Source organism: Lagenorhynchus albirostris, chromosome 9, assembly GCF_949774975.1.
Source record: "Lagenorhynchus albirostris chromosome 9, mLagAlb1.1, whole genome shotgun sequence".
Classification (NCBI taxonomy): domain Eukaryota; kingdom Metazoa; phylum Chordata; class Mammalia; order Artiodactyla; family Delphinidae; genus Lagenorhynchus; species Lagenorhynchus albirostris.
In genome coordinates, this window is record NC_083103.1 from 37,433,173 (window position 1) to 37,550,944 (window position 117,772).

At 40.4% G+C, this 117,772-nt stretch overlaps 4 protein-coding genes across 7 annotated transcripts; 2 read left to right on the plus strand and 2 right to left on the minus strand.

Annotated features, from left to right (window-relative positions):
* Nucleotides 1–7,719: 7,719 nt before the first annotated feature.
* On the minus strand, nt 7,720–40,077 carry GTF2H1 (general transcription factor IIH subunit 1). 4 transcript variants are annotated; one of them, XM_060159551.1, is made up of 17 exons: nt 39,619–40,077; nt 31,704–31,872; nt 27,720–27,912; nt 26,761–26,926; nt 25,738–25,831; nt 23,706–23,855; nt 22,277–22,356; nt 18,954–19,081; nt 18,753–18,840; nt 18,399–18,437; nt 15,970–16,058; nt 15,473–15,590; nt 13,375–13,465; nt 12,780–12,895; nt 11,612–11,704; nt 11,318–11,425; nt 7,720–9,236 (listed from the first exon to the last, which is right to left on the minus strand). In XM_060159551.1, the coding sequence occupies exons 2-17, from the start codon at nt 31,855–31,857 to the stop codon at nt 9,150–9,152; spliced, it is 1,794 nt and encodes a 597-aa protein (XP_060015534.1). In that variant the 5' UTR covers nt 31,858–31,872; nt 39,619–40,077; the 3' UTR covers nt 7,720–9,149. The 4 variants fall into 4 exon arrangements, with proteins under 4 accessions (XP_060015534.1, XP_060015535.1, XP_060015536.1 ...); XM_060159552.1 differs by lacking the exon at nt 18,399–18,437 and having other exon boundaries at nt 7,722–9,236; XM_060159553.1 differs by lacking the exon at nt 11,318–11,425 and having other exon boundaries at nt 7,727–9,236.
* Nucleotides 22,528–23,325, plus strand: LOC132525224 (heterogeneous nuclear ribonucleoprotein A1-like). Its single transcript, XM_060157759.1, has one exon. The coding sequence runs from the start codon at nt 22,528–22,530 to the stop codon at nt 23,323–23,325; it is 798 nt and encodes a 265-aa protein (XP_060013742.1).
* On the plus strand, nt 39,965–85,731 carry HPS5 (HPS5 biogenesis of lysosomal organelles complex 2 subunit 2). Its single transcript, XM_060159550.1, has 23 exons — nt 39,965–40,229; nt 45,386–45,549; nt 47,272–47,382; nt 47,556–47,620; nt 48,081–48,273; nt 49,621–49,754; nt 53,277–53,489; nt 53,798–53,869; nt 57,753–57,841; nt 58,869–59,047; nt 59,816–59,974; nt 60,561–60,747; nt 61,424–61,547; nt 62,580–62,729; nt 63,925–64,002; nt 64,309–64,889; nt 70,014–70,134; nt 70,337–70,492; nt 71,266–71,385; nt 72,567–72,680; nt 74,084–74,190; nt 83,272–83,542; nt 84,814–85,731. The coding sequence occupies exons 2-23, from the start codon at nt 45,442–45,444 to the stop codon at nt 84,872–84,874; spliced, it is 3,393 nt and encodes a 1,130-aa protein (XP_060015533.1). The 5' UTR covers nt 39,965–40,229; nt 45,386–45,441; the 3' UTR covers nt 84,875–85,731.
* A 20,172-nt stretch (nt 85,732–105,903) lies between these two features.
* LOC132525227 (serum amyloid A-2 protein-like) lies at nt 105,904–108,591 on the minus strand. Its single transcript, XM_060157763.1, has 3 exons — nt 108,501–108,591; nt 106,457–106,595; nt 105,904–106,066 (listed from the first exon to the last, which is right to left on the minus strand). Exons 1-3 carry the CDS (start codon nt 108,586–108,588, stop codon nt 105,904–105,906), a joined length of 390 nt encoding a protein of 129 aa, XP_060013746.1. The 5' UTR covers nt 108,589–108,591.
* Nucleotides 108,592–117,772: the final 9,181 nt, after the last annotated feature.

Here is a 117,772-nt window from a genome sequence, read left to right on the forward strand (position 1 = left end):
CACACATTAAAATATATAACTATACAATTAGAAATTTGAAATTCTCAGTCATCTGATATTTACTCAACCCCCTGCGGGTGTGCTAACCACACTTTAGAAAACACTGGGCTAGTGAACAGCTTAGCAGTGGGATCATGTGATATGCTCACACACACACCAGGGGAAAAAGCACGAGCTCAGTAACTTTGGCGTGCTCTATGACAAGGAATGGAGGATAGCTACTAGGGGTTTGGGTTGTGGACAAAGAATGCTGCTTGACAAATCAGTAAACAAAGGATGTTGTGGCCATCAAGTCATCGGCCACTGCAGTCACCCCCAACGGTGCACCCTGAGTGGACTCAGGATGGAAAAGAACAGTATGCTGGCCCTAGATAGTTGAGGTGCATATCAAAGGAATGATTTCAGTGAGCCCAGACTCTTGCACCTTCCCATACAGAGAAAAGCGCTAAATTCATTAACTTGAGATGTTTGTTTTTTCTTTAATTAGCAGAAACCTTTTGATGTTCAACTACCTGGTTTGGTTTTGCAAAACTCTTATATATGCTGGCTCCTCCCTTACCTCTTCTGAAGGATCCTTCAGAGCTATATGAGAGGCTGTCTCTCGGGCTTAAGTCCTCAGTATGTCTGCCGAATAAAACATAAGTTTCAACTTTTAGGTTGTGCATTTTTTTTCAGTCGGTTTAGAGCAGTCATCTTATGGGGCCTTTAGTCATGAAATGGTGAGCATTCACCTCGACACTAAAATAACCACGATTCAACACTAGTGGATCTCTGGTTAAACGTGGCAGATTGAACTCATATGTTTATCTTAGTTCCTTCCCCAAATCTTACTAAAATAATGGGAAAAGAACATACAAACATATAATCACACAACGACCAAGAGACTGGAAGAGGAGACAACCGCAGCTGAGGTCTGTCAACCACATTTTAGAAAGCTGAAATCAGTGTGACTAACACGAGAGTGAAATCTAAGTGGCCACAGAGGGAGGTGGTGAAGAGATGGAAGCTGATTTGCACTAGATGGGCTCAGGAGCCGGAGGGAGCAAGTTCTATGGAAGATAGGAGTACAGTGTGGGCCTGAAACAAGGGATCTAAGAGACTGGAGATTCCCGGATTCCTTCCCCACCTGCGCAACAAAATGACTGCCTCTTGCCTCCACCCTCACTGAAAATAAGGGGTTTACTCTTTGGGGAAATGCAATCAGGACGCAAGCAAAGTGGTGAGAGGCACTGGCGCATAAGAGAATGTCTATAGACAGAGAACCCCCTTCCTGAGGCAATTCCCAGAAAGCTAGTCTCCAGGCTTATACTCCCAGGTAGAGACACAGCGGCTCCTTCTCTGGAGAGACTGAATGGTCTCAGAGAAAAGTTCCCCAAATACTGACATGTGAGAGACCTGGCTGGCAAAGCGGCTTCCCCCCAGTTACCCCGGTGGACGTCCTCTATTCGACAGACCTGCCTGTGCACATGGAGCTTCTAATCCACGTTAAATAACTTGCTCAAATATAAGGGCCAGCTGAGGGGTTTTACAGTCTGTTCAGAGTTTGGAGTGAAGTGGCCATAGGAGTGTTAGAAGATCAAGCCAACTGGAAACTGTGGTGAAAGAAAAGTTGGTCAAGAAAGTTAAGGGAACCTTAGGACCCTGCTCGGCTGTGATGCTCGATATCTTCTATTTGCCCTGCAGGTCCACTCTCTTCTTCTCCACCCTGCTCTGGGTCCTGAGGGGCTGACCTGAAGCAACCACACAGCAACGGTGCCCCCATGCCCTCTGCCTTCCCTGCAGAGACTGGGGGAGAGGGAAAGTGAGATGGAGCCCTCCCTGTGGGACTGTGGGTGGGTTGTGTCCCTTAACTCCTGTCAGGGTCTCTTCTCTCCTGGTAACCACTTCTTTCCATCGCCTCATCAGGCCTAGGCCTGGTAACTAGGATACTGCACTATAACTTATGGTTTCTCTCTACTCTGCCTACACTTTGGAAAACTGCCCCTTTATTAATCTCCTTAAATCACCCAATTTGAGGGTGCCATTTATTTCCTGCCAGGACCCTGACTGAAGCACCAAACAATCTTCACATTATCAAAATGTGAACACTGTTGATCATCAAAAAACTGTGAACTATATTGGGAGGCTGGAGAGAGGGAAATGGGAATAATGATAAGAACACTAAATCCTTAATGACCATAATAGTGGAGAATAACAAAATTGATAAAGTGAGAATGGTAAAATATAAGCTAAAAGAGTTGAAAGTGATTAATTTTGTGATGAGGGAAGTTGGTGGATTTGATGTTTTGGTATGCATCTTTTAGTGTTTTTGATTTTTTAAATTATGAGCCTGAATAACTTTGCTAAAAAACAAAATTAATTTTTAAAAAGTAAAATGTCAGGAGAAAACAGGACAGCGAAGGTCCGTTGAATTCTTCTGAGGACCCAGCACATAATAGAGGCTTAGGCATCAACAGCAGAGCTGGAGCCCAGGTGGCCCTCCCTTAGGGCTTCAAATCCAAGAATCTGTGTCCGTCACTGCACTTCAGGAGAATGAAGCAGTCTCCCAGCCTCAGAGCCACATGTGCTTGTCAGTGTGTGGCCTGATAGCACAGATCTCCCTTTCTCCATTATTTAGAGCAGGGAGAAAAGAAAGTTCCAGCCTGCCTGAGCAGGGTGGGGAGACAGTAAGGCGATTAGGGAGAGAAAGGTCAATAGTTCACAGCTGCACAGATTTGCTTTGAAGAGCTGAGCCTGAATCTTAGCTCTCCACTCTCAAATTGGAGTCAGGGTATTTAGGCAAGTCATTTCACCTTTCCGAGACTCAGTTTTATTAAGTTCCATGAAGGCACAGTCTATTCTACGCATCATCTAGGACAGTGCCTTTTCCTGACCCGGAGATTTTATACGGTGGGGTCTGTAGACTGATGTATAGTAGGAGCTTGATAAATAATCGTTCAGTGAATCCTAAGGATTAAGAATGTACATATAACATGGCAAATATCTAGCAAATAGATCTAATAAATATTAGTTTTTTTCCCTTACTCTCTGGTCTCTATCAATGTTGATATTTTATGCCAGCCTGAGTCAATAAGCTTTGAGCTGAAGCCAGGTAAAGGTAAATAATAATAAATGGTACGAAGAACAATTATTGAGTGCTTAATTTGTGCCATGCAGTATTCTAAGCACTTACATTTATTAGCTTATTTAACCTTCACAATAAATCTGTAAGTACGCTTATTACGCCCATTTTAAAAGTGAGGAAACTGAGGCATGAAGTGATGAAGTAATTGCACAACTATTAAGTGGCAGGGTTGGGATTTGAACCCAGGTAGCTCAGCTGTAGAGCTTGAGCGCTTTCTCGTTTACTAGATTTTTACTAACCTATTCATGTAACACAGAAAATTGATCACTATTATGTTTTTAAAGAAATTCCTTCTTGCCTAACTAAGCTATACTTGTGATATGCAACTGTCCAGATGACAAATCACCATGTTTAGGTCTGGGGATGTGCTCCCTGAAGCCTGTTAGTGACCTTGTTTTGAAGAGAAACCCCTTCACCTGTTTTATCAAGTTTCAAGGTTGCTCTCCTGCTAACTTAGCATATTTTCAACCTGTTTTTCTTTGATCCCAACCTCTATTTTTTCTCTTAATTTTTATTGGAGTATAGTTGATTTACAATGTTGTGTTAGTTTCAGGTATACAGCAAAGTGAATCAGTTATACATATATCCACTTTTTTAGATTCTTTCCCCATATAGGCCATTAAGAGTATTGAGTAGAGTTCCCTGTGCTATACAGTAGGTCCTTAATAGTTATCTATTTTATATATAGTAATGTGTATGTCAGCCCCATCTCCCAATTTATCCCTTCCCCCGCTTACCCCCAGTAACCATGTTTGTTTTCTACATAGATCCCAACCTCTATTTTTACGAAAAAATTTTAGCAAGTACTTAAAAGATAACAGGATGTGCTTCCCTTCCCCTTCTCACCAAAAAAAGGGAGTTTCCCTAAATATCAAACATAAGATATGAAATGAAACATTAATTTCAAATGTATTTTGGATTCTAATTTACAGTATCTTTTAACGTACAGTTGTCTCTTGACCTATATTTTACATCCCAGGGAAGAACACAGAAATGTTCTCCTCACATTCTCAAAAGAATGGAATTTATTTCATAAATACTGCAACTGAAGTGTGAAATCAGTTATAAGCAATTTTATATGTATATTTTAAAGTAATTGGGAGAACGCAGGGCACCACAAAAACGTGACTATTAATACATCTATTAAAGATAAGCCATGAAAATTAGATTTGGGCAGTTTTTTGGGGGTAGAAGTACAAAAGTAAGCACTTTACTGTTCTTTGAGGAAATTTTCTTCCATTTAGATTTCTAAACAGTGAAATCGAGAAGATGCTGCCTTTCACCGTGTGGCTCAGTGAAAACCTGTATCAGCATTAAGGACAGCACTCACCCAGCACATGTCATGTGTTGGACTCTGCTCCAAGTGCCCTATATATACTCTATTTGTTATCCTCACAGTAATCCTATCAGTTAAGTACTATAACACTCACTTTACAGATGAAGAAGAAACCAAGGCACAGATTAAGTAGTCACACATCTAGTGAGCTACGCAGCTGGGATTTGAACCCAGTGTAGGTCCAATGACTGTGCTCTAATGGCTCTGCTACACCATGTCTCTACTGCTGCTGAGGCTGCAGTCAATTCTGGGAGGGCCTGTTATAACACTACTTTTTCTCTACTTTTTATATCTGTGGGTCTAAATGTTCTTGGGTGATAAGAATCCGATTGTACAAGTAAAATTCCAAGGAATTTTTGCATTCAGGCCAGACATAGCCTGTTCTTATGGATAACCAGGTGCCAGAAGTAGCACACTAATGGATAAGATCAAAATTCATAAAAACTTAGCTTACAGAAATGGGACCATGAATGGGTTCTCTATGGAGAAGAGCCCCATTGTCAGGGCTTATCTTAAAGGGTATAAATGTGTGCACAGGTGTTTCTTTGCTAGAAAAATCTTAGATTGTAGGTTAGAAAAATAATTTTAAGCACATAGAAAAATGTCCAGGAGAAAATACACTAAGCACTACCTCAAGAGAATGAGATTTGGGGGTAAGGATACAGAAACATCTTCTATTATTTTATATATGTCGGTACTATTCAAACCTTAAAAATATTATACTTTTGTAATAATTTAAAAAATGGACATTAATGGTCAGTGATTTTGTATTTGTCATTCCTTTTTCACTGCTCTGTTCCCCACTTAGGTCCTCGAACCAGAAAGATATAAATCTGAGTAATAAAGGTCTTTGAATTCTAATACCTAGTGAACCTGAATTTGACATGAGGGGAGGGCAAATCCAGTGAGGTATGGACATTTCTGTGATTATAACTAGCATGTAGTTGAGTCTTGTTTTTCAATCCAATCTGACAATCTTTGTCTTTTAGAGTGTTCAGTCTGTTTCAATTGCTAGTAAGTTGGGTTTAAGTCTACCATCTTGCTATTTATTTCTATGATTACAGATGAGTAAAATTTTAAATTTAAGCCAGTTTAGGGACTTCCCTGGCAGTCCAGTGGTTAAGACCCTGCAGTGGGGATGCAGGTTCAATCCCTGGTCGGGGAACTAAGATCCGGCAAGCTGTGCTGTGCGGCCAATAAATAAATAAATAAATAAATACAAGCCAGTTTATCTTATGCTTCAACCTCAGCCTACTTTCCTTTTTAAAGAGAATTCATTTTTATTTATTTATTTATTGGCTGCGCGCACAGCTTGTGGGATCTTAGTTCCCTGACCAAGGATCAAACCCGGGCCCACAGCAGTGAAAGCACCAACTCTTAACCATTGGACTGCCAGGGGACTGCCTTCGGCCTACTTTTGTTATCATTCATCCCAACAAACACAGCAGGTTACCAGATGGCCAGAGAGGGTGTAGGTTTTTCATGCTGTTTTGTTAGGGGGAGTGGAAAGAGCTGGATCGCGGGCTCCACCTCAACAGGTATAATTCCATGTTTGTCATAAATATTAGGGATTCTGCAAAAGACTATGAAAACAGGGCTCTGTGGTTACAAAGTTTGAATTCCAAGGTCTTTTCTGTGACTTAAATACACACCCAATCGAGGATATGGACTACAAACTAAGGCTGATCACCCCTGAACCAGGTTCTAGGCAATGCTCCAGCTCTGGACAGTTTAAGAGCTGAAAATAATTAAGACTCCCCTGGCCTCAGGAACTGGGAAAACAGCTGAGTCTTGAAGAAGCTAAATTGGGAAAGGGCAGAGGTAATGCACTGAGGACTCCCATGCAAGTTCTGACACTGGAAATAGCAAATCTAAGTTTAAAACGGGCAGCTTTCCATACGAGGGCCACTGTTGGCTCCAGATGGTATGTGCACCAATAGGAAATCACTTTCTGGATTAAACCCTCAGCCTGGATGAGTGGCTTACCCTCCTAAGTTACAGGTGTTTAAGCAATCTTGCTTTCCAGACTGAAGCAGATGTCACAAAGTATCCTACTCATTTTGCAGTGTTAAGTCCAAAGTAGACTAGCACTACTGATTTTATGTTTTTCCAGGAGAAACTCATTCTCCTAAGGCATGACATGCTTTCACTATACTATTGTATTTTGCAGCCCTTTGGGCTAATGGGACCCACTAGGCAGAATAACCCCATAATGTGATTTGCTGTAAAAGAAGTACAGAATAGAATTGGAGGCAGGAATGACTGACGGGGCAGTCAAAGGAAAAACTATGCAGTGGAAGCCTGGGCTGGGGAATAAAAGCTTCCAACTTCACAAGCATCTTGTCCCGTCTCAGTGACTGCTGAAGCTTAGCAGTTTAGAGTAAGCTCTGACACTTACTGGGGTAAATTACTTAACATCAAAACCATTTCTGAAGGTGCTAGGAACAGTACTGGTTTATCGCAGCTCTCAATCACCAGCGGCTGCTATCATTTTCCACAATGTGAAGGTGGGGCCGTAATAGGTCTAAACAGCTGCCAAAGTTCATTTTGAAAGGACTCCAAGGATCAAATATTTCAAATGTAAGCTGGACTTGAAAGTGAGAGCTACCTCTGGTGAAATCCCCCTTAAGTCCTTCATTCCTTATGAGACTTAATCATACACCGTAACGAAAGTCTTTATTCAGTTCCCTCTTCTATTTACCAGAATTCCACTTTAATTTGGACCTAGTTTCCAGTCTGGATTGTTCCAAAGCCTTCTAGGTTTTGGCATCCCCAACTGCTGGACTTTTAATCCAACAAAACAAACAGAACAAGCAAAATACCCTGAGAAAAACAACTCATGTGCTTAAAATTTTCTCCAGGTCCCCCATGCCTAATGGGTAAGGTCTGAATTTCTTATCTTGGCCTTACAAAGCCATCTGAAACCTGAATTAAGCTGATTTTCCCAGCCTCTTCACTTCCAACTCTCCAATCCAACAAACACTCTTGTCCCAACACGTGTGTGTGTGGGTTTCAAAGTCTTCACATCCTCATCATGCACTTCCATGTTCACCCTTCAAGGCTTAGCTAAAATGTTACTTCTTTAGTGAAGTCCACCCAATTCCCCCAATGGTTTCTTCCTTCAGGTTCCATTATATTTATCACTTAATCTTTAACAGAGCACTCAACAGAGCATTTTATTTCTTTACGTCTGCCTTTCCCAGACATACTCCTTCTTCTATTTCAAACATTTTTCTATCTGCTCGATTGCTATTGCTTATAGAGTAGTTGTGGTAATAATTCATTTGAAATGCACTTTGTAAAACTGTGAAGTGTAACACACCATTACTAAACTGATCTGAAGGAGAAATGGGACGGCTGAAGCAGAAGAATGATGTTGCTACTTTCCTTTTACTGGTTCAAAGTCTGAACAGGTTGAAAACCTGTTGTAGCCATTTTATGAGAGATAACCAGCTTGTATAATGGCTTAAAAAAACGAGTAGCCCTCGAGCAGCCCACCCAAGTAAGTACCACACATAAGGAGAATCCACAAGATGTGTTACAGTTAAAAGAGTATCTATAAAAAGTTTTACTTTTTTCTGTAATTTTTAATATAAGACATCTAATGTCTTAGATAAACGGTGAGTTGATACTATCAGGAACAAGATATGGCACAGATTCCAAAAACAAATTTTTTTTTTTTTTTTTTTTTTTGCATTTAGGCTTTGCAGTCACTATGCAATGATTATCAATTCGCCAAGGACCGTAACAGTCAGATACTGGAGAAAAAGAGATATGAGAAACATCTTTTATTTTTTCTAAAGAGGTGAAAATAAGTAAGATTTCTTATATCTCTCACTCATAAGATTTTTAAACTCTTAAAAATGCAATTTCTTTTCAAAGCACATGCCATCTTAAAAAAAATCTTAGCAATGTACATTTGCACTCAAAGAAAAACATGCAGCGCATTGTCCTCTGACAAAATTCTGCATAAAAACCCCACACGACTTTCTGCAAATATGTCCCCTCTTTATCTTTTAGGGACTCCAAACCACAAACATTCAGTGCAATATTTATTGTTTCTTATTTCCGTAGGAAACACAGGACCAATGATGTCTTCTGACTACAACTGTTTCTGGATGGCTGAGCAACAGTCTCCCTCTGCTTTATTTTAAAGTACTCTCTTTAGCTTGCTGATGTAAGGTACAACTAGAATTCAGCAAAACTTGAGGATCCAAGTGGAAGATGGAGGAGAAATACTTAAGGTGTACCCTGTGCCATAAACTTAGGAAAAAAAATTTACACAATAACAAAACAAAACCAAAAATCCTCAGATTTTATCAATGCACCCTTTTAAAAAGTTTTTTTTTTTTAGATTCCTGAAAGCAGCTTAATGTGAATCAAAAGCAGTTCCTGAGTAACTGCTGTAAACAGTGTCTTTTTAAAATATATATATATATATATATATTTGCAACTTAGCTCATTTTGGTTCTGCCTTAATTTACCTCCCTAGCTTTTAGTTTAATCCTAGTTCCCTTCTTTTCAGTTCTCAATGTGCAAGTACAATAGCATCAGCTCCGAGTCGGCATGGTACAGATGTTTCTTGTCACTTCTGTGTGATCACCTGCATGTCTGACAGGCCAGGTTTCCAGAGTCACTGCAGGTCACAGTTCTCTCAGTCTCACAGAACCTGTGAGAGCCACGGACACTTCACGTTTTCTTCATCAGACGCCGTGACTGCCATGTGTGGAGCTTGTTGTAAGCTGTCTGGAGCATCTCCTCTATGTGACTTACCAACTGAAAAACATAGCAAGACACTTAGGCAACAATGGTAAAGGCTGGGGAAGTTACTGCTTCTGACCCAGATCTGGCACATACTTCAGTGCTGTTCCCAAGCTCTTTTCTGTTTCTCCAATGAGGTAACATGCAAGCCCTCTGTGAAGGTGTTATCAGACACATTTTGTATAGAAAGGTAAGAGGGATGGTGGGGTATAGTAGAGGCTGGAAATTCACCTGCTTTGCCTGCACTGTATGTCTGCCCTGTCATTAATCAGCCATAGGACAACATGAAATCCTGGGTTCTAGGCTTTAGTTTCTTTTGTCAAATGAGAAAGGTGAACTAAACTGGTGATTTCTAGATATAAACATAAGCCTCTTGACTAAGATCAAGAGGGTAGCATCAACACTAACTTAGAGAAAATTTGAAAAATGCCCCACTCCCCTGAAGCTTCTGAGGCAACAGGTCTGGGATGAGACCCAGGAATCTTTTGATTTTCAAAAGCTCCTCCACTTAATTCTGCTGCACAGGCAACCTTGTGAAGCACTTTTCTATGTTCTCTAGGGTCTTTTCCAGGTCTAACACTTCAGGATTTCAATGTAACTCAGCAGATTACAGAAAAATCTAAATGGTCTCAAAGCTTCACACAAGTATTATGTCATGCCTTAGGTCAGGACTACGTATCTTGAGCAGAAAACAATTTTACCCTCGTCACAGACATAACTAGAAGTCAACAGGACCACACTGATCTAAGCTGATAAAGACTCCTAAGGCAGAGTGTCTTTGGATTATCTGTTTCCTCGGAAGTGGAGAGTGTAATTTACATGGTTGGAAGTAAAAGTCTTATGAAAAGTCTGCAAGTCAATTTTGGCAGTATGGGGACAGAGACCAGGAAGTTCTAAATCCTTGTAGCATGCCAATAACTTAGATTCAATCTGAGATAGTTAAAAACAAAATAAACTCTTATTTACCACACCTGTTATCACTGTGTGTGTGTGTGTGTGTGTGTGCGTGTGTGCGCGCGCGCACGCGTGCGTGTGCGCACGTGCACAAGGGGGAGTGTTATGTTATTTACTTCTGTCCAGGAACTACACTGCTCCATAGGCTGCAGTGGCTCCACAGAACCAGTTAGAAGAGATGAACGCCACAGCCTCCTGTAAGGCCGCACGTGGCCTCAGAATCCTGTTGACTACAGTGCTCCAGGCAGTGACAGTCAATTGAGAAGGCACATAAACTGAAATCTACTTGTCACCCTTGCTCTGCTGTGGGAAGACACTTCGAGCTTCTTTTCTGATTATAAATAACGTTGTTATATTTTAAGAAAAACCACTTAGAATGTTTAGGGAATAAAAATTTACTAAAAATATTACTGATGAAGATTTTTCAACTTTCAACTGTAAAACTTGTTTTGATTATCCTACTCACTGAAACACTGAACTCTAAGTTTGTACATACTACTTTTTTCCCTGTCACCTCTGAGAAGACCTGCATTAACACATAGAGAAACAATCTTGTGTGGTTGTTCTAGCCTTCCATTAAAAACAACGCTAAAAATCCTGGGCATAAGGTGACACTTCTTACCCACTTGCCATGCCCTGCTGTCAACCAGGGAAGCTGAAGGCAGACCATAATCCAGGAACTGTTCAGCTTACTTTCATAGAATGGCAATTCTACCTTTCTCTGCATTGCTACATTTGTACTTGCTACTCAGGTTTTCAAAATAAATACCCTTAGGAACATACATATAGGTTGTAAATCTATAAAGAAAGGCATGTAGGTGATTATTACAAATCCTGGTTAGTCATGGCCTTGAGAGAGTGGGACAGGGACACTCAGGGTACTGGTTCTATTTTTACCATGATTGGTGGGTACACAGATACTTGTTTTACTATTTAAAAGAGCAAATGTATTTTATACACTTCTGAATGTATGATACATTTTACAATTAAAAAACTATTCCTGGGACTTCCCTCGTGGTCCAGTGGTAAAGAATCCGCCTTACAATGCAGGGGACACAGGTTTGATCCATGGTCAGGGAACTAAGATCCCACATGCCACCGGGGAACTAAGCCCGTGTGCCGCAACTACAGAGCCCACGCACCACAACTAGAGAGAATCCCGCGCACCGCAAGGAAGAGCCCGCGGCACCGCAACGAAAGATCCCGCATGCCTCAACGAAGATCCCACGTGCTGCAACTAAGACCTGATGCTGCCAAAAATAAAATAAATAAATGCTCTTAAAAAAAAAAAAAAAAAGCAGCCTTAAAAAAACCCCCAGTATTCCCAACAACAGAAAAAAAACAACATATATACTCATTTACAGGAAAACAAAGTAAATTTCATCATTTTACTACACAGAGAAAAATATTAGGCCAAAATTAAATTGTTGCCTTACATTTGTGCTTAAATACTGTCTCCGAATTTTTTCTTGGAATGGGCAGAGTTTTGTAACTTGGAATCGTTCCAAATTACTTTTCATTTTCACTACCTAAAAAAAGATGAGAGAAATAATGAATTACAGACTCTCAAAGAACCTACAGGGATCAAGAGAAAAACACACATAAGGTTTCTTTTTCTTTCTTCTTCTTTTTTTTTTTTAAGATTAACTGGCTCCACCAGGCAGAGAAGCAATATTGAATATATTCAGATTCTTTTGGTTTATAATTCATATCCTTCCTGATGTTTTTTGTGCATGCGTATAAATGCATATGTAGAAAATATACAGTATACACTGTTTTAAAATTCCACTTGGTTTAACGGGAACATCTTTAAGTCATTAAATACTAAGTCGTCATTTAAAATGGATGTATCTTTAACCAATCCCTTTCTGGTAGATATTTAGACCATTTCTACACAGACAGTGGTAGAGAAACATCTCTATGGCTCAATATTTGCATACATTCATTCTTAATTATTTCCTTAGGTTAAGTTTCTAAATGTTGAATTTCTGGGTCAAAGCGTGTTTTAAAAAGGTAGTACTTGTAGTGGAGGAAAGGACTCTCTTCTTAGCAACTCGGCCATCACTGATCATTCTAAGTTTTTTATCCTTTTACAAATTATAGATGAAAAATGTAGCTTTAAAGATAATTTATTTGAATACTGAGTATGAAAATTTCCTAGGTTTATTGGGCCACTTGCATTCTTTAGTGCATCGCCTGTTAAAAATGTTTTGCCTATTATTTTAAATGGGGTATTTATCTTTCTCTTAAAGATTGTTTGTAAGAGCAATCTATATAGTAAAGCTATTACTACCTTTTTTTTAAATTGAATTATAGTTGATTTACAATGTTGTGTTAGTTTCTGGTGCATAGCAAAGTGATTCAGTTAACTTTTAAGATGCACGATTATAAGTTATGGAACTGGTCTGGATCTCAAGTTTCTTTGTATACAAAATGGGTGTCAATACCTACTCCATCAGGATGCTGTGAGGCTTAAATGAAACAATATATGCAAAGTAGTGTTTGGCACATAGTAAACATCCAATACAATTTTCCAACTTCAAGATAACACTTCACTAAGTTACACTACTACAACAGCTGGCTGTGTTTGGAATCGGTTCTGACCTTTTCTTCTAGGAATGGCGTATTAACGGGAAAGCAGGACCAGAAGTGCCGTAGAAGTTCCCCAACAGCCACATACAGGTGTTTCAATTCAGACTGAATATCATTTGGCACCATCTCTGCAAAAGAAAAAGTGGTCCATAGGATAAAAGCTATTTTCCCCTGTGTGTGGTCTCTGAAAGAATGACAACTCAGAGAATAAATCTGAATGCGCACTCTACCAATACTAAACCAAGGATGTGCTATTCTGAGACAAGTTACTGATTTTGTGGCTGAAAGACCACAGAATTTAAATTTCCTTGGGGTTTTGGAGAATTTTCAGGTTTTGCTTTAAGAGGTAGGAGAGGAAAAAAAATGTGTGACGAGCAATATCACACATTACTAGTGTGACACAGCAACGTGCCACTGTTTGTAATATTAAAACAATACTGAAACATCAACTCTTGTCTAAATATGCTTTAGGATCTGGATGCATAAAAACAAAACAAAAATTCCAGAAATGTCTCAAAGAGAAACCAATAAAACTTAGCACTCTTCTCAAATTGCTCTTCTGAGGTTATTTAGGTAAAGGGACAGCAACATGAGGTCCAGCACATACGGTTTATGGCTTGCTGTGTCCCTCCCTGCATCAGTGCTCCTCCAGGTGACAGTGCTGTGATGGTACTACTGGCAGCACTGCTTGAGAGAACCTGAAAGAAATTAAGACAAAAAAGTGGTTTCTCTCTTTTTTGGCCATCTTTTTTACTTAACATGTCAGTTCTATAGCAAAATGTCCAATAAGTCTTCATTCCTGTATAAATACATAAGTTATAGCAACCAGAGTGAACCACTTTCCATGAGGCTAGAAACACAATATGTGTAGAAACAGAATACCTACCAATCTTCCAGGAATACCAGGCAAGTCCACAGGTACTTCAAAATACACAGCTTTTGTCTAGTCAAGCCCCCCTGCCTTTTTTAAAGTATAGTTGATTTACAATATTGTGCTAGTTTCAGGTGTACAGCAGTGATTCAGTTACACATGTACATATCTATATTCTTTTTTTCACTCTTTTCCATTATAGTTTATCACAAGATACTGAATATAGCTCCCTGTGCAGTAAACTTTTATTGTTTATCTATTTTCTATATGGTAGTGTGCATCTGTTAATCCCATACTCCCAATTTATCCCTGCCCACCACCCCTCCTTCTCCTTTGGTAACCGTAAGTTTGTTTTCTATGTCTGTGAGTCTGTTTCTGTTTTGTAAATAAGTTCACTAGTACTATTTTTTTTTTTAAAGATTGGGAGTGAGTTATTTATCTATCTATCTATTTATTTATTTATGGCTGTGTTGGGTCTTCGTTGCTGCATGTGGGCTTTCTCTAGTTGCTGTGAGTGGGGGCTACTCTTCATTGCTGTGCATGTGCTTCCCATTGCAGTGGCTTCTCTTGTTGTGGAGCATGGGCTCTAGGTGCATGGGCTTTAGTAGTTGTGGCACGCAGGCTTATGAGTTGTGGCGCATGGGCTTAGTTGCTCCACGGCATGTGGGATCTTCCTGGACCAGGGCTCGAACACGTGTCCCCTGCACTGGCAGGTGGATTCTTAACCACTATGCCACCAGGGAAGTCCCTGTACTATTTTTTAGATTCTACATAGAAGTGATATCATGTAATATTTGTCTTTCTCTGTCTTAGCCAAGCCCTTACTTAAGTACCAACTTAACTTATGAACTCTTAGCACTGAAGGTAAGAGTGCTAAGGTAAAACTGAGTTTAAGGAAAGAAAAAAATGACAATAAAACAAATGTTAAATCCTTAATGGCAGCTGACATAAGAAAATCCAGCAAAGCAGAAATATACCATTTGTCACTTTTCAAGAAGTGAATACACCTAGCCAAAAGGGGAAAAAACCCCACATTCCCCACTGTCTCCATATCAACATTTAGGGACATAACTGATCTATCTCTTCATTGAGTGCCTAACAAGTACCAAGGGCTAGCCATGGAGAGGAACAAATCATTTGCTGAATAGCTCAAGCGCAGGTTTAGTGTGTCTCAGTGGAGTTTTTACAAGTAGAAACTTATGTGTGTATGAAAAAAATATTTAACTTGGTGTAAAGAGCACATTATAGGACAACTATGAGTCAAGGGGACATGAATGTTCACTTCATTCCTATTTCCTTTTGTTAGAAATGTTATAATGCATTGTAACCAGAAGTTTCAGTGACTGCTGAGCTTGCCGACTAGTCACTGGCTACACTCAGGTATACACATCCGAGGGCAGATGACCTCTTCATGTGTCTCAGATGATGAAATCACTTTTTTAGGGCTGTGCGGAAGAATCTAAATATTGAAGACTGACCACAGCTTAAAAAAGTTAGGTGGACCTACTTTGGCCCAAGGGCCAGATCTTGCACAAGTATAGTATCTAGAGAGTGATGTCCAGAAATTTGGGGAAATCTGGGAGATTTTTCCAATAAAACTGTGTATATGGAAGAAAAAATCAGCAATCACAAAACTCATTATCTTACTTTTCATCATCATCTTACCTTCAGGTATGCCAAATACCTCTTTTCTCTACCTCTTTTTCAATTTATTAAGCAGAAATATGTCTTTAAACCCCATTAAAGTATTAGTTTTACAGTTCAATGTGAATGTGCTCATAAACTCAGAAAACAGAATGGGAATTCTGTTTTTCAAACAGTACAAGTCACCTACCTGAGTTAATTTGGGTGTATAAGCTTCCATTTCTTGTCTAATACTTTGAAAAGAATTAATAATGTCCTGACTTGTTGCATACTGTAGTGACTGGATTGGAGTTGGACCATGATAGTACCTGAAGATTAGCAAAGAAGAAATTACTAATCACACAGAATAAAGGTGCTCAACATTTGCTTTCAAATATTTTAGCAGTCTCAAGACAACATTCTCCCCAAAGTAAAGAGTTAAAGATATTTCAATAATATAATTGAATTCCTGTAAGGGCAATAGGAAGAAAACAGCACAGATTGCCAAAATTTATTTTCTTGGCTTCCATCATTTAGGATCCTTTCCTGAGATGCAAAAAGTAAATTTTTAAGGAAATAAGATACTGTATTTTATGGTAACAAACTAATTAAAACTTGAGTTCTATACTTGCAGAATATATTCTGTAATGACTTGTAATATAAAACTATTCCGTCTCAAGTTAATTTAATATTAGTCACCAAACTTACCTATCTGACTTCTTGAGGTTTAGTGCAATTGTTTTTATGGAATTATTTTTTCCCAAGTCTTCATATTCAATGGACTCTTGTAACTTCGCCTATAATTATCAACACAACATTTTTTATTGTAAAGTTCTCTTACAAAAGTAATGAACATGACTGAAAAAGGAAAACTGTACAGAGGATAAAATATGAAGTCTTCCCAAAATGAGTCTCACTTCCTAGACATGACTGCTCTACAAATGGCTGAACCCATTTTTTTTCACCATCCACTTACACAGAGTACCTGTTTTCCTACACTCTGACCAAACTAAGCATTACTGAACCTTTAATATTTGAAAATTTGGTAGATGAAAATGTGTATTTTACTATTTTTCTCCCCAAATATAAAAAAATAATTTTTTTACATGTGTTGCAAATACTTCTCTTCCAATTTGGTGTTTTTCAATTTTAATTATTCCCTTTATGCTTATTCTTTCTTTCTGTGGGTTAATTTTTTGCTTAAATCTTTGATCCACTTAGAATTATTTTGAAATAAGTAGTAAGGTAGGGAATCTGAGGGTTTTTTAAAATATTAAATTATTAATCAGTCCCCTTAACACCATGTGTAGAATAATGTCTTTCCCCACTTATTCTGAAATGTCATGTTTATCATATATGTATTTAATCCCTCCATGTAATAAATATTTGGGTTTACTTCTGGATTCTTTATTTTGGTTTTACTACTGTGTTTTCTCCTGGACTAGTAACAAAATGCTATATTTCTATAGCCTTATAATAAAAACACATTAATTATAAGACACATGGTGACAATCTATGTAAACATTTGGGAAAACAATTTTACAATATTTCATCCCTACAGAGCTATGGAATTCATCTGGTTAGCTCTCATCTGTAGCTTCCCAGACTAGGATCAAAACGTTTACGATATTAAATATACCTCAAAAAAGATCAATCTGAAAACAGTATTTAAACTGCCCCTATTTTAAGAGTCTGAATAGTCCTCTTGTAGTATAGGAACAGATCTGACCTCAGCATGCTATTCAGAGTAACACATCCATCAGTCCCACCTTACCTAGACTCAGCCTAAGCTTTTATTATTTTCTCAGCTCTACACCCTTGAGCCAACTTCAAAGCATACTGATGTCTTCATTACCTTTCCCATATGTCAAGCTCATTTCTACCCCTGCTGTTACCTTACCCAAGTCATGTCCCAACCTAACCTCTTATATAAATCCAAATCCTAAGCCTCTGCCAAGGCCTAGTTATTCACCTTACTTTCATACTTAACTGAAAGCTCCATGAATATAATACTTCTGGATCTCTCATTCTATAAATCCTTGCAGAACACACAGCAGACTATTGACTTGAAAAAATATCTATAGAGTCAGTTTATCACTGAATATTGTGAAAATTAACACAATGATTTTTGACAATTCTTTCACTACCAAGAATCACGAGTATTTAGTGCAATATTGCAAAGAAAAGCATCACTTCCTACATTTCTTCTTTAGCATCTCTAACTTACATTTTAGATTCACTTTGCTTAGTTCAGAAAAGAAATATCTTACTTTGTTAATTTTAAAGGTGTATATCCCTGTAGAAACATATTAAGTAACTGAAATATATAAAATAAAAGACTCGCCCATAATCCCCTTTTAAAAATCATAAACTTAATTATATCGTATTAGTCTGTTCTGTGAACTTCATCTACTTGCTCACTCTTTGGTTCCTATTGTAAATCACACAATTACTATACTTTAAATTGTTTTATAATTATTCTTTTGATTTTGTTTTACCTGTAGACACTAAATTCTTTGAGGACAAGAACCCAATCTTATTCTTTCTTGTTTCCCACCACCTAATATGGCATGTAAGGCAACTCAAAAATGCTTTCTTGAATTTAATTTTAATGAACTGAACTATCGTATGGTATATGTGAACTCTTTTTAATTCAACATATCATTAATCCTTTTAAAAAGCCATCAATTGCTGCATGCATCAATCTCCACTGTATGGATGTATCACGGATATTAGGATGGTTGCTATTTTCTCAATTATAATACTGCCATGAGTATCTGTATCTGAATCTTTGCACACATCTTTATTTTTTTTAAAAATAAATGTCCAAAGTGGAATACTATCCAGAAGTGGAATTAAGGGTATAAACCTTCAAAAATTTAATACATATTGCCTGACTGCCCTCTAAGGAAGCTTTATCATAACTTATTTTTATAACGAGGGAGGGAGGAACTTAAAAAAACTGAGGGATAGCGAAGCTTGGCAAAGTTGCAGGGAGAGAAGAAACATACAAGTAGGTAACTGTTCATATTCCCCCACAACCTCTTTTCAGTATTTAATGAAAGACATTTCCAGTTCTGAAATGCCAGGCTTTAACATGAGGGCCAATCTTATCTTTTAAAATCACATACACTAACCTTTAGTTTTTTCTTTCTGTCATAGTCTTTGTTGATACTCTTTCCCAGAAAATAAAACTGTATGTTAATATGTGTATGTGTCTACAGGTGAAGGAAAAAAATAAAAATAAAAAAATAAAACAAAACAATAAAAACAGTTAACAGACTTGAGTCCATGGAAAGCAGGCTGGCAGGCCAAAACTGAGGAAGTACTCTTTAAAATGTTCTACAATTTAAGCCAAATGCTTAACATCTTGGCCAGAAGGAACTGAGTCATCTGAACTGATCAAGGGTCAACATAAGGTACTCGCAGTCAGTTACATAAGGTATCTGGAGAAATGTGAGCCGTAAATGTCCCAGACTTTTTACCCATACCCTTTTCACTGCTGGCTGAAAGCAATCTACATCTCCAGAATTTCCATCAACGCTGCTGGGCTCGCCATTTTGCTCATTTTGTGCTTCTCTGAAAACAAAGGAAAAAAAATTAATGTTGAAAACCACAGGCAGAACAACAACAAAACTCCATCTGGCTATCATGGGAAACCCAGTTACTGCATCTTAGCATGTGTACTTAACTGTTTCCTGAGACCTGCTGCCAGGACCATGGCACTGTGATGGTTAAATCTCTTGATGATGGCAGCATTACTATTCTCTCTTATGGATTTAGAATTAGAAGTAGATGGCACAGAGGAAATGCCATAGCCCTGTGAGAAACAATTTAGTAGATTAAAAATTAAAATAAACTTCTGTTTTTCTTATCTATTATGAGAGACATGTTGAGCCATAAAAACTTTCTGGATGACAGGACTTTATTAATTCTAAGCATTATCAAATACTTACAGGTAAACATTTAAAAATAAGTGACATTATACACGCAAAAAATGAAGAAATACTACTAACTGCTTTTAGTATCACAAAAATACCTTAACTGTTAAGAGCTGCATTTTTTTCCTAAAGAGCAATTTTGGATCTAGATTAAAATACTAGTTAGTGGGACGTTGGGCTGTAAGTCAGTACACTTAGTTAAAACTCACAGGGGCTACGAAAGAAGTGGTCACTCCCACCAGGGTGGGGTATAGGGAGGGTAGGGTAGGTTCAAAAAAGCTTCACGGAGCACCATAAGATGAATAGGTGCTTGCAAGGCAAAAACGGAGACATTTCAGGAAGAGGAAACTAAACAAAGGTATAGAAGTAATGTAATACATATTGTGCCATGGGTTTGTATGTTGTTTGGTATACCTGGAATGAAGGGTGGGCCAGGGATTGGTGGGACATAAGGTTAAAGAGGTATGAGAAAGATCGTAAAAACTCATATGCCATTCATTCATTTATCAAATAATTACTGAGTGCCTAATACCTCCTATGTGATGGGGATAGGCCAGTAATAAGAACAGTCAGCCTCATGGAACTTACAGTCTACTGAAAGAAGACTGACAACTGACAAGTAAAACAAGGTAAAAATAAGACCACTTTTGAAAGTGACAGATGCTATGAAGAAAATAAAGAAAAGAAATGGAGAAAATAAAGACACAGTGTAGTGACTGGAATGGGAGGAGATACTTTAGATAGGGAGGTTAGGGAAGGTCTCACTGAAGAAGTAACATTAGAACACATGTCCAAAAGATGGGTAGAAGCTAGTTAGGTAGAAGAGCAGGAAGAACGAACAGCAAGTGCAAAGGCCCTGAGGTAGAAAAAGCTTGATACGGACCTTAAAGAAGGCAATTATGTTTGGAGCACGAATCGAGTGGAAACAGCCCCAACTGAGGGAGAAGTAGGCAGAGGCCAAATCAAGAAGAGCACGGTAGGAGTTTTCATTTTATTCTAAGTTCAATGAGAAACCACTGAAGAGTTTTACATAAGGGGGGCATTATGATCTGATTTGTAACTCTGACTGCTAGGGAAGAATAAACTATAGGGAATAAACGTTGAAATAAGAAGATCAATTAGGAGGTTAATGCAAGCCATGAAGCAACGGTACCCTAAAAGCAAGAGGGTGTAAATGTCTACGGAGACAGAGGAGATATAGACAGATCAGAGATGTGTTGTTGAGTGCTTGTTGATCAATTGAATGTTGGAGGTGAAGAAAGGGGAGGAATCAAGGAGACTCCTAGGTTTTGGCTTGAGTAACTGAGTCCATGGTAATGGTTTTGTTTTTTTTAAACTGACATACGGATGACCCAGGAAGAAATAGGTTTTTGAGAATGGGAATCAAAGGTTCTATTTTGGACATGTTATGTTGAAGGGTGTCTGTGAACTACCTAAGTGAAGATATCAAGTAGGGAGTTGGATATATGATTTTGGAGTTCTGGGGTTAGACAGACCAGGACTAACTGGGAGTCATCATTACATAATTAGAATTTGAAGCAATGGAATGGAAAGATGTATTTACAAGGAGGCTCAAGTCTGTATCCTGGGACAGAACTACTCGAGGATGACAGGGGAAAAAGAGGCATTAAAGGTACAACTGAATCAACCAACATTTTAATTAAAAGGATTGGATATATAAATTTTTATATATCCTTACAAGGGAACACTAGTTGCAAGTCTGTACCCTTAAACAACATCTCTCCAATTTTGCTACCCCTCCCCAAGGTCAGAACTATTAACCTCATTTACAAGAAAACTTAGAAAAATGTTTATAAACTACAGTTTAAGCCAGGTAAGTCTATGTACTTAACAACTGTGTGGTATGTTTAGCTCAGATTGATAGTGATAACAGGAAAAGTGAAGAAAGGTATGCACAACATACCACCATTTTTATTAAAAAAAAATTAAATTCCCCCTCCATCATATTAAGCTGTATCTTTTAAAAAAATATTTAAATTTTAATTTAATTTTATTTTATTTTTGGCCACGCTGCGCAGCATGTGGAATCTTAGTTCCCCGACCAGGGATAGAACCCATGCCCCCTGCATTGGAAGCGCGGACTCTCAACCACTGGACCGCCAGGGAAGTCCCTTAAGCTGTATCTTAAGCTTCATTTTCTCCAGGTGATTAAAGAAGGCCACATTTGTAACGTGTTGAGATTCACCAAGGAAGTGACTGAATGCTGAGAATTTTCAAGAAAACAACTGAATTTCATTAGGGAAATGACTCACTGGGACATCAAGGATTACTTTCTGTTAATTTAATAATTTAGACTATAGGACACAATTTTAACATTGGTTTTCTCACCAGGTGCATGCATACACCAAGAGGAAAAAGGGGGGGGGAAGGAAGGAATGAGCATGTTTATATGGCCAACAGAATAGTAGCCAAAGGAAGGGCAAGAAAATTAAAAGGTAACAGTGTCAAGAGAATACCTGAGGAAAGCAGGTTCCTTCCTAGCCTAGAAGATAGAGGCAGGGATAGAATTAGCCTTGATCAGAAGGGATCACCTATTTCTCCGTGACTGGATAAACTTCTCAGTCTGGAGTCACGATGCTGAGGTAGGTGCTCATACTTGATGGTCTAGCTGTTGAAACATATTGGGGCTAATATAGGGTAAGGGTCATGACTGTGCTCAAGATCTGGCAAATAGTGGGCAACCAACAATGTTAACTTTTCCCTGTATAATAATATTTAGGCACATTTATTTAGATTAATGTTAGATACAGCATAAAAAACATCGTGTTAAACCTTCATTAATACCTAGGCAACTGTTGATGGGGGAGCTAGAAAATTCTTTTAAAAAATGTTTTACCAATTCATATGGAAATTTCAGTTCTCCAAGGCAATCTTAATAATAAACAGTGCTCTTGAAAAGCACTTTTGATAAACCACTCCAAATAACAGTATTTTGTTTGTTTTACCTTCTAACAAGTTAGAATATCTATACTCAAGGCAATTTTAAAATTATACAAATGTTGAAGACTAGGAAAAGACTGTTTTCTCTCGTAAATCCTTTTACTACTACTTACCTCATCTAATGGTTTATCTTCCAAAGCTGTCAAATCAAGTAGTGGGTTTTTCACTCCCAATGAAACCATTGTTTTTAACCCTAGAAAATCAATGAAACAAAAAGTGATTAAGTTTTCCTTTCTCAGAAATAAAAAAAATCACTAACAGCATTAATGACGAGAGCAGCAAATTAAATGCTAGAGTGTGTTTCTGCCCATGGACGCCGCCGAGTAAGCATCGTTGATGTCTCCCCGCCCCCTCCACTGCCGTCATGTCTAAGTCAGAGTCACCCAAAGAGCCCGAACAGCTGCGGAAGCTCTTCATTGGAGGTTTGAGCTTTGAAACAACCAATGCGAGTCTGAGGAGCCATTGTGAGCAGCGGGCAGCGCTCACAGACTGTGTGGTAACGAGGGATCCAAACACCAGGTGCTCCAGAGGCTTCGGGTTTGTCACATATGCCACTGTGGAGGAGGTGGATGCGGCCATGAATGCAAGGCCACACAAGGTGGATGGAAGAGTGGTGGAACCAAAGAGGGCCGTCTCAAGAGAAGATTCTCAAAGACCTGGTACCCACTTAACTGTGAAAAACATTTTTGTTGGTGGCATTCAGAAATATCACACAGTGAACGGCCACAACTGTGAAGTAAGGAAAGCCCTATCTAAGCGAGAGATGGCTGGTGCTTCATCCAGCCAAAGAGGTCGAAGTGGTTCTGGAAATTTTGGCGGTGGTCGTGGAGGGGGTTTTGGTGGGAATGGCAACTTTGGTCGTGGAGGAAACTTCAGTGGTCGAGGTGGCTTTGGTGGCAGCCGCGGTGGTGGGGGATATGGTGGCAGTGGGGATGGCTGTAATGGATTTGGTAATGATGGAAGCAGTTTTGGAGGCAGTGGAAGCTACAATGATTTTGGCAGTTGCAACAATCAATCTTCAAATTTTGGACCCATGAAAGGAGGAAACTTTGGAGGCAGTAGTTCTGGCCCCTACGGTCGTGGAGGCCAATACTTTGCCAAACCCCGAAACCAAGGTTGTTCCAGCAGCAGCAGTAGCTACGGCAGTGGCAGAAAGTTTTGATTACTGCCAGGAAACAAAGCTTAGCGGGAGAGGAGAGCCAGAGAAGTGACAGGGAAGCTACAGGTTACAACAGATTTGTGAACTCTGCCAAGCACAGTGGTGGCAGGGCCTAGCTGCTATAAAGAAGACATGTTTTAGACAATACTCATGTGTATGTGCAAAAAAACTCGAGGACTGTATTTGTGACTAATTGTATAACAGGTTATTTTAGTTTCTGTTCTGTGTAAAGTGTAAAGCATTCCAACAAAGGGTTTTAATATAGATTTTTTTTTTGCACCCATGCTGTTGATTGCTAAATGTAACAGTCTGATCATGATGCTGAATAAATGTCTTTTTAAAATAAATAAATAAATAAATGTGTGTCAAGGATAAACAGTTACCTTTTTCATCTATTTTGGCACATTCTGCAAAGAGGTCCTTTGACCCAGTATTCAGCCGGTCCCTGTGAAAATAATGGGACTGAAAGAAACGTGTCCAGAACTCCTTTTCTGTCATGTTGTGGGGAACATTTTCTGCATATTTCATTTTTACTGTGGAAAAAACCCATAATAGTTACATAGTGAATTTCCAATTCTTAAAACCCCTCAAATTAGTTTCAAAATAGCAGCAAAACTAGATTATGAAAGTATTCAACTTTACAAACTGTATATAATAATTGTAAATATAAAATATAACTTGAGAGATTAGGTGAGGCACTACCTTTATGAATCTTAACAAATTACAAACAAAACCTTATTTTGAATATTTATTTATTTGGCTGTGCCAGGTCTTATTTGAGGCATGCAGGATCGTCATTGCAGCATGCAGGCTCTAGTTCCCTGACCAGGGATCGAACCTGGGCCCCCTGCATTAGGCGTGCAGAGTCTTAACCAATGGACCGCGAGGGAAGTCCCACAAAACCTTATTTTGTACCAAGAAAATTAACGAGTTTCAAAGTTTTAGTGGAAACACCAAGCTTTTTGGAGTGAGACTTGAATCTGCTTATTTGATCACTTACATATGGACACTTTTAATCCAAGGCATCATGTTAGGTGCTGGGGAAATAAATAAAGATCTCCATAACCCACTGGACTATCAGTTCAGCACTCCAAATGCTTACACATTGTTCAATAAGTAAAGAGATTAAGAGGTTTAGGTCTCTTAAGCTGGAGAGCCTAAGTTTAAAATTCTAGGTCTGCCACTTACTGTCTGTGTGATGCTGGACAAATTACTTAATCTTTCTTTATCTTGGCTTCCTCATCTGTAATGTGGGGGTAATGATAGTACCTACTTCATAGGTACTATCTGTGATGATTAAATGAGTTAATATACATAAAGGCCTTAGAATGGTGTCTGGCACACAGTAAACACTACATAATTATGTTATTATCAGAAAGATAAGAAAATAATTACATTATAATGTGGTAAGACACAGAGCCCTATCGAAGGAATGGGGAGGGGGCTTATATCTGCCTAAGATAGTCAGGATTTTACAGAAGTGGCAATGAAGTGATGCTTGAGCTGAGTCCTGTGGGAGAGAGATGTTTCCTAAGGACTAAAGGGGCAGGAGTGAGGAAGTATAAAGAGAGAATAGTGTATAGCTTGAGAGCTTTGTTTAGTTAGAAGAATGACTGAAGCAGCTGCTCTCAACCTTGGCTGCACATCGTAAATCACTAGAGCTAGAATCAAAACATTTATACTTTTAGGATGATTTCTGCAAGGGAGGCAGAATGAAGGATGATCTGAGTTAGTGCTGTAGAGACTCATTTATTGATGCCTCTGGAGCATGTCATCTTACTCATGTATGTTAAAGGGTATATAAAGTTTAGGAACTTCCCTGGTGGTCCAGTGGTAAAGAATCCATCTTCCAATGCAGGGGATGCAGGTTCGATCCCTGGTCGGGGAACTAAGATCCTACATGCTGCGGGGCAACTAAGCCCGCGTGCTGCAACTACTGAGCCCGCACACCTCAACTAGAGAGCCCGTGTGCCACAAACTACAGGGCCCACACACTCTGGAGCCCATGTGCTCTGGAGCCTGCACACCACAACTAGAGAGAGAAAAATCAGCAGGCCACAACTAGAGAGAAGCCTGCATGCTGCAACGAGGAGCCCATGCACCGCAACTAAGACCCAATGCAGCCAAAAATAAATATATACATAAAAAAGAAAAAATAACTTAAATATTAAAGAAAAAAAGTTTAAGAACCACCAATGGTAAGAATGGGAAAGTCATCATACCAATGGATTGATGACAGCACATTATATGCTAAGCCATTAGTATCTACCACATGTCAGGCACTGGATAACGTACTTTACATATTTTATAGCACTTCATCAGGAATAAAGGTAAAGCCTTTTGCTTTTCAATGATACATTACTGAATTCATCCAAACAAATATTTTAACTATCTGAAAGAACTGATTCTTCTTACCTGCTGGATAGGTCCTAAATATGGACTCAATGATATCAGTCGTTAAATTGTATCTCAGACCATTACATCCATCTGTTTGGGGTCGGACATCAGCCTAAAATAAAGACCACATATATATCTGTATTTGTTAGAATATTGGGGGAAGATGTCTAAGAACCCAATGAACACTGGACAAAGGTGGAAAAACAGACTCTCTGAATGAAATACAGACAGAGATAAGTCCCTCACCTATACTTTTGGCATAGAGACAGGGCTCACAGAAGCCTGACCTGGTTTCACATAATTTTAGCGAACTGTAAAATCTGCTTTCTGAAAATACAACATGGTCAAACAGGCACATTTAAGTGTGGCCAAAGGCAGATATCTAGTGGAGATTTAACATAAAACTTATACAGTTACCAAATATTTAACTATTTAGTTACTAAGTAGTTAAATATTATCTGATTGGTTTCTTTAGAAGGCCTTATTAATTCAATTCACTGCTAAGCACTCAGAAAGATGCCAAACACGTAACTGCTACTCAAATTTTTGTTAAATGTATAAATACTGCTTTGGTTTTACCGTCACTTTCTAATTCCACACATAAGGTAGTCTCAATTTTCCTCTTAAGATACATTTTACAAATCTTACTTTTTTATAACCTGGTGGTCATTATACGTTTAAACTTTGCATTGTAAGTAAAATATTGCAATCATTAAAAAAAGGTAGCTGAAAGCCCTAAATTTAAAAGTAATAGGGGAAGTAAGCATTAGTCCAGTTGCTATAAGATTCTTTTTCAAAAGTCCATTTGATTTCCAGCATACTAGGGTCAAGTCCAGAAAACTAAGAAAATATAACTGGCAAAAAATATATAAATTAAAAAGGACACTGTATGTATTTTAAAAATTATTTTAGAAGAATACCATGGATACTGAAGTATCCACTAATTTACTTGAAGAAAATGCTAAATTTTACAAAAGAAGTGGCATCGTTAACACATATACCACGGTTTTTTCCCTTTAGAAATCTAGAAGGGTCACATACCAGAAATGCTGCAGAAATGCCAACATCCTGCTTATGATTAGATGTGGAAGAACTCTCTGTTGCATTCACATTTAAACGATTGGCCCAGAATTCCTCAGCACTGATCACCTGACTCACAACAAGGTCTTTATAAAGCTGAAACAAAACAGGATCTTCTTGCAGCATTCTGGTGATAGAATATATCGAACATATTGAACTTTTAGAATAAAACATCATTTAGGTAACATTCAAAAAAGACTTTAGCCACATGAAACACCCAACTTTCATTTTGTGATGACTGAGCGGCAGAGGTCATTTAGTTCATTTGTAATTAAAAGCAAAAAAACATTTTTGGAGGAACAAATGTAAGTGCAGATAAACAGAAGTCAGTCTGAAGAAGCAAAGGCTAAACTCTTTGAAGGCATGGATTTGGTCTTATTCATCCCTATATTCCAGTGATACAAAGGCTGTATTTGTACTGTACTGTATTCTTTCACAAAAAGGTGAATGGGGAAGAGAGATTTTCTAGCAACTAGTTTTTCATGGTGATAAGCACCTGGAGCCATAAGCACAGAAAGACAATTCATCTTATCAGAGATTCTCATTATTTTAGAATGTTTGCTCAACTTTTTTACAGTATGACTACTTTCAGGTTTCTTATTCACATACACATTTCTAATGGTTTAGTATCTTCTCTGTGACAGAGAACTAGAGAATTAAGGGACCTTATTAGCACCTTCGAATCGCAGTTCTGTTCCTAATCAGATGTTAGGTTTGAGGCAGTTCGTCTGAGTTTATCTCATCTGCCGAAAGCCAAAGCTAGTAAGATGCTAAAGTTAATAACCAAACTCAGAGGTAAAGATAACGAAGCCCATATTTTCCTAAACTACACTGTCAAAGCACAAGGGTGAGAAATAAACTACTACTTGACTGGTGAGAACCTAGCATCTCTTTAAAAGGCTGTTCTTTTCCTCCTTCACCTGTTTTTCTCTTCCAGTTCTTTATTTGCTTTCCTCTTGAATTTGGGCAGCAGCTGCTGAAGAAGGTCTTTCACTGCATCTCGCTCTTTCACTGCTGTGCTTTCATTGGAAAAATGGAAGTTAGTTGTGTCCCCTGCATGCAGGACCAGCTGAAGTTGAATTTTAGCTTTTCCTTCTGGACTGATTTTCTGGCCTAAAAAGAAGCATGAGGCTAGTTAGATAAGGACACTCACACTGTGGAAAGTCATACAATAAGTTACTTCTCTCAAGACTCAGGCTTCCTTTGGGCTTTAGTTGCCCTATTCCAATCTTGATGCTTCAGCAGAAATGTACAATTCTCAAATAATCCCATATAACCAGAGCATGGTTCAACAAATTCGCTGCTAGCACTTGGCTTCCTTCTTCAGTATCCTTTTTGTGTGGCACTTCTCACCCACTGCTTCCACCTACGGATACTAAAGGGCTTTGGTTTCCACTCAACTGGGCAGCTTTCTTAAAAGCTTTCTAAACAGCCAACCCAGAGTCCTGAATCCACCCTGAATAGCTGCTTCCAACTGACAATATCATTAATAAAAATGATTTGTCACGATTCAAAAAACTCCAAAACATAGCCCATGGCCTAATTAGTAATTGCGAAGGAAAATACATAATTTTACATTTGAGAGATCAGGTGTCAGCACTTTAACCAAGTGACCAAACTTAGCCTCATTAAAAATGGAACAACCTGACACTATGGGCTTTCTGAGGTGACAGAATAGCAACACCACCACTTAGGTGTTGTTCCTGCTGAAAATGTCTAACTTGAGTATAATCAAGCCTGTAGACCTGACTTTTATAAGAAATACAGGTATACAGGAAAAAAATGAAACAAAACCTTGAGGAGACCATCAGACTGTGTGATATTCTACAAGCCCATACTCTTAAAGAACAGACAAAAGAGGCTACAACTACATACATGAACCTAGACTAGGTATTGGTTAAAAAAAAAAAAATCACAGGTATAAAAAACTTTGGACAACTGGGGAAATGCAACAATGGTCTGGATATTTATTAAAATTTTCTTGGTGTCATAAAATTATAAGCAAAGTGTACACTCACATAAAAAAGCAAATATGGCAAAATTACTAATATTTAGATGGTATACAATATACACATATACATTGTACTATTCTTTAAACTCTTCTGTAACTTTGAAGATTTTCATACTAATTTGGAGCTGGAAATGTCAAAATATACCTACATAATAGAGATCTTGTATTCTTAAAAAGTGGGCCTCGTGACTTGTCTTCTTCATAAGGGAAACACATGAAGGGGCTTTGTCTCACTAAATGGGTGACTAATGGTAGTGTGAACACATTACCTAGAGCTCTCTGCCCCAAGCAACCTACTAACACTTAAATAAACAGGAACTTTTTCAATGAAAATGCTGCTTCCAAACCAACAGTTTAGATGAAATACCTTACTGCCAAAAAGAGCAATATGAAGCAATTTACACTGTCAGCCAGCCTGTTCCATTATCCCATACCTCCAAAACAAACTATCACTCCTCTCTACTATCTCTTCTCAGTCACTGCTTTATTCTTGCTCTATCTTAGCTCATGCCTCTGAGAGGCCTACTTTTGAAGTTTTTTAACTATCTAACTGCTAATTTTCACCTTAGTAATGTATTATTGACAACTTTCAATGGCTTCTTTCAGAAATGAGCATTCTTTCAAATATTCAGCTTAAAATGAAAACTGATCTGGTGCAGATCTAAATTTGGGTATGTGCTCTCCTCCCCAATAGCTGAGAAGAATTGTTGAAATACAGAAGATAGGCATATTCTTTTTTTTGTGGCCTCTCCCGTTGCAGAGCGCAGGCTCAGCAGCCACGGCTCACGGGCCCAGCCGCTCCGCGGCATGTGGCATCCTCCCGGACCAGGGCACGAACCCGCGTCCCCTGCATCGGCAGGCGGACTCTCAACCACTGCGCCACCAGGGAAGCCCAAGGCATATTCTTTATTGCATGCTGTAAGTATCATATTGAGTATGTGTTTTTGCAAAGGTATAAGGCTAGCTTCCCGTTTAAGAGAAATGCTAATACAGGCAGTTCCTAATTTATGAGTCTATTGTAGAACAAATGTTAGTTTGTTAAGACTACTATTAGAAACTTGGTGAGGCATTTCTCCACAGAAACAAAGGTTTGAAAGGAAGTAGTGTTACCAGGAGAGTGGACAAAGACCAGATAGCTTAGGCAGTACTGAATTATGATGAATTTTAAACAGTATTTCCTTTTGAAAATTAAGATTCTCAGTTATTTCAGTGGAGAAAGATGATCTTGGTCATTTCCAGCACCAAATTAGAGGTAAGTCCTTAGGGCAACTGTTTATACACAAAGGACATTTGTAAACTGACCACTTGCAAGTTGAGGATTGTCTATGTTTTGAGGTGTCATGTTCCTTGAAATCTGTTCAGGATTTTATCTAGGAGAAGAATCTCATATCCAGGAAAATAAATGAATCCATATTAATGGTCACAGTTAAGATACCACAATTTGTTGAGGGCTTTGTTACCCAACTCCCCTGGGGTCCCTCCTATTCAAGATCTTTTAGTTAGGTGAATTGCAGAAATCCCTTTCAGAGTACAGGTTCTAAATCCCAGGATTCACTTGGTGCCTTTAAACCTAATTATTATTGAGCCACAAAGTACCATGTCCTTTGGGTAATAAACTCAAAGTTAATTTTGCAAATTTGAAAAGAGAAGGGGTTTTGATGTTAGCTTTCATACCTGAAAATCATAAAAAGGATATAAAAATATTATGCTCTGTATTCCTCCCATCTACATTTAGTATAAAACTAAGTCTATTTTCTCAACAGATGATGGATGGCCACATAACCAAAGATTAGACGACTTTACTTAAAAGATACAATTTTATGCCAGGGCAATCTGGCATCATCTATCAAGCTTTTTTTTAAAATAAATTAATTTATTTATTTTTGGCTGCACTGGGTCTTCGTTGCTGCACGTGGGCTTTCTCTAGCTGTGGCGAGCGGGGGCTCCTCTTTGTTGCGGTGCGCAGGCTTCTCATTGCGGTGGCTTCTCTAGTTGTGGAGCACGGGCTCTAGGCACAAGGGCTTCAGTAGCTGTGGCATGCAGGCTCAGCAGCTGTGCCTCGCGAGCTCTAGAGTACAGGCTCAGTAGTTGTGGTGCACGGGCTTAGTTGCTCTGCAGCATGTGGGATCTTCCCGGACCAGGGCTTGAACCCATGTCCCCTGCATTGGCAGTTGGGATTCTTAACCACTGCGCCACCAGAGAAGTCCATCTATCAAGATTTTAAATGCATGAACCATTTGAACCTGTAAGCCCACTGCAGGGATGTATTCCATACATAAAACCTCAAAAAAATATTAGTGCATAGACCAATACTGCAACATTGTTTTCAATAACAAAATTCTGAAAACTTCCTAAATGTCCTTCAATAGTGGACTGGTTAAATACATAAGTGTAAATCCATTCAGTGGACTATTATGCAACTCTTAAAAGAAGGTATGGGGCTTCCCTGGTGGCGCAGTGGTTGAGAGTCCGCCTGCCGATGCAGGGGACGCGGGTTCGTGCCCCGATCTGGGAGGATCCCACATGCCGCGGAGCGGCTGGGCCCGTTGAGCCATGGCCGCTGAGCCTGCGCGTCCGGAGCCTGTGCTCCGCAACGGGAGAGGCCACAACAGTGAGGCCCACGTACCGCAAAAAAAAAAAAAAAAAAAAAAGATGGTATGTGTGGAGATCTTTATGTGAGGTAGATTTACACATGTAAAGCTGTACATACTCTATTATTATAGAAAAGACAGGTTACAGAATAATATATATTCAATGATCCTACTCTATAATTATTTTTATACAGTTGATTTTTTGACATTATAATAAAAACCCCACAGAGACTGTATAATCAGTCTTCTTATAAAGTTACTAACAAATATGACATACATCAGAGTTAGTATAGCCGACTTACATTTAATATCTGCATACATATGGCTGATGGTAAATCTATCTTTGCCTTCAGGTGCCCAAGCAATTCTTTCTGCCATGAGGTACAGAGCTCCATCCTGCTTCTTTTGTCGCACCTTCTTTACAATCAGCAAAACTTCTTCAGATGAAGTCGCCATGACGGCTAGAAGGTGCTAAAAAAGACAAAAAGATTTCACATCTCAGTTAGGGTTGGATTCATTGACTTGAGTCCCTTCCAAATCTAAAATGAGTAATAAGGAGGGAAAAAAGTCTTTTCCCTCTTTCCGAGTTGAAGATAAAGCTGTATGGCGTTATTCCTTTAAAATCAAATTTCATTTTGCTCATACCACAGGTATGAATTTACACAACACTGCAAGTTGACAACACCTGGCAGTTTTCAAACCATTTCCACATATGCTAATCAGTATTTTCAATTTATTTTCCTGTTATATTATTAAATCTTAAACACATGATTTGACTACAAATATGTGGTCTGTAACCTATATTGCAGAACTTTAGAATTACACAGCACTCTATTGGATATTTAGTTCAAATTTGTTTCAACTGAAAAAACTAGGAGCCAAAGGGTTTGTGTGACCTTCCTAAAACCACTCCTAGATCTAAAACCCGGTCTAATATGCTTAAAAAAAAAAACTGAAAGAATTTAACACTTAACACTTCAGATGCTATCTTCCCCATCTTTTTTTTTTTTTTTTTTGTGGTACGCGGGCCTCTCACTGTCGTGGCCTCTCCTGTTGCGGAGCACAGGCTCCGGACGCGCAGGCTCAGCGGCCATGGCTCACGGGCCCAGCTGCTCCGCGGCATGTGGATCTTCCCGGACCGGGGCACGAACCCGTGTCCCCTGCATCGGCAGGCGGACTCTCAACCACTGCGCCACCAGGGAAGCCCTATCTTCCCCATCTTTTAACAATCAAATGTCTTCAACTGCTCTCCAGTCTAAGCGGAAGATTCATTTGTATATGGCTAATTTGTTACCTAGGAAGAAACAGCTTGGAGCTCCCCCCAGGTTCACCCCATCCTGGGAATCTTAAGCCACCCAACCCAAATCCTAGAGTCTTGAGTGTAGCTGTCTGGAATATGAGGCTGAAAAGGATTTTGAAGCTGTTTGGGCTCAACAGGAAAGATGCCATGATTGATGAAGTCTGCCATGGGCTGCGATGGGGAAAGTGGTGGCACAAATGGCACATATATGCCATTTCTGGTGAAGTTATGACTTTAGCTTTCATTCCCAAAGGAATGATTTAAAATATAACTTAAAAATATTTACTTCTTCAGGTACAAATTATAATTTCAGAGAAGTTAGCATATCTAAGTGTCATAAGAATTAAATTTGAGCAAACAAGTGAAGCTTTATTGTAACATTTCTTATTCACTGAAAGTGATTTAAAAATCAAAAATACAAGTAAAAAAAAAAGAGTGAAATTTTAATTTCTCTGAAGTTGACTACCTGAATTTTGAATAGCCAGATCTTCCCTTTTAGTTTCCTTACAGGCTACTCCACCCCAAAAATGGAAAGGAAAAGGGTCAGTGTGAACACATTTATTCAATAGTTCTGTACTGAGCCAAGAAGTCTAGGGATTACCTGAAGACAAATGTCTGCCAGTAGTGATTTCTGCTTTGAGAAAGCTTCCAGTCTAGTGAGCAAGATGTGTGTGTGTGTATACAAATTAGAATGTGTAAAGTCCCAAAAGGGAGACAAAAAACAGTTCTGAATTACGACTCAGAGGCAATTAACTTTTTCACGAGAGGCTTTGTCAAATATTTGTCACAGATATCTTAGGGCAATAAAAATAATTCAGTTATAATTAACTGAACAAACAAGATGCAAATCACTAAATGCATAGTCCTTAGGTGTTCCGTTTGATGCGTTTTGGCAACTGTATACACCCGTGTACCATTACCCAAAACAAGACAGAGAACATTTCCATCACCCCCCAAGTTCTCTCATGTCCCCTTCTAGTCAATTCTCTTCCTCCCACCCTCGAGCAACTGTTTTCTGATTTCTATCACCACAGATTAGTTTTTATCTGTACTAGGATTTCATATAAATGGAATTCAGGCACTATGTATGCTTTTGTCTCTAGCTTTTCGCTTAACATGTTTTTGGAAATTCACCACATTATTACATGTATTGGTAGTTTATTCTTTTTTATACAGAAGTTAGTTATGAATTGGGTCTTGAATGAGGGTTTTGACAGAGAAAAGGCAATAAGCATTATAGGCAAAGAGAATGGCTTGGGGCAAAGGCTCCAGACTCTCTGCAAATGGTTAGTAGTCCACTCTGGATGTAGCACAAAGTTCATGATGGGGATCAGTGGGATATGAAGTTGGACAGTTAAGATGGAGGAAGATAGTGGAGAATACCCCCCTATGTGGCAGACAACAGAAAACTTCTAAAGATTTGAATAAGGGAGTGATTTGTATTTTAGGAAATTAATCTGAGGCAATATGAGAGAGACTGAAGGGAGGACCAGAAAGGGTCTGAACCAGGCTGGTGGCAGTGAGAATGGAGAGGAAGAGACAAGGAGGAGTACTGAGGAAGCAGGATGAATAGACACTGTGCTGAAGGAGGTATCACAGCTGCTTGCTCATACCCCACTTTTAAGCCTAACTGACATGAGTACAGCGATGCCACTCACAGAAACAGTAACAAGGAAAAACAAGTTTGAAAGTGAAGGCAAGGAATTCGGCTCTGAAAATGAGTGTGAGGTGCTGCTGAGTCACGCAGGTAGAAATAGTCTGTATTATGTGGGCATTTATAAATGTTGGGACAGAGCCTAGTAAGTTAACAAAAAGGGATTTAAAAAATGCCACAATCTCACAACTTTAACATCAATTTTCTTAATTTTAAATTGTGCTTATCTGTACTCACCTTACAAATGTAATCATGAAGTACAGCCAAGTTAATTATCTTGTTTATTTGCCATTGAAAACATTTTCCCATGTTACTTTACAATCTCCAGTTTTAATATCCATACATTATATATGATAAAGGGTCAAAATTCTTAATATATAATACCATCTTTTAACTGATTAACTTATTTGATGTCCTCCAAAGATTTTGATTAGAGGATTACTGTCGCTTAAAAAGTTTGAAAACCACTGTTTTAAAGAACTATTTTTTTTTTTTTGGCTGTGCCGCAGCTTGTGGGATTTAAATTTCCCAACCAGGGATTGAACCTGGGCCCTTGTCAATGAAAATGCACAGTCCTAAGCACTGGCCCGTCAGGGAATTCCTTAAAGGACTATTTAATGACATGAAAAGATAAACTGTTAGGTGATCAAAGCAAGCAAAAAAAGCATGTAGTTTGATTCCATATTCTTAAATTTTAAAAAACCTTCTAAAATTTATTGAAGGCTTGTAATACGTGCCAGGGATTGGGCTAAATTCTTCATAGGCATTATCTCATTCAGTCCCCAGTTAACAATCCTGAGGTAGGTTCTATTATTAGTTAGTTCTATTCTGCAGATAAAGGAAATTGGGTCTGAGAGATCAAGATGCTTTCCCAAAGCACCAAGAAGTAGAACTGGGTTTGAATCTGGATCAGTCTGACCTTAGAGTTCCATTATGCTATTTTGCAAATATATATGACTGGAGAGACATACACCCAATTTAATAGTGGTTACCTATGGTGATAGGACTACAGATGATTTGAATGTTCTTTTTGTTTTCTGGACTATCTACAATAAATATGTATTTTGTAATGAGAAAAGCAGTTACTAAAAATGTCTTTCCAAGAGTTTGTTCTCTATCAAACCACATCTATAAGGTAACATGGGAGGGTGTTAGGGTTGGTAAGAATTAAAACTGTTATTTTCAATTTCTGTAATATGTGTACTATTTTTATTTAGTATTAAAACTTTAATTTATAATAATTTTTATAAAATCTATGGAACCATTAAATATTTTAATATTAATTTTATAATATTCATTATAATAAACACGTAACTATTAAAAACATTTAAAAACCTGTCTATACTATGTAAAATTAAACTGCATACCATATGAACCACATTTTAGGAAACATGAATTAAAATCTGAGAAAGATAGGAGAGGTGTGTGTGTGGAGGGGGATAAGCAGATAATTACAGGATAATTTAAAATATGTCCATATATGGAGGAAACACAAGGTTACAGCTGACAGAGCAAGTCACCAATTAACTGGGCTTATGGGCACAAATAAAGTGTTAACTTTGGAAAAGAACAAAAAAACCTTTCTGAGATGGGAAGATAAGGAGAAAGATGAATGAAGACAGAGAAACTGTAAAGTGGAGAATAAATTAGATTAATAGAACTATTAGAGTTGGCTACTTTAAATCAATTGGGGAAAAACATAGCCTCTTATGCATAGCATGTAAAACCATTCATATTAAAATCTATTTAGAGGGAGCTTTAAAAATAAATCAGAGATAAGTTACTGAACACTGGGAATAACTAGTCAATTGTCTCACAGCTAACCTGCTTGGCAAATTTCCCTGGTCATCTGTAGCACCTCTGTTAATTGTACAAGGACCAGTTTTAGGAAGTTTAATAGAACCAGTAGGACCATCCTACAAGGGCTTCTATGATTTCTAGATTTTTCTTGAAGGTGGCTCCTTGGGTGGCAAAAACTTCTTTCTAGTAGAACTCTGTAAGAGCCACAGAATATTTTATGAAAAACACCGGTGCAGTTATATTTAAACAAAGTGGCTTGATGAAGATCTAGCTTTACTTAAAAGATTATTTACTTTATGAAATAATCTGCCACAAGACTTCTTTAAATAGCAAAATCCTCCAGTAAAGGCATTTATTCATTTGCAGTTAAATATTTACTTGCTTGAGGCTAAAGGCACATGCATGCCTTGTGCTGAGCCTCTGCACATTCTCCTCCCTTTCCATCAACTAGCTTTTACTCATTTTCTGTCTAAGTTTCAAAGTTACAGTATTCTTCCCTTCACAACACTTATCACTACTGCAATTAATTTTTTTAAATTAATTAATGAATTTATTTTTGGCTGCGTTGGGTCTTCATTGCTGCGCGCAGGCTTTCTCTAGTTTCCGCGAGCAGGGGCTACTCTTTGTTGCGGTGCACAGCCTTCTCATTGCGGTGGCTTCTCTTCCTGTTGAACACAGGTTCTAGGCACATGGGCTTCAGTAGTTGTGGCTCACGGGCTCTATAGTGCAGGCTCAGTAGTTGTGGTGCACAGGCTTAGTTGCTCCGTGGCATGTGGGATCTTCCTGGACCAGGGCTCGAACCCATGTCCCCTGCATTGGCAGGCGGATTCCCAACCACTGCGCTACCAGGGAAGTCCCTGCAATTAATTTTTAATGTAATTCTTTTAATGCCTTTCTCCCCGAAAGACCGCAAGTTTCATAAAGAAGGGAAGAGGCTGCATGTGTTGTATTCATGGCAATACAGAGCCCAGCAGCATATTTTAGTCCATAGGAATAGTCCAATAAATACCTATGACATCAATTTAAGATCTCTGTTGTTAAAAGAATACAGTCTTGGTTAATACATAACAAGAAGCCATTGTACATACATCCTCGGCTAAACTGCAGGAAGCACTAAAGCTCTCAACTCACAGATCAGAGTACCATTCCTCACAGATTCCAATAACTGGCTTATAAGTAAACAGGGACAGGAAGAATTTGAAACTATTCAGGAGAAATCTTTAAATTTCCATTTCCTACATCTCATGTCTCTGCATTTCCATCACCTACATCTCCTCTTCCAATGTGCAGAGATAAATGGGGCAGACGAAAAAAAGGCAACAAGTGAAATATAAACTCCTTATCACTCATTAAAAGGAGGACTGTTATTAGAGGAAGCGCTTCTGTGTCTGCCAGCATACAAAATGGAGACTGGAATGCTGCTTGCCATCGGGCAATCCTAAAAAATGTTAACAATTCAGCACTACAGGGAATAAGACCTTGAAAGTATGTAAAGAGTGACCAAAATGTACTGTTTTAAGGATAGTTACACACATAAAGAAGATATTAAAGGGAATAACTGAGGTAGCAATTTTAAGACCGAGCACTTTTTCATTTTACAGCAGTGATGGGAGAGGCAGGAGGAGGAAAATGCGACAGAGACGCAAGATAGAGGGAAGAGTATGCTCATATTCACTAATAAATACTGCATGCTGACAAAGAGTATGATACCAAAATTGAGAGAAGAGCAATCAGTTGGTAATCATAAATGGAGCAAGGAGGGACTATTAGATGGATGCCTGACACTGTCACATTGCAGGCAGGAAAGAGAAAAAGGAGGAAGGGACAAAGACATTTTTTTTTTTTAAATTAAAAAAACATTTTTTTTTGGCCATGCCATGTGGCATGTGGGATCTTAGTTCCCTGAACAGGGATCGAACCCATGCCCCCTACAGTGGAAACAGGGAGTCTTAATCACTGGAAAACCAAGGAAGTCCCCAAAGACACTGCTAGTAGCAGCATCCATGAAGTAGAAATAGTGGTCAAAATGGTAGGAAAGCTCAAGGTACACCTGACAACATTCTGATGGTAAGGGAAAAACCAGCAGCGCAGAAAAGCAGGGCTAAAAGGTGTAAAGACAGCCCAGCAGGGATAAGATATAAGCCTTGAGAGCAGGTCGTACAGGAGGCAGCCACAACTGACTGAAGCTGATCGTTGGGTGCATTCTTTTAAACTGATTCCTCTCTTTGCACCAACCTTCCTAGTATTTTTAAAGAGCCCTCTCTGCATTTGTGTGGATTTTTTTTAACATTAGCACTACCATATGTATTTAATATCCCCTAGGAGAGACTCAAAGCTCATCAGTCTGATGCCCTGCCAAATGTCAGATGAGTGAGAGTAGCAGAACAGGTTTAATGCCTCCAAATTCTCTCTTCCAAATAATGGATTTCGGTCTGCTAAAAGGTACAAAGTTCTTTCCAGAGTCTAGATCTTTTGTAAGCCATAAGCCTGATACTAGAGGTTACCTTCCCCTCTGTTGTGACCTCTCCATCTCATTTGTTCTAGTTTTGATTTTTTTAAATCGATCTTAGGGTTGGCAGCTTTGGCTTAGTTACCAAAGCCCAGTTCATGATGTTCACACTGTGTTCCAAGAGGGGAGGCTGAGCGCTCCCAAACTCAATTCCACCATGGCATGCTGCTTTGTATGTTGAGGTTTCTGGTAAGAATTCAACGGGAAAAATTGTTCCACTCCTTTATGGAATCAGTACTTACTGCAAGGTATATTTTAAACCACTTAGTTTTTGTATGTTTTTAAAACTGGGTCTTCTGATGGGCAAAAGGTTGTTTTTATCCCTCTCCTCCCGCCCCCCATTTTACAGACCCTAAAGCGGGCATTTAAGAGTCAACTGAATACACTTCCTTAAACAATGCAGTCTCTGAGAACACTGGAGAATTTCTAAAATAATTATTTATTTCCATGTGTTGGTGCTTAAAGATGATCAAATTGGGCACAGACCAAAATGTGATGTGTGTGTAGGGGGTTGGCCTAGCACACATGTTAAGAAGATTTTAAGAGTGGTAAGTTTGACAGGTAAAGCAAAAGGTGTGTGGACACTAAGGTAAAAGCTTTTCCCTTACAGAAACCAAAAGACTCAACAGCACATCTTCTAACGGGACGGACTTCTCAGCCCCAGAGAGGCCTCCGTGTCCTTCATCCTCATGAGCCAAGTCTGATCCCGGCTTTGAATAAATCTTCGAGTCCCTGCTTTCAGTGGAGAGATAAGGCTTCCTACAGACAAGTAGATTAGGGGTCGCCTCTTCTTCGCGTCAGAATAATAAAGGGCTACGAGACCGCAGGCTAGGGAGTTGTGGCAACGGCGACAGGGACACAGGAAAAAGAGGCAGATTCCGCGCCGTCCTGCGGCCCCCAGGCCTGTCAGCTCTTCACCCGCCCGCCCACCCCCATTCTTCGGTCTAAACTTACCAGGTGGGAGCTACGGCCTTGGGCAAGGAGTAAGTTACTGAGCTAGGTCGAGTCGAGTTCCGCTGCGCTTCTTAGAGACGCTGCCGGGAAGAGGCTGAAACCCAGCAGCCGCAGCCGTCGCCACCGCCTCTGTTACCGGGGGGTCTCGCCTCCATCGCTGGCTGCGAGAACTCTGAAGGCACGTGACCGGAAGTACCAAGGCGGGCCTGCGGGGCACGTGACCCCAGGGCGCGGCCGCCATGACACCTTCCGCTAGTTCCCTCCCTTCCCCGCCGGTGCCCGCCTGTTTCATTTCCTCTCGCCGGCTTTAAGCGGTGAAGGGTCCCGGGATCCTGCCTGGCTCACCCCTTTGGCCTAGAGCTCCTCCGGTCCCGATCGGCGCTGCGTCTTCGGCCGGCAGCGGCCCGCTTACTGCAGGCCACAGAGAGCGTAATCACGACGGCGGCCCGAGGGGGAGGGACCACGCGCCAGCAGGGGCGTAACCTGTCACGTGACGAGGAAGTACAGTTAACAGCTTTGTCCCAGCGTCCCCGGCGCTCCGGGATGACGTAAGCCAGGGAGGGGAGGAGCAGGAGGGGAGACTGAAGTTCAGGTGCGGCTCTTAGTGCGCGGTGAGTGTTAACGGCACCCAGCCGGGAGAGAGGGTGTGACCCATTGGAATTTGGGGACTACCGGCCTGGAGATGGTGGAGAGAGGCTGAGACCTACAGGCTGTGAGCCTGGCTTTGAAAACTTGATTACCGAGGCTCCTTTCAAGAGATCTGAGTATAGTATTAAAGTTACTGCTGTTAAAAAGTTAGGAGTTCCGCTAGTCAGGGAGCTTGTGGTCAGGAACTGTCTGCAGTGGGGTGTGCGAGGCATGCTGAGTGCATGAATGAGTGAGTCGCCATTTCTTGGTCTGAGGTGAAGAGTTGTTCTCTGTTACTTGGGTTTAAAGATCCCCATTACGGGAATGAGGGACTCTCGTACTTCCCCTCCGCATAATATCTTTAATTTTTGCTTCCTTTCTTTTCTCTTTTGCCTCCTCTTCCTTCCACGCCCCTAGTGGGGAAGAAAGAAAGCTGTGATTTGCATTGGTTGTTTGCGCAGCAAACACTAGTCCATTAAAATGAATAAAAGTGAGTACTAGGACGAAGAGAAAAGACTTTTCTTGATTCTGCTGCTCCTTTAGTTACCATCGAGCAGTGCGGGGAAATGGAAAGGTAATTAGATTTGGACTCAGGATTAGTGGATTCTAGTCTCAGCTCTACTTGTGAACTCTGTGACCTTGGGCAAGTCAACACTTCAAAAAGTTCTTTCATTGACTTTGGTAAGCATTTATGACCACCTTCTATTTGCTTAGTTTTTTGCTAGGCTAACAGTGTGACAGACTTAACAGAAGTAATAGTTAAACTCGGATCTGTAGGAAGATAGTGTTTTGTTAGATGGAGGAAGGTTCAAGGAACAGCATATATTAAACCATGGAGGCACAGAAAGTTTACAGAATGAAAGGTTTGTACAGAGCTTTTTGTTGTTAAGCACATACTTAACAAAATCTTGAATATATGTGACGAAATCACTGTGCTGCACACTTGTAGCTAACACAACATTGTAAATTAACTATACTTCAATAAGAAATCTTGTTCAAGAAAATTTAAAACAGACAAAAGTAGACAGGATAATATAACGAACCCTCATGTGCACCTAACCAAACTTTAACAGTTATCAGCATTCTGCTGTTCTTGTTTGAACAGTTTTAAATTTTCTAGGTACTTTTTATATCCATTATCACATTTGATTAATGGCAGCTTTCAATTTGAGCTCAATTCTACTGTATCTAGGTATTGGCTAGGAAGATTATATTCATTTTATTTGAAAATTTCTTTGGGTTTTAGTTAACTGCTTGCTCTGTTGAATCAAAAGTGTGACATGGCACATTGTAAAGCAATTATACTCCAATAAAGATGTTAAAAAAAAAAGTGTGACATGGCTACTTTAAAAACATATCTGGAAAAAAAAGTCTGATACTTTTTTAGGATGTAACATAGAAATTTAGTGTCCAGGTCAAGGAACTTAGTGTTTCTACTCTATTCTGTGTATCCAGCTACTTAAGGAGATTTATGTTCAGTTCTGGAGACCACATTTTTAGGCAAACTAAAGCTCTTGTGTGGAAGGCTGATCAGAACAGAGAGGAATTTGGACATTGTCAGGTCAGGAAGAACTGGGGTTGATGAATTTTTAGAAGACCTCATAACACTTTTCAAATACTGAAGGACTGTTTTGAAAGGAGTGAACTTATTTCCTTAAACTGTAGAAGCCACAGTTGGAAATAAAAGCTCCAAGTCATCAGGTTTCAGCCCAATAGTAGAAAAAGTACCGTATAACAGTGAGAGCTGTGGAGGAGTGGAATGGGCAGCTTCATGAGAGGGAGCAATTCCTTTCCCTTGCTGAAAGTGTTCAGGGATCCAGCACAAGACTAATTCCTGAATTACGTGGATGTGTGCACTGAATTACCTATGAGTCTTCCACTTTGAGAATTCTGGGAAGTGGGACTTACGCTGGGCCTGAAAGGCTGGGCAGATTTTAGTAAGTAGATCTGGAGGGAAAGGAGTTATTTCAGAGAGTAAATGCAAAGAAAAATATAAATTTGGAGTTGGCTCAACACTATCACTAGCAACTTCTCTTGAGAACTGACATTGTTTATGCTATTCCTTTTTCATTCTCGTCTCTATTAAGTCTTTTTCCGAAAACTAGAAACTTACTAGGTTTTTTACTCTGTTAGGTCATAATTTCCAGGTCATTCTCTCTTCACTGAGATCAAGACCAAATGGTCTATCCGTCTCAGAGATTGTTTTAAGACTGCAAGTGGAAGAGATAGCCGCTGTGGTCCTGATGTCATTCCTTTCTGTCTTTCTTAGGATCTTGTACAGTGATTTTATCTTCTTTTTCTTGTATTTTCAGTCCCTTTCATTTTTTTAAAAAATTATTTATTTATTTGCCTGCTCCAGGTCTTAGTTGGGTCACACAGGATCTTAGTTGTCGCTATGGAATCTTTGGTTGCAGCATGCAGGAATCTAGTTCCCTGACCAGGGATCAAACCTGGGCCCCCTGCATTGGGAGCACAGCGTCTTAACCACTGGACCACCAGGGAAGTGCCTTCAGTCCCTTTCATTCTAAAGCCTTTTCTTTTAGCTGCTATCTACAAATCTGTTTGCGTCTCCCCTGCTCACAAGGTCGAGAGGTTTTCTCCTTCTCCACCAGATTTCTTGAGTAATTGAAAGGCCTTGTCTTTAGTTCCGCACCACCCCTCCCACCTTTTCTCAAGTCTTTGTTTTCTAGTGTCTACCCACAGCGCTTCACAGAAATTATGTGATCTCCCAACGCCAAATTCTTCAATGCCTTTCTGTTGCCTACCAAATTAAAATTTGTGCAGGTTCCTTAGTTTGAGATTCACAGTGCCTTGTACCTTGTGACTGAATTACTGTTCCAGCTTTATCTTTCATTTTTCTGTTGCTTGTATCCTGTGTTTCAACCAAAGACTAAACTTGTATTCTCCAAATATATCCTCTGTATCTTTGCTTATTGCTGCCCTACCTGCTACCCTTTCTTTTTTCCTTGTGATAAAACCTAATCAGCTCCAGTGCTACTTCCCTTAGGAAGTTTTCTATGGTTACTTTTAACTCAATGTGATCCCTCTGTCCTCTAAGTTCCGACATTGGACCTTGCTTACGTTTCCCTTATGAGGGGTGTGTGTGTGTGTATGTGTGTGTGTATGTATGATTTGTCTTTTTCTCCCTAGTTGATTATAAAGTGACTGATTTCTGGAATTATTTTATTTGTCTTGTTCGCACCACTGTGCCTCATATTCTACTAGAAACTGTCGACTCAGAGAAAAACACACAAGATGAGAGTTGTGAGTTTAAGTTTTATTCAGGGTCTTGCTGAGGACTATAGCCCAGCTAACAGCCACTTAGCCCTGAGGAAACTGCTCTGAAGAGGTAGGGGAGAAGACAGTTTATTTTATGTTATTTTATTTTTAAATTTTTATTGGAGTATAGTTGCTTTACAATATTGTGTTAGTTTCTGTTGTACAACAAAGTCAATCAGCAATGCATATACATATATCCCCTCTTTTCTGGATTTCCTTCCCATTCAGGTCACCACAGAGCAATGAGTAGAAGTTCCCTGTGCTATACAGTAGGTTCTCATTAGTTATCTATTTTATACATACTATCAATAGTGTATATAGAGAAGACAGTTTATATATGATTTTTGGCGAGGAAATAACTGCAAGTTAAGCCTACATCTTGGTAAAAGATTACTGCTAATCACAAAGAATAGATATCTCAAGTTAATGATTTTAGTGCTTTTCTATGTATGGGAAGGTGCAAAAATCTGGGGTGATTAAAATTCTTCCTGAGATATACATCTATGAGGGGCCTGCTTTGTCCAAAGCAGAGGGCCTCATCCTGTTGTTAATTTCCTCTCAGAGTGCACTGGTGGTCAGCAACTGTAGTGGGTTACGATGTAACTCTTGTAGAATTGGATGGTGAGCAAAACTATTTGTCTTAGCAATCCTGATTTTTCTGTATCTACAGTACTTAATAAAATGAATGACTGGAAAGGATGAGAGAAGATTTTTCTTAGATTAGGAATTCTCAAATATTTGAGTATAGGAGGACTACTAAAGAATTTTGTTTTTTTCAGAACACCATTCTCCTTGCAGAGATCAGCTGTATTACCAGCAGAAAATAAGACTATATTATGTGTATGCAGTAAAAAGTATTGTAAGCTTATATATGGTTTGCCCCTGGAAAGTGTGCTCCATGAACGTTAGGACTTTGTTTTGTCCTCTGTTTTATCTCTGGGACCTAGAACAATGCCTGGCACATAGTTGGTGCTAAGTATATATTTGTTGAATAAATGAGTGAGTGAATACATGTGTTTCTGAAAAAAAAAATTAAAACCACAAAGTATAAATTAAAAACAATTAAGCATAAACAGTTGTTTCTGAATTTTTTTGTAGTATTTGTTTTTTATTCTCAATTTGGCAGGCAACAAAGGATTGAGGAAAAGTTAAAATTAATGGATAGAATTTTCTTAAACTCTGCTTTCTTCTGGAAACTGGTATAATTTGACAAAAATGTACACTTGAGAGTTGTTGAACAGGTAAGAACTCTTGTGTTAGTTTACAAAGTCATCACTGGGTAGTTGGCATTTGCTACCTTGTATTCTTATTTCTATTCTTTCCTATCAGGCCTCTTATTGAAGCTCTTATTCCTCTTTCTGCCTAATTCCCCACACCTGACTTTTCACTTATTCACAGGCTGGAGAAAGCTATCCAGAGGCCCTTTCCTATTAAGCACGGTTAAAATGTGGGCTGATAACCATTGAATTTAACAAGAGACTTAAAAGCAGAAGATTTACAGCTCAAAGAATTGCAGCTGGAGGTGCTATTTTACCACAGAGGAGCTTGACAAAATTTCCCCTTATATCCTGCAAGCGTCTATTCTATCTGTTCACACTGTTAGGTAAATAGAATGGGATAGAATTGTGGAGGGCCTTGAGAATCTGGATTTCGTTCTGTGGGAGTTTTAGGAGTCAGGGAATAATCAGTACAAGCTGATGGTCACCTATAATGTCACCTGCGTGTGTTTTCTTTCCACCTAGATGCCAAGGAGCTCCAGAATAGGGATCCTTGTCCCTTTCTCATGTTTCCCTGTTTTCTCCACCTGTTCATTAAATGCTTGCTGAAGGAGTGGTGAGCTTCTTAAATTATATTTTTGCAGGTTTTATTCAGGAATACTGTGCCTATCCCTCAACGTAGTTTCATCTTTCTGGGTAAATGACTTTCGTGCCAGTGATACCAGAGTCCTACAACCATGTTCTTGCAGAATTTGAGTCTCTGGATCCATTACTTTCAGCCCTGAGGCTGGACTCCGCTCGTCTAAAGGTGATTTTCGTGATCCTTATATCAGTTTTATTTTCACGTTCATATTTTTGTGTGCTCTCGGTTACATGCCCCTCCGACCCCGTTCTTTATGTTTTATAGAATCTTGGGTGTTCTTACCTGTGCTAGTAATACCTCACATAGCAGTAGTATGTTCATAGTGCTTTCTTGATTTATTTTTCAAGCAATCGTTTGAATTCTTCTTTCCCATCCTTGGAAACTATGATATAGATTACTGAATTTTCCCGCCTCTAATCTTGCTGTCTTCTCTCAGAAAGTAATGTATTCAATTGAAAATACAATAGTATAAATGAGTATACCCCATTGCATTTTGAGCAACACGAACCACTGCTATTAAACTAAGTTTGTTCCAAAACAAGGAGTTTGATGTACCCCCTCTGTTTTAGGGAACAGAGCTAAAAATTAGCTTTACAAAGTTAGCTAAAAATTAGCTCTGTGGGAAGGAGTATGTGCTTCCCTCGAACCTTGAATTCATTTGATAAACTCAGGAATGACATGGTAAAGAACAGTTTCATAACCAATTCCAAAATAATTTCATTCTTATCCTTTTGTTCCCACCCCAAAGCACCTTTCTAGCCTCTGAGCAAAGGGAGAATAGGAAGTAATAGGCAAAGTAATATGGACAACAATTATGAGGGTTGATACCAGATGTTTTTTAGCTGCAAGTTACAGAAAACCTTCTCAATAATATCTTAAGCAGTAAAGGTGTTTATAACCTGGTTGGAGGTTATTGTTTCTGGGTTTAGTGTAGTGGCCTTTGATATTCCTTAGGACCCAGGCTCTCCATCTTTCCTGTTCTACCATCATCTGTATATTGACTGTTGGTCACAGTTGCAAGATAAGTGTCCTGGCTCGTCTTAATGTCTCCATTAGCATCTCAAGCAAGAAAGAGGTGGCCGAGGACAAAGGCTTTTTCACTTCAGCTTCGGCCATTTATCTGGGAGGGCAAAGCTTTCCGGGAAGCCCCAGTAGGGCTTAGTCTTAGTAGCTGGATTTGAGTCACAGGGCTTCCCCTAGCTGCAAAAGAAACTGGGTAAGTGAAGTTTAGGTTTTCCAGCTTCTATGGTAGAATGCAACAAGTTCGAAGAGGATTGGGAATTCCTGTTCGTTCACCAACCAATAATTTTTGTCACAGGGTATTGGGCACAGCCTGGCCACTGCTTTCTCTGGTGGGTAAGGAGAAGAATCAGTAGGCTGAAGGTGTGGGGAGATGTAATAGTACACTGACTTGCATTTGTGTCCTCTGCAGTCTCACTTGCTCTCAAAGCTGTGGACATTTTGTGCTGATTATACAGACGAGAAGTGATTTATGTGAGCAGGTGATTAAAGTGGTTGCTTTATCCCCTAGAGACTTACTTGATCTTCCATCATTGTGGTCAGTATTGGAATGACCTAGCTGAATTGCACAGAAGATGAATGGGCTAGTAACTGGCTTTTGCCAAGGGAAAATTACTCATTTATACAATTGAGCCTATTCAGCAATTTTGAGATTCAATTAAAAATTTAAAACCAAAATGTTCTTTCTTCTGTATCTTTCACTATCTAGAATAAGAGCTTGAGTGCCATTATGTGGTGTCTAACTGGGCGGGTGGGTTGGGTGCGGGGAGGAACCTGACACAGATCCTCAGTATTTATTTCCAGTACGTAGTTTATTTGTTAAATGACTGTGACAGTTTCACACTTGTCTGTTGCCATGTTTTTTAGTGCACGAGCATAGCTGTGTCTCGAAAATGGTTGGCTTTGGGCAGTTCAGGAGGAGGACTCAATCTCATTCAGAAAGAAGGATGGAAGCACAGGCTTTTTCTTTCGCACAGGGTAAGATTAAGGGTAGCCCTGTCATGTACCATCCGGAGTATCTCTCATAAATTTGAATTTCTCCATTATCAATGATCATTTGGACTAAAAGAAGAAGGTAAAACTTGAGATTTAAAAGTAAAAAATTACCCATTTTTGAGGAGCTGCCTAATATTTTTCCTTTTGTGCTCTAGGAAGGTACAATTTCTCAGGTCGCCTGTTGTTTACATGATGATGATTATGTTGCTGTGGCTACCAGGTAAGAAACTGTTCTAAAACTGTCTGATCTTTTCCAAATGCATTTGAAGTTGACAAATGTAGTTGTGTGTTTGTTAGGGTGACCAGCCATCCCAGTGTGCCTGGGCCTGACCCTGTTTTAGCACTGAAAGTCCCGTGTCTTAGGAAACCTCTTAGACGCAAGCAAACCAGGATGGACACTTGGTCACTCTAGGGTCTGTGGAAAACACTAATATGAGGCAACAACATTTCTGTGACCTTAAAAGAGAAAGGTAACAGGGATAATTTAGAACATCTAAGTTCTCCTATTATATTGGATTGGTGGACTAAAGCAAGGAAATTAATACCTTGGCTTTCTACTTCCTCTTTTCTGAAGAATAAGAATTTGCTTATATATTTAACATAGTTGATATTGTGATGCATTGAAATTGTACCTTTTTCACCATAGCCAAATATTTGCTTTTGTGTCTCAATACTTGCAGTCAAGGTCTTGTAGTTGTTTGGGAATTAAATCAAGAGCGTCGTGGGAAACCAGAACGAATTTATGTGTCTTCAGAACACAAAGGCCGAAAAGTTACAGCTCTCTGTTGGGATACAGCTATTCTTAGAGTTTTTATAGGTGATCATATGGGGAAAGTTTCTGCCATCAAACTCAACACTTCTAAACAAGCAAAGGTGAGAACCAGTCCAGTTCTTTGTGTATGTAGGTGAGATATAAGGTGTTGTCTCACAGAATTTCAATTAAAGGACACAATTTGACCTACTGTATCTCTTGGGGACTGATCTAGAGCCCAGACTATGAATTTTGAGAAGACTTGTTTGCATGTAGTGCATATGGTACCCTGGTTTAGCTTGACACTGTTACAGAATGGCTTCTGTGAGCTAACTTCAGTAATTTGCAGTTGTCTATTATATTACTCCATAATTCACCTTCATGGCTCATTTAAGTAAAGCATCCTTTAATACTAGGCTGTTAAGAAAGAAAAGATGGCTGGACTTCGCGGGCGATTCAGTGGTTAAGACTGCGTGATCCCAATGCAGGGATCACAGGTTCGATCCCTGGTCGGGGAACTAAGATCCTGCATGCCACATGGCGCAGCCAAAAAAAAAAAAAAAGGAAAGAAAGAAAAAAGAAAAGATGCCTGTTTATTAGTTGTGTGAATAAAATGGCAAACATAGAAATGGTACCAATTGCCCAGGGTCCTATTCTCCTGGTCCCTGGTTAGAAGAAACTCATGGGTCTAGGTATATTTTCTCAGGATGGATGTAACTTGTTGTGAATGGAATCTTAAAGACATCTCCTGGATTACGCTAAGCAGTGTGGTTCCCCAGGCTTCCTGCCACAGTTGTTGGAGTAGAAAAGTTGAGTCTCAAGTTATCCTAACAGAATGCTCCAGTCTGTCATTAAGGCAGAGCCAGCCTGCTCCTCGCTGTCCCTCTCCTCCAAAGCTATGATATCAGAAATGGGGGACTTGTCTCTCATTGGCTTATTTGCATGTAGGATCCTGGTAGAGAAGAAGAGATCTAACTACTATTGGCTAAGTTATTTTAATTAACACATCAGAATATTCTTGATGTATTAATTAAATATTCATGATGACCCATCAAGGTTACTACTTGATTCCTAACATATTTTTGATATACAGTTGGAATTCTACACTTATTACAGCTCTAATTTGTCTTTTTTCCAAAGAGAGAAGTACTGTCTACGGGTGAAAAATTGTCTCACATATTCTAAAACTTGCTTCATCTTTTTCTTCCCAACTTCTAAGAATAGATAATCACAAACAGAGCCTTAAGAATTCTCTTCTGCAGTTATGTAGCAAATTATTTCACAAAACTTAAATGAGCGAAACTTGATATTCTAACAGGCAAATTAATTTTGGCACATTTAAAGTTTTTATTTTGCTGTCTAAGCTGTTTTCATGTAAAAGCACATAATCCCCTTCTCTCTAAAGAGAAGGGAATTATGTGTATATGTAAAGATAAATAAACTTTATTTCCTTGTCACATCCCCTTTAGGCGGCTGCTGCCTTTGTGATGTTTCCTGTTCACACAATAACAACAGTTGACTCCTGTGTTGTCCAGTTAGATTATTTGGATGGAAGATTACTTATATCTTCACTTACTCGATGCTTCTTATGTGATACTGAGAGGTATATTGACTAACCATGAGTCATTGGAAATACAGAATTTTAGTCCCGGAAAGAAGTCATCTCGCCCAAACCCCTAAATTCAGTTATACACATATTAATAAGGAACCACCTGTGTGCAAGCTGATGTTAGTGAGTAGAGAGGAGGTAGAGGAGAGTGACATAGTCCAGTGGGTGACTAAGACAAATATTCAGTTAACTCTACCAAGAAGCCTGGTCTAAGTGTCATGAGGGAAGACCGAACAGAGGCCTGTTTCTATATGGGGAATTGGGAAGTCTTCCTTGATTGAGTTTGTTGTTGTTGAAATTTGTTGTGTATTTAATAGAATTTTACTATAGGGTAAAATTGGATGAAAAATAAGAACTTTATGAAGCTGACAGATATTTAATGAAATCTCAACAGTGGAACCAAAGGTCCAATGAATGACAAAGGAGTATATTGGCGGTAGCTGTGAAATACCAGAACAGAATAGGAAATGGTTTGAAATGAATGTTGTGTATTGCTGTGTTTAAGTTCTTCAGCCATTCTCACCACAGGGAAATATTCACTGGGCATTTTTTTCCCCCTCCATTGGCCCTGTCCAGCTACGATATTCCTCAGGACCCAGCCCTTCTGTTAAAAATTTATTGTGGAGAATTTTGAGCACACACAAAAGAAGAGAGAATTGCATAATAAACCACTGTGAGCCCACTAGCCAGCTTCAATAATTTGTTGAGGATATTTAATAGGCGAAGTTTGAAGGAAGAGAGGTAAGAGGGGATAGGATATTCTAGCAGGAAGGAAGAGCGTCTTGGGGAGAAGTAAGGAAGAATTAGGCATATTCTAAAACGTGTCGTCTGGCTTGAGTAGGGGAGTCGTGGGAGATCACGTTGGTAAATTAGCACCACATGGAAAGTGACAGTCTTAAATGTCACACTAATTAAGTATGTGGGTTCTCAGATCATTTTAAGAAAGTGTACATGTAGAAAATCAGGGTTTGGAAATTGATTCCCTTAGAACTATCAAGGATTGGAAACTTTTTATGTTTTTCCAGGGGTTCTTGTATCTCAGTTAGAAGACTGCTATTCTAGAAAGTAGGAGACTGGACTCCAAAAGTTTTGAAGGAATGTATGTTGACTGTCAGGGTTAGTAGAGGGAAGGATGAGGAGAGGATGCACTTTTTAAAAATTTTCTTGGGATGAGAAAGGTATGTAGGAAGGAGACCAGTAATAGTAGGTTGCAGATGTCTGGTATCAGAGAACGTAGCTGTACAGCAGAGGGGCAAGGCTTTGAGATGCAAAGGATCAGTTTACCTGGAATTAGTAGGAAGGATGGTGTACTTGGTTCTGACTTATTTCAGACTGTAGATCGGTGATGAAGTTAGACTTACAGAACTGGAGATCATGTAGTGTCACTCTTTCATTTTTGCAGATCAGAAAGCCTAGTGAGTGATAGAGCTTGCCTCACATCATGCAGCTGGGAGGAGGCAGACTAGAATCTTTCTGTCTTGATTTTGTGCCTTTCCTGTTACCTCTAGTATATTCTTTGACATTGGACCTTTGGCCATTAAATCCATCCTTGAGATTTTGGTAAAATATTTGTTAGCTTCACAAATTTCTCAAATATTCTTCATCTATAGGCTTTCGAGTTTACCAGACAGCCCAATTCAGAAATTTGGCTGAAATTCTGACAAATGGTCAAAACACTGCATTGAATGAACACCTTATTGGGGTTGTTTTGAGAATCTAGTCAAATGGTATAAAGAGCTAACTAAGTGGAGGCTTATTCTTCCCTGTGTGCAGTACAGTTGCTAATCATTTATGCTCCCATTTTACAGGATTGTGGCTAGAGTTGGTTATGAGAATAACTAACAGCAAAAATAACATGTTTTAGAAATGCCTACTTTGTTAGCTAGAATTCAGTTTGGGGGTACATGGATAGTACAATAATTGAAAATTTTTATGTATGTTTTAAGTTTTATTTCAAGGTATATTCCCTTCCAAACAAAGAAGCATTTTTCTTTTTTAAACAAAGTCTCCTAATAACTAACGGAAGTGAGGTATGAGTTTGCTTTTCCTGCTACTTTCTGTCAGTATTGTTAATGAACAGGGTGGATCCCAGGAGGAAATAGAACAAACAGAAACAAAGAATTATGTTGTAGTAGAGAGAACATTGGATAAGGGAGCCTGACAATATGGTTTCAAGTTCTAGTTCTGCCACTTCTTAAACCTTGCCAAATGTCAATTCCCCCTTCCAGAATGTAGAGGTAGTTTTAAGGATTAACTAAGATAATGTATAGGAAATACCTAGCCTTGTGCCTGTCACATGTCATTTGAAAATGTGGAAAGCAAGATTAATGAGCATGCAAATGAGAATGAGTTGACTGTATTGGTTTACTCAGGAAATATTTATTGCACTCCTTTGAATTAGTAGCACTGTTGCTAAGCACCATAGAGGATGTGAAATAAGCAAGAAATATATTTTATTTCCCAAATAAGGAACATAGGTAATAAAACCGTAACTTCTTGTATTGCTCTGTATACATTTTAAAGCACTTTCATATCCATATTCTTCTAGTAAAGCTGATGTTATATTTTATTCATAAAGCAAATAAGTACAGGGATATTTATTGAATTATCTAAGGTCATGTAGAAAGTTCATGCTAGAGACCATATCAGGCCATTGTCCAAATAAACAGTTTGAGTATATGGAGCACAAAAGGCACTGAGTGCTTTCCGTGGGCCAGCTACTGTGCTGTGCACTGGGAGTTCAGCTAAAGAGGGAAAAGAAATGACGTTTGTCCTGAAGAAAGTCATAATCTACTGTTCAAATAGACACAACTACCATATGTAACGTGGTGAATGCTTTGAAAACATAGCATGGGAAGCATATCCTTCTGCTTATAGGAGTCAAGGAAGTCTGTCAGAGGAGGAATGGTGGAGTTAATTTATGAAGAATAAGTAAAGGAGTATTTGGAAAGAGATATCCTCATTCTCACCTTCCATGTTCTCAGGCAGTTTTGTATATGCAGTTCTTTTATATATCTAGCTCAGGTAACCCTCAGGGAACAGAATGTTCCAAGGTACAGCCTTTCAGAAGGACTTAGCATTTTGAGGGAAGAGTGAGGCATTTATTGGGTATATGTGGCCGAGGAGTGGCCTGGAGACAGGGCAGATCAGTAGCCTCCATGGAGTGGCCAAAGAACAAGGTGATTTGGAAAGCAGTCAGTAGGATTTAAGGATGTAGGAAATGGTTTGGTAGCACTTACTTTTTAGTTTTGAAAAGAGCGTTCACATTCTGTGGATAATAAACTGAGTACTAACTTGAAGTCATTTGCTTTCTGTAACAGAAATAGTTAATGGCAAATCAGAGCTAGAACCCTATTTTGACCTTTCCATTCTGTTCTTTCCAGTAAATTGCTAATATGAGGAGAGAGGGGACATTGTAGGTGGGGTTATTATGGCCATGCCGATATGTAGTGCCATTGCTTTTGACTTTTTTGTGAGTAAACATGCTTTCTCTTTTCTGCGGGGGTCGGGTATTAGAGAAAAATTTTGGAAAATTGGAAACAAGGAAAGAGATGGAGAATACGGAGCTTGTTTCTTCCCTGGAAGATGCTCTGCCAGCCAGCAGCCCCTAATATACTGTGCCCGCCCTGGCTCCAGGATGTGGGAAGTGAACTTTGATGGAGAAGTTATAAGTACACATCAGTTTAAGAAACTCCTCTCATCACCACCTCTTCCTGTGATTAATCTAAGGTAATGATTTGTATGGCCAGTAGGGAGTATTTGAGGAACTTACAGGGAGGGTTTGGTTTGAAACCTCTGATATTCTGCATGAGTTAAAGATTTTATCATGCCTTTTAAGAGTGAAGTAGAATTTTTATTAAAAGATTCAGAGAAACCAAAAAGTCTTTAATCAATTATCTTTCATATGCTTAAAGCAAATTCAATAAGGGTAAATGCAGTTAGGCTCTTGAATTTGTTTTGGAGGCAGAAATTTTTCTATATAGGGAAAAAGATACTTTTATATTTTGATTAAATCATTAATCATGTTTACTTCCTAGATCAGAGCCTCAGTATGATCATACGGTTGGATCCTCCCAGTCTTTGTCTTTCCCCAAACTCTTACATCTTAGGTAAGTTTCTCCCTTCGATCCTTTAAAAAAAAATTAACACTTAACTTTTCCTCTTTGTTTCTTGTTCAAGGTAGTTAGCTTTTCAAGTTTGTTTTTGTACTAAATCATTTTTAGAAAATTAGGAAATGACTGTGTTATGTGAAGTGTTCTACATATAAGAGGAATGAAAAAAAATATAGAAATATGCTTCCCTTTCTGTTTTGAACTGGCCTAAACCAGTTGGACACTTCACAGTTGTCGAGAACTTTTGACAAATTAGAGCTCAGAGCTGTAGATACACATTCTTTCATAACCTCCTCTCCCTAGTGGAATATTCCAGTGAAAGCAAGTCTCAGACTGAAGTCTGCTGCATATGTATGTTTCTTAGTAGGCAGCCGCAAAAGTAGTTGTAGAACTTGTTCTTGTAAGCTTGCTGAAATTTCAGCTCTCTATTCTTCAGGTACTTTGCATGAAAGATCTGCTCAAGGTGGATCCAGCCAGCCATATTTTAACATCTGAGTTCAGCTAGCCTTCTAGTTGGATTAGGTACAAAAAAGTCCACTATTAAGTGGCAGCACAGAGTGCCACTTAAAGCTATCAACTGCTGGGCTTGCCAGTTCTTACAACTTGTTCTACAAGCATGGGCATGCCAGCGTATGATTTCCAGTCAATCTGTGTGTCTTGAACCCTTCTTATTTCAACAGCAGAATATTATTTCTAATATCTCTTAAGCTAATTAATAAGATCCCTAATGCAGATTCAGAGAATGTTATTTAGAGCTGGTATAGGGTACTCTGGAGCTTGGCTCCTGATCGAGTTCTTTCAAAGGCTAACTAACCGTGCTTTGAATGTAATTTTAAAAAACACTTGAAATGTTAATGTTAACTAACTGCCCCTAACTAACGTATGTGTATGTCACACTACCTATAATGCAATATTTGAAAATAAATTATAAACAGTATAACTCTTTCACAAGTCCATAATTCATCCTAAAAGTTATGGGAGAAAGACCACTATTTATTTTCCCATAGTTAGATAAAGCATATTAAAAACTCTTTCTTTACGGCACTTATCACAGTTTATAATTACATATTCAAACAGTATTTATGCCTCTCTTACTCCTAGACAGTAAGGCCCTTGAGGGCATCATGTCTGTTTTGTTCACTGTGTTATTCTTAGTGTTTGGCATAATGCCTGGCACATCATAGACACTTAACATTTGTTGGCTATGGTGTGATATGTGGGGTGTGGGGAAGTCCCCTACCCAAGAGTATGTTTTCTAATGGCAAGGCCAGTCTGCTTGGTTCTCCTGGTAGTGTTTTTCCTTTGAGTTAAACTATTTAAAGCTCCCATACAAGTTCCTGCCATAGCATTCAAAGCCCTGCATGATCTGGCTCTGCCTACTCCTCAGCTCAAGCAATAATTAATGCCACTTTGAAGCTTTTACGGACTCCTCCAGTGACTCGCGTTAGACACTTATTCCCTTGCACTGTTGTCACATCTTGTTCATTTCTGTGTCACCACCCTGTTTCACTGTACTATGAATATCCATCCCAGTACCAGATTGTCAACTCCTTTGCTATGGGCACAGTGCTAGGCACATAGAAGGTTCTCAAATAATGGCTAAGTTAAAGAGTTTCACAAAGATTTTTTTGAAAAAACATTAGTTATGCAGGGCTTTTCTTTACTTTTTTTCCCATGTGTACACTTGTGTTTTGGTAACCTTCACTGTTACACCCACAAGTTCTACGGGGAAGCAAATTTGTATGCCTCATTTTCTTTGGGGTACACTGATGTCACTTTCTCTCCCTTAACTTTTTAAACAATGTTGTTAGGCTTGTGTCCCTGTCTGTTTATTATCAGTGAAGGGGAAGGGGATGAGGGGTGTGTAAATTACCAAGTCTCAGCTCTGATATTAGTCCCCCCCACCCCCCACCTATTCTTAAGGAATCTTTCCAAGCTGCATGTCAAGTTCAGTGTCAAAATCCTGATCCTGTGTCTCTTTATTCAGGGATCTTCTGGCCTCTGGGGTTTTTTTCCCCTCTGGCTCCTAAAGGCAGCCTTCCAATTTTACTTATTTTGGACTAGGATTCTGACCATTTCTTCCTTCTTTGTGACAAAGATTACTTTCCCATAGGGACAGTGATCTGATCTTATATTGGCAAAATGTTTAACGTTTGTGTGAGGACCGAATTCCCGTTAAATATCGCCCTTAGTTTCATCGCCACATGTTACCTTTTTTAGTACTCTTGGAGGCATAAACTTAAAAAAAAGTCCCTGTTCTCAAGATTATAGTTCGTTGGAGAGATGTTGTTTATTTCTAGAAAATGTTTAACAACAATAAAAAGTAAGAGGTATGACAGTGCAATACATGATTAAGTGCCGTTTGAGCGGGGTTGATGAGAAATAGGTTGCGTGCAGGAGGGAGAGTGCTGTGGGCTGTCGGGGAGGATTTCAAAGGGCAGTAGAACTGCTGCTGATGCTTAAGTGGTGACTAGAATGAGACTGTTGTATATGGGGAATGCTCTGACTGGGGATTACCAGTGGTGTATAAAAAAATAATAGCAGCCTCGAGAAAGTAAATGAGATATATGAGCAAAGGAGTATAGAAGGAGATGAGCAGAGATGGAGAGTACCAGAGGACTGGAAAAGAAGATGGACCAAGAAGTAGTGTCCAGAGTCTAGGAAGGCGAGGTTCAGGAAGGAAGGAACAGTCTGCAGAGTTGGCCTCTGCTTGGGGATCAAGAAGGAAAATGAGAAAGTAGGTTATTGGGTTTGGCATGTAGGAGATCTGTGACTTTCCAAGAATGTAGTTAAGTGGAATGATCAGGATTCCAGATAACAGTGGGTGGGTCAGTGAGGATAAATGAGGGTAGAAGTAGCTTCTGTGAGGTATGGAGAAAAAAGTCCAGGTTTTGGAGCCAGACAGTCCTTGGTATAAATTCTGACTCTTCCGTATTCATACTGAATGGGCTTCAACATGTTATTTATCTCTCTGGGCTTCAGTTTTTCTTTTTTGTAAAATAGGGATAACACTCCTATCTTGATGAGATGCTACAAGGTTAGATAATATTGGTATAGGCTTTAATGAAAAAAATAAACTCCCATAGTTGACTGGTAGTTTTCAACCTTTTATTGCCCACAAACAACTAAGGACATCAAAATATTGCCCTCCCTGGGACTTCACTGGTGGCGCAGTGATTAAGGGTCCGCCCGCCAACTCAGAGGACACGTTCGAGCCCTGGTCCAGGAAGATCCCACATGCTGCGGGGCAACTAAGCCCGTGCGCCACAACTACTGAGCTTGCGCTGTAGGGCCCGCGAGCCACAACTACTGAAGCCCGCGGGCCTAGAGCCCGTGCTCCTCAACAAGAGAAGCCACTGCAACGAGAAGCCCACACACCACAACGAAGAGTAGCCCCTGCTCGCCGCAACTAGAGAAAGCCTGCGCGCAGCAACAAAGACCCAATGAAGGCCAAAACAAATAAATAAATAAACACATTTAAAAATATATATATATTATCCTCCCTAAAAGTGGCTCACTAGAGCAGTGATTGGTGGTTAGATGTGATGTTTAGTCTTTGTTTTAGATGTCATACCAGATATGGGAAGTTTAGATACTTTAATAAATGTCAGGTAAGATACCAGCCTTTTATTTTTCTAGAAGATATTTCGTGTATCTGAATTTTTCCCACTTTGGTGTCATATTATGCTATCTTTTACTGGCTTGTTGTTACAGACAGAAAAGAGGTGGTAGGATGTAATTGGCTGGATCAACTGTTGCTTTCTTTGTACAGGCTGATTTTGCTTTAATAGCTAGTGTGAGGGTCTGAAATCAGGGAATTATAAACTTCTGATTCCGAGCAAACTACAATTCTCTTGACCTCTTCCATTTTCTCTTGCAGTGAGCACTGTGTGCTGACTTGGACAGAAAGAGGAATTTATATTTTCCTTCCTCAGAATGTTCAAGTTCTTCTTTGGAGTGAAGTCAAGGGTAATTGTGTTTTTCTTCCTATGTAATTTTTAATCGCATGCTTGTGAAAGATTTAATTATTGTAGGAGGATTCTCTTGCAGTGTAAGAAGTAGAAAATAGAATGAGGTGACATTTCTTTTAAAGATTAACATTATAGGTGTATCCCATTATAAGATACTTACGAAGTATACATTTGTGAATCTACGTATAGTTATTTAGTTATTTTAAATACAATTTTCATTTATTCTTAAATATTAGCAACCACTGCTAAGAATTGAATGGGTTAATTTTTCCCTCTACTTACCCTGAATATTTATCCCTGTTAGAAGTCTTGCTTTAACTCCTGTTTTGTGTCTTAATAATTTAGGGTTGAAAAGTCCCTGTGGGAACAATAGCCATTTTATGTGGCTGAGGCAGAGAAAGTCAATCTCTGTATTCTTCTGGTTTAAACCAGAAATGGAGGAAATACATCTAGCATTTTTAACATGACTGCTCAGAGAGTGTATCCTGACTTTTGAGTCATTTTCTACTTTGTAAAAACATAAAAAAGATGAAGGAACCATTACATACTGATTTCTCGTGAATTAAGTTTCCTAAAGGTGTCCCGTGAAAACTAGTTTTTTAGGTCATTTCATGGTATTCTGCCAAGACAGGTGTTTTTTCACGAACAGTTTGTTGATTTACATACTGCACTGAAATCTGTTACTGGTATCAGATTTGTAACTCAGAAATGTGATAGTCTGGCCTCCGAAGTGCCCCCTTTTGAAGTCCCAATTTCTTTTCACAAAACATAGCATTTTTAAAAACAGGATTTTAGATCAGAGAGATGTTTCTTTCTCTGTCTCTTTTATTCTTGATCTTTTTTAAAAGAATAGTGTCTAAGATATGATTTCTTCATTGAAATGCAAGTATAAAAATAGAAGTGAAATTCAATCAAGCCAAACCCTATATAGAAAATGAATCTATTAGAATAATTTCAGCCATTGCAAAAATGGAAAAGGAGTACTTGGTTAATGTCCTGTGTGTTCACCCCTGTGGTTTTTGTAGATATTCAGGATGTGGCTGTCTGTAAGAATGAGCTGTTCTGTTTGCACCTAAATGGGAAGGTCTCCCATCTTTCCCTGTTATCCGTGGAACGTTGTGTGGAACGCCTGCTAAGGAGAGGCCTGTGGAACCTGGCTGCTCAAACTTGCTGTCTTTTCCAGAATTCCGTCATTGCCAGCAGAGTGAGTCAGAAAGCTTACATGTTCATCTGGGTTGTTAAAACCATTCTAGCTTGCAGGATTGTGCTACGCAGTTGCTTGTCTTTATTAGCCTGCTGATTAAGCAGCAGTAAATCCCCAAAGGAAACATGACAGATAAATCTGGAGTGGGGATGGGGGTGAGAAAAACTGTATACTTTCCATTAAAAAAAATCAAATTTACCCACAAATTTATTTGAATTTCAGGCCTTGTTTTTATTAGATGTTGGGGGTAGGAGTTTATTAATTAATTAATTAATTAATTATTTTTTGCTGTGTTGGGTCTTCGTTTCTGTGCGAGGGCTTTCTCTAGTTGTGGCAAGCGGGGGCCACTCTTCATCGCGGTGCGCAGGCCTCTCACTATCGCGGCCTCTCCTGTTGTGGAGCACAGGCTCCAGACACGCAGGCTCAGTAGCTGTGGCTCACAGGCCTAGTTGCTCCGCAGCATGTGGGATCCTCCCGGACCAGGGCTCGAACCTGTGTCCCCTGCATTAGCAGGCAGATTCTCAACCACTGCACCACCAGGGAAGCCCAAGGCCTTGTTTTAAGTGAAATTATTATATGTACAGTAACTCTAAATTCTTAGTTCCTAAGAGAATTCTTATTAAGTCTTTTACTAGCTTTTAAAGCCTTTTAAAGCACCTTTGAGATTTTATGTTCTACGTAGACCTCTTTTAATGCATTGGCCATTTGAATATAGATTTAGTTACAAACAGAAAACTCTCCTATTGGTTCTACTTATCCTTTTATTAGGGAAGAAAAACTTTGACTATAGATAAATTGGAACATTTGAAATCTCAGCTGGACTTAACAACCTATGGTGATCTGATTTCCCAACTGGAAGAATTGATCTTAAAATTTGAACCTTTGGATTCAGCTTGTAGCAGTAGAAGAAGCTCCATTTCATCACATGTAGGTATTCTCACTTTTAAAAGGGTTTTGCTGTACAGTAAGGTTGTTCTACATTAGTTTGTACTCATTTACCTCTAGGATCCCAAAACTTACCTTCCTTTCCATGTTGTATATTGTTTGGGGGTGGTGGTGAAGGGGGGCTTTCTTTCAGGTGTTGGACAACCTTATGAAGCCTTCATTTAGGTGTGTCTTAGAGCCGCATTTTGTTTTGTCATTGTTTATTATGTTCTGTTTGAAAATATACCTCATATAGCCTCCAGAGCAAGTTAAGTTACCCCTAATATGTAATTTCAGATGCTTCATGCCAGCTTGAATCTCAGTGCAGCTCAGGATTGTCTCATTTAATCCTCATTCTCACATTCTCACAGCCAGACTTCATGGAGACCCACTAGAGAAATATGGTAGCATGATGCCATGAGCAGGTGAGAGGGACCTGGCTGCCAGGAGCCTAGACCTTGCTCACCATTTTGTTCTAATAAGCCGTAATTGTCGTTAATGACTTGTTGCTTTTAGTGTTTATTTTTCTCTTAAAAAGCTATATCGTGTTATAAATGTTTAACTTTTCTTTAATTCTTTTTCTTTTTAGGAAAGTTTCAGCATCTTGGACTCTGGTATTTATCGTATCATTAATAGTAGAAGAGGCAGTCAGTCAGATGAAGACTCTTGTTCCCTTCACAGCCAAACCCTCTCAGAAGATGAGAGACTTAAAGAATTCACCTCACATCAAGAAGAGGACCAACCAGATCAGTGTTGTGGTTCACACGGAAATGAAGGTAAGGAATGTGTCTTTTATTGGTTGCTGATGTGAAGCAGTTATTTTCTGTGACTTCTGTTTGCCAAGATTATCTCATGCATAGAGTTTTCTACAAGGTGTTAATAATTTTTATTAAGTTGTTAGACTTTCCATCCAGACCTATTGATCAGTTCACCATTAGAAGAATGGATTTATGTTTAGTTGGGGTTTTTTTCCCCTCCTGTTTAGGCTAACATTGGTAAATTACCTAATTATTATCATGCATCAAAGTGCTGGAAAGGTTAAGAAAGGAGGTCATTAACCAAAAGAGTGGAACGATTTTATCCTAACCAAATTATTTTCCATTCGGAATGAAAAATTACTACAGTTTTGGGGGTCATTGCCTTCACTTTTCGATGTTCAAGTACTCCTGTGACCGAACTGTTGAGATTAATAGAGACTCTAAGCTTCCTTTCTGACTTGTGGGGATTCAGGGCTAGTAGGAAAAATGAAGGTACCCTTCCAAGTGTTTTATATGTGGACCATCCCATGCTTCTTGTAAAACCTGTGTTCCACTCATTTGTATTTGGGTCAGTTGTGATTTTGGTATTGAATCCTTCATTTCCTTTGCTTCATTCATTTCAGAATTTCTTTAAAGATTAAAAAACTCTTCATGTGATTAGATTTTGTTTTTTCTCCCCAATTCCATTCATCAGACAATGTTTCACACGCTTCAGTGATGTTTGAGACAGATAAGAATGAAACTTTTCTCCCCTTCGGCATTCCACTGTCATTTCGTTCTCCATCTCCTCTTGTGTCTCTTCAGGCTGTCAAGGAAAGGTAAACTCATTAGTCTTGTCATTTAATCCCACTTCTGGTTTTACTTCAGTTGTCATGTTAGGCACTTTTGCGCTGAGAATGGAAAGACATTTTAAATGAGGAAAAAGAAAGTCTCTAGATTATTCCTCATATAGCCTGTTATACGAAGCCGTTTACTTCTCATTTCAATCTTGGGGAATTTATCTTCCCTCTTTGTTTGAGTACCTGGATATTTGAGTTGTTACAAATGTGTTTTTTTTTCCCCCTCAGGCTGAGCAAAAGTTAAAAAATGTTTTTTCCTCATCCCTGATAGGAACAATTTCCATATATCATTAGTCATTTCTTAACTTAATCATTTCTCAGTTTGGGCTCAGAATTGAAGACTCTTCAGAAGTCTTTCTAGCTACTCCATGGGCCCAGAATTGACTTACATGAATTTATGTCCAAGTTTTTCCACTTAAACGTTTTACCATAATAGGATAAAGTCTTCATAATTATAACTTAATAATTATACAATGTGTCACTGAGTCCCTGTATTATGAATATACTAATGATTTCTGTAAAAAAAAAAATAAAGACATTTAAGTTTGAAAGAGAAGACTTCTGTAGCTCCTTCACTGCTAATGGGAGTTTTACTGGATACAAATTTTGCTTTTTCAAAGGATATATTGTGACAAATCAGCAGCTGAGTTTCCTGAAGAAATTCTTTGGCTAGGATGGGGCAGGTTTTCACATGGCCTTCTTTGCCTAAGTAAACAGAAACATTGCAGGCACAGCTGCAATTAAAGACCTTTTCTTTAGGATTGAATCAGAGTAGTTTAGTAAATGAAGTAAATCCTTATTATAAATTTTACATGGGCCTTATGTGAAATATGTGATTGATTAAGGAAGTTGCTATAAAGAGTCTTTCTTTATAGCAAGTAAAGAAAGACTTGCTAAGTCCAAGTTGCCTTCAGGGACTGACAGGAACATACAGAACTCAGATACTGAAATTTTCATTCTTGGCAGTAATGAGATTCTTTTCATATTAGTTTATTGGTATTTGACTTCCAGCGTTTCTAGTTTTGTGCGTAAAACTACTGAGAAGATTGGCACCCTTCATACGAGCCCTGATCTGAAAGTGAGACCAGAACCCAGGTGTGATGAGCAGTCATGTGAAGAGGATGTGGGTCCAGTCACTTGCCCAAAGGAGGAAGACACTGAGTAAGCCATTGCAGAGAAATCTGTGTAAATTCTAGAGGATACAATTGTCGGTTTGAAGAGAGCCATAAACCATGTCGTCTTGAAGAAGACACATGTATGACTCTGTTCATTGTAGATTATTTGCATAGCTTATAAAAACGGAATACCACAGAGTAAGTGTTGGAAAATTACATCAACCCATAACAAGTCTGTTGAGACAGAATTTTAATTTAGCACCTCTTCTTCCATCTTTCCCCTGAACAACTTCCCTCACCTCCAGATCTCTTCAAACTTCTGCAATGTTAGAGAAGGAGTATTAGAGCAAGAGTAGGATGACCAAGGATATAGGCCTTGTTCTGGTTCTGCTTCTGACTAGCATGTGACGTTGGTGACGCCCTCTGGCCTGTAAGATGAGAGCATTGGCATTAATGTCGTCGCGTGCCTTCCTATGGTATGCTGGTGGCATAGTCCTTATGTAGTGGAGTTGTCCAGAGCCCTTGGTCTGGCACAATGTGAAGTATCTTGTCCATCTGGTCTCTGCCTTTTCTCATAATTCAGGGGATCTGGGCATTGGAGGCAGGCAAGCTCAGCACTCACACAGGAATTGAGATAGACCCACAGGGCCAGTGTATACTGACTGGACATTCAGATGAGAAAAAAGGTGTGTTACCCTTAGAGTAACTTAGTTATGAATCCGTATGTATATCGGGAAAAAAGTGTAGATAGTGCTGTGGCATTTAAGGCAGCCCTCAGTCTGACGTTAGCCCACCTTTCCAGCTTCATTTCCAACCACGTCTTTCTAAGCACTCTAAATTCTAGTCATGTCAGAGAAGTGGGTGTGTACACCTCACTACTTTTCTTCATGCTGTTTCTCCCACCTGCAGTATTTTCCCCCCATTTTTCCTAACGCAAATACACCTCCTCAGGAAAGCTTCTCGTGATTGCCTAGTCAGAATAATTATTCCTTTTTCTGTGCTTTCAGATCACAGTGCTTGTGCTGCTCTTTAGCATTCATTCTATTCTTTTTTATATTACAGTTGTTTTCTTGCCTTTCTTTCTGACTTGAACTTACTCATCTTGAAGCCATGGACCATTTTTTATACTCATCTGTTTGTTTCATGTATCATTAAGTACAATACCTACCACTTAGTGAGCACTTAGAAATATTTGCCCAAGAAGGTTCTAATCCCCTTTAACTCTTCTCACACTTCTCTAGGGGAAAAGAAGAAGTAACTAGTCAACCTCCAGAAGAGGACAAGTTTCAAGAGCTCAGAATGGCAACAGCAGAAGCAATGTGAGTATTTATGGGTGAGAAAGTTTTATAGAGAGTGGGAATGACTTTTTGAGATCATTAGTAGTGGTCCTGAGACAGTGTGGGGCAGAGGCAGTTTCATTTGGAATTGAAATTCATGAATTAATACAAAGGTAACGTTCTCTGTGTTGTTGTCTTGCTGCTGAGATAATTGTTATTTAAAGAGTTGAAAAGTAACATTTATTCTGGATAAGTAATGTTGTATCTGTTAGGCTTATTTAGCATGAAACAATTTGTTTTTGAAAAACCACATAAAACATAAATTTCTTACTTGTCTGTCTTATATAGGACCAAGCTACAGGATCCACTGGTATTGTTTGAACCACAGTCTCTGAAAATGGTTTTACAGGAGTGGCTTTCACAGTTAGAAAAAACATTTGCCATGAAGGACTTTTCAGGCATTTCAGATACTGGCAACTCATCCATGGAATCAAACCAGGTTATGCTATTGCTTGATGAGTCAAAAAAGGGAATATTAGACGAAGAAGATGAAAAAGAAAAAAGGAACTCTTTAGGCAATGAAGAAACTGTTGATCAAGCAGCGTGTGACTCTGTAAATAGTCTGAGGGAGTCCCTGGATGATGACATTTTTCAAGTATGTTCTCCATGCAGTATACCAGGCAGTCTTCAGAAGGACCTGGCTGAAGTGACAACATTGTGTTTGGAACTGAATGTATTGAATTCTGAGATCAAAAGTGCAAGTAGACATGTAGACCACACTTTGCAACAGTGCTCTCCTGAAATTCTGGCTTGTCAGTTCCTAAAGAAGTACTTTTTTCTTCTGGACTTGAAAAGAGCAAAGGAGAGCATCAAGCTGAGTTATACTAACAGTCCTTGTGTTTGGGATACTTTTATTGAAGGATTGAAAGGTAATAATCAGATTGCCTTACCAATAGAGGACAGTAGCATCTTGGCATTTTTGAGTTTAAAGAAGAAGATTTAAGTAGAAAATCACCTCTGTTCTGGTCAACCATCCCTTCAGTTTTCCACTCAATTTAGTCTTTTGTTGCTTTTTTTTTTCTGTTGAGATTGCTCACTTTTTTTTTTTAATTGAAGTATAGTTGATTTACAACTCAATTTAATTTGTAATAGTTCTTGCAACTATTATAAGAAGCTAGTTTTATTTCTCTCACAGTCATTCAGAAAATGATACAGCAATGTTGGAGAAGTTGGGTTTAAGTAAAATTTTATAAGTGCAGATATATGAAAACCAGAAAATCCCTCTTGTAACTTACTAATATAGAGATAATATATACCATTTATTGAGTACTCACCAAGTGCCAGATAATATGCTAAACACTTTGCCAGCATTCTTTCATTTCATCCTTACAACACTTTGGAGTAGATGGTGTTATTCTGTTTAATAAGTAAGGAAACTGAGGCACAGAGAGATTATAATAGTTGAATAGGCTAAACTTCTGTAATATCTCATAATAACTCAGATACAATATAATAACTCAGATATGGTAGTTTATTTCTTGCTCATATATCAGCCCAGGACAGATGTTCCAGGTCAGTGGGCAGCTCTCTTGCATGTGGTAACTCAGGGTTCCAAGTTCCTTCCATTTTTTTGGTCTCTATCCTCCCTTAGGGCTGATGATTAAGACTGGGTTGCTATGTCCAGGGGGAAGCATGTGGAAGAGGCAGACAGGCTCTTACAGGGAGGTGTGGCCTGGTAGTGGCTTATATCTCTTCTGTTGGTGAGAATTCTATCTCATGGCCCCACCTAACTGCAAAGGAGTCTGGGAAATGACCTCTCCAGGTGTCTAGAAGGAAGAGGATGGACATGGGTCAGGAGCTTGCATGTCTGCCTCAGAGATTTTGGTGGGCAGTCAGCAGCCTCTACTTCACACTTGATTGAAGGTCACACTGTTGGTCATCCTCATGTAGACACCAGCTTTCATACCCTAGAGGCCATGCCTGCCCTTTCTACTACATAGTCCTATGTTTTTGAACAGGTGGATTTTCTTAACTCAAAACTCTGAATAACAGATGTCATGTTTCTAATAATTGATGTAGACTATAAGCAAACTTTTCATTCATTACCAAAAGTGAGTAGTCACAAGTAGAGATACATTTTTATATTATCTGACTTAAAGAGCGTTAAGGTTTCTAGAAACAAGGATCTATGGTTACAGTTCTGCCTCAATTCACATTTAGCAGTTAAAAGCATAAGAAATGATTTCAGCTTCTTTTTCTGAATTGAGGTAGACTGTCTTTTATGTTGAAGTAAGAAGAGTTATTTCTTTTCAAATAAGTTCAAATGTTTGATATTACTTACTGGAAATTTGCTATATCTGTCTCTATTATGTGATTGTACCCAACCTTGGTTACAGGAAAATAGCAAAAAAAAAATAACCACTTCATCAACCTGAGTGGTTAACTTATTGCCAGGGCTGGCTGGAGCAAGTGTGGTGGGTGTTTGAGATGATGCAGCTGCTTCCAAATTGAATTTAAGGGGATAAGTTTGGCTTAGCGCCCACCCAATCATAAAGCTTTCCCTCACTTCATATGCTCTAAATGATGGCCTTCTCCTCTAAATCCCTTTAAATACTTACTGTCTGACCCAGTCAAATCGGAAATAATGAAACTGGGAAAGATTGATATATTTTTTTAAACAAATATATCGGAAATTGAAGGTTTGGCTCTTTAGAAATGGTCTATTGAACAGGTTCTACTCTTCTAATGATGTTGTAATCATGAAAACAGCTTTGGAACAGTTCTTTGGGATTTATCTTCAGAGCTAGTTGAAAACTTCTTGAAAAAACTCATTTTACTTTAGATTCATATATATGTAAACATTTTTTAACTACAAGTAGTTTTAACTAGATCTTCACTCACTTTATTTACACACTTCGCTTTAAATGACTCGGCTATTCCCCAAAGTCAGATCTTCCTTTGGAGGAAGATTTGCTATAACTGATGTTTTTTAAAAATAGGTAAAATATTTTTAAGTTAATTTAATTAAATTTAATTAACTAATTTTGTTCCAAAAGATTGATTAGGGATATCAGTTCTAGAAAAAAACTGAAGAATTTGGCATTGATGGTAGAAATGTAGCTTATATATATATTAGCTTGCATATATAATAGCTTATATATGTAATACATATATTACATATATAAAGGGTACATTTTCTTTTTTTTTTTTTTGCGGTACACGGGCCTCTCACTGCTGTGGCCTCTCCCGTTGCGGAGCACAGGCTCCGGACGCGCAGGCTCCGTGGCCATGGCTCACGGGCCCAGCCGCTCTGCGGCATGCGGGATCCTCCCAGACCAGGGCATGAACCCGCGTCCCCTGCATTGGCAGGCAGACTCTCAACCACTGCGCCACCAGGAAGCCCTAAAGGGTACATTTTCAATGGTAATAGTCATGTATTGGTTATCTGTTCCTTTATCTTGTTTAAAACTTCCAATATGCTTTGCCTCCCAATTTGATTTTTTTTAAACATCTTTATTGGAGTATAATTGCTTTACAGTGGTGTGTAATGGTGTGCTTTATAACAAAATGAATCAGTTATACATATGCATATGTTCCCATATCTCTTCCCTCTTGCATCTCCCTCCCTCCCGCCCTCCCTATCCCACCCCTCTAGGTGGTCACAAAGCACTGAGCTGATCTCCCTGTGCTATGCAGCTGCTTCCCACTAGCTATCTATTTTACGTTTGGTAGTGTATATATGTCCATGCCACTCTCTCACTTTGTCACAGCTTACCCTTCCCCCTCCCCATATCCTCAAGTCCATTCTCTAGTAGGTCTGTGTCTTTATTCCCGTCTTGCCCCTAGGTTCTTCATGACTTTTTAAATTTTTCCTTAGATTCCATATATATGTGTTAGCATACAGTATTTGTTTTTCTCTTTCTGACTTCACTCTGTATGACAGACTCTAGGTCCATCCACCTTACTACAAATAACTCAATTTCATTTCTTTTTATGGCCGAGTAATATTCCATTGTATATATGTGCCACATCTTCTTTATCCATTCATCTGTTGATGGACACTTAGGTTGCTTCCATGTCCTGACTATTGTAAATAGAGCTGCAATGAACATTTTGGTACATGACTCTTTTTGAATTATGGTTTTCTCAGGGTATATGCCCAGTAGTGGGATTGCTGGGTCATATGGTAGTTCTATTTTTAGTTTTTTAAGGAACCTCCATACTGTTCTCCATAGTGGCTGTATCAATTTACATTCCCACCAACAGTGCAAGAGGGTTCCCTTTTCTCCACACCCTCTCCAGCATTTATTTCTAGATTTTTTTTTTAACATCTTTATTGGAGTATAATTGCTTTACAATGGTATGTTAGCTTCAGCTTCACAACAAAATGAATCAGTTATATACATACATATATTCCCATATCTCTTCCCGCTTGCGTCTCCCTCCCTCCCACCCTCCCTATCCCACCCCTCCAGGCGGTCACAAAGCACCGAGCTGATCTCCCTGTGCTATGCGGCTGCTTCCCACTAGCTATTTACCTTACGTTTGGTAGTGTATATATGTCCATGCCTCTTTATCGCTTTGTCACCGTTTACCCTTCCCCCTCCCCATAGCCTCAAGTCCATTCTCTAGTAAGTCTGTGTCTTTATTCCTGTTTCACCCCTAGGTTTTTCATGACATTTTTTTTTTAAATTCCATATATATGTGTTAGCATACGGTATTTGTCTCTCTCTTTCTGACTTACTTCACTCTGTATGACAGACTCTAGGTCTATCCACCTCATTACAAATAGCTCAATTTCGTCTCTTTTTATGGCTGAGTAATATTCCATTGTATATATGTGCCACATCTTCTTTATCCATTCATCCGATGATGGACACTTAGGTTGTTTCCATCTCCGGGCTATTGTAAATAGAGCTGCAATGAACATTTTGGTACATGACTCTTTTTGAATTATGGTTTTCTCAGGGTATATGCCCAGTAGTGGGATTGCTGGGTCATATGGTAGTTCTATTTGTAGCTTTTTAAGGAACCTCCATACTGTTCTCCACAGTGGCTGTATCAATTTACATTCCCACCAACAGTGTAAGAGGGTTCCCTTTTCTCCACACCCTCTCCAGCATTTATTGTTTCTAGATTTTTTGATGATGGCCATTCTGACTGGTGTGAGATGATATCTCATTGTAGTTTTGATTTGCATTTCTCTCATGATTAGTGATGTTGAGCATTCTTTCATGTGTTTGTTGGCACTCTGTATATCTTCTTTGGAGAAATGTCTATTTAGGTCTTCTACCCATTTTTGGATTGGGTTGTTTGTTTTTTTGTTATTAAGCTGCATGAGCTGCTTATAAATTTTGGAGATTAATCCTTTGTCAGTTGCTTCATTTGCAAATATTTTCTCCCATTCTGAGGGTTGTCTTTTGGTCTTGTTTATGGTTTCCTTTGCTGTGCAAAAGCTTTGAAGTTTCATTAGGTCCCATTTGTTTATTTTTGTTTTTATTTCCATTTCTCTAGGAGGTGGGTCAAAAAGGATCTTGCTGTGATTTATGTCATAGAGTGTTCTGCCTATGTTTTCTTCTAAGAGTTTGATAGTGTCTGGCCTTACATTTAGGTCTTTAATCCATTTTGAGTTTATTTTTGTGTATGGTGTTAGGGAGTGTTCTAATTTCATACTTTTACATGTACCTGTCCAGTTTTCCCAGCACCACTTATTGAGGAGTCTGTCTTTTCTGCACTGTGTATTCTTGCCTCCTTTATCAAAGATAGGGTGACCATATGTGCGTGGGTTTATCTCTGGGCTTTCTATCCTGTTCCACTGATCTATATTTCTGTTTTTGTGCCAGTGCCATACTGTCTTGATTATGCAATTTGATTTTAAAGTTCTTAAAAGCAGTGGTTGTCTCTTGTTCTGTTTTTGTCTCTCCTATGATGCTTTACAAATGTTGGGACTTGCACACAGTAGGTGCATGACTAATGATTGTTGATTAATGTGTTCATGAATAAAATATTTACCGCTGTGAGATGAAGGGAAAGGGGTGTGCTTTGTCTTTTAGAAATGGCAAGTTCCAATCCTACATATATAAAGATGGAAGAAGGAGACCTTCCAACAAGATTAAAGTTATTGGATGACTTGGTCTCTTTTGACAGTCCTTTGTTGATTGCTTATGCTACCCGGTGAGTGGTCCTGTATGTTGTTTATGTGAACTAAAGCACAGACATTTTCTTCGTCTCAGTCTGTAAAGTTTTACTCTGTTACATGTTGAGCAGCTTCTTGTTAGTATATTTATTTTTATTTCTAATAAATACATAGATAATGTAACCAAGTTATATTATCTTACTGAAGTTGGAGACTAACATGTTTTGTTTTTAAATGCAGATTGTATGAGAAATTTGGAGAATCTGCCCTTCGATCCTTAATCAGGTTTTATCCATCCATTTTGCCTTCAGATGTCATGCAACTTTGTCATCATCATCCTGCTCAGTTTTTGGCTTATTTAGACAGTCTGGTAAAATCAAGGCCTGAAGATCAACGGTGAGAAGGAGAGAATATTTGCGGACCCTCCTTTTTTTTTTTTTTTTGGACTCTCTTTTGATAGGGCACTGTTTCTCTAGTATAAGCAGTTGGAAAATTTATACTATTAACTGCCACAGGATTGAGGCACCTGCTATGGAAGAGGAGGATTTTGGCAGTTATGTTCCATTCTTTCACAATTCACAGCACACACCACAAATGTGCACATAACCCACACTTCTCTTTCCTCCCTCTCTCCCTCTCAGAGATTCTCAGATCAACAGTGTAAAATTAAACTCCGCTTCAAGGCCTATGCTAAGACAGATAAGCTTCCTTGTTGTCTCTGCCAGTGAGTGGATTTGCTGCCACCTTTTTGTTGGTGATATATCCCAGCTTTTTGTGGGTGGATCTCAGTTACAGCTCTTAACTTCTTTGGGCTGAGGCCTCACTTCCTATGTCCACATGGCAGTGAACACACATGTCCTTTGGTTATTGAGAATGACAACTTCCCCCCTCTGTTTCTTCTGATTGGTTCACATTTGCTATACTGGTATTTATTTCTCCTTTTTTTTTTTTGGCCCTTTGGTATTTCCCTTATTATCTTGAAGCTCAACTGTTCAGTTAAAAGGCTATCATATTTTCACCAGCATTTCTATACATTTTGTAGCAGAAGAGTTTTCAGGTTATTTCATCCACTGTCTTGATCCCTTAATAACATTTTCTTCACATCTGCACATTTTATCTTTCCTTTCTCAGCATGAATATTGGTGATTTTTTTCCCAACTTTCTCTTAGGTCATTCTTCCTTGAGTCCCTCCTACAACCAGAGTCTTTAAGATTGGATTGGCTGCTGTTGGCAGTGTCCCATGATGCTCCCCCAAGCACCAGCACTATGGATGATGAAGGAGACCCCAGGTATAGAAGGAGTCCTGTTTCTAAGCTCTGCTGCTCCTTTGGAATGGAACCAGTTTATTCACATATAGCATTCTGGGCTTACTTCAGGAATAGCTATGGAAGCGACTGACTCAAGTCATGGTAGTAATCAGATTGAGTGTACTGCTTAGTGGTTCTGAACATTTTTTGAATCACAGACCCTCTAAGAATCTGATGATTCCTCTCAGAAAAATGCACATTCATACAAAATTTTGCACATGATTGCAGAGAATTAACTGGGCTACTGAAACTCTTTCATGGACCAACATTAAGAGACCTTGGTGACTAAACCTGTGTTAGAAGAAAATTGTTAGAAAATTGTGTGTGTGTGTGTGTGTGTGTGTTTTCTTCCTAGAAATTTGCCAAGGGATTTTTAGATGTAACCTGATGTAGGATTTTTTTTTAACTTTGACTCTTTTTTTTAAAGCTTTTCTAGTACATTTTAAAAACTTTTAATTTATTTATTTTTTGGCTGCATTGGGTCTTCGTTGCTGCGCACGGGCTTTCTCTAGTTGTGGTGAGCGGTGGCTTCTCTTGTTGAGGAGCATGGGCTCTAGGCGTGTGGGCTTCAGTAGTTGTGGCACATGGGCTCAGTAGTTGTGGCTCACGGGCTCTAGAACACAGGCTCAGTAGTTGTGGCACATGGGCTTAGTTGCTCTGCGGCATGTGGGATCTTCCCGGACCAGGGATTGAACCCGTGTCCCCTGCATTGGCAGGCAGATTCTTAACCTTTGCGCCACTGGGGAAGTCCCTGATTAGGATTTTTTTAAAAAAAGAATTCATAAAAAATACACACTGTTACTTGTAATCTATCAGAAATATTCCTTGTGTTTTCCTCCAGGAGAAACTTTTTAAAAGCTCCCAAAATGCCTATTTTATATGCCTAGAGAAAAAGGTCTGGAAGGATATAAAATGGCTGTGAGTGATGGAATTATGAGCTTCTTTCTTTTGCTTACTAAAATACATAATTAAAAAAAAATAAACAGGTATTTGTCATTGGAAAAATAGCTATTTTAATTTTTCAAAGGCCAAGTAGAAATGTTTGAAAAATATAATAATGGAAAAAATGTAATTAAACTCTGATCTTACCTATCAGCTGACGAATAAGCATTTTTGTAGAGTTTATTTCCTGTCTAATTTACTGATTTTTTTTCATTTTTCAGGCCTCATTCCCACCTGTTTTCCTGGGGTTACAGTCAGCTAATCCTTCATCTAATTAAACTTCCTGCAGATTTTACAACAAAAGAGAAAGTGACTGACATCTGTAGGTCTCATGGGTAAGTGAGAATTTTCCTAGAAGCTGAAGTTAAGATTAGAATCATTTTAGTTAGTAACTTTGTAGTTAGGGGCCTGAACAGATATGCTTTGTCATTTGGGATTTTTTTTTTTTGCTACATAAAGGTGGCTTTTTGTTTTAATAATAAACATCTTTTTTTGTCTTAAATTTTGAGTGTATTTTATTTTGTGTGTGGAAGAGACTGGTCCTTGCTCATTCCTCTCTCCCCCTTTTGCTTAGTTGTTAGCCCCGGTTCTCAGGTTTATTTAATTAAGCACCAGACTGTGTGATACAAGTTATAATTGATACAGTTTCGGAGAAGGGAGAGATCAGAATGGGCTTGGTAGAATGGCTGGTGAAGGACTCAGGGAGGAGGTGAGACTTTTAGGTAAGCCCTAAGCCTGGGTAGGATTTGTATTCAAACAGGAGCCAGGAGGAGGGCAAGTCAGGTGAGAGAAACAGCAAGAGCAAAGCCATGAAAAACTGACATTGCTTTTTATCTGTACCACATATTCGTCAGTTATTCATGGCCTGAAGATGTTATCTTATGGCTTTACCTGGATTACAGTCTTTTGGAGATAGGGACATGTGTCTTGCTTTTCCCTCATTATGCATAATTCATAAAGTGGTAGGCACTTGGTACATATTTGTTCACTGATAATGAGGGATGAGACTGGCCAGGTTGTGGGTCATGAGATCATATAGGACCTTGAAAGGTGGTTAGAAGAATTTAGTTATCAGCAGAGACCCTTTTAGGTACAAAAATGACAGGATAAAATGGTGGTTTCTGGAGATCATTTCTGGTTTCATACATGAGAAAGATTGGAGACGAGAAAGGAAGGCCAGCTAGGAAGCTGGTGCAGTAATTCAGGTATGACCAAATTGATTCTAGGTCAGCAGAAGGAGCACATCTAATGGCACATTTCAAAGGAAAATGCAGTGGGACCTGTAGATACTGGGTATAGCAAATGAAGGAAGGGGAAGAGTCTAGGAGAACTTCCAAAGTTTGCATACTTGGGGAAGAAATATGCTAGTTCGTTATTGAACCTTAAAGTTAGTGAAGTGTATAAGCTTAGATGTCTCATAATTGGGGCTTGGCCTCAAATGTCAGTATTTATTGCTAGCTTTATTTTTTTTCTTAAATGTTCTATATCAGGGCTATCTAATAGAATTTTCTGAGGCAGTGGAAATATTCTATCACGCTGTCCAGTATGGTAGCCACTAGTCACATGTGGCCATTAAGTACTTGAAATATGTATTGGTCAACTGAAGAACTGACTTTTAAATTTTATTTAATTTAAATGTAAGTAGCCACATGTGGCTAATATCTACAGTATTGGACCACACAGCTCCAGATAAATTCACTGCCTTTTATTCCTCTCTCCAACTTTGGTCTCTTTCAAGTTTCTGGCCTGGATATCTTATCCTCTGTTTGGAGCTGGGGAGAAGAAGAGAGGCCTTCACGAATATTGTGTATCTGAATGATATGAGCCTGATGGAAGGGGACAATGGTATGTAAATCCCAATCGGTTATTCTTGGTTATAGTATTTTAGAAGTAACTACAGACTATTCAATAAAGAAATTTGCTAAATATTTCAATGATCATTTATGTTATTCTAGCTAGCTGTCACATTTTTGGAGTTTTTTTTTTTTTATCTGTACTACTTGGTATACCATGAAATCATAACTAGAAATAAACTACAGGCAACTTTTCTGTTTCATGAGTGCCTACCGTGTGAGGCATTATATTGATACCTGATGCTTTTCCATATGCTGTTTAAATGAGATATTAAACCTGTGGGATAGTTACTATTATTTCGATTTTAAAAAAGTTATGATTGAGGCCCAGAAAAAGGATAATTAGTTTCCCCACAGTCATACAACTAGTTAATGCTGGAGCTGGTGTTCAGACCACGTCTGACCATCTCGAAAGCTTGTGCTCAGGTTTTTTGATCTGCATCATGTTGCCATTTTACACAGCCCAAAGTTAGAGATCATTAAGATGAACTTAGAGTAGCAGTCAGATTTTCCTAAGCCTTTACAGGTACTTAGGGTTTTTTTTTTTTTTTTTTTTTTTAATTTTTGTGAATTCAATACAGATAAAATGGCAGTCAGGAGGCCAGGACTTTGACACACTGATTTCTGAAGTCTGAGAGTTCATCCTGCACTCAGAGAGGTGGTCTTGGTCTGTTTTGTAGTGTTACTTTATTCATCTCAAGCAGAGATGCCAGCAGCATGACATCAGGATCCTTCATCTAGCAGTGTGATCTACAGCCTTTTTCAGCCCTATTTCTGTAGAAGAAGAAAAGTTACAACCAAGCAAAGAAACCAGATGACTGACAAAGAGATAGCCTCAGGTGTCACAGTTACAGCAATAATAACTGAATCATCTTTGTTTCAAACATGAAACAAGAGGGTCACATGGTTTTGTAGAACTATAGATGTGTTCACTTTGGAAAAATAACCAGAAAAGTTAAGATATAAATGGTTTATGCTTTTAAAGTTACAACATGATGTTTGTTATAGAAAAAAATGGAAAATCTAGGAAGAATGAAGAAGATATCACCTAAAATTCTTCCCACCCAGATAAAAGTACTCTTAATATTTTGTTAATATAATAATAATAGCTATTCTTACCCTTGGTGTATTAAATGGGAGTCTTTTCTTGACATTTTTCTCTCCTAACTTATATTTCACTTCAAAGAATGTTGCTTTTGCTGCCAAATATATATCTCATATCTATCTACTTTCTTTGGCTCCACCACGGTCATTCTGATCCCAGCTACTTGCCTGGTTACTGCAATAACTTTATAATTGGCCTTCTGGTTTCCATTCTTGCCCATCTTTAACCGATTTTCCTTAGAGCCGCCAGAATGGTTCTTTTTTTTTAATTAAAAAAATTTTTATTGAGATAACATTGGTTTATAACATTATATAAGTTTTATGTGTACAACATTATATTTCCACTTTTGTATACCCTGCAGTGTACTCACCACTAAAAATTTAGTTTCCATCTGTCACCGTGTTTGTTCCCTTTTACCCATTTCACCCTGCCCCCACTCCATCCCCTCTGGTAACCACTACTTTGTTCTTTGCATCTACATGTTTGTTTTTGTTTGGTTTGTTCATTTATTTTGTTTTTGTTTGTTTTTGTATTCCACAAATGAGTGAGATCATATGGTGTTTGTCTTTCTCTGTCTGACTTACTTCACTTGGCATAATATGCCCAAGGTCCATCCATGTTGTCACAAATGGCAAGATTTCTTCTTTTTTTTTATGGCTGAGAAGTATTCCATTACGTGTGTGTGTGTATGTGTGTGTGTGTGTGTGTGTGTGTGTATCACATCTTCTTTATCCATTCATCTATCGATGGGCACTTAGGTTACTTCCATATCTTGGCTATTATAAATAATGTTGCAGTGAACATAGGGGTGCATATATCTTTTCCAATTAGTGTTTTCATATTCTTTGGATAAATACTCAGAAGTGGGATTGCTGGATCATATGGTAGTTCTATTTTCAGCTTTTTGAGGAACCTCCATGCTGTTTTCCCCAGTGGCTGCACCAACTTACATTCCCACCAACAGTGCACAGGGTTCCCTTTTCTCCATATCCTTGCCAACATTTGTAGACTTTTTGATGATAGCCATTCTGACAGGTGTGAGGTGATATCTCATGTGGGTTTTTTAAATATAAATTTATTATTTTTTATTTATTTTTGGCTGCATTGGGTCTTCGTTACTGCACATGGGCTTTCTCTAATTGCAGCGAGCAAGGGCTACTCTTTGTTGCGGTGCACAGGCTTCTCATTTTTGTGGCTTCTTTTGTTGCGGAGCACGGGCTCTAGGTGCACGGGCTTCAGTAGTTGTGGCTCGCAGGCTCTAGAGTGCAGGCTCAGTAGCTGTGGCTCACAGGCTTAGTTGCTCTGCGGCATGTGGGATCTTCTTGGACCAGGGATCGAACCCGTGTCCCCTGCATTGGCAGGCGGATTCTTAACCACTGAGCCACCAGGGAAGTCCTCCCATGTGGTTTTGATTTGCATTTCCCTAATAATTAGTGATGTGGAACATCTTTTCATGTGCTTCTTGGCCATCTGTATGTCATCTTTGGGAAAATGTCTATTCAGTTCCTCTGCCCATTTTTTCATCCAGTTGTTTATGTATTTTTGGTTATTAACCTCTTACTGGATATATTATTTGCAAATATCTTCTCCAATTCAATAGGTCATCTTTTCATTTTGTGGATGGTTTCTTTTGCTGTGTAGAAGCTTTTTAGTTTGATGTAGTCCTATTTGTTTATCTTTGCTTTTGTTTCCCTTGCCTGAGGAGACCTAGCTAGAAAGATATTCCTAGGACTGATGTCAGAGAGTGTCGTGCCTATGTTTTCTTCTAGGAGTTTATGGTTTTGGATCTTACATTTAAGTCTTTAATCCATTTTGAGTTGATTTTTGTGTATGGTGTGAGGTAGTGGTCTACTTTCATTTTTTTGCATGAGGCTGTCCAGTGTCCCCAACACCATTTATAGAAGAGACTATCCTTTCTCCATTGGATGTTCCTTATTCCTTTGTTGTATATTAATTGTCCATATATGTATGGGTTTATTTCTGGGCTCTCAGTTCTGTTCCATTGATACATGTATCTGTTTTTCTGCCACTACCATGCTGTTTTGATTACTGTGGCTTTATAATATAGTTTTAAATCAGGGCGTGTGATACCTCCAGCTTTGTTCTCTTCGCTCAGGATTGTTTTGGCTATTTGGGGTCTTTTGTGGTTCCATGTAAATTTTAGAACTTTTTGTTTTATTTCTGTGAAAAATGTTTTTGGGATTTTGATAAGGATTGTATTGAATCTATAGATTGCTTTGGCAATATGGTCATTTTAACAATGTTAATTCTTCCAGTCCATGAGCAGGGAATATCTTTCCATTTATTTGTGTCTTCTTCAGTTTCTTTCAGCGGTGTCTTATAGTTTTCAGTATACAGGTCTTTCACCTCCTCGGTTAAATCTGTTCCTAGGTATTTTATTCTTTTTAGTGACTGTAAATGGAATTGTTTTCTTAATTTCTTTTTCTGCTAGCTCATTGTTAGTGTATAGAAACGCAACAGATTTTTGAATGTTGATTTGTACCCTGCAACTTTATTATTTCTAGTAGTTCTTTGGTGGAGTCTTTAGGGTTTTCTATGTATAAATCATGTCATCCACAAATAGTGACAGTTTCACTTCTTCCTTTCCAATTTGGATGCCTTTTCTTTTTCTTGCCTGATTGCTCTAGCTGGGACTTCTGGTACTATGTTGAATAAGGGTGGTAAGAGTGGGCATCCTTGTCTTGTTCCTGATTTAGAGGGCTAGCTTTCAGTTTTTCACCATTGAGAATGATATTAGTTGTGAGTTTGTCATATATGGCCTTATTATGTTGAGGTATGTTCCTTCTATACCCACTTTATTGAAAGTTCGTTTTATCATAAATGGGTGTTGAATCTTGTCAAATGCTTTTTTTTTTTGCATATATTGAGATAATTATATGGTTTTTATCCTTCATTTTGTTAATGTGGTGTATCACGTGAATTTATTGTGGATACAACTATTCTTGCATCCCTGGAATAAATCCCACTTGGTCATGGTGTATGATTCTTTTTATGTATTGTATTCGGTTTGCTAATATTTTGTTGAGAATTTTTGCATCTATGTTCATCAGAGATGCTGACCTGTAATTTTTTTGAGCCTTTGTGTGGTTTTGGTATCAGGGTGTTGTTGGCTTTGTAAAATGAGTTAGAAAGCATTCCCTTCTCTTCAAGAGTTTGAAAAGGATAGGTATTAAGTCTTTTGAATGTTTGGTAGAATTCACCTATGAAGGCATCTGGTCCTAGAGTCATGTTTTTTAGGAGCTTTGATTATTATTTCAATTTCTGTACTAGTGATCGGGCTATTTAGATTTTTCATTTCTTCATGATTCAGTCTTGGAAGGTTTTATGATTCTAAGAATTTGTCCATTTCTTCTAGGTTGTCCAATTTGTTGGCATGTAGCTGTTCATATTATTCTCTTATAAGCCTTTCTATTCCTGTGGTATCCATTGTTATCTTTCTTCTTGCATTTCTGATTTTATTTATCAGAGCCTTCTCTAAGATTAGTGAGTCTAGCTAAAGATTTGTCAATTTTGTTTATCTTCTCAAGAACCAGCTTTTAGTTTTATTGATCTTTTCTATTTTAGTCTTTTTAGTCTTTATTTATTTATGCTCTGATCTTAATTATTTCCTGCCTTCTACTGATTTGGGGCTTCATTTGTTCTTTTTCTAGTCAGGGTTAGATTGTTTATTTTAGATTTTTCTTGTTTCTTGAGGTAGGCATGTATTGCTTAAACTTCCCTTTTAGTATCACTTTTGCTGCATCCCATAGATTCTGGTATGTCATATTTTCATTTGTCTTTGGGTAACTTTTGATATCTTCTTTGATTTTCATTGACTTGGTAGTTGTTCAGTAGCATGTTGTTCAGTCTCCACATATTTATAATTTTTCCAGCTTTCTTATAGTTGATTTCTAGTTTCATAGAAATTGGAAAATATTCTTGATACGATTTCAGTCTTCTTAAATTCACTGAGATTTGTTTTGTGTCCCAACATACGGTTTACCCTTGAGAAAGTTCCATGTCCACTTGAGAAGAATGTGTATTCTGATGCAATTGAATGGAATGTTCTGTACAAATCTATCAAATCCATCTAGTCTGATGTTTCATTTAAGGCTGCTGCTTCCTTGTTGACTTTCTGTCCGAATGATCTATCCATTGATGTCAGTGGGCTGCTAAATTCCTCTACTATTATTGTGTTGCTGTCAATTTCTCCTTTTAAGTCTGTTAATAATTGTTTTATATATTTTGGTGCTCCTGTGTTAGGTGCATATATATTAATAACATTATGTCTTTGTGATGAATTATCCCCTTTATCATTATATACTATCTGCTTTTGTCTCTTGTTATCTTTTTTGGTTTGAAGTCTATTTTGTCTGATATAAGTATGGCTACACCCACTTTCTTTTGGCTGCCATTTGCCTGGAGTGTCATCTTCCATCTCTTTACTTTGAGCCTATAATTGTCTTAAACTCTGAGATGAGTCTCCTGGAGGCAGCATACAGTTGGCTCTTGGTTTTTAATCCACCCAGCCTTTCTGTGTCTTTTGATCGGTGAATTCAATCCATTTACATTTAGGATGATTATTGACAGATGACGATTTGGTACTGCTATTTTATCTTTCGTTTTCTGGTTGCTCTATATCTTCATTATTTCTTTTTCCGTGTATTTCTGCCTGCCATTTTGCTTTGGTGTTTTTTTATGATGTTTTTCTCACTTTCCTCTTTTTTAATGTTTTGTGTCTTTGCTCTAGATTTATTTTTTGTGGTTACTATGGGGTTTGTATGAAACATGTCATAGATAAAGTAGTCCTTTTTCTGCTTATAGCATCTTATCTTTATGTACCTATATGAGTTCCACCCTTTTCCTCTCCCCCTTTTGTATTTTTCTTGCCTCAAATTATCCCTTTTTATGTTGTGAGTTTGTTACCAAATTGAAGTAGCTATAATTACTTTTTCTACTCATCTTTGCCCTTTAACCTTTATGCTGTAAAGTGTTTAAAAAACCTATTCTGATAAAGAGTTGCAGTTTAAAGATTCTGTCTGCTTATCACTTTACTCAAAGATTTGTGTACTTTGCTCTTTTCTGTTTGTTTGTTTCTGGTAAAGAGCTCCTTTCAACATTTCTTGTAAATGCAGGTCTAGTGTTGATGAACTTCCTCAGCTTTTGTTTGTCTGGGAAAGTCCTTATTTATCATTCATATCTGAATGATAACTTTGCTGGATAGAGTATTCTTGGGTGATGGTTTTTATCTTTCAGTATTTTGAGAATGTCATTCCACTTTCTTCTGGACTGTAGAGTTTCTGCTGAGAAATCTGTTAATAGCCTAATGGAGGTTCCTTTGTAGGTTACCCTTCCTTTTTCCCCTGGCTGCCTTAATTCTTTGTCATTGACTTTTAACAATTTTAATATAATATGTCTTGAAGAAGGTCTTTTTAAAATACATTTATTTATTTATTTATTTATTTATTTTTGGCTGCGTTGGGTCTTCATTGCTGCGTGCGGGCTTTTTCTAGTTGTGGCGAGCGGGGCCTACTCTTGATTGCAGTGCTCTGGCTTCTCATTGTGATGGCTTCTGTTGTTGCAGAGCACGGGCTCTAGGTGGGTGGGCTACAGTAGTTGTGGCATGTGGGCTCAGTAGTTGTGGCTCATGGGCTCTAGAGTGCAGGACCAGTAGTTGTGGCACACGGGCTTTGTTGCTCCGCGGCATGTGGGATCTTCCTGGACCAGGGCATGAACCCATGTCCCTTGCATTGGCAGATGGATTCTTAACCACTGCACCAGCAGGGAAGGAAGTCCCTTGAAGAAGGTATTTTTGTATTGAGATAATTAGGTGTTCTCTTAGCTTCATGGGCTTGTATATCCAGTTCCTTCTCCAGTTTGGGAAGCTCTCAGCTATTACTTCTTTAAATAAACTCTCTGCTCCCCTCTCCCTTTCTTCTCCTTCTGGGAAACCCATTACCCTAATGTTGTCTTTCCTAAGGAGTTGGATAGTTCTCATAGAATTTTTTCAAATATCTTATTTCTTTCTTCTTCTGCTTGTGTCATTTCTAGAGTTCTATCTTCAAGCTCACTAATTCTCTCTCCCATGTGATCTGCTCTATTTTCAGTGCTTTCTAATGTTTTCTTCAACTCATTTATTGAATTCTTTAGTTCTAGAATTTGTTTTTCTTTTTTAGAGTTTTAATCTCTTTTGTAAAGTATTCCTCTGTTCATTAATTTCGTTCCTGAGTTCATTGAACTGCCTGAGTTTTCTTGTAGTTCCTTGACTTTCTTCATGACAGCTATTTTGAATTCTCTGTCAGTTAGATCACAGTATTCTGTGACTTTAAGTTTGGTTTCTGGAGAATTGTCATTTTCCTTTTGTGGTACAGTGTCACTATGGTTCTTCACAGCGTTTGATGAAGTTGTTCCTCTGACACACATTTAAAGTAGCAAGCACCTTTCTGCTTGATTCTAATGATCCAACAGGTTAGAAATTAGAGGCCTTTCTTTTGTTTTCCAGTAGGTGGCGCTATAGCACAAGTTTTGGGTTTCTCTTACGTCAGCTGCCTCTGGTTATATTTGAGAGTCTGCACTTTGTGCCCTCTACCATCTCCATCTGTGGTGTGGCCCGATGCCTGCATTATAACTTCCTGTACCTGCAGGGTCGCCTTACTTCTGCCAGTGTTGCTAGCATTGCCACCTGGTGCACCAGGATGGTGGGCTCCCTCCTGTCCAGGAGCCCTTGAGTGGCAAGTTCCACTGCTATTGGGGAGGAAGGGGCAGGGGCAATAGCTAGGATTGCTCAGGTGGCCCTGCCCTGTCCAGTGTTGTAAGATTCATGGGCTTGCTACTTCGAGTGGGGGGCTGGGGGCTGGGGTCATGTGCACTGCTTCCCCTGCTACCGTCAGCTTCTCTGGGGCTGGAGGACTGGGACTGCAGACACCGCCTCCACTGTTTCCCTGGTTCTGCCTCTTCTATGTGTTCCAGTCCATCACCTTTAGTTGTATAGATATGTGGAGAATTCTCTGGTTTCTTGGTATGTCGGACACAAGAACCTCTGTTGTGTTGTGGATGTTTTACTGGTTGCAGGTTAAGGGGAGAGACAAAGGTAGCTTTTCACTCCACCACGTTGCTGACTCTCAGAATGGTTCTTTTAAACAAAAATTGGATTATGTGGCTCTCCTCCTTGAAGCCCCTTACACTGGACTCAAAATAAAATCCAGATTCTTAAGCTGTTCCCTTATGGCCTGGCCCTATCATCTCATTCTCACTCCTCACTGCCACCTTTGTGCATTGTAGGCCTTTTTTGAGTTCCTTGAACTCACCTAGTTCCTTCCTGTGTCGAGTCATTTTCCATGTTTCCTTTGTCAGAAATGCAGGCTCCTTCACCCTCCATTCCTGACACCTTCCCTGCACGTTTGTGTACATATGGGCCACAAGCACATGCTCACTAAACTTGTCTCATCTTTCAGCTCTCTGCTTAACTGTCGCTTCTCATACAGCCCTTCTCTGATCCTTAAAAAAAAAAAAACAAAAAACCCAAACCTGCCAATCTCTCTAATGGCTCTTTGATCTTTTCCTTTATAGCAAGCACTTAGCACAGTTTATAAGCATAGATTTATTTATGTGTTTGTCTAAGTTCTGTCTCCTTTACTGGACCATGAGTTCCACAGGAGTGCAGGCCGGGCTCATCATGTCTGTTTGTTCCTCATTCACATTCAGTGCCTAGTATGCAGTGTGCCCTGGGTAATTACTTACTGCGTGAGCAGATGAAGGAATGTTGGAGCTAATTTTATGGCTTCTCCTTTTCGTGAGCTATTTATTCAACAAATATTCAGAAAACAACTCTGTTTTGGGGGTAATGAGATTATATTCTTTAATATTTTTATGTTTTGGTATGAAACATTTTCACGAATGGTTTCTCCTGTATGCAGGCAGAGTGCTAAGAGCGGTCAGAGCCCACATTGTTTCTCTGTGTTTGAGTAGGTTGGATCCCAGAGACTGTGGAGGAATGGAAGCTTCTCCTACACCTGGTACAGAACAAGAGCACAAAGCCAGCCCCCCAGAAGTCACCAAATGGGAACTTCAGCGATGGGCCTTCCCCTATCAACGTGGAGAATGTGGCACTCCTGTTAGCTAAGGTCATGGGCCCAGACCGGGCCTGGTCACTGCTACAAGAATGTGGTTTGACCCTTGAGCTGTCAGAGAAGTTTACCAGAACCTGTGATATCCTGAGGATTGCTGAGAAAAGGCAGAGGTAATGTATGTCTGTCCTGCCCTATCCACAGGCACCTGGGGAATGTAGAATTGCACAGATTTTCAGAGGTGGACGGGACTATAGAGATCACATAGTCTCAACCCCTCATTCATAGATGAGGGAACAGAGACTCCTCTGTTGATGAAGGTGATTAAGAGAAGAGGTTAAAGAGGTTAAATATTTTGTTCACAGTCATCACCAAAACACTGTTTAGGTTAATGTAAATACCCAAATCTGATGTGTACTCAATTCTTTAAGACTATTATTGGTACCGCATACCTAATTGTCTCAGTCAGGGTTTTGTTTTGTTTTGTTTTTTTTAAACTGTGGTAAAATACAGATAACATAAAATTTCCTGCCAACCGTTTTTAACCACTTGGTTCAGTAGTGTTAAGTATATTCATATCAGTGTGCAGGCAGTTTCCAGAACTTTTTCAACTTACAAAACTGAAACTCTATACCCATTAAACAACAGCTCCCCCTTTCCCCTCCACCTAAGCCCTGGTAACCACCATTCTACTTTCTGTCTCTGACTTTGACTACTCTAAGTACCTGATATAAGTGGGATCATACAGTGTTTGTCTTTTTGTGACTGGCTTGTTTCACTTAGCATAATGTGAGTAATGCTGCTATGAACATGAGTTTACAGATATCTCTGAGACCCTGCTTTCAGTTCTTTTGGGTGTATACCCAGGTGTGGAATTGCTGGATCAGATAGTACTTCTATTTTTAATTTTTTGAGGAACCTCCATACTGTTTTCCATGGAGCCTGCACCATTTTACATTCCCACCAATTATAGCACATCCCCACCAACACTAGTTATTTTCTGGTTTTTTTCTGTTTTGATTTTTGTTTTGTTTTTTTTGGATAGTAGCTATCCTAATGGGCATGAGGTGATATCTCATTGTGGTTTTATTTGCATTTCCCTAGTGATTATTGATGTTGAACATCTTTTCATGTGCTCGTTGGCCATTTGAATGTCATCTTTGGAGAAATACCTGTTCAAGTCTTTTGCCCATTTTTAAATTGCATTATTTGTTTTTTGTCATATGAGTTCTTTACATATTCTCAATATTAACCTCTCAGATATGTGATTTGCAAATATTTTCTCTTATTGTATAGGACAGGATGCCATATTCACAGGATGCCTTTTCAGTCTGTTGATTGTGTCTTTTGATGCACAGAGTCAGTCAGCTTTTTTAATCCTTTCTTCTGAAAAGAATGAACAATGACAGCTAAATTTGCCTGTTTCTTTTCTTTGGGATTTCAGAGCCTTGATACAAAGCATGCTTGAAAAATGTGATCGGTTTCTCTGGTCTCAGCAGGCCTAATTGAAGAAGATTCAGCAGGGTGTCATGACATTTTGAGAAAAACTGAATCGTGCTCCGGAACCTTCTGAATGCATTTGTTATTGAAGGAAAGGCCCCACCTGAGATCCCTGCCACCTTATTGGGAGCACTTTTGTCCGTGTCTGTAACCTCTGCATTTGTGGCTCTATCTGTACCTCAGTGTTTTTCAACTGAAGTTGAATTTTGAAAGGAATCAGTCCTTGTTTGCTGAAATGAAGTGCTCTGGAAGGAATCAGAATGTGAATATCCCCAGCTATGCAGTCCTTATTCTGAACAACAGTGTTATTTGTTCCTTGCTGGTGGACTGGGGGAATTCTTTTCCTGTCGTGACTGCCATGTAGGGAGCAGAAGTTTCTCATCCTGGTCACATGAAGACATACAATGTAATTGACAGAAATTGAATTCCTTTTTTATCTTCTCTGGGACACTTGAGAAATTGCCAAAGTAAGATCTGGTATAATGGAATTAACACATAAAATGAGTGAAACACTGAAGATTCAAATCAGATGTTTAAATGAAATGGCCCCATATTTAAATTGAGCTAATTTAAAATGTATTTTTTTTCCAGTGCTTGACATTTTCTAATCTGAACCTATATACAACTAATTCATTACTGGAAATGTTTTACTCCAGTCTTTCCTAAACAGTAGCCTAAAGGAATCATGTACTTTTAAAATTTGTTTTTTAAAAGCCATAATAAAGGAAGGCTGAGTACTGATAAAGATCACAGCAAGTGCTTGTATTATTTAAGCCAAGTACTAGATTGCCATTTTCAGGCTCCTGTATACTTACACAGCATGTTACATTAATAATAAATGTAAAATCTAATTTAAAAATTATTTGAGTGGAATGTAGACATGAGGTTTATAGTGAGCAATTTGCAGGAAGGTGTGGTGTAAACTCGGTGTGGAATAAGCAAAGTGTTGGGCACATTGAATGATTCACTTCTTTCTTTCATTTATAACACAGCCAGAGAACTATAGACACAAATTGCTGTCATACTTCCATGTGACATTTGGATATGACGTAACCAGATTAGTTGAAGAGATGATCAGAGAAGGGAGGCTTCACAAAGCTTCTTAGCATTTTGGGAAGTGTGGAAAACCTAACAATTTTGGTCACCAGTGTGTGGCAGAGTGTGTGTGTGGTGTCTCCCCACACCAAGCAATTCTCCAACACCAGCTGGGTGTCCTACAACTCAACTCAATTGAACGTATCTCCCTGGAGATAGCATCCGATTTCACAGGTTAGGGGCTCAGAACCACAAAACTGCCCCCACTTAAGATGCCAGTCACAAATCCAGGTTGTTAACCGTACAGGCGTACCTCTTTTTTTTTTTTTTCAGGCATACCTCTTTTTATTGTACTTTGCTTTATTGTGCTTCACAGGTACTGTTTTTTTTCTTTCTTTTTTGTTTTCTTTAACAAATTGAAAGTTTGTGGCAACCCTGTGTTCAGTAAGTCTATCAGTACAATTTTTCCAACAGCATTTCCTTACTTTGTGTCTCTGTCACATTTCCCTGATTCTTGGAATACTTCAATCTTTTTCACTCTCATTATTTGTCAGGGTGATCTGTGATCAGTGATCTTTGATGTTACTATTGTAATTGTTTTGTGGCACCACTGCACCCATGTATGATGGTGAACTTAATGTGTGTTGTGACTGCTCCAACTGGCCGTTCCCCATCTCTCTCCCTCTCCTCAGGCTTCCCTATTCCCTGACACACAGCAATATTGGAATTAAGCCAATTAGTAACCCTATAATGGCCTCTTAAGTATTCAAGTGAAAGGAAGAGTTACACATCTCTCACTTTAAATCAAAAGCTAGAAATGATTAAGCTAAGTGAGAAAGGCATGTTGAAAGCTGAGATAGGCTGAAAGGTAGGCCTCTTGCATCAAATAGCCAAATTGTGAATGTAAAGGAAAAGTACATGAAAGAAATTGAAAGTGCTACTCCAGTGAATATAAGAATGAGAAAAAAGTGAAAGAGCCTTATTGCTGATATGGAGAAAGTTTTAGTAGTCTGGATAGAAGATCAAACCAGTCACAACATTCCCATAAGCCAGAGCCTAATCCAGAGCAAGGCCCTAACTCTTCAATTCTGTGAAGGCTGAGAGAGGTGAGGAAGCTACAGAAGAAAAGTTTGAAGCTGGCAGAGGTTGGTTCATGAGGTTTAAGGAAAGAAGCTGTCATCATAACATAAAAGTGAAGCAGCAAGTGCTGATGTAGAAGCTGCAGCAAGTTATCCAGAAGATCTAGCTAAGATCATTAATGAAGGTGGCTACACTAAACAACAGATTTTCAGTGTAGACAAAACGGCCTTATATTGGAAAAGGAGGCCATCTAGTACTTTTCATAGCTAGAGAGGAGAAGTCAATGCCTGGCTTCAAAGCTTCAAAGGACAGGCTTCCTCTCCTGTTAGGGGCTAATGCAGGTAGTGACTTTCAGTTGAAGCCAATGCTTATCTACCATGGTGAAAATCCTAGGACCCTTAAGAATTATGCTAAGTTTACTCTTCCTGTGCTCTATAAATGGAACAACAAAGCCTGGATGACAGCACAAGGGTTTACAACATGGTTTAATGAATATTTTAAGCTCCCTGCTGAGACCTACTGCTCAGAAAAAGAGATTCCTTTCAAAATATTACTGCTCACTGACAGTGCACCTGGTTGCCCAAGAGCTCTGATGGAGTTGTACATCAAGTTTAATGTTGTTTACATGCCTGCTAATACAACGTTCATTCCGCAGCCCATGGATCAAGGAGTAATTTCAACTATCAAGTCTTATTTTTTAAGAAATACATTTTGTAAGACTATAGCTACCATAGATAATGATTCCTCTGATGATTTGGGCAAAGTAAATTGGAAACCTTCTGGAAAGGATTCACCATTCTAGATGCCATTAAGAACATTCATGATTCGTGGGAAGACGTCAACATATTAACATTAATAGAAGTTTGGAAGAAATTGATTCTAACCCTCATGGATGACTTTGAGGGGTTCAGGACTTCAGTGGAGGAAGTAATTGCACGTGTGGAAATAGCAAGAGAACTAGAATTAGAAGTGGAGCTTGAAAATATGACTGAATTGCTGCAATCTCATGGTAAAACTTGAACGGATGAGGAGTTGCTTCTTATGGGTGAGCAAAGGAAGTGGTTTTTGAGGTGGAATCTACTCCTGGTGAAGATTGCTGTGAAGATTGTTGAAATGAAGACAAATGATGTAAAATATTACATAAACTTAGTTAATAAAGCAGTGGCAGGGTTGAGAGAAAAATGACTCTAATTTTGAAAGAAGTTCTACTGTGGGTAAAATGCTCTCAAACAGTATTGCCTGCTACAGAGAAATCATTTGTGAAAGGAAGAGAAGGAAGAGTCGGTGATCTGCCAAACTTCATTGTTGTCTTATTTTAAGAAATTGCCACAGCTGCCCCAACTTCATCAAACACCACGCTGATCAGTGAGCTGCCATCAACATGGAGGCAGGACCCTCCACCAGCAGCAAGATTACAATTTGCTGAAGGCTCAGAAGATGCTTAGCATTTTTTTATCAATAAAGCAGTTTTAAATTAAGGTATATACATTTTTTAAGACAATGCTATTGCACGCTTCATAGACTATAGTATAGTGTAAACATAACTTTTATATGCACTGGGAAACCAAAAAATTCATATGACTCACTTTATTGCTGTGGTCTGGGGACCGAACCCACAATATCTCCAAGGTATGCCTGTACTTCTGACCAAGTGGCTATAAATCAGAGGTTCCCGTGACCCGCTCCTTGGGTTCAATTAATTTGCTAGAGTGGCTCACAGAACTCAGAGAAATATTTTACTTACTTAGATTATCAGTTTATTATAAAAGGCTCAGGAACAGCTGGCTGGAAGGGTAAGGTATGGGGAAGGGGCAAGGAGCTTCCATGCCCTCTCCTAGTGCCACTCTAGACCAATCTCCACATGTTTACCAACTGGAAGCTCTAGATAAAGCAGCGGCAGCATTGAGAGTGGAGATAGGCTGGACGTTGAGTTCAGTTGCCAATGGCCAGTGTCAAGAGTGGGACTGAAAGTTCCAACACTAATCACATGGTTGGCTCCACTGGCAGCCAGCCCCCATCCTTAGGTGTGGTCCAAAACTCACCTCATTAACAACGAAAGACACTTCTGCCTCTCATCGCCTTGGAAATTCCAAGGGTTTTAGGAACTCTGTGCCAGGAAAGGAGATGAAGACCAAATATAAATTTCTTATCACAATATCAAACCTTCCCACTAGTTCAGCTGGATTGTGGCTGTATTGGATTAAGTTGACTGTGAGTCTATAAGGTAAAGGGTGAGAGCCTTCCTGTCGCTTTCAGCTTTTGTCATTACACAGTGACTGTCCAGAAGAGGGTGTGGAGGGAATCTCAGGAGGAGGGGACACCCTGAACTGGCACAATTGTGCAATTATTTCCCGACAGATCGTTCTAGGGCACGTTACAGCAATCCTCATTTACCTAAAGGCTAACAGAATTTTCTAGCATTAAAACAAACCCCCCCCCAGAAACCCCACATCATCTGAATTTATTTTCTAAGGAAAACAAACAAAAATCCCATTCAGTTAAACATTTAAATTTGAACAGTCTACTTGGATATTAGGCAGTGTTTTCAAATACAACTTGTAATCTTTCACTTGCCTAAAAATGATAGATTGATTCATGGTTGCCTCACTTTTATTTTTGCATCCAGACTTGACTGGTGTTTAACAGGGCTTCAGGGTATCATAATGGCGGAGGGCTTGGGTTTGTCGACTGAAAAAAAAGCACAATGTGAGAATTGTGAGGTTTTTTTGTTTGTTTTTTTGCAGTACACGGGCCTCTCACTGTTGTGGCCTCTCCCGTTGTGGAGCACAGGCTCCGGACGCGCAGGCTCAGCGGCCATGGCTCACGGGCCCAGCCGCTCCGCGGCATGTGGGATCTTCGCAGACCGGGGCACGAACCCGTGTCTCCTGCATTGGTAGGGGGACTCTCAACCACTGCGCCGCCAGGGAAGCCCATGAGTTAAGTTTTATTTGGGGCAAAATGAGGACTACTGCCCGGAGACTGCATTTCAGATAGCTCTGAGAAACTGCTCCAAAGAGGTTGGGGGAAGGTCAGTGTTGTAAATGATTATAGTGAAGGGGGGTGGTGCGTGCAGTCAAGCATGCAGTTGGACAGAGGCTTGTTGCTAGTCAGGAGGAGCAGATGTCACAGTTTATAATTTTAGTTCTTTTCTAGATGTGAGTAGATGTAAGAATTGGAGCTCATAAGATCTTCTCCTGAAAATATCTAACTATATGAAGACCTGTTTTGCCAGTTTTTCCCAGATCACAGAGTGCCGCATTCCTGATCTCCACCCTGACCTCCTTTCAGGGGGTGTTGAAGGTCAGCAGCCACAGTGGTTCGTGATTCAATCCTTGTAGAGGTAGATGGCAATGCCAAATTTTAGTTGGCAGGTTCTGAGGCAGACTGGCTTTGAATGTCTGCTCTTCATCTAGATGACCTTAGGTGAGTTCCTTTGTTTCTCCAAGTTTCAGCTTCCTCATCTGTCAAATATGGATAATAGTAGCAGTCCCCTTGGGGGTAGTTTGAGGATTAAATGAGATAATGAATGTGAACCAGAGCTACCTCCTAGTGACAATTAAATGAGACTAAAATGCAGAGCATAGCGCCTGTGGCATAGTGTCTGGGTAATAAATATTGTCGTTTGAAAGATTTGGAATATCGTTTCACCCAGTAGTGATCAGACCCATGTACGCTGGTTTTCATGAATGAAAGACAGTGGGAAGACCAAAATTGAAATAATTTCCTTGCATGTATTTAATTTGTCACTGCCCTGGCCAAGGCTCAAAACCTTGTCGTCATCCTTGCCCCCTTCCTCAACCCTCACTTCCAATTACTAGGTAAATTCCCTCAATTCTACATTGGTGGTGTTTTCCGTTAGTCGTTTATTTTTCCATTCTCTATTGCCACCATCCCACATTCTCATTACTTCTTGCCAAGACAATTACATCAGTCTTACGGGAACTTTCTTCACTTCTGTTAAAAAAACAAAATTCAACAGTACATTTGAAGGTCTAGTTGGCTTTATTCAACAACTCATGAATCAAACAGCATCACACCTAGCAACTAGAAGAGTGCTCTGAGTGGGTGTACGAAACGGAGAGCTTTTATAGGAAGAAGGGTGGGACAAGACAAAAGAAAAAAGATTATTTCTAGGTCAGGATATCTTCTTTTTGGGGGAAAGGGATCATCAAAACTTTTATCATGCATGTTACCTCTTCTGGGGGTGGGGCGTGGATGGAGAGGGCCCACATGCAGATTACCTCTTCGGTGCTGACCAGAAAATTCCCCTGGTTAAGATTACATTTCTGGGGAGGGTTGAAACTGCAACTAAGTCAAGTATTAAGTCTAGGCTTGGTATCACGGGAGCACAAGTGGCACCATTTTGGGCCTGTGGTTTTCTCGTTAACACTTCTAAAGACTGCCTTCCCCACCACCACTGAGTCTCAGCACATCACAATGGAACCAGCATTAGGTACCACCCAGTCAGGTGATTCACGAACTTGCCATGCATCAGAATCATCACAGGAGCTCGTTAAAAATACAGACGCTGGGATCCTGCCCCAGACCTGGAACTTGTAGATCTAAGGACTAATTTAACCTCCTTCATCTTGTCTCCTACCCGCACGTTATTCCTAAATTTAGATGTAGAGTTATCCTAGTTTGTAGATAAACCTAGGCCCCTGAGAAAGAGTGCTTCCCTGGGTCTCATGGGAAGTTAATTGGAGATATATTGTCAGAATCCTTGTCCTCTGAGGCATAGCCTTAAGCCACTTCCAATCAGAAACTTTCGGTGGCTCTCCTCTGCTTTCAAAATAAAGCCCAAATCCTTGAGATTGACATTTAAACTGATGAAACAAAATTATTTTAAGGCAGGACAAGAAAAAAATCTAACGTAAAATTTTCTCTGCTTTTTGAACCACTATCCCCTCCCCTTTAGTGTACATTGTGCATCTGTACTACACATTAACTAGGTTCCCTTAAAAGACACAGGAATGCCTACTTGCCAAAAAAAAAAGCAATTTCCTCCTGGCATCAGCAAGGTAACTTTTTTTAAAAATTATTTTTATTTATTTATTTTTTGTGTGTGGTACGCGGGCCTCTCACTGTTGTGACCTCTCCCGTTGCGGAGCACAGGCTCCGGACGCGCAGGCTCAGCGGCCATGGCTCACGGGCCCAGCCGCTCCGTGGCATGTGGGATCTTCCCGGACCGGGGCACGAACCCGCGTCCCCTGCATCGGCAGGCGGACTCTCAACCACTGCGCCACCAGGGAAGCCCCCAGGGAAGCCCCCAGGGAAGCCCCCAGCAAGGTAACTCTTTAGGAATTAACATTTCCTTTTAATCCTGTAAGGAGTCACAATGACCCACTGCTTGCCTGTTGGACTACATAGTCAATATGTCACTTTGATATATAACCCTTTGCCTCAAAAACTTATATAACTGCTTTGACCTCTAATGGGTGGAACGGCTTGCAGGATCTTAGTTCCCTGACCAGGGATCGAACCTGCGTCCTCGGCTGTGAAAGAGCAGAGTCCTAACCACTGGACCACCAGGGAATTCCCCTCAGAGCTTTTTTTTTTTTTTTTTTACATTTTTTTTCTGTTTTCACATCTTTTTTTTTTTTAACATCTTTATTGGGGTATAACTGCTTTACAGTGGTGTGTTAGTTTCTGCTTTCTAACAAAGTGAATCAGTTATACATATGTTCCCATATCTCTTCCCTCTTGCATCTCCCTCCCTCCCACCCTCCCTATCCCACCCCTCCAGGCGGTCACAAAGCACGGAGCTGATCTCCCTGTGCTATGAGGCTGCTTCCCACTAGCTCTACCTTACGTTTGGTAATGTATATATGTCCATGCCTCTCTCTCACTTTGTCACAGCTTACCCTTCGCCCTCCCCATATCCTCAAGTCCTTTCTCTAGTAGGTCTGTGTCTTTATTCCCGTCTTACCCCTAGGTTCTTCATGACATTTTTTTTTCTTAAATTCCATATATTTGTGTTAGCATTCGGTATTTGTCTCTCTCTGACTTACTTCACTCTCTATGACAGACTCTAAGTCTATCCACCTCATTACAAATAGCTCAATTTCGTTTCTTTTTATGGCTGAGTAATATTCCATTATATATATGTGCCACATCTTCTTTATCCATTCACTGATGATGGACACTTAGGTTGTTTCCATCTCTGGGCTATTGTAAATAGAGCTGCAGTGAACATTTTGGTACATGGCTCTTTTTGAATTATGGTTTTCGCAGGGTATATGCCCAGTAGTGGGATTGCTGGGTCATATGGTAGTTCTATTTGTAGTTTTTAAAGGAACCTCCATACTGTTCTCCACAGTGGCTGTATCAATTTACATTCCCACCAGCAGTGCAAGAGGGTTCCCTTTTCTCCACACCCTCTCCAGCATTTATTGTTTCTAGAGTTTTTGATGATGGCCATTCTGACCAGTGTGAGATGATATCTCATTGTAGTTTTGATTTGCATTTCTCTAATGATTAATGATGTTGAGCATTCTTTCATGTGTTTGTTGGCAGTCTGTATATCTTCTTTGGAGAAATGTCTATTTAGGTCTTCTGCCCATTTTTGGATTGGGTTGTTTGGTTTTTTGTTATTGAGCTGCATGAGCTGCTTATAAAATTTGGAGATTAATCCTTTGTCAGTTGCTTCATTTGCAAATATTTTCTCCCATTCTGAGGGTTGTCTTTTGGTCTTGTTTATGGTTTCCTTTGCTGTGCAAAAGCTTTTAAGTTTCATTAGGACCCATTTGTTTATTTTTGTTTTTATTTCCATTTCTCTAGGAGGTGGGTCAAAAAGGATCTTGCTGTGATTTATGTCATAGAGTGTTCTGCCTATGTTTTCCTCTAAGAGTTTGATAGTTTCTGGCCTTACATTTAGGTCTTTAATCCATTTTGAGCTTATTTTTGTGTATGGTGTAAGGGAGTGATCTAATCTCATACTTTTACATGTACCTGTCCAGTTTTCCCAGCACCACTTATTGAAGAGGCTGTCCTTTCTCCACTGTACATTCCTGCCTCCTTTATCTAAGATAAGGTGACCATATGTGCGAGGGTTTATCGCTGGGCTTTCTATCCTGTTCCGTTGATCTATCTTTCTGTTTTTGTGCCAGTACCATACTGTCTTGATTACTGTAGCTTTATAGTATAGTCTGAAGTCACGGCGCCTGATTCCTCCAGCTCCATTTTTCGTTCTCAAGATTGCTTTGGCTATTCGGGGTCTTTTGTGTTTCCATACAAATTGTGAAAGTTTTTGTTCTAGTTCTGTGAAAAATGCCACTGGTAGTTTGAGAGGGATTGCATTGAATCTGTAGATTGCTTTGGGTAGTAGAGTCATTTTCACAATGTTGATTCTTCCAATCCAAGAACATGGTATATCTCTCCATCTATTTGTATCATCTTTAATTTCTTTCATCAGTGTCTTATAATTTTCTGCATACAGGTCTTCTGTCTCCTTAGGTAAGTTTATTCCTAGATATTTTATTCTTTTTGTTGCAGTGGTAAATGGGAGTGTTTTCTTGATTTCACTTTCAGATTTTTCATCATCAGTGTGTAGGAATGCCAGAGATTTCTGTGCATTAATTTTGTATCCTGCTACTTTACCAAATTCATTGATTAGCTCTAGTAGTTTTCTGGTAGCATCTTTAGGATTCTCTATGTATAGTATCATGTCATCTGCAAGCAGTGACAGCTTTACTTTTCTTTTCCGATTTGGATTCCTTTTATTTCCTTTTCTTCTCTGATTGCTGTGGCTAAAACTTCCAAAACTATGTTGAATAAGAGTGGTGAGAGTGGGCAACCTTGTCTTGTTCCTGATCTTAGTGGAAATGCTTTCAGTTTTTCACCATTGAGGACGATGTTGGCTGTGGGTTTGTCATATATGGCCTTTATTATGTTGAGGAAAGTTCCCTCTATGCCTACTTTCTGCAGGGTTTTTATCATAAATGGGTGTTGAATTTTGTCGAAAGCTTTCTCTGCATCTATTGAGATGATCATATGGTTTTTCTCCTTCAATTTGTTAATATGGTGTATCACGTTGATTGATTTGCGTATATTGAAGAATTCTTGCATTCCTGGAATAAACCCCACTTGATCATGGTGTATGATCTGTTTAATGTGGTGTTGGATTCTGTTTGCTAGTATTTTGTTGAGGATTTTTGCATCTATGTTCATCAGTGATATTGGCCTGTAGTTTTCTTTCTTTGTGACATCCTTGTCTGGTTTTGGTATCAGGGTGATGGTGGCCTCGTAGAATGAGTTTGGGAGTGTTCCTCCCTCTGCTATATTTTGGAAGAGTTTGAGAAGGATAGCTGTTAACTCTTCTCTAAATGTTTGATAGAATTCGCCTGTAAAGCCATGTGGTCCTGGGCTTTTGTTTGTTGGAAGATTTTTAATCACAGTTTCAATTTCAGTGCTTGTGATTGGTCTGTTCATATTTTCTATTTCTTCCTGATTCAGTCTTGGCAGGTTGTGCATTTCTAAGAATTTGTCCATTTCTTCCAGGTTGTCCATTTTATTGGCATAGAGTTGCTTGTAGTGATCTCTCATGATCTTTTGTATTTCTGCAGTGTCAGTTGTTACTTCTTTTTCATTTCTAATTCTATTGATTTGAGTCTTCTCCCTTTTTTTCTTGATGAGTCTGGCTAATGGTTTATCAGTTTTGTTTATCTTCCCAAAGAACCAGCTTTTAGTTTTATTGATCTTTGCTATCGTTTCCTTCATTTCTTTTTCATTTATTTCTGATCTGATTTTTATGATTTCTTTCCTTCTGCTAACTCTGGGGTTTTTTTGTTCTTCTTTCTCTAATTGCTTTAGGTGCAAGGTTAGGTTGTTTATTCAAGGTGTTTCCTGTTTCTTAAGGTAGGATTGTATTGCTATAAACTTCCCTCTTAGAATTGCTTTTGTTGCATCCCATAGATTTTGGGTCGTCGTGTCTCCATTGTCATTTGTTTCTAGGTATTTTTTTATTTCCTCTTTGATTTCTTCAGTGATCACTTCGTTATTAAGTAGTGTATTGTTTAGCCTCCATGTGTTTGTATTTTTTACAGATTTTTTTTCCTGTAATTGATGTCTAGTCTCATAGCGTTGTGGTCGGAAAAGATACTTGATACAATTTCAATTTTCTTAAATTTACCAAGGCTTGATTTGTGACCCAAGATATGATCTATCCTGGAGAATGTTCCATGAGCACTAGAGAAAAATGTGTATTCTGTTGTTTTTGGATGGAATGTCCTATAAATATCAATTAAGTCCATCTTGTTTAATGTATCATTTAAAGCTTGTGTCTCCTTATTTATTTTCATTTTGGATGATCTGTCCATTGGTGAAAGTGGGGTGTTAAAGTCCCCTACTATGAATGTGTTACTGTCGATTTCCCCTTTTATGGCTGTTAGTATTTGCCTTATGTATTGAGGTGCTCCTATGTTGGGTGCATAAATATTTACAATTGTTATATCTTCTTCTTGGATTGATCCCTTGGTCATTATGTAGTGTCCTTGTCTCTCCTAATAGTCTTTATTTTAAAGTCTAGTTTGTCTGATATGAGAATTGCTACTCCAGCTTTCTTTTGGTTTCCATTTGCATGAAATATCTTTTTCCATCCCCTCACTTTCAGTCTGTATGTGTCTCCAGGTCTGAAGTGGGTGTCTTGTAGACAGCAAATATATGGGTCTTGTTTTTGTATCCATTCAGCCAATCTGTGTCTTTTGGTGGGAGCATTTAGTCCATTTACATTTAAGGTAATTATCGATATGTATGTTCCTATTCCCATTTTCTTAATTGTTTTGGGTTCGTTATTGTAGGTCTTTTCCTTCTCTTGTGTTTCTTGCCTAGCGAAGTTCCTCTAGCATTTGTTGTAAAGCTGGTTTGGTGGTGCTGAACTCTCTCAGCTTTTGCTTGTCTGTAAAGGTTTAAATTTCTCCATCAAATCTGAATGAGATCTTTGCTGGGTAGAGTAATCTTGGTGGTAGATTTTTCTCCTTCATTACTTTAAATATGTTCTTCCACTCCCTTCTGGCTTGCAGAGTTTCTGCTGAGAGATCAGCTGTTAACCTTATGGGGATTCCCTTGTGTGTTATTTGTTGTTTTTCCCTTGCTGCTTTTAATATGTTTTCTTTGTATTTAATTTTTGACAGTTTGATTAATATGTGTCTTGGCGTGTTTCTCCTTGGATTTATCCTGTATGGGACTCTCTGTGCTTCCTGGACTTGATTAACTATTTCCTTTCCCATATTAGGGAAGTTTTCAACTATAATCTCTTCAAATATTTTCTCAGTCCCTTTCTTTTTCTCTTCTTCTTCTGGGACCCCTATAATTCGAATGTTGGTGCATTTGATGTTGTCCCAGAGGTCTCTGAGACTGTCCTCAGTTCTTTTCATTCTTTTTTCTTTATTCTGCTCTGCAGTAGTTATTTCCACTATTTTATCTTCCAGGTCACTTATCCGTTCTTCTGCCTCAGTTTTTCTGCTGTTGATCCCATCTAGAGTATTTTTAATTTCATTTATTGTGTTGTTCATCGTTGTTTGTTTCATCTTTAGTTCTTCTAGGTCCTTGTTAAATGTTTCTTGCATTTTGTCTATTCTAGTTCCAAGATTTTGGATCATCTTTACTGTCATTATTCTGAATTCCTTTTCAGGTAGACTGCCTATTTCCTCTTCATTTGTTAGGTCTGGTGGGTTTTTATCTTGCTCCTTCATCTGCTGTGTTTTTCTGTCTTCTCATTTTGTTTATCTTACTGTGTTTGGGGTCTCCTTTTTGCAGGCTGCAGGTTCGTAGTTCCCATTGTTTTTGGTGTCTGTCCCCAGTGGCTAAGGTTGGATCAGTGGGTTGTGTAGGCTTCCTGGTGGAGGGGACTAGTGCCTGTGTTCTGGTGGATGAGGCTGGATCTTGTCTTTCTGGTGGGCAGGTCCACGTCTGGTGGTGTGTTTTGGGGTGTCTGTGGACTTGTTATGATTTTAGGCAGCCTCTCTGCTAATGGGTGGGGTTGTGTTCCTGTCTTGCTAGTTGTTTGGCATAGGATGTCCAGCACTGTAGCTTGCTGGTCGTTGAGTGAAGCTGGGTGCTGGTGTTGAGATGGAGATCTCTGGGAGATTTTCGCCGTTTGATGTTATGTGGAGCTGGGAGGTCTCTTGTGGACCAGTGTCCTGAAGTTGGCTCTCCCTCCTCAGAGGCACAGCACTGACTCCTGGCTGCTGCACCAAGAGCCTTTCATTCACACGGCTCAGAATAAAAGGGAGAAAAAGTAGAAAGAAAGAATTAGTAGAAGTAGAAAGAGAGAAAGAAAGAAAGAAAGAAAGGAGGGAGGGAGGGAGGGAGGAAGGAAGGAAGGAGGAAAGGAAGGAAAAAAAGAAAGGAGATAAAGTAAAATAAAATAAAGTAAGATAAAATATAATAAAGTTATTAAAATAAAAAATAATTATTAAGAGAAAAAAAAGAAAAAACTTAAAAAAAATCAGAAAAACAGACAGAATCCTAGGACAAACTGTGGAAGCAAAGCTATACAGACAAAATCTCACACAGAAGCATACACATACACAATCACAAAAAGAGGAAAAGTGGAAAAAATAATAAATCTTGCTCTCAAGTCCACCTCCTTAATTTGGGATGAGTCGTTGTCTATTCATGTATTCCACAGATGCAGGTACATCAAGTTGATTGTGGAGCTTTAATCCGCTGCTTCTGAGGCTGCTGGGAGAGATTTCCCTTTCTCTTCTTTGTTCTCACAGCTCCCAGGGGCTCAGCTTTGGATTTGGCCCCGCCTCTGCGTGTAGGTCGCTGGAGGGCGTCTGTTCTTCGCTCAGACAGGACGGGGTTAAAGGAGCTGCTGATTCGGGGGCTCTGGCTCACTCAGGCCGGGGTGGAGGGAGGGGCACGGAGTGCGGGGCGAGCCTGCGGCGGCAGAGGCTGGCGTGACATTGCTGCAGCCTGAGGCGCGCCGTGCGTTCTCCCGGAGGAGTTGCCCCTGGATCCCGGGACCCTTGCAGTGGCGGGCTGCACAGGCTCCCCGGAAGGGGGTGTGGATGGTGACCTGTGCTCGCACACAGGCTTCTTGGTGGCGGCAGCAGCAGCCTCAGCATCTCATGCCCGTCTCTGGGGTCCGTGCTTTTAGCCGTGGCTCACGCCCGTCTCTGGAGCTCCTTTAAGCAACGCTCTTTTTTTTTTTTTTTTTTTTGCAGTACGCGGGCCTCTCCCTGTTGTGGCCTCCCCCGTTGCGGAGCACAGGCTCCGGACGCGCAGGCCCAGCGGCCATGGCTCACGGGCCCAGCCGCTCCGCGGCATGTGGAATCTTCCCGGAACGGGGCACGAGCCCGTGTCCCCTGCATCGGCAGGCGGACTCTCAACCACTGCGCCACCAGGGAAGCCTTAAGCAGCGCTCTTAATCCCCTCTCCTTGTGCACCAGGAAACAAAGAGGTAAGAAAGTCTCTTGCCTCTTAGGCAGGTCCAGACTTTTCCCCGGACTCCCTCCTGGCTAGCCGTGGCGCACTAATCCCCTGGCAGGCAGTGTTCACGCCGCCAACCCCAGTCCTCTCGCTGTGCTCCGACTGAAGCCCGAGCCTGAACTCCCAGCCCCGCCCGCCCCGGCGGGTGAACAGACAAGTCTCTCGGGCTGGTGAGTGCTGGTCGGTACCGTTCCTCTGTTAGGGAATCTCTCCGCTTTGCCCCCCGCTACCTTGTGGCTGCGCTCTCCTCCGCGCCTCCGAAGCTTTCCCCCTCCGGCTCCCGCAGTCTCCGCCCGCGAAGGGACTTCCTAGTGTGTGGAAACCTTTCCTCCTTCACAGTTCCCTCCCACTGGTCGGGGTCCCGTCCCTATTCTTTTGTCTCTGTTTATTCTTTTTTCTTTTGCTCTACCCAGGTACGTGGGGGTTTCTTGCCTTTTGGGAGGTCTGAGGTCTTCTGCCAGCGTTCAGTAGGTGTTCTGTAGGAGTTGTTCCACGTGTAGATGTATTTCTGGTGTATCCGTGGGGAGGATGGTGATCTCCGCGTCTTACTCTTCCGCCATCTTCCCAGAAGCCTCCCCCTCAGAGCTTTCTGAAAGACTGTCTCCTGAGTTATAATCTTCATATTGGCTGGAATAAAATTCTCTATTTCTTTCTTAGATTGACTACTGATTAAAATTTTTTTGTCGACAAGGCCCTCTGTGACTTGTTCCCGGACTCTTGTTTTCAGTTTCAGAGCCCAAGTTTGTCTCTCATCCTGGGCTCTCTGTTCTTGGACACGCTCTGCACTTGCCCTCCGGTTGTGCCTCTGCTCAATCAACCCTGAGCTGCCCTTTGCCCCAGGGCCCACCTGCTGAAATTCCACCAGGGTTCTGTTTCTTCAGGTTCCACATGTCAAGTTCGTTTTTTTAATTGTAAACTACAGATACCATAAAATTTACCATCTTAACCATTTTGGGGCACAACAAGGGGCTGAAATCATCCCTTGTACCAGTAACAGTAACTTTAGAGTAAGGTCAGAGCAAAACCCAGCTTTTCCCTCTCCTTCATTTAGAAGAAATCTGGATACCATGAAACTTCTTGAGTAACAGTACAGAATTACTACACAATGCTGCCGTGCAGAGTTGACCAGCCTGGAGTTTCCAGTCAACCCTGGTTTAGTGGATCAAATACAAACCACAAGAGAGGCCTGGAAAATTCCTGCTTGGCATTTCTTCCCAGAGGGTTCAGAAAAATACTAACTGGCACCGCCGTGTCCTAAATACAGAGAATGTTTTCCCAGATTGTGGTTTTCCCATCTTCCCCAGGTAATAATACATTATTCCAGATGGACGACTCTGAATCAATCTGAATATTCGAGTTGATATATTCTTCTAGCAATCTAAGCATGATTTTATCTGATACTAATAGGCAAAGCCTGGGTTTAGTGACTTTGTATCAGAGTTTTTAATCCCCTGGCTGTCTGTGTAGCTTTTCCTAGGAAACTGCCCATCTTTGTGGCATGAGGCTTGTGCAGCTGTGCAGAGCCCCATGCTTAGCACGGCCCAGTGCTTGGTTAATGCCCTGCTTTCACAATCTTAGAATTTTTAATAATTTCTGAACAAGGTCCGCACATTTTTATTTGGTACTGGTACCACACATTATGTAACTGGTCCTGGCTGCCATAGTAGATCTGAGGTAGAACTTGAGATTTTGCATTTCTGGGAGGATCCCAGGTGACAGTCTCACAGCTTGTTCTGTTCTCAGTTTATTTAGGCTTAAATAAACTTTCTGTGCCTGGGAACTTGACTCCAGCTGGATCAAACACAAGCTCAGGCTCTCTGGTCCCTCTCTTCCAGTGATTCTGGGTGCTGATTAGAATGGCCTTTATTATTATTTTAATTGAGATATAATTAATACATTACATTAGTTTCAGTTATACAACATAATGTTTTGATACTGGTACATATTGTGAAATGATCACCCCAATAAGTTTAATTAACATCAATTACCATACACAGTGATGAAATTTTTTTCTTGTGATGAGAACTTTTACATACTTACATGTGGAATCTAAAACATAAAACAAACTTGAATATAGCAACAACAAAAAAACCCCCAACAGACTCACGATATAGAGAACAAATTAGTGGTTACTAGTAGAGAGAGGGAAGGGCATGATAGGGGTAATGCATTGAGAAGTACAAACTACTATGTATAAAACTACAAGGATGCACAGGGAATAATAGCTAATACTTTATAATAACTATAAATGCAGTATAACCTTTAAAAATTGTGAATCACTGTGTTGTACACCTGAAACTTACATAATATACATCAACTGTACCTCAATTAAAAAATTTTTTAGAAGATACATGCACCCCTATGTTAACTGCAGCATTATTTACAACAGCCAATATATGGAAGAAACCTAAGTACTTAAATGTCCATCAATGGATAAATAGATAAAGAAAATGTGGTATCTGTGTATAATGGAAATACGTTTTATAAGAAAGGTAATGCATTTCTCTTACCTTGCAAAAATTCCCTTCTTACTAGTAAGTTAAAAAATAAATTCTCTCAATCGTTCATGTGTTCAATAAGTGTTTGTTGAAGTCCTGTTATGTGCCAGATACTTTTCTTGGTGCTAGATAAATGAGACAGAAATTGTTACAATCTAGGGTGCAAGACAGACCAAGAAAACAATCAAAACCAACAAACCACCCAAGTAACAGAAAAAGTAAACCGAGAAATGAACAAAATCATCCCACATATTGATAATTGCTAAGAAAGAAAGAATAGTCATGGTAGGTCACTCAGAGTAGTCAGAGAAGGCCTTTCCGAAGAGAGATTTCAAGTGAGAGGCACAGGAAAAAAGGAAGCACCCATGTGAAGGAGAGGTGGGAAGCGTGTTCTAGGCAAAGGCAATATCATGTGTAGACACCTTGGTAAATTAGAGCTTGACTTGTTGGTAGGACTGAGGGAAGAACTGTGTGGCTAGAGAGCAGTGATCTGGGAGGGTGTGGCATGAGATGATGCTGGAAGGTGACCAGGGACCAGATCTGCTAAAGGGTTCTAAGCAGAAGGGACACATGATCAGATTATGGTTTGCAAAGATCAGTCTGAATGCTAGACAGACAGGCCTATTTTGCCCAGAAAAGTTCCAGCTTATTCCTGTCATCCAGGTATAATTATCAATAATGTCCCTTTCACAATGGAAAGTGACTTGGCTTAGATGATAAACTATACAGTCACACTTAAGCAGAGGCGGAAGCCATGAAGATGGGGAGACTACTGAGACAGCTGTTGCAGGAACCCAGGTGAGAACAGGTGTGGCCAGGAGCGTGGAGGTGCACGTGAGACCAAGCTGATGGGCTAGAGATGAATTTTGGAAGTAGAATCACAGGGCTTGCTAGTGGATGGGATGTGGAGGTAAAGGCAAGGGAAGCATCAAGCACATTTCCCAATATCTGGGGTGAGCCACAGAGGGAAGAGTCGTGTCATTTGCTGAATTGGAGTGGCCTGGGGGTGAAGAGTTCTGGACGGAGATGAGCGTTTCCTTTGGACAAGCAGAGTGTGAGATCTCTGGAAGCCATCCAATCAGAGGTTTCAGGAGGCCAATCAGATAAACAAGCATGGAGCTTGGAAACCAGGTTCTGAGGGGGAGATATAAGTTTCAGAGGCGTCAGCATGTAGATACTATTAGCTGCGCTTGTTGGGGAGAATACAGAGAAATAAAAAGTGCGAGCCCAGAACCAAGTCTGAGGGCCACTTAGAGTTTGGGGAGATGAAAAGACCCAGCTAAGGAGATAAAGGAAAACTGAAGGGAAGCAAAAGGAGAGTGTGGTACTATGAAGCCAAGAGAGAACCTTCCAGGAAGGAGGGAGAGGACAACTGTGCTGAGCATGGCTCAGAGGCCTCCTGATAGGAGGAGAGAAACATGTCAGTTGTTTTGGCAACATGGAGGTCAGTGGTGACCAGAGCTGTTTTGCTGAGTGGTGGGGACAGAGGACAGGCTGGTGTGGGTTCAAGTGTGAGTCAGAAGCGAGGAATCAGAAAGTGCAGATGGGCAGGTTTTCAACAAGTCTGACTATAAAGAGGAAGAGGAAAACGTGCAAGAGTGAAGAGTGATGTGGATTGAACGCAGGGTTTTCAATGTGGTGCTTTATTGGGAAAGCTGTTACTGACTGTCTGGACTCTGCAAGGTTTTGCCCATGTGAGGAACAAGCACATTTTCCTCCCTGGCGTGAGTGTCACTGCGTGTCCTGTGCAAGAGAAGAGCACCACAGGAGCTGGGCAGAAGGAGAGCACAAACCAGGAAGTGTTTGTGTCCTACAACGTCCCTCCTGCGCCCTGAAAGGACAGAGATTAACACCGTGCCCAGCTGGCACGGGGGAAATGTTTACCAGTCCCAGCACCACAAGCGGGGCAAAGAAGGGTGGACGTGGAGCTCAGAGTAAATAAACTGATAACCGGCACACGCTTCTCCTCTGAAAGTGGGATTCAGGAGCACTCCTAAGGGGAGACGATTCATGATGAAATGATCCCTGTAGGGGAAAGACAAGTTTAACTTCCTTGTCAAGGAGGAAGAAAAAGTGTGTCTGTAAGGTAGTTAGTCACAGGAGAACTTTCTCATACAGTTCCCATCAGAAGGCACTGTCAGAGGTGTACGTAGAGGCTGTGTCTCAGAAAAGTGAGTCTGACAAAATAAAGCAGGAGCAGGGTAACCGGGATTAGGGAGAGTGTGGTGGCAGATTGGCTGGCAAGAACAGGCTCAAAGCACTGCTGAGTTTAGGGCTCTAGTGGTAAAGTCTCAACAGACCCCAGGTTGTAAGGAGATCCTGTTATGAGAATGTTCACTATTAGATTTCTATCCCAGGTACTGAAGGTATAGAATTTGCAAAATGGGGGGAAAGAAAGGAGAAGTAGGAGAAAGGATGACTTGAAAGTTTAGATAAAGCAAGTTCTCCAAATTATTGTAAATAGGAAAAATTTAATAATCAGCCTTTTTATTACTTGAAATAAAAGTTGGATACAGAAGTCTATTCACCATTCTTTTTTTTTTGGGGCTGCATTGGGTCTTCGTTGTTGCACGCGGGCTTTCTCTAGTTGCGGCGAGCGGGGGCTACTCTTCGTTGCGGTGCGTGGGCTTCTCATTGCGGTGGCTTCTCTTGCTGCGGAGCACGGGCTCTAGGCGCGCGGGCTTCTGTAGTTGTGGCGTGTGGGATCAGTAGTTGTGGCTCGCGGGCTCTAGAGCGCAGGCTCGGTAGTTGTGGTGCACAGGCTTAGTTGCTTTGCGGCATGTGGATCTTCCCGGACTAGGGCTCAAACCCGTGTCCCCTGCATTGGCAGGTGGATTCTTAACCACTGTGCCACCACAGAAGCCCCCGTTCCCCACTCTTTAAAGTGTTAGATCATTTTACTTCTTGGAATCTCTAATCTGAAAAAACCAAACACCAAAACCAAATTTTTATCCAAGGAAGAAAGTTATTGGTTTCTCTAGGAATTTGTGATTTATAGAGTCACTCATAATTCCTGTGCTCTAACAGGCCCAAACCCCTTTTATTAGACACCGTTTTCTTCAGTAAGAAGTAACATGCTGGGACTTCCGTGGCAGTCCAGTGGTTAAGACTTGGAGCTCTCACTGCCGTGGGCCTGGGTTCAATCCCTGGGGGGAGAACTAAGATCCCACAAGCCATGCGGCATGACTGGAAAAAGAGTAACATGCTGCTGGCTTTCCTCTGTTGGGAAGGGTCCAGGGAGGGAAAGTGACTTCTTCTCAAGGACCTGATACATATCCAATGCAATACAAAACCTCCTGATACTTAATCTTGATGGCGTCCCTATGCCTCCGTTTCTGGACATGTTTATTCCTGGACACTTGCATCAGGCAAGGAATATAGAGTGAAGGGAGACAGCGTTGGAGGCACTTCTGGATGGCACAGACAGAAATTGGTTCATAGATGGATTTGTAGGTGTTGCTGAGAGATGAACAGAAGATCAAGGTGCAGCTGCTGGAGCAGGATTCCACGATCCAGTCGTCCCGAGGCTGTGTCCCCTGCCCGCACACAGACACCACTGAGGACGCACTAAGGGCACTAGACCCCAGGGCAGAGAAGCTGACAGGACCCAACTGCCAGGGAGTGAAGAGGCCTGAATACAGAAGGGCTTAGAAAGAGCACCACTGTAACCAGAGGGGCCTGGAGGGGAGCGGGTCTGATTAGGGGAAGGGGTGGAGCAGGGTGTCTGCCCTGTATGATGCTGAGATTGTGGCCCCGACACCCAAGACACAGGCACAGACTCGGCCTTCACGTGGGTGTCCAGCCATCACCCCTTGGGAACAAGCAGGCTGTCCTTATATCAAAGAATAATACACGGTTTTCAACATTCAATCTCTTAAGCATTTATTAGATCTGCTGGCTTCTGTGGACAGAGAACTCACTAGCTCAGCGTCCCTGCCCTTGGGGGCTCACAGCCCCGTCGTCTCCTGAGCAGAGTGAGAGGCAGCTCAGTACTTGCTGGGCAGGCCAGGAGGTCGGAAGATATTGGGGTCTACACCGCTCCGGCCCATTCTATTGGCCAACTGGTCGGCCTCCGAGTCCTCCCGTCCGTGGCCACTGTCTCCATGCTTAAAAAGGTCTGTGACTCTCTGAAGATTCTCCCTGGCATCGCTGGAATGGAGGAGGGCAGGTAGGGGATTACTCCAGGGCTGACGAGCAACAGCCCACCCTCCCCATCTCTCCTCTTTCCAAGGAATCGAGGACTCTGACAGGAGCTAGGAAAGAGGGAATGAAGCCTGAGGCTGCCCGGGCTCAGCCCACCTCAACCCTGCGGGTCCCCTTATGCTGGGTGAACAGCACCCATGGGGGAGGCTTGGGAATCGTCTGTCCCACCAGCCTTGCTCTGCTCTTCAGCCACTCAGACCCCACACAGGACACAGAGGGTGAGGGTGGATAAGAGGAGGAGAGGCCACAGCCCTACAGGAAGTTCTCCAGGGCTTGGCCCCTCCTGGCTGTCCGAGGCTCTCACACCCATCCCTGCATCCTCAGGGCCCCTGGTACCTGATCACTTCAGCAGCCCAGACGCCCCCAGGTCCCCTTTGGGCAGCGTCATAGTTGCCCCGGGCGTGGAAGTACTTGTCGGAATTTTTGTAATTGGCTTCTCTCATGTCAGAGTAGGCTCGCCACATGTCTTTAGCCCCTGGGAGGAAAGCACATAGAGAAAGAATTATCAGGTGGACAGAAAACTGTGACACACCTTAGGGAAGAATCAAGGAATGAAAAATCTTCCACTGACTCAGTTTCATCCTGTGGCTATAGCACCATGAGTGCCATAGAGTGAGAAGAGCATTCTTGTGTCTAGTTTCCTGCTCCTGGTAACTCGAATGAGAGTCGTTATGGGGGGGATGGGCACAGCTGCGTTGGACCTGGTTGTCGGGCCCCTATGATGCTGTCTCTGGACTGCATCTCACTTAGGGCTCCATGTGACATGTTTAAAGGGGAGAAGGGAGCTATCTTTATAGGGCAGGATTCCTCAGCTTCATACTATTGACATTTTAAGCCAGATAATTCTTTGCTGTTCAGGGCTGTCCTGGGTATTGTAACACGTTTAACAGCATCCCTCACTTTTACCCACTAACGGGCAACCTATTCCCCAAGTGTGACAACCAAAAATGTTTCCAAACATTGCCAGATATCTCCAGGACACAAAATTGCCCTTGGCCCCGAACCACTGTTATAAAAGGAAGCCGCATAGGATGAGATCCAGGGGATTGGGGTGAGTGAGGAGGTGACCTGGAGGACAGATTCTGAGAAAGGGGCAGACATGCAGCACCTCTGCCCTGACGCCTAAGAAATGTATTCCTGCTGTGCGAATGCGCTCAATGTGACTTGATTCCCCTGCCTGTTAGGCACGTGAATGGCATCCTGAGGACTTTCTAGTGGACGGTATTGATGACGTGGGCTGCCTGAGGAAGCAAGCCCTCGAGCAGTGGGTCTTTGCCTCAGCCTGGTTACACCTTCCAATCAGCTGGGGAGGTACTGAAAGTCCCATGAGACCTACCTCACAGCCCAGGCCAGTTACCTCACACTCTCTGGGGTGGGTCTCAGGCATCAATAGTTTTCACTGCTCCCCAGGTGAATCCAACATGCAGCTGAGATTGATAAGCCCCCAGCTTGAGAGAGTGGCACTGGGACAAGTCTGCCCAGCAAGAGCTGTGGCCTCGTGCACAGCTGGGTTCAAACTTCTGTCCTGCCACCTGCTGACTGGCACTTAGTCCCTGGGCAGCAGACTCGGCTGCTCTCAGCCTCGGTTTTCTCCCCTTCAGATGGGGGGAGATGCCTCCCTCACGGAGGTATTCTGCAGGTAAGTAGGTGACCAACTGTCCCAGCCTAACCAGAACTGCGCCTGTTTTCCTGGAACTGCCCCAGTTACCGTTGAAAGTGTCCTGGAAAAGTCCTCAGACCTGGGCAAAGCAGGAGAGTTGGTCACCCTGAAGTGCATATAAGGGCCGAGTTCCTACCGGAAGCTTGAGATATGTTATTAGGTTCCCCACCCCGGTCGCACACGGGTTTTTTTGTCAGTTAAAAGGCTATAAAAGGGTAGGAAACAGACTGAACAGGGACAGTGTCACTGAGTATAGGAAGCAGGAGCAAGAGCTAAGCTGAAGGTCCCTGAATTATCCAATTAGGAAATGGAAGGTAAGAAGGAAGAGAAGAAGAAGAGAGGAAGGAAGGAAGGAAGAGGGAAAGGGAGGGAGGAAGGGAGAAATGAGTGGAGGGAGAAAAGAAGAGAGGGGAAATAGATGGATAGCTTTCATCCTCCTTCATGCAATTGGTCTGAGGGAAATGCTGTACCATTTCAAGACTTATTTTATGTCTTCCATTCAAACTTCCATTTCAGCTGGGAATGATGACTGTTCTTTCTCTAGTGACTGATCGACATAAATCCTGTGGTTTTCAATCTGTCTGAAAAAAAGCTCCCCAAACACCTGGCACATTCTACCACATAGGGCAGCACCGCCTAAGACAGTAGCTCCAACCCTTAAGAGCGCTCATGGTGAATCCCAGAGGCCCATGGGTGTCATCCCCCCTCCACCAGCCTTACCGTCATAAGCCTCACCAAGGAAGGAAAACCATCGGCTGTGGACTCCCAGCACCAAGGAGCAGAGAATGAGGCCTGTGAAAAGCTTCATTGTGCTGAAATGAAAGGAGAGGGTCAGGGAGACACGGACAAGCCTTGTACACCCACTTTGGGATTTGTATGTCGAGGAGAGCCCGGCTGTTCTTTCCACTTGTTCTCATTAGACTCTCAGTGGTCCACCTAGGCAATATTGCAGTAGGACCTCACTCGGAGCCACTAGCCCTCAGCTCTGAACCCACCAACCCTGAACCCAAGCCTGTCTAAGAGGTCACCAAGGTGTGTATGGTGGAAGAAGAGAGCAGCTGGGACGTAGCTGTGTCTTGCTAAAGCAGCCTGTAATTAATCAAAAAGCATTTCCCATGTACCACGCTGCCAGCTCTGACCTCATTCAGCACAAATACAGAAGAGAAGATTTAAGTAAGTGTTTTCAAAGAAATCACTCCTTGGAGAACTTTCTCACCTGAACCCGGTGGAGCAGACCTGCTGGGGACAGGTGGCTGCATTTATACTGAGCCATCCCTGCTGGGGTCATGGGGTGAGAAGGAAAGTTGGACTGGTGCCTGGGAGAGAGTCCCTGCAGGTCATTTCTCCTACAAAACTGCAAAGGGTAACTTACTGGAGACCAGTGGCTGTCCTCATCCACAGGTCGTATTCCGCATTGTGCAACCCTGAGAAAACAGCAAGGCCTGTTCTGCCTGGTGGCCACTGTCAGGGGTGGAGGGGCTGAGGCCTGGGCCACCTGGGCTGTGGAGAAGAGGGTGTGGAGCTCCAGGAAGCAGGCCCCCAGGCTGCTGGCAGGTGTGTGGTTAGAGGATACTCCTCCAGCCTGGACCTTGCTTTCCTGGTCGTTTCCTCAGGATGGTCCCTTCTGGACCAGACAGCCGATGTGTCAGAAATTAAATCCTTTGAACTCACGTGTAAAGCCCTTGAGCTTCAAAACTGACAGGCCACCCCACCGAATGTCGTGGGTGCCCCGAGCACTTTCCACCACTCTGTGTACCTGTGCTGAGCTCTCCGCTCCAGGGCAGAGAAAGCCCTCTCAGCCTCTCAGCCATGCATTTCATATGGGTCAGCACCTATCATGACAACAAAAAAGAGAGGTATTATAAAATAATGAGAGGCTTTTTGACTTGATAAAGGTTAAATACCAATAATCTATAGCAGCAGTTCTCACAGTGTGTTCTAGGGAAACCTGAGGGTCTCTTAAGACCCTTTCAGGGGAGTCTGTGGGATCAAAACTATTTTCACAGTAGCACTAAGATATTCTTTTCCTTTTTCATTCTCATTTTTTTCATGAGTGTACTGGGTATGAAATGTTCATTGATATGGTTTGAGATTTCTACATTGCAACTGACCTTTAAGAAACTACCACTTGTCAAGTTTTGGTATCGTATCAAAGAATTGCCTGAATTATCATAAAATGCTATTAAAATGCTCTCCAGTTTTCTACCTATATGTTATATCTGTGTGATGTTGAATTTTTTTGTATACTTCAACCCAAATAATGTATTGTGACAGACTGAGTGTAGGATCAGACATGTGAATCCAGCTATCTTCTATTAAGCTAGATATTTAAAATTTTTCAAAAATGTAAAGCTACTATTTTTGTTATTAATCTTTTTGTTTTGGAAAAAGATTATTTTCATTAAAATATATTATTTATGTTAACATAATGGATTTATTAATGTGCTTTTATTTATTCATTTATTTATTTGACCATTTTTTAGATACTCTGCAAAGGGTTTTTCATAAATTAACTCAATCCTCATAAAACTTCATAACAGCACAATATATTATTGTGTTTTTAAATGCTCAAACATTTTTTCTTTCCAGTGTGTTAAATCCTGATAGAGTCAGGATAAATTAAATTTCTTTGAGGTCCTCAATAATTTTTCAGAGTATAATGGGACCCTGAGACACAAAAGCTTGAGAATCATTGCTCTACAGCAAATCTTATGTGTAAAGAAGACACTTTAGGTGCATTCTCAAGAAGGCCAAGAAGGAGACATGGATGTCCTCTTCTGATCACCTCAGTTTCACATTCTCCTGGAGGACCTGCCCGTTGCTAAGACAAGAAACATGAGGACGATAAGAAATGGAAGAGAAGAAATGAAACTATCATTATTTCTAAATGATGCAAGCTTTTACGTAGAAAACCCATCAGGGCTCAAACCCGTGTCTCCTGCATTGGCAGGCGGATTACTGACCACTGCGCCACCAGGGAAGTCCCAACACCAATTCTTAACAGTTAAAAAAATACAATACAAAATAGTACCAAAAACATTAACTATCTAGGGAAAACTTTAAAAATACACAAATATTTACAGAGAAAATTTAAGTTTGTTAAAGGAAAAAAAGTGGGGAATGTATGTCATGTTCATGGAGAGGATGTTTTGACTTAGTAAAGGTGTCAGTTCTCCTTGGAGTAATTTATAAATTCAGTGCAATGCTAATCAAAATTCCCCGTGGAATTCTTTTAGGGACACAACAGATTTGTTTTCTATAGATGAATAAAAGTCCATGAATAAGTAAATTAAAAAAAATAAGGACCAAGAGGAGACATGCACTGGTCTCTAAGATGCGTGATCTTGGGATTTACCCCAAGGGGGGAGACAACTGTGACTGCTGTCTCTGTCTTTGGGCCAGAGGGCATCCCCAGGGACCAAGAGAACTGAGAGATGTTTGCAGCACCAGTTATGTCCAGAATAGGCACCAGAGAAGTAGAGCCACACAGCTTTGAAGATCGTCCTTAACCCAGATGTGGATGAAACAATTTCACATCAAGCAATGGGTACCCATGGAGAAGTGTGTGTACCATCCTCCGTCTCACCATCCTACAGGCAATGTTAAAATGGTGTTGGACTGCACCCGGGAACGGTTCATGAGAGATGTGGCAGAGATGGTGAGGACCCAGTGGGCGCCCGATCTCATCCTCCCTGCACAGGCACAAGTAGTGCAGCCAGTGCTCTGTGGCATCAAGGTGACCGGATTGTTCCTTGAGGTGTGGTGCAGACCGAGGAAAGAAGAGTGTGAACAGTGGATGGAACACACTGGGGATGTAGGAATGGAAGCTTCCGTGGGATGGATGCAGGCAGGTGGCGGAGGACAGAGAGAGTGCACTTTTTGGGTTGTGATTGTGGAGTGGCAGGCTGGGGACAAAAATGTGTAAAAGCCGAGAAGAGGAGGCACTTGCACTCTGCCTGACAAGAACTCTAGAACATAGTTGAACCTGCCGTTGAGGAGTTCACTAGGTCCTTGACCATTCTGCAGAGGAGGAAGAGTGGACCGCTGGGTGTGGATTGAGACCGGAGACATTTAGGTAGAAGAGTAGAGATTACAGGGATTTACAACAAGATAAAGCAAGCCAGGCAAGGATCCAACATCCACTGACAAGAGCTTCATACAGCCTGGCTCATCTGACAGCAGCGAGATGCCCGAGCCACTCCAAGGATGCCTCAGAAGTTGTGTTAAACATGTTTTTCCATTCTGTATCTGTGTTTTTGATGCTTTCACATCCTGGGGCCTCCCTGCCCCTGGAGGGACTGCTTCTCCCAGAGGTAGCCAATTCTTACAGATTAGTAAACTAACCTGTGATAGTAAAGTAACCTGTGAGTGAGCCTTTCAAATACAAACCAACCAATCCAGAGCTCACACTTCAACCACCTCCTTCATTGCGCCCTCACGCTCTGGGCCACTATCCACCTGCCCTGATCACAGCAGAGCCAGGTACCAGACAACTAGGAACCAGCCCCTATGCCGAGCGAGAGCTGAAAGTGTTCACATGAGCCAGTCCTTAACCCGCTCACTGTGCCTCACTGGTCCTCCCATAGAAACCACAATAAAGGCGTTTGTCACGTTTTCTGCCCCTCTCTCTGTCCCCTGGCCCACCCTGGGTGCTTCCTCGTGTGGCCACCCCTTGGTGTGATGTGCCCCCTTCTTTGGGGATCTGTGAGTAACAAACTTCTTTTTCATGGCAGTTGTCTCCCGATCTGTTGGCCTTACCATCACAGTTGTCTCCCCCCTTGAGGTAAATCCCACGATCACGCATCTTAGAGACCAGCGTATGTCTCCCCTAGGCCCTTATTTTTTTTAACTTACTTATTCATGGACCTTTATTCATCCATAAAACATAAATCTGTTGTGTCCCTAAAAGAATTCCACTGGGAATTTTGATTAGCATTGCACTGAATTTATAAATTAATCCAAGGAGAACTGATATCTTTACTAAGTCAAAACATCCTCTCCATCAACATGACATACATCCCCCACTTTTTATCCTTTAACAAACTTAAATTTTCTCTGTAAATATTTGTGTATTATTAAAGTTTTCCCTAGATAGTTAATGTTTTTGGTAGTATTTTGTATTGTATTTTTTTAACTGTTAAGAATTGGTGTTGGGACTTCCCTGGTGGCGCAGTGGTCAGTAATCCGCCTGCCAATGCAGGAGACACGGGTTTGAGCCCTGGTCCGGGAAGATCCCACATGCTGTGGAGCAGCTAAGCCCGTGTGCCACAACTACTGAGCCTGTGCTCTAGAGCCCGTGAGCTACAACTACTGAGCCCGCGAGCCACAGCTACTGAAGCCTGCACACCTAGAGCCTGTGCTCCGCAACAAGAGAAGCCACCGCAGTGAGAAGCCTATGCACCGCATTGAAGAGTAGCCTCAGCTCGCTGCAACTAGAGAAAGCCCGCGGGCAGCAACGAAGACCCAACGCAGCCAAAAAAACAACACAAAAAGAATTGGTGTAGAGAAACACAATTGAATTTTTATGTGAAACATGGCAATCTCACTGAATTCTCTTAACGGCTTCATTAGTGTGCCATTTGATTCTGATGGGTTTTCTACGTAAAAGCTTGCATCATTTAGAAATAATGATAGTTTCATTTCTTCTCTTCCATTTCTTATCGTCCTCATGTTTCTTGTCTTAGCAACGGGCAGGTCCTCCAGGAGAATGTGAAACTGAGGTGATCAGAAGAGGACATCCATGTCTCCTTCTTGGCCTTCTTGAGAATGCACCTAAAGTGTCTTCTTTACACATAAGATTTGCTGTAGAGCAATGATTCTCAAGCTTTTGTGTCTCAGGGTCCCATTATACTCTGAAAAATTATTGAGGACCTCAAAGAAATTTTATTTATCCTGACTCTATCAGGATTTAACACACTGGAAAGAAAAAATGTTTGAGCATTTAAAAACACAATAATATATTGTGCTGTTATGAAGTTTTATGAGGATTGATTTAATTTATGGAAAACCCTTTGCAGAGTATCTAAAAAATGGTCAAATAAATAAATGAATAAATAAAAACACAATAATAAATCCATTATGTTAACATAAATAATATATTTTAATGAAAATAATCTTTTTCCAAAACAAAAAGATAAATAACAAAAATAGTAGCTTTACATTTTTGAAAAGTTTTAAATATCTAGCTTAATAGAAGATAGCTGGATTCTCACGTCTGATCCTGCACTCAATCTGTCACAATACATTATTTGGGTTGAAGTATAGAAAAAAATTCAACATCACACAGATATAACATATAGGTAGAAAACAGGAGAGCATTTTAATAGCATTTTATGATAATTCAGGCAATTCTTTGATACGATACCAAAACTTGACAAGTGGTAGTTTCTTAAAGGTCAGTTGCAATGTAGAAATCTCAAACCATATCAATGAACATTTCATACCCAGTACACTCATGAAAAAAATGAGAATGAAAAAGGAAAAGAATATCTTAGTGCTACTGTGAAAATAGTTTTGATCCCACAGACTCCCCTGAAAGGGTCTTAAGAGACCCTCAGGTTTCCCTAGAACACACTGTGAGAACTGCTGCTATAGATTATTGGTATTTAACCTTTATCAAGTCAAAAAGTCTCTCATTATTTTATAATACCTCTCTTTTTTGTTGTCATGATAGGTGCTGACCCATATGAAACGCGTGGCTGAGAGGCTGAGAGGGCTTTCTCTGCCCTGGAGCGGAGAGCTCAGCACAGGTACACAGAGTGGTGGAAAGTGCTCGGGGCACCCACGACATTCATTGGGGTGGCCTGTCAGTTTTGAAGCTCAAGGGCTTTACACGTGAGTTCAAAGGATTTAATTTCTGACACATCGGCTGTCTGGTCCAGAAGGGACCATCCTGAGGAAACGACCAGGAAAGCAAGGTCCAGGCTGGAGGAGTATCCTCTAACCACACACCTGCCAGCAGCCTGGGGGCCTGCTTCCTGGAGCTCCACACCCTCTTCTCCACAGCCCAGGTGGCCCAGGCCTCAGCCCCTCCACCCCTGACAGTGGCCACCAGGCAGAACAGGCCTTGCTGTTTTCTCAGGGTTGCACAATGCGGAATACGACCTGTGGATGAGGACAGCCACTGGTCTCCAGTAAGTTACCCTTTGCAGTTTTGTAGGAGAAATGACCTGCAGGGACTCTCTCCCAGGCACCAGTCCAGCTTTCCTTCTCACCCCATGACCCCAGCAGGGATGGCTCAGTATAATCGCAGCCATGTGTCCCTAGCAGGTCTGCTCCACCGGGTTTTATGTGAAACATTACCTTGTTTCACACGGGCTTAGTTGCTCCACAGCATGTGGGATCTTCCCGGACCAGGGCTCAAACCCGTGTCTCCTGCACTGGCAGGCGGATTACTGACCACTGCGCCACCAGGGAAGTCCCAACACCAATTCTTAACAGTTAAAAAAATACAATACAAAATAGTACCAAAAACATTAACTATCTAGGGAAAACTTTAAAAATACACAAATATTTACAGAGAAAATTTAAGTTTGTTAAAGGAAAAAAAGTGGGGAATGTATGTCATGTTCATGGAGAGGATGTTTTGACTTAGTAAAGGTGTCAGTTCTCCTTGGAGTAATTTATAAATTCAGTGCAATGCTAATCAAAATTCCCCGTGGAATTCTTTTAGGGACACAACAGATTTGTTTTCTATAGATGAATAAAAGTCCATGAATAAGTAAATTAAAAAAAATAAGGACCAAGAGGAGACATGCACTGGTCTCTAAGATGCGTGATCTTGGGATTTACCCCAAGGGGGGAGACAACTGTGACTGCTGTCTCTGTCTTTGGGCCAGAGGGCATCCCCAGGGACCAAGAGAACTGAGAGATGTTTGCAGCACCAGTTATGTCCAGAATAGGCACCAGAGAAGTAGAGCCACACAGCTTTGAAGATCGTCCTTAACCCAGATGTGGATGAAACAATTTCACATCAAGCAATGGGTACCCATGGAGAAGTGTGTGTACCATCCTCCGTCTCACCATCCTACAGGCAATGTTAAAATGGTGTTGGACTGCACCCGGGAACGGTTCATGAGAGATGTGGCAGAGATGGTGAGGACCCAGTGGGCGCCCGATCTCATCCTCCCTGCACAGGCACAAGTAGTGCAGCCAGTGCTCTGTGGCATCAAGGTGACCGGATTGTTCCTTGAGGTGTGGTGCAGACCGAGGAAAGAAGAGTGTGAACAGTGGATGGAACACACTGGGGATGTAGGAATGGAAGCTTCCGTGGGATGGATGCAGGCAGGTGGCGGAGGACAGAGAGAGTGCACTTTTTGGGTTGTGATTGTGGAGTGGCAGGCTGGGGACAAAAATGTGTAAAAGCCGAGAAGAGGAGGCACTTGCACTCTGCCTGACAAGAACTCTAGAACATAGTTGAACCTGCCGTTGAGGAGTTCACTAGGTCCTTGACCATTCTGCAGAGGAGGAAGAGTGGACCGCTGGGTGTGGATTGAGACCGGAGACATTTAGGTAGAAGAGTAGAGATTACAGGGATTTACAACAAGATAAAGCAAGCCAGGCAAGGATCCAACATCCACTGACAAGAGCTTCATACAGCCTGGCTCATCTGACAGCAGCGAGATGCCCGAGCCACTCCAAGGATGCCTCAGAAGTTGTGTTAAACATGTTTTTCCATTCTGTATCTGTGTTTTTGATGCTTTCACATCCTGGGGCCTCCCTGCCCCTGGAGGGACTGCTTCTCCCAGAGGTAGCCAATTCTTACAGATTAGTAAACTAACCTGTGATAGTAAAGTAACCTGTGAGTGAGCCTTTCAAATACAAACCAACCAATCCAGAGCTCACACTTCAACCACCTCCTTCATTGCGCCCTCACGCTCTGGGCCACTATCCACCTGCCCTGATCACAGCAGAGCCAGGTACCAGACAACTAGGAACCAGCCCCTATGCCGAGCAAGAGCTGAAAGTGTTCACATGAGCCAGTCCTTAACCCGCTCACTGTGCCTCACTGGTCCTCCCACAGAAACCACAATAAAGGCGTTTGTCACGTTTTCTGCCCCTCTCTCTGTCCCCTGGCCCACCCTGGGTGCTTCCTCGTGTGGCCACCCCTTGGTGTGATGTGCCCCCTTCTTTGGGGATCTGTGAGTAACAAACTTCTTTTTCATGGCAGTTGTCTCCCGATCTGTTGGCCTTACCATCACAGTTGTCTCCCCCCTTGAGGTAAATCCCACGATCACGCATCTTAGAGACCAGCGTATGTCTCCCCTAGGCCCTTATTTTTTTTAACTTACTTATTCATGGACCTTTATTCATCCATAAAACATAAATCTGTTGTGTCCCTAAAAGAATTCCACTGGGAATTTTGATTAGCATTGCACTGAATTTATAAATTAATCCAAGGAGAACTGATATCTTTACTAAGTCAAAACATCCTCTCCATCAACATGACATACATCCCCCACTTTTTATCCTTTAACAAACTTAAATTTTCTCTGTAAATATTTGTGTATTATTAAAGTTTTCCCTAGATAGTTAATGTTTTTGGTAGTATTTTGTATTGTATTTTTTTAACTGTTAAGAATTGGTGTTGGGACTTCCCTGGTGGCGCAATGGTCAGTAATCCGCCTGCCAATGCAGGAGACACGGGTTTGAGCCCTGGTCCGGGAAGATCCCACATGCTGTGGAGCAGCTAAGCCCGTGTGCCACAACTACTGAGCCTGTGCTCTAGAGCCCGTGAGCTACAACTACTGAGCCCGCGAGCCACAGCTACTGAAGCCTGCACACCTAGAGCCTGTGCTCCGCAACAAGAGAAGCCACCGCAGTGAGAAGCCTATGCACCGCATTGAAGAGTAGCCTCAGCTCGCTGCAACTAGAGAAAGCCCGCGGGCAGCAACGAAGACCCAACGCAGCCAAAAAAACAACACAAAAAGAATTGGTGTAGAGAAACACAATTGAATTTTTATGTGAAACATGGCAATCTCACTGAATTCTCT

Coding starts and splice junctions, on each gene's coding strand:
- LOC132525227 (XM_060157763.1), bottom strand. CDS start 108,588: ATGAAGCTTTTCACAGGCCTCATTCTCTGCTCCTTGGTGCTGGGAGTC. Junction 106,596..108,500: donor CCTTGGTGAGGCTTATGACG/GTAAGGCTGGTG, acceptor CTTTCCTCCCAG/GGGCTAAAGACATGTGGCGA. Junction 106,067..106,456: donor TGGGCTGCTGAAGTGATCAG/GTACCAGGGGCC, acceptor CCTCCATTCCAG/CGATGCCAGGGAGAATCTTC.
- LOC132525224 (XM_060157759.1), top strand. CDS start 22,528: ATGTCTAAGTCAGAGTCACCCAAAGAGCCCGAACAGCTGCGGAAGCTC.
- HPS5 (XM_060159550.1), top strand. CDS start 45,442: ATGACTTTCGTGCCAGTGATACCAGAGTCCTACAACCATGTTCTTGCA. Junction 64,003..64,308: donor ATGGCAACAGCAGAAGCAAT/GTGAGTATTTAT, acceptor TGTCTTATATAG/GACCAAGCTACAGGATCCAC. Junction 70,135..70,336: donor TTGATTGCTTATGCTACCCG/GTGAGTGGTCCT, acceptor TTTTAAATGCAG/ATTGTATGAGAAATTTGGAG.
- GTF2H1 (XM_060159551.1), bottom strand. CDS start 31,857: ATGGCGACTTCATCTGAAGAAGTTTTGCTGATTGTAAAGAAGGTGCGA. Junction 26,927..27,719: donor GAACTGGAAGAGAAAAACAG/GTGAAGGAGGAA, acceptor TTCTATCACCAG/AATGCTGCAAGAAGATCCTG. Junction 12,896..13,374: donor GACACAGCAAGCCATAAACC/GTATGTGCTGGA, acceptor TTTCTTTTGCAG/AGATGGTGCCAAATGATATT.